The sequence below is a fragment of the Moschus berezovskii genome, chromosome 14 (assembly GCF_049115385.1).
Source record: "Moschus berezovskii isolate FMDL1 chromosome 14, NW_MosBer_1.0, whole genome shotgun sequence".
NCBI classification, from domain to species: domain Eukaryota; kingdom Metazoa; phylum Chordata; class Mammalia; order Artiodactyla; family Moschidae; genus Moschus; species Moschus berezovskii.
Window position 1 is genome coordinate 88,254,451 of NC_142473.1, and position 136,108 is coordinate 88,390,558.

Consider the following 136,108-nt stretch of genomic DNA (forward strand, 5'->3'; position numbering starts at 1 on the left):
TATGTCTGTAAAAACCTTTCACAGCAGTACTTAGATTAGGTGCTGTTTGATTGGACAAACTGCAGGAAACATCTTTAGAATTCTGTGTAATACAGATACTAATTAACTCTAGATGACAGAAGAATATAGAACTCTTCATTTTGAAAATTCAGACACATACAGAATAGATTTAAAGATAGCAGATTTGAGACTGCTATCCTAAGAAAATCCTGTTTGCAAGGTTGGCCATTAACCTGGGAATGTGGGTTTCTAGAAAGTTCCCACCACCTTAACTGGTAAAGGGACTCACCGTGCCTAAACTGTTTGTGCAAGATGTTGAATAGTACTTGTTTTGGGAACTGGAATTTTGGCATGTGCTGGTGAGAGGATGGTTAGGTGATCACCTCCTAATAAAAACCCTCAGCATTGGATCTGTGATGACCTTCCTTGGTGGATAACATCTCACAGACTGTCACACCCATTGAAGGAAGAATTAACACATTCTGTGTGCCGCCTCTGAGTCTTGTTCAGTTCACAAGTCTAACAATTGCATAATCTCCATGCTTTTATACATAGCAGAAATGCTTCATTCATATTTCTATTTTTTTTTGAAGCTTTGAAATCTTTTAATAGTTCATTACACAGCATTTAAAAAAAATACCTGGGCCTTTTAACTTTGTTGATCTACAGATTAACAGTAATTTCAAGGGAAGAAATGTGCTTAAGTTATTGCTAGGTAAAATACCTATTTAAAACAAAGTTGTTCCTACTATAATCAAGCAAATTTTATACACAACTAGTTTGGGATATGACCTTTATTGAGCTTATCCACCAGAGTGGAAATAATGTCTGTACAAAACCAAATGATTGTTAGTGTAACTTCTGCATCATGATTGAAACCCAAACAGCTTTTTAAAAACAGTCAACTCAATCAAACCCCAGTCCTTCGGAATCAAAAGCTTCTTTGAAGCCATAGTAACACTTCAATATGGTTAAGAATCAAATGCAGAAATTTGGTTGGTTGGAAAGCTAATTAAACTTCCAACTTGCTGAAATAGAATTACAAAAATGCACACTTGTGCTTTTCAGAGAGATACAGGCCCCTGGAGTCACCCACACTGGGCCGCTGCTAGAGTGTTTGGAGTCCTGCGATAACAGGGAGTCCAGGCGTCCTGTAGACAGTCTTCTGTTGCCCTCCCTTCCCAATCAGAGGTTTGTGGGTGTGCGGAATGATAGCACCACCAGCAATCGTAGCCTTGATGAGAGAGTCCGGTTCTTCATCTCCCTCCACGAACAGCAAGTTGCAAGTGACGATGGGTAACGCGCTTCACCTTCCAGTCTTCCGCTGCATTTCCAAGGCCCTCTGCGGGAGGGGCTCCAGGACGGCTGCGCTGTGCACAGCGGCCGTCGCGCCCACATGTCCTTGGCTGGTCGTCCTAGACTGCAGGTGTCGATGGAGACAGCTCCCCGGGAACACCCCGAATTCTGCTGCGGCTCAAACAAGCAAGGCAGCTGCAGCTGCTGCTGCTGCTGCGTCACTTCAGTCGTGTCCGACTCTGTGCGACCCCAGAGACGGCAGCCCACCAGGCTCCCCCGTCCCTGGGACTCTCCAGGCAAGCAGAGAAAGGACCAAACACCCAGCGAGAACCGCCGCCTGCTCCTTCCTCGCCCCACGATTCAAACTGCCCATACTTCCCATTTTTTCATGCAGAATGTTGAACAGACATGTACTCAAGAACCGATCAACAGTTAGTAAAAGGAATAATTTTTACTGCTTTGACTCTTAAGTGAAACTGGCTTCTCCCCTTTCCACCTTGAGTAGGGTGTGGTGGTGAAGAACAGTGGCGGCTAACAGCTCGGTGCCACAGCCGTGGTCCCTTAGGCAGTGAAGCTGACCTCTCCTGTTTTTATCTGTGCAAAGGTCAACGTGGTGAAAAAGGCATTTCGTGTCTCATTATTATAAAAATGATTTGGATCCTGTGGACCCACAGCATCCAAGGAGAATGGTCTTATTTGTAGGAAACACACACTAAAATACTTAGGAAAGAGGAAGTATCCTATTAGCAACTTACTCCCTAAGGGTCCAGGGAAAGAAAAATTCTTATATTTGTAAAACTTCTCTAAGAATGCTTTAAAAATGACTTGCATGCTCTCTCTGCTTTATCCACTTTACCTTAAAGTTTTGAAATTCCATTATCTTTTCACAGCAAAAGTTGCTATTAAAATTGGAATATCAGGAAAATGGACTTTGTTTATTTTTGTGGCTTTGAGTAATCCTTGGAACATTGCACAGGGCTTCCCTGGTGGCTCAGGTGGTAAAGAATTTGCCTGCAGTGGGGGAGACATAAAACCCTGGAATTCACTATGCTCAAGTTTGAGAAAAATAATCATGTTATATATTTTTGTGTGCTATTAATTATGGCCAGACTGGTTACATTTATCTCTTTTAATATTCAAGAAAAACTTAAAAGATGGGTAATATTATTATTTCCTCTTCACAGAGTATGAACTTGAGCCTTCACTTGTTTAACCTTCCCAGATTTACGTAAACCAAGAGTGAAGAAATTAGCCTGTGATTCCAATTAAGCTCTTAACTGAAAAAACTAGATGCTTATAGTGGAATAATTTAAAAGATAAATGTAAAGTTTATGAATTTTAGATGGTGGAGATGTTAATAGCATCAGGAGAAAATTTTTTAAAAAAGAAAACATTGTAGGGACTCATCTTTTTCTTCAGTTCTCTTTCACCTTTGTGACGGGAATCTCCAGGCTTTCCAGATGCAGGGCACTGTGTGAATCCCCACTCTGGGGTTTCATCGTCCGCTAGAGAGCATGTTATTGGAAACAAAAGTCCTTCTCATGACACGTAGGGAAGCCCTGTGCAAGTGCTTATTCGAGAGCAGATTGCAACATTTAAAGGGCTTCCCAGGTGGCGCCAGTGGTAAAGCACCTGCCTGCCACTGCAGGAGACATAAGACTCAGGTTCAATATCTGGGTCAGCAGGATCCCCTAGAGGCGGCACGGCAACCTGCTCTGGTGTTCTTGCCGGGAGAATCCCATGGACAGAGGAGTCCATAGGGTCGCACAGCGTCGGAACGACTGAAGTGACTGAGCATGCACGCACACGTGTAGCTTTAAAAGTATAATTCAGATGTCACTAAAACAAACATATGCCTTCAGCTCAGATTCTCTGAATTTTATTTACTCTAAACCTTGATTTCCAAGTTCACTTTAGAACTAAAAATGTCACAATTGTTATTTTTAGAAAACAAGAAAAATCTTTAGCTGGAACTTTGATTCCAATTATTAAAATAAAAGTGTATTGTATATAAAATAATGCGTGTAAAACATAAAAGGACAAAAATATATATTTAGCCTTATTAGATTAGCCATGCGATATAAGCAAATGATTTTAAGGCTTGACCTGTAACTAAAACAATCTATGGAAGAATCAGCAGAGATGAATTTGTGAGTTTTCCTGAGGCCAAGAAAGATGCTTTTTCTTAGATCTCTGTCTCCTCCTAAGACTCCCTGGAAAAGACCTTAATGCTGGGAAAGATAGGAGGCAAAAGGAGAAGGGGGCAGCAGAGGATGAGATGGTTGGATGGCATTACTTACTCAATGGACATGAATTTGAGCCAACTCTGGGAGGCACTGAGGACAGGGAGGACCGGCATGCTGCCGTCCGCGGGGTCGCAAAGAGTCGGACGTGACTGAACAACAACGCCTCCCAGGAATTTAAGTCGCTTTATCTTCTTTGCTGCTGATCTTTCTATAGCCAAACCCATCAAAATTAAGAAATAACAGTCTTTTGGTTTCAAAAATGAATGACATAGACTATTCAGCCTATTAAATGACACCTGACAATTACCTAGTGAAAAGTTTTCTGTAACTAGCTTTTATTGGAAGTGTGTGCCTTGCCAGCCTCCTTGGCAATTTTAACAGGCCTCAGGCAGGCAGTTATCAATTAGCGCTTTTTGATCGCTGCCTCTTTGAGCATCAGCATTTGCATAATCAGGAGCGTCTCAGCCTTTAGTGGTAGACACCGTGGAAACCCACCCCATGGGTGATCTAACTAAGTAGCGAAACGAAGGCAGCTGAGCTTGGGTCGCCACATAAAATCATGTAAGCCGTTACCACTTCCTGTTTCCTGAGAGTCCTATGCAGGGGTCTGCTCACATGGAGGTCTCTGTGACTTTAGAAATCTCCATTCTCCTTGCTGCCTGGATTTGGCTGTGCGCTGAGAACATCCGTGGTAAATGCCTGGTTTTGGAGAACGCTCTTGGGGGGTTACTCAGAATGATTCTTCATCTTTCCGTGCAGCCTCTTTCCACTCCCTGCAGATATCCGATGATACCGTTTGCTAGAAAAGAAGTAATGTCAGGCCAGCTGGACTCGACTCTGTATCCTGAGGACACGTTCTAACTTTCTAAGTGCCTGAGATGTTTCTTTCTTCCGTGTTGTGGTCGTCCCTCTACCTGGATTCTCATTTGCAGCGATTCCTCAGCAACGTTCCTGGCTCTGTGTTTCAGATTGCCCTTTGAGCCCACTGCCAGTTACCAGTACTTGGTTGTATTGTCAGATACTTCACTGTGTCTTTACTGGCCTTCCTGCTGCCAGACCCCTCATATCTCTCCCTGAGGATACTGCTCTTTTTTAAAAAGAATTCTATCTGACCTTCACTCAAATTCATCAATGGTTTTGCAAAGCCAACGAGACAAAGCTGAATCAGTGTTTGTTCTGTCTGTAGATTGATTTGAATACCTTTCCTATTTTCCTGGAGTATTCTGGATGAGACAGCCATAGCAGCAGACATAACATAACTGCACACAGCCCTGCCTGGCTTTTCCAGGTGAAGCTTATATATTCTTACAGGACAAAAGTAGCCCAACGGCCAAGTGAGTACCTCCTGATGTGCGTGCGCATTGCTACAAGTGAGCTCAGCTGTTACACAAGCGTGCAAAGTCATTATTTACAGAACATGGGGCGAGAGGGCCTGCCTGGTACCAGCTTGTTAATTCCCTCCCAGATATGTAAATAAGCGCTCTCATAGAGAAAAGAAGATAATAAATACGGTCAACCCCTTTGACACATGACTATCTTACTCAGAGCCAGGTGAAACTCTCTTGTGAGAAGTATGAGATATTAAAATATTGGTGGCAGATGGTCATTTTTAGTTTATTTTTTTACACAATTTTAAAGGCTTATATTACATTCACAGTCGTTGCAGATCAGTGGTTCCTTCCCCATGTCGTGCAACACAGCCTTGCGGCCTGTCTTACACCCGATGGCTGCACCTCCCACTCCCCTGCCCCACAGGGCCCTTCCTCCTCCCCGCCATGGCCACTGGCTCTCCACACCTGTGCGGCTGCCTCTGTTTTGTTACGTTCACTAGTTTGTTGTGTTTTTCAGGTGCCACATAGAAGTGGTATATGGTGTTTGCCTTTCTAGGTCTGACCTACTCTACTTAGCATAATGCCCTCCGAGTCCATCCCTGTTGCTGGAAATGGCAGCATTTCATTCTTTTTTACGGCCAAGTAGGCTTCCTTTGAATATATACTGCATCTCCTGTATCCATTCATCTGTGAGCGTGCTCAGCTGTGTCCAACTCTTTGAGACCCTGTGGACTACAGTCTGCAGGTCTCTGTGCATGGGATTCTCCAGGCAACAATACTGGAGTGGGTCGCCATTTCCTCCTCAAGGGGATCTTCCCAACCTAGGGACCAAACCAGCACCTCCTGCGTCTCCTACATTGTGTGCGGATCTTTACTGCTGAGCCACCAGGGAGGCCCAGTGCGTGATGCTGGGGTTGCGTTCATACCTTGGCAATTGTAAATAATGCTGCTATCAATGCTGAGGTGCGTGTATCTTATCGAATTCATGTTTTATATACATATGTGTGTATATATATATATATATCAGATTGTTATTTTTAAGACACTTGCTTGACTAGTTCTCCCAACAACATTTACAGGGAAATAATTTAATGAGTTCTTGTTGTGGAAATTATCTGATTCTTAGCATTTTTATAGTTACCACACAAGGAGAGTTTACTAAGTGTATCTGTCAAGAGTATCGAGTTAAGGTCAATCATGATTATCATTTATGACTTATAGCATAAGTAAGTAATTTTTAGATGATATACAAATTCTAATTATAACGCATTATCAAGGTTGGCATCAGTGACAGGCTATCTAAATTGCATTAGGAACAAACTTTGCTTCCTAATAATTTTTCTGATCATATACTCATCCACTGCATACTCATTCACCACATGTTTTCCGAATGCAGCCTTTAAGTATGGCTTTAGACTCCAAACCCCTTACCAGTTTACTCATCAGCTTACATTCTTTGGCTTCCCTGCTGCCTCAGGGGTGAAGATTCTGCCTGCAGTGAGGGTAGACCTGGGTTTGATTCCTGGGTTGGGAGGATCCCATGGAGAAGGGATGGCTACCCACCTCAGTATTCTTGCCTGGAGCAGAATTCTCCTCCTGGACGGAGGAGCCTTGTGGGCTATAGCATGGGGTTGCAAAGAGTCGGACACGACTGAGTGCCTCCTCCCTGTCTCACACTTTTCAAGCAGGAGATACTGCTAGCAGTCACTCCCATTATTGCTGCTGTGCTATTTGACTTTTTCTTCCTCTTCTAAAGACATGCTGATGAAGGGCTGGAGGCACTGGTCAGACGTCAGCAGTGACTGCGTTACTTATCTGTGGACTGAGAGAATACCACCTTTGCTTCTTTTCTGGGTTTTCTTAGGTTCCCAGGAGGGAATTGATACAGTAACTAAGGAGACCTATGAGAGTCTAGGAAATCTGTCTTAACTGTCGCTCCACCCACTGTAGCTTAACTTGCCAGTTACCTCTCCAAGGTAGAATCCTTCCCGTGAGCACACTTTAGTTTAACCGTTTCAGCCCAATCCACATCTTGGTCTGAAGCTTCAAATACAATCAGCCTAGTTGTCAGAACCGACCATTCTAGCTGACTGTGGTTCTTCCTTCTGGAGGCATTCACTGACTCATAAATATACTGTGTTGCAGTTTACCAGTGGCTTTTAAGCTAACAATTGAGCGTCTGCAGCATTCAGGCCCTGTCTGGCCAGCAGCAGGAACTCTGTCTTTCTATACGTGGGTTACCAGTCACACTTTCCCTCCCCTGCCCGTCCATTTTCTTCTTCGTTTTTAATTCTTACTGGAGTATGAAAAATGAAAGTGTTAGTCGCTCAGTCGTGTCCCACTCTTTGCGACCCCATGGACTGTAGCCCTCCAGGCTCCTCTGTCCATAGGATTCTCCAGGCAAGCACACTGGAGTGGGGCTGCCATCCCTTTCTCATTTATTGGAGTATAACTGCTTTACAATGTTGTTAGTTCCCACCGTACAGCAGAATGCACCAGCCATACGTGTGTGTATATCCCCTCCCTTTGGGCTCCCTTCCCATTCAGGTCACCACAGTTCATTGAGTGGACGTCCAAGGTCTGTACAGTGTGCTCTCATTAGTTATCTGTTTTATACCCAGTATTGGAATTTCTTCTTTAAGAAAGGGGAGGGCTTCAATTGCTGCTCCTGTAGCAGCCCTGCATGCAGATAGTATTATCAGAAAGGGCTACAGTTAAAGTATACGTATGTATTCTGCTTCACTGTGAATACAATTAAGAAATGAAACCGATGTTCAAAGCATTGGTTTATTCTAGCTTGGATGATAGGTTTATTACAGTTGCTTATTTGTTTTTCAGTGGCTCAGTTGTGTCCAACTCTTTGCCACCCCATGGACTATAGCCCACCAGGCTCCTCTGTCCATTGGATTTCTCAGGCAAGAGTACTGAAGTGGGTTGCTATTTCCTATTATTGTCAAAATAAGAAGATAAGATGTAGGCCCTGTTACTCTAGCTTTTGTAAAACAGGAGGTTGTATCAGATGAGTTTGAGAGTTATGTTTTGGGCTGTGATTCTAATGCCTTAATAAATACAGGATAGATACTGGCTGTCTAAGAACAGTCTATTTCCTTGGAAAAAAATCCTTTAAAATGTTTCTGTCATTGGTGTCAATAGATTCATAAGGTTTGTACTGTGATTTGCTTCTTTTTCACAATTGTTTTTACATTCATATATTTACAGGTATAACTAAAATTTTCCATGTTGTATAGCAGTTGATTGCATAAACACATTATAATTTATTTCTTCATTCTGCTGTTATTCACTTGGCCTGGAGTATTTCGTTCATTCATTTCTTTTACATTACATTTCATTTAACTTTGAACATTTGTTCATTTACATTCAGTTCAGTCGCTAAGTCGTGTCCGACTCTTTGCGACCCCGTGAACCACAGCACACCAGGCCTCCCTGTTCATCACCAACTCCCAGAGTCCACCCAAACCCATGTCCATTGAGTCGGTGATGCCATCCCACCATCTATGATTGCTAATATACTTGCAACATATTGCTTTTGTCTCTTTTGCTTCTTTTTGTCTTTTCTGGGTTGTTTGCTGACTTCTGTGCACTCTATGTTGTTCTTCAGTTAGGAAGCTTTGCAATCTTGTCTCTTATGCCCTCCCAGCTACTTATCATGCATCTGTAAATACTAAAGCTAGTAAGTCTTTGCTTTCCTTCTGAACAGTAGAAGGACTTCTGAAACTCACCTCTGATTATCCCCGGAAAACCTCTGGTTAATGACTGTCTAGCACAGTAATTCAGATGTGGTACACTTTTGCTTCATTTCCAAAGGAAAAGTGACTCAATTAGGAATAGTGATTATTATTGATTTACTGAAGTTCTCAGTGCAGAGAAGAAAGGGTTTTACATTAAAACTTTTATGATACTTCCAGACATGGATTTTCCCTATTCAGACGATTTCCTCTTGTGAACATGACTGTATCTGGTTCCAATTGCTGTAAATATGGATCCTGCCTTATCCTTTTCCCTCTTTAAACTTATTACTTATAGGAATGCATCACTCCTCTGCGAATGCATTGCAATTTATCACAATACTTCTGTCCCCTTATGTGTAACCTTAACTGTATCATTCTCTTTGGAATCTAATTCCTTTAAGAGGAGACAGAGCTGAAAGATAATGATGTTCTTATGCACTGATTTTTTTTCCCCTGTGAAATAACTGAAATTTACATATTGGAGGACATAATTTGCAGATATTTGGGAGAGTTGTGGTAATATGAAAACCCTTTACACGCTGTTCTCGAAATTATTACCTTTACGAGAGAATGAAACATTGTTTAATTAATCACAAAGTATAGTTCAATATTCTTTGGGCTTTCCCTTAAGATAAATACACAGCTGACATTTCCTCATGTGATTCTTTCTGCAGTGAAAGTAAGCTGCTCCGCGGACTGGGTGATGGTCTCTGTTAGCCCGTGTGCGTACAGAAATTGGTATATATTTGCTGATGAATTGTATCTGGGATCAGGCTGCCCTGTGACTCGGATACAAACATATATGTATGATTTTATATACCCTGTCTATGAATGTGGGATCAGGATAAAGGTAAGAATAGTCCTTATCTGTTAAAAAATAACCTCCAGATATTTTTTTCAGAATTTTCTGCCTGGTGCTGAAATTATCGTCCTGGTCGTTTTTCTTTAAGAACAAATGTTGCTTCCAGTTATAGTAGGGTAGAGGACTGTGTAACTCCTTAGTTACTGAACATTGATCCTCTCTAGCCACCTGGTGGCTCAGAGGGTAAAGCGTCTGCCTGCCATGCAGGAGACCTGGGTTCGATCCCCGGGTCGGGAAGATCCCCTGGAGAAGGAAATGGCAACCCACTCCAGTACTCTTGCCTAGAAAATTCCATGGACGGAGGAGCCTGGTGGCTACAGTCCATGGGGTCTCAAAGAGTCGGACACGACTGAGTGACTTCACTCACTCACTCACTAGCCACAAGACCGTATAGCACAGATTTCCGGACTGGTCAGGGAACTGATGTTAAGTTGTCTTTGGGCTACTGTTGTATTTCACTAAAGCTTAAGAGACGGTTTAAATTCCATTCACTGTTCCTAATGTGGGAGGTCACTAGTTCTTTGAAGATCTTTCGTATTCAACAATAGATAGCCATGCTCTGTGAGGATATGTGTATATGGGGACTAGAATAAAATGTAGAATAAAATCTCTAAATTATCTTGCAAGGCACAAATCTTAAAACTGTGATGTTATCCTGGGATATTATCTTTTCATTGATTCCCAGATGTAAACAGCTCACAGTTTATACTACAGAAGTATTTGGGGCCAATGCCTAATTACAACGGTCACCTATGAAACAGACGTTGTCTTTATTTTACACATGGGGGAGCTAGAGCTTCGGGAGGTGTTTTAACAATTTGGCTGGGGATGCAGAGCCAGTCGGTGGTTAGTTGATGATGCCAAACAAAGAACAGTCCCTTTCAAAGCTTATGTTTGAAGCCACTCCGATATTTGATTCCAAATTATCTTTCTCAGAAGAACTAGTGAAAACCTTTTCTTAGTGAATGATAACGATTTCTGAGTAAGTTTGTTTGCTCCTTATGCACTGTTAAGATTTTTTTCCAGGTACTTTAAATCTACTCTCACAGGTAACACTTCTCTCTGGCCCCAGTGGGTTGTCAGATTTTGTATGGGCCTGGACGTCACTAGCCATTGCTGCGGTCTTGAATGTTTTTCTACATCCTATTCAAATGTGGGTAAGCCTCCTGTGTTACTGGAAATGTCTTCTGCTTAACCTTTGTGCTCTTCCAGGTTGTTTCAGAGGAAGCACTCCTTTTTCAAACAGAGCTATACTTTAACCCGAGGAATGTATGTGGTGGCCCTCAGAAAATCCCTCTGGAATGCTCTGCCTCTCGCTAAGTCCAGTAGACCAGATCCTCTGAATGTTAGTTTCAGCTTTACTTACCAGAGGCTTCTGCAGAAGCACAGGTTGCCGAGACTATGACATGTCTTACCTATTAGCACTTCAACATATTTTGAGTATGTTTAAAATTTTTTTAAATATTAATTTTAGAATAAAAACTTCATACAATCTTCTGTACCTAGATTATTCTACAGTAACTGAAGTGCAAAGCAAATCATTAGTCACCTTAGTGAATGGAAGAATCAAGCATGATATTGTCTTTCAATGTGTCCTCCTTCATAATATTGTTTTCTGATATATTTTATGGTCCAATTCCACATTAGGAGAGTCAATGACTAAAAAGAGAAAACCAGTTTTTCATTTTAATACTAACTCATGGACATACATGAAAGGAAAGGCTTTCCAGACTACCTTCGAATGCACTTTGCAATTTTGTGGAACTGAGAGATTGAATCCCAAAAGGATATAGTATATCCTGCCACACGTTTACCATGTCACTGAAATATTCACAGTGAGTGCCGTAACTCTGAGTGACAAATCTTAGAAACTACCTGAAAACCACAGGAAAAATTATCCTTGTGTTGTTGTTAGTCGCTCAGTCGTGTCCGACTCTTTGCGACCCCAGGGACTGCAGCACACCAGGCTTCCCTCTGCTTCACTATCTCCTGGAGCCTGCTCAAACTCATGTCCATCGAGTCAGCGATGCCATCCAGCCATCTCGTCCTCTGCTGCCCCCTTCTCCTCCCGCCTTCAGTCTTTCCCAACATCAGGGTCTTTTCCAATGAGTTGACTCTTTGCATCAGGTGGCCAAAGTGTCAGAGTGTCACGTTCAGCCTCAGTCCTTACAATGAATAGTCAGGGTTGATTTCCTTCAGGATTGATTGGTTGGATCTCCTCGCAGTCCAAGGGACTCTCAAGAGTCTTTTCCAGCACCACAGTTCAAAAGCATCAATTCTTCGGCACTCAGCATTCTTTTGTGGTCCAACTCTTACATCCATACATGACCACTGGAAAAACCATAGCTTTGACTACCTGGATCTTTGTCACCAAAGTGATGTCTCTGCTTTCTAAAGTGCTGACTAGGTTTGTCATAACTTTTCTTCCAAGGCACAAGTGTCTTAATTTCATAACTACAGTCACCATCTGCAGTGATTTTGGAGCCCAAGAAAAAAAATCTGTTACTGTTTCCACTTTTTCCCCTTCTATTTTCCGTGAAGTGAAGGGACCGGATGCCATGATCTTAGTTTTTTGAATGTTGAGTTTTAAGCCAGCTTTTTCACTATCTGCTTCCACCCTCATCTAAAGGCTCTTTAGTTCCTCTTCACTTTCTACCATTAGAGTGGTGTTATCTGCATATCTGAGGTTGTCGATATTCCTCCCAGCAATCTTGATTCCAGCTTGTAATTCATTCAGCCTGGCATTTCACACAATGTACTCTGCATATATAAGTTAAGAAAAAAGCAGGGTGACAATATACAACCTTGATGTACTCCTTTCCCAATTTTGAACCATTCCATTGTTCCATGTCTGGTTCTAACTGTTGCTTCTTGACCTGCACACAGGTTTCTCAGGACACAAGTAAGGTGGTCTGATATTCTCATCTCTTTAAGAATTTTCCACAGGTTGTTATGATCCACAGAGGCAAAGCCTTTAGCACAGTCAATGAAGCAGAATAGATGTTTTTCTGGAGTTCCTTTGCTTTTTCTATGATTCAGTGGGTATTTGCAATTTGATCTCTGGTTCCTCTGCCCTTTCTAAATCCAGCTTGTACATCTGAAAGTTCTCGGTTCATGCACTATTGAATCTTCAGTTCAGTTGCTCAGTCATGTCCGATTCTTTGCGACCCCATGAATCATAGCACGCCAGGCCTCCCTGTCCATCACCAACTCGTGGAGTTCACTCAAACTTATGTCCATCGAGTCGGTGACGCCATCCAGCCATCTCATTCCCTGTCGTCCCTGTCTCCTCCCGCCCCCAATCCCTCCAAGCATCAGAGTCTTTTCCAGTGAGTCAACTCATCGCATGAGGTGGCCAAAGTATTGAAGTTTCAGCTTTAGCATCAGTCCTTCCAATTGAATCTTAGCTTGAAGGATTTTGAGCATGACCTTACCAGCATGTGAAATGAGTGCAATTGTGCAGTAGTTTGAACATTCTTTGGCATTGCCCTTCTTTGGGATTGGAATGAAAACTGACCTTTTCCAGTCCTGTGGCCACTGATGAGTTTTCCTAATTTGCTGACATACTGAGTGCATCACTTTATCAGCATCATCTTTTAGGATTTTAAATAGCTCAACTGGAATTCCATCAACTCTACCGGCTTTGTAGTAATGCTTCCTAAGTCCCACTTGACCTCACAATCACGGCTCTAGGTGAGTGACCACACCATCATGATTATCCAGGTCATGAAGACCTGTTTTATACAGTTCTTCTGTGTATTCTTGCCACCTCTTCTTAATCTCTAGTGCTTTTGTTAGGTCCTTGCTGTTTCTGTCCTTTATTGTGCCTATTTTGCATGAAATTTTCTCTTGGCATCTCCAATTTTCTTGAGATTTCTAGTTTTTCTCATCCTATTGTTGTTTAATGTATGGAAATAGCTGGCGTGGACTTCTCAGATGGCTCAGTGGTAAAGAATCTGCTGGCCAAGCAGGAGATGCAGGTTGAATCCCTGGGTTGGGAAGATCCCTTAGAGAAGGAAATGGCAACCCACTCTAGTATTATTTCTTGGGAAATCTCATGGACAGAGGTGTCTTGTGGGCTATAGTCCATGGGGTCACAAAGAGTTGAGCACCAACTAGTGGCTAAGCAACAATAGCTGACATGAAAAAAGAATTTAGCTTAGAGCAAATGTGCAATATATTTTAACATCATCAGGGTCCCTTTTTTAGAAGTGATGGAGAATTGGTACTTTTTATTGTGGTAAAATGTATGTAAGATGAAATTTACCACTTTTAGGGTACAATTCAGTGGCATTAAATACAGTCACATTGTTGAACACTGTAGATCTTCCCTTTAACTTATCTTCACATGGAAAAACCAACGCTAAGGGATTTAGTGATATTATGGGAAGTAGCTGACCCCTAAATAGAAAATAAGATTTGATTTTGTGTACACACACACACTTTTACTCCTCTATGTTGGTCAAAGCTTAGAATAATGTGAAAATGTTTAACTTAATCCCGTGGGGCTCTTGCTTCTCCACATGCTACCAGATTAATAGCGACGACAAAAGCATTTCTAGTTTGATCATTATTATGCTGTTTGCACCTATCGTTCTTAAAACAATGAAGAATAGGCTGACCAAAGTATGTGATTAGGTTTTTGGTGCATGACTTTTACTGCTATACACACACACACACCCCACCTCCACCACCAGTGCACTGGGTCAGGTGACGCTTCTGACTACTTTTATTGTTCTTAGGATCCATTTATCTAAGTCTGTTTTACTGGGGACTGTGATACTCGACTAAGGCAAGCATTACAAATCGTCTATTTCCTAGAGGGTACAGACCCTATGCTGCACCCATAAATCACCATATTGAAAGTGATCATGACATTAAGCAGTGGTAGGAAATCCCGTGGCCCCAGGTTTAGATTCGGGGAGAACTGGTGCCAAGCACGCCAGCCCCACCTGTGTTTTGTTTCTCGTCTCTTTAGGAAGTCGATGTGGCTAAGGCCAGTTTCCACAGAAAATAAAACGAAATTGGATCCCAGTGTCTTCATTGCTGACTTTAAGACAACACCAGAAGAGTTAGGATTATTAAATTCTAGTCAGACTGACTCCATACTTAACTTGAAATTGGTACCATGAATTGTATTGGAAAAACAATGGTTTTGCAGACAAAAAAATTGGTATAAACCTTTCCTTAGATATCTGATCACTAAAACTCCTAATTCAGTGAAGGTCCTGATTCAGTGAAGTTATATTTTTTAGACAGTTTTAGGGATGTCTTATTAATTTAATGTTAACTATTAGATAATTCTATTACCCATTTAGAATTTTTAGTTTTATAGAGTAGATTCAGCAATAGGTCTTCAGTGATAATAATAGGATTTAATTGATTAAAAACTTTCAATAAACATTTTATAAATCTATTTTTTAAATAAAAAAATAGAAATATACATGTGAATGTGCCAGAGACTAAAATTTAACATATTAATTCCCTGGAAGATACTTTACCTTGTGGGGGCTTTCTTTTTATTATTCAATGAAGTTGAGTCCTAAAAGTATTTTATTATTAAAGAAGGAAATTAGATTTATAGTCTAGAATTTAAGTAACCACCTCCTTAACTGAAATTGAAGGTCTTCCTTTCCTTTATTTCGGATATGACTCTTCCACACTTGAAATAATTGAAGTGGGCAACATGGAATCATCCTGCCCCTTAGAGCAATTTACTAAAATAGATGAATATTTACCACCACTTATAATGCTGTCCTCTTTTTCCTAAAAGAGAGTCTACCAATATACTAACAGATCACTCTGATTTCAGGGAGAGTTCTTATATAGGTCACAAGGATTGAAAGATGCCATCTGTTATTACTTGCACTTTAAAAAGTTATTTATTTTTTATCTGAGTTGATTTACAATGTTGTTACTTTCTTCTGCACCACAAAGAGAATCAGTTATCCATATACGTACATCCTGGTCTTTTAGATTCTTTTCCCATACAGGTCATTACAGTATTGAGTACGCTTTCCTGTGTGTCCACTGCTTATTGAATGTACATTTTGGATGCACTATCCTTGTGAAAATAGATTTTGCCGAGGTATTTTTCATTTGGATTTCTTTTAAAGTGCTGCTATCTTATTGCCAATAAAATGTTGTGTGTAGTTGTTTACGTGATGGAAATCTATCTCTGGCATAAATGTGTGTGTGTGTATTTTGTCTGCATCTTCTGCATTGGCAGGCGGATTCTTTACCACTGAGCCACCTCGGAAGACAGACAGACAGACAGACACACACACCCCTATATACACACATAAATATACACACACACCCCTATATACACACATAAATATACACACACACACATACACACCCCTATATACACATAAATACACACACACCCCTATATACACACATAAATATATACACACACACCCCTATATACACACATAAATATACACACACACCCCTATATACACACATAAATATACACACACACCCCTATATACACACATAAATATACACACACACCCACCCCTATATACACACATAAATATACACACACACCCCTATATACACACATAAATACACACACACACCCCTATATACACACATAAATATACACACACACCCACCCCTATATACACACATAAATATACACACACACCCCTATATACACACATAAATATACACACACACACGCCTATATACACATAAATACACACACACACCCCTATATACACACATAAATATACACACACACCCCTATATACACAGATAAATATACACACACACCCCTATATACACATAAATACACACACACACACCCCTATATACACACATAAATATACACACACACCCCTATATACACACATAAATATACACACACACCCCATATACACACATAAATATACACAGTTCAGTTCAGTTCAGTCGCTCAGTCGTGTCCGACTCTCCGCGACCCTATGAATCACAGCACGCCAGGCCTCCCTGTCCATCACCAACTCCCGGAGTACACTCAAACTCATGTCCACAGAGTCGGTGATGCCATCCAGCCATCTCATTCTCCGTCGTCCCCTTCTCCTCCCGCCCCCAACCTTTCCCAGCATCAGAGTCTTTTCCAGTGAGTCAACTCGTCGCATGAGGTGGCCAAAGTATTGGAGTTTCAGCTTTAGCATCAGTCCCTCCAATGAACATCCAGGATTGATCTCCTTTAGAATGGACTGGTTGGATCTCCTTGCAGTATAAGGGACTCTCAAGAGTCTTCTCCAACACCACAGTTCAAAAGCATCGATTCTTCGGCGATCAGCTTTCTTCACAGTCCAACTCTCACATCCATACATGACCACGGGAAAAACCATTGCCTTGACTAGACGGACCTTGGTCGGCAAAGTAATGTCTCTGCTTTTTAATATACTATCAAGGTTGGTTATAACTTTCCTTCCAAGGAGCAAGCGTCTTTTAATTTCATGGCTGCAATCAGCATCTGCAGTGATTTTGGAGCCCAAAAAAACAAAGTCTGACACTGTTTCCACTGTTTTTCCATCTATTTCCCATGAAGTGATGGGACCAGATGCCATGATCTTTGTTTTCTGAATGTTGAGCTTCAAGCCAACCTTTTCACTCTCCTCTTTCACTTTCATCAAGAGGCTTTTGAGTTCCTCTTCACTTTCTGCCATAAGGGTAGTGTCATCTGCATATATGAGGTTATTGATATTTCTCCCAGCAATCTTGATTCCAGCTTGTGCTTCTTCCAGCCCAGCGTTCCTCATGATGTACTCTGCATATAAGTTAAATAAGCAAGGTGACAATATGCAACCTTGACGCACTCCTTTTCCTATTTGGAACCAGTCTGTTGTTCCATGTACAGTTCTGACTGTTGCTTCCTGACCTGCATACAGGTTTCTCAAGAGGCAGGTCAGGTGGTCTGGGATTCCCATCTCTTTCAGAATGTTCCACAGTTTATTGTGATCCACACAGTCAAAGGCTTTGGCATAGTCAATGAAGCAGAAATAGATGTTTTTCTGAAACTCTCTTGCTTTCTCCATGATCCAGCGGATGTTGGCAATTTGATCTCTGGTGCCTCTGCCTTTTCTAAAACCTGCTTGAACATCTGGGAGTTCACGGTTTACATACTGCTGAAGCCTGGCTTGGAGAATTTTGAGCATGACTTTACTAGCGTGTGAGATGAGTGCAATTGTGCGGTAGTTTGAGCATTCTTTGGCATTGCCTTTCTTTGGGATTGGAATGAAGACTGACCTCTTCCAGTCCTGTGGCCACTGCTGAGTTTTCCAAATCTGCTGGCATATTGAGTGCAGCACTTTCACAGCATCATCTTTCAAGACTTGAAATAGCTCAACTGGAATTCCATCACCACCACTAGCTTTGTTCGTAGTGATGCTTTCTAAGGCCCACTTGACTTCACATTCCAAGATGTCTGGCTCTAGGTCAGTGATCACATTATCGTGACTATCTTGGTCGTGAAGATCTTTTTTGTACAGTTCTTCTGTGTATTCCTGCCACCTCTTCTTAATATCTTCTGCTTCTGTTAGGTCCATACCATTTCTGTCCTTTATCGAGCCCATCTTTGCATGAAAAGTTCCCTTGGAATCTCTAATTTTCTTGAAGAGGTCTCTTGTTTTTCCTATTCTGTTGTTTTCCTCTATTTCTTTGCATTGATCACTGAGGAAGGCTTTCTTATCTCTCCTTGCTATTCTTTGGAACTCTGCATTCAGATGCTTATATCTTTCCTTTTCTCCTTTGCTTTTCGCCTCTCTTCTTTTTACAGCTATTTGTAAGGCCTCCTCAGACAGCCATTTCGCTCTTTTGCATTTCTTTTCCATGGGGATGGTCTTGGTCCCTGTCTCCTGTACAATGTCACGAACCTCCGTCCAGAGTTCATCAGGCACTCTATCAATCAGATCTAGTCCCTTAAATCTATTTCTCACTTCCACTGCATAATCATAAGGGATTTGATTGAGGTCATATCTGAATGGTCTAGTGGTTTTCCCTACTTTCTTCAATTTAAGTCTGAACTTCGCAATAAGGAGTTCATGATCTGAGCCACAGTCAGCTCCTGGTCTTGTTTTCGCTAACTGTATACAGCTTCTCCATCTTTGGTTGCAAAGAATATAATCAATCTGATTTCGGTGTTGACCATCTGGTGATGTCCATGTGTAGAGTCTTCTCTTGTGTTTTTGGAAGAGGGTGTTTGCTATGACCAGTGCATTCTCTTGACAAACTCTATTAGCCTTTGCCCTGCTTCATTCCGTGCTCCAAGGCCAAATTTGCCAGTTACTCCAGGTGTTTCTTGACTTCCTACTTTTGCATTCCAGTCCCCTATAATGAAAAGGACATCTTTTTTGGGTGTTAGTTCTAAAAGGTCTTGTAGGTCTTCATAGAACCGATTAACTTCGGCTTCTTCAGCATTACTGGTTGGGGCATAGGCCTGGATTACTGTAATATTGAATGGTTTGCCTTGGAAACGAACAGAAATCATCCTGTCATTTTTAAGATTGCATCCAAGTACTGCATTTCGGACTCTTTTGTTGACCATGATGGCTACTCCATTTCTTCTAAGGGATTCCTGCCCACAGTAGTAGATATAATGGTCATCCGAGTTAAATTCACCCATTCCAGTCCATTTTAATTCACTGATTCCTAGAATGTCGACGTTCACTCTTGCCATCTCCTGTTTGACCACTTCCAATTTGCCTTGATTCATGGACCTAACATTCCAGGTTCCTATGCAATATTGCTCTTTACAGCACCGGACCTTGTTTCTATCATTGGTCACATCCACAACTGGGTATTGGTTTTGCTTTTGCTCCATCCCTTTATTCCTTCTATAGTTATTTCTCCACTGAGCTCCAGTAGCATACTGGGCACCTACCGACCTGGGGAATTCCTCATTCAGTATCCTATCATTTTGCCCTTTGTTACTGTTCACGGGGTTCTCAAGGCAAGTATACTGAAGTGGTTTGCCATTCCCTTCTCCAGGGGACCACATTCGGCTGTGGTCCATGTGATTAGATCAGCTAGTTTCCTGTGATTATGATTTCAGTTTGTCTGCCCTCTGGTGCCCCCTAGCAATACCCATATACACACACACCCCTATATACACACATAAATATACACACACTCACCCCTATGCTGCTACTGCTAAGTCACTTCAGTCGTGTCCGACTCTGTGTGACCCCACAGACGGAAGCCCACCAGGCTCCCCCGTCCCTGGGATTCTCCAGGCAAGAACACTGGAGTGGGTTGCCATTTCCTTCTCCATTGTGTGAAAAGTGAAAGTGAAGTCGCTCAGTCGAGTCCGACCCTTAGCGACCCCACGGACTGCAGCCTACCAGGCTCCTCCATCCATGGGATTTTCTAGGCAAGAAATCACCCCTATATACACACATAAATATACACACATACCCACCCCTATATACACACATAAATATACACACACACAATGAAGCCTTTAATAAGACTTAAGTGTGCCAGGCAATGTTACAAGCATGTTGCAACAAATTTAATCCTAATAGCCCGAAGACTTAAATACTACTATTCCAATTTTATAGTTAAGAACATAAGCATTCAATAATTTGCTTGAACCATGTAACTGGCCTCAAAATGAGTGATCTGTTACCAGTTTTACAGAAAAAGGTTTCAGCTCTTCAACCACTGTGTATGAGGGTCACTGCAGGCTTGTGCTAAAGTGCATTCCTTTCTTATGTAATGATTGAGTTTTTATCATGAAAGGATGTTGAATTTTGTCAAATCTAACCACTTCTGTCTAGTATAACATTGGATATTATACGGATATAAGATAGAAGTTTTCCTTCCACCTGGAAACTGATTCAGACCCCTAATGTTTTCAGATAGAAACCATAAAAGTTTTAAGCATACTCACCGGTTCATTCAGTCCTTTTGTTAATCTTTGTGAAGCCATCCAGTTTCTCATTAGAATACCAGGACATATCAGAATTTCAGGAATTCTATATAATTTCTAGGATATCTATATTAGTAACATTTGCCATACAGCATAACCTGAGATTTACCACTGGTTTGACAATACTTCCCATGCAATTCCATATACCAAATGAACCTAATCAGGGCCCTCTGAAGCACCCTAAAGTTAGCTATAAGTCAAAAGTGCTTCGTTAGAATTTTATTTAAGAAGATTTGCCAATAAATATCAAAAGGGTTTAGAACACTCAGTCAGGTAGGGTCGAAGGTCATTGTGAATCTTATTTTATTTGGAAATAACCTATCTATTCAATAGGTCACTCAACAAAACTTTCAACACTTGGTTTAGCACAGCCCTAGAAACTTAAGTTACCCAAATGTGGAGAGACTATTTTAGACAGACATTCCTAAAGCATAACAAACATTCCCAAAGCAAAATTATTCTTAATAGAGTTTATCTAAAATCTCCTCTCTCATTTACATTTTCTTTCCTTAGAAGTTTCTTCACTCAAGTTACTTTCCTCGCTGAAAAATTTGTAACAGATGTGTTAATTAAACCTGTGCATAGTGCTTAATGTTAATGACTCTTGCTGCTGCTGCTGCTGCTGCTAAGTCGCTTCAGTCGTGTCCAACTCTGTTCGACCCCATAGACGGCAGCCCACCAGGTTCCCCCGTCCCTGGGATTCTCCAGGCAGGAACACTGGAGTGGGTCTATATTAGTTAGATCAACAAGCAAACATTAATACTAGGTATTTAATACTGAATATTTCCCAGTTCACATGAATCTGAAATTCATTTAGGTTAATTTCTTTTGGCAGGTTGATTCTTTGCCACTGAGCCACCTGGGAAGCCTTCCATTGTCTTAAAATTGTACTAAATAATGTCACTTCTAAAAAGGCACGGTTTCCAAGCAATGACTTAAAAACTTGCAGAATTATAAATTAGAAGCAAACACATTTAACATATTCCAAAAGTCAGAGACCTTAGTTGATTAACTGTTTTCCTCAATGAGAGTTTACAGAGGTGTTAAGGTAACATAAAGGTACTGTCCCTAGCAGAGCATGATTTTAGTGAGCATGTGCAGACCTCAGCATGGGTGGACATAGGGATAAAACCAACAATGCAATTGCTGCTATTAGGCAACTGGATTAAGACAAATAAGCCTTGAGAAATAATCTATTTCCAAACAGTCCTCTATGGTCCTTTGGAAATGAACAACTAGACTGTTCTTTACTCACATAAAGATTTATTTTTTCATTTCTGAAATTAGCAACTTGAATTTTGAACTTGTTTATTGATTATGACATTTCAGCACCAAAATCTAGCCAGCCTCCTTGAAAACACTTCCTCTTGTAGTTAGGGGAAGTTGTACCCCGGGGAAGAAATCTCTATGAATCTTCTTTGGGAAACAGTTTCCTGTAGTCCTTCTCTGTAAGGAATTGAGTTTCTCATTTTCATCATTTATTTTGAAGAGCTTAGTTGCTAAGACCTCTTGTGCATTCTGTCGCTGATCCTGATAACTGTTCTCTGATGTGGGCACTAGGATCTGAAATTCACAAATGAGATAACTGAGCTCCTGTTGTTTATGTAACTTCCTTTCTCTTTCTGCAGCTCCGAATTGAAACAAGTATGTTGAAAGGAACCACTTTGGGGAGGTTTGCTTCCTCCTAACTCTGCCTTTCCCTCCTTCCTGGCACTCTCTGCTCCTTTCTTCTTCAGTACTCTATTTGCAGTGGCCCTGGTTAAAGTGAGGCAGGGAGGTCACAGCCTTTATTTACTACCACACGCTTCCCATTTGGTCTTCTTTATGTTCAGTCCCTTCCTTCAGTCCCAGGCAGTTTCAGAACCCCTGCTCCAGCCTCCATTGCCAGCTGCCGACTTGAAAAATATTCACAGCCTGAAAGTTGAGAGTTATGTTCTATTTGATGGGAATATTTAGGACTTCAAGCCCGGCAGGCAGCCTCTCAAGACACCCTGAGAGGACTGCTCCAAGGAGGCAAGCGGGGAGGGGAAGCCATGTTACACAGAAGTTCTGCAGCAAAGGGCAGGTAGTCTGCACGCCAGAAGATGGTTGTTAATCAAAGGAGAGCCAGATATCTCAAGTCAAGGCATTTGGTGCTTTTCCACGTGGAGAAGATGCAAGAGTCTGAGCTCACTAAAATCATCCCTCTGGTGTGCCCCTCACCCCTCTGGGGCCACTACCCTGTGTTTTCCCGTTCTGAGTACACTCAGGCCTCACCAGCTCGCCATCAGCGGTGGCTGCGGCCTCCGTGGCACCCTTGGTTTGCTGCCGAGGCAGGAAGTAGTCTGCTTCTCACAGCCCCGGCCGCAGAGCTCCTGCACAGCGCGCTTTCTGGTACTGGACCCCTGCTCGCGTTATATCCCGTGTCCCAGGGTCACAAGCCCCCTTCCCAAGCTGTCTCCTGGTGATGGCATCAGGCCCTCTTGCTCCTACCTGTGACCAACTCCCCACTTGGCTCTGGTTTCTAGAACTGGGACCTCGCCTAGGTGACTGTGAGCTTTTTCTTGCAGACTCCTGCCCTGACCTGGAGATCAGGACCACCACCCCAGTCCTGCACCGTCCCCCAGGTCCTGGAACCTCCCTAAGGATCATGTTTGGGATCTTCCTTTCCTGCCTCTCTCTTTGCTCTAATCTTCCCATCACCGACGTCAGGACATTTATTCGTTGAGGGTGGCAATTTGCCTTCTAAACGGACATTTCTGAAAGGGAGGGGAGGTTATAGTCAAGTCCCACCGGGAGAACAGGCAGCACCGTGACCTCGCCAGACCCAGAGCCCGAGTTCTGCACACAGTTCGACGGTTCCCGTGCGCTGTGGGGAAAGCTGGCTGACGTTTCTATGCCATTTTTCCGTTGTTTAGTCGCTCAGTCATGTCTGACTTTTTGCGACCCCGTGGACTGTAGCCTGCCAGGCTCCTCCGTCCATGGGGATTCTCCAGGCGAGAACACTGGGGTAGGTTGGCATTTCCTTCTCCAGAGGACATTCTGTCTGACCCAGGGGTCGAACCCACATCTCAAGCCCCCTTCTATGCCATCCTTTTCTATAAAATTGGGTTAATGGTAACCGAGAAGACCCAGGTATTGTGAGAAAGGAAGGAGTGAATCCACGTGAAGCATTGAGAACAGTGTCTGCTACCTAGTAATCATCAAACGCATTCAAACTACAATCGGCATCATTTTTACATCTATGTTTGTGACTTAATTAACCATTCTAAGCCTGTGTGAATTGAATGTGATAATGAACACGACCACCCTCCCCACTCCAGACACTGAAACTGCTCAGTGGAGTTTTCAGGGACCTCCGAAGAGCCCTAGTCCTTTCTGTGTCAACGCAGAAAGAATTCAGTGAGCGCAGAGTGACAGATAAGAAGGGGTTTATTAGAGGCTTAAAGCAGGTGAGTGACGGGGGCTGCACCCTGAGACCTTTAATGGCCGACAGTTTTATCCTCAAAGGACAAATGGCGAGCGGACAAGAGCCTCTTTGTTCCTCGTTCTTGAGCCAATGTCACACTTCCATCATCGGCGTCCCCTCCAGGCCGGGTGGGGGAGTTTTCTTCTCCCTGTGTGGTCAGGCTAGGACGGTCATGGCACCAAGGAGAAATTATTTCAGGTCTTGGTACAATGAGCCTCTGTCACTTTGAAACACCACCTTTCCATAAATTATTGTTTTTGATGTGTGCAGAGAGCTTGTCCTTGGGATCCTTAACTTACCGAGCTCGCTGGGCAGGATATGAGCCTCATGCCACCACTGTTTTATTGTTTGGGGGCATGTCTTAGGCTTCTGTTTCAGGGTTTTGTTGCCAAGTAAGTTGCTTGGTTCTGTGGTTAAGCAAACCCACTTTCTTGAGTAATCGTTACCTTACGGGTCTCCCTTATTTTTTCTATTTGCAGTCCGCCAGGGGGTTAAGTATTGAATCAACTACCCCCATCAACACTACTCTTATAATCTGATTTTGTCTCTTGTTCAGTTGCTAAGCCATGTCCAACTCAGACTCTGGACCGCAGCACACCAAGCTTCCCTGTCCTTCACTATTGCCCAGAGTTTGCTCAAATTCATGCCAGCTGAGTCGCTGATGTCTCTTCTTACTGTGCAAACAACTGTCCTACCTCCAATCCTCAAGCTTGTCCACCCATCCCCCATGTTTCTGCTGGTGTCTCTGGTTCTAATAATGTATTAAGCAACATCTCAAAGCTGGAAGTTACTCCTGACACCAGTGTCCTAATCAACATTTACCCTTCAGGAAAGCACAGTGAAACCCGAGGGGCCACAGACCCAGATGTGGCTTGCACGCTCTGCAGGCCACCAACAAAATATTGGCCCTGACTCCTCCAAAGTGTGGTGTAAGGCAAAGCCTTGCATCAAACCTGAGCTAAAAGAGGCTACTGTTTTCCGGGAAGGGTACCATAAGTGATCTTTATTGAGCGTCTCCTGCTTGCAATGAGATGGGCTTGAGAGAGAATAATTCAGCCAAGGTCTGAAGCCTCCAAGGTAAAGACTATAGGTCCCCTCTCCTTGGTGTCCACGTGTTTGCTTTCTGCGTCTCTGTCTCTGTTACTGCTTTGCAAGGAGATAGCTAATAAGAACATACTCAGAGCCCAGGGAACTCAGTGCTCTGTGGTGAAGGAAATCCAAAAGGAGGGGATATATGTATACAAATGGCTGATTCTCTGTGCTGTACAGCAGAAACTAACACAGCATTGTAAAGCAACTATACTCCAATAAAAGTTAATTAAAAAAAAAGATTCCCTCTCCACAGAAAGTCCACTTTTCTTATTGTCTGTCAAAGTTGCCAGCCAGTGGGATGCTCAGAATGTCTTCAGGGTTTTTTGTCCGGTTGCTAAACATTTAACTATGAGGATACCTTCCCCTTAGAATTTGACTGTAACTCTGATGCCATAGTAAAAAAGTGCTAGACATATTATGTGCTTATTTCTTTGAAAAATGTATGCACGGACACACATACATGCATACACACATGCCTTGTGTGTGTGTGTGATCAGCTGTGTCCAACTCTTTGCAACCCCATGGAATACAACCCGCCGGGCTCCTCTGCCATGGGAGTTTTCAAGCAAGAATTCTGGAGTGGGTTTTCATTTCCTACTCCAGGGGCTCTTCCTGACCCAGGGATCAAGCCCACGTCTCCTGAATCTCTTGCATTGGCAGGTGGATTCTTTACCACTACCACACGGGAAGCCACACTGCATACGTTTTAGCAAGTCCAATATTCTATCTAAAGTATATACTTATTTCCCAATGGATATTTTTTAAGCCTGGACTTTGCAATGTTAATATGAAATTAAAATTATGTCCATTTTACAGTTGTAAAACCTGAGATTCCCACTACTAGGTCATACAACTAGGAAGTGGTCAAATTTGCACCTGGCTTCCCCTTGGCACTGAAACTGTATCCATTGTGTTTTACTCCGTATACTGCTATATAAAGCAATGAGTTAAAAAATGTTGAACGTTAAAGTGGATATCTCAAGTAGAATCTGAACTCACTCACGAGCTGTATAAGTTTGAGAAAGTTGTGTAATGTCTATGCCTGTTTTCTCATTTTTAAAATGGAGATAACAGTATTGCAACAGGAAGTTGTTGGCGGGATTAAGTACGTTAATAAATTCACAGACAATAGACCGTGCTTGGCACATAGCAGTGAATATTCAGTAAATGACACCTGTTATTATTCTGGAACGTGACTAGTTTTATCCTCCTCCCATGAGAGATCACTGCTCAGTGAGACATACATGTACGCGGTGTCCAGGACTGAAGGGGAGGCGGGACCGCGTAACACGTGCATGCAGGTAAGAGAGAGGGGCCACCGCAGCGCTGCAGGTAAGGCGCTGTGCCCAGGCCTGGCACGGTGGTCTGAGGATGCCTACTACTGCAACATCAAACGGATGAACAGTGTCAAACCCCTGCCCATTGGTGGAGCGTTGTTTTGATACCTTGACAAAATGGAACCCTTTTGTTGCACTGAAACCAAAAAGCCATTATTAGTTAGCAGTAAAAGGGAAAACAGAAACATTTTGGGTTTCTTTTCTCTGACAGCCACCAGGACCCCAGATGGCCTCCCAAGAAGTGGACCGGACAGAGCTAGGGGCAGCCTCCACTGGTGCGGCCCCTGGGAGCCAGGGGGAAGCAGCGGGCCAGGGCAGCTCTGCCGACAGGCCCATCGGCAGGCCACAGAACTGCCCGGAGGCGCGACAAGTCCTGGGGGTAAGGCGGCCTCGGTTAGTCCATTTCTTTAAGATGGAAGGCGAAAACTGTCACGTGGGAAGCCTCGTTTATGTCTCTGTGGGGATTTCTGAGTTACTCATCACTGGGTCGATAATGATGGTTAAGCAGAGACGGGGCATATTTTGAACCTGAAGAGCAGAAACGCAGAGCCATAACCTCACAGTGGGAGATGGCCTGTCCCTGGCTTTCTGAAGGGAGTCTGCGAGGACGGACGCAGTGGGGCAGGCAGAGGGGACGATGAAGTGTCGCCATCGGGATCAGCGGGCATCGCAGGAACAGGCCTTCCAGAGCAGGCTCTCGCCCAGGTGATCTAGGCTTGGTTTTCTGACCATTTCAAGCACCGGTATCTCCTTTTTGAGGAAAATTAAAATGATCTCTTCTCCAAATACCATATGATGTCACTTACATGTGGAGTCTAAGCCACGACACGAATGAGCCTAGGTACGAAACAGAAGCGGATACAGACAGATCTGTGATCAACAAAGGGAAGCGGGTGGGGAGGGATGAACTGGGAGTTGTGCTGAGCAGACGCAAACTATGATGTTAATATGTATGCAGGGCAGGTAAGCAAGGTCCTACTGTAGAGCCCAGGGCCTATATTCAACATCCTGCAGTAACCCACGATGGGGAAGAGAAAATAAAAGTGAATAAACCGATCTGCCCCCAGTGTGGACCAGCACGGGGTCATTTACGCTTTCTTTTCCCCTCCTTTCACAGGCGGTGCAGATCCTGGATGGAGCAGTAATTCTGGCGCTGGGTGGCTTCATGCATTCCTTACAAAACTTGTCCCATCCCTCCGGCTACTTCTTTTTCTCGATTGTTTACACAGGTTATTCCACATGGGGGGCTATATTTGTGAGTATTCAAATTCCACTGCCTGCATATCATTTCTTAACTACCACTACTAGAAATGTACTTTGGCAACTTTCCCCTCAAATTTTAGCAGTGGCATGGTAACTGTGAGATTTTTGAGGCAAAGAATGGACTGGAGTTTTGAGAAAGCCATGAACAGGTAGAGAATTTCATTGATCAAAATTAGACTCGTGGAACTAATAGTAGGTCAAAATGCTAATTTAAGCATTAGTAGATACGTCCATGGGGAGAAGGCAATGGCACCCCACTCCAGTACTCTTGCCTGGAGAATCCCATGGACGGAGGAGCCTGGTGGGCTGCAGTCCATGGGGTGGCACAGAGTTGGACATGACTGAAGCGACTTAGCAGCAGCAGCAGATATGTCCATATAGACATTTAGATGATAAAAGTATTTTTGGAACACCTAGTCCAATAAATCAAGCACATTATCTGAAGCTTGGGTAAGAAAATGAGAATGATATTAAACATACATGTGTATGTAAATAAATATTATTTACATTTAATGTAAACACAAGCATAAAGATAATTATATTACATTGAATATGTGTATTGTTGTATGTAAAACTAGTCATACCCATATGACCTGTAAAAGGCCAGATACAAAACAAAATGAAAGTCTCACACATTATGCAAAATTTAAACTCATTTAAAACTGCACTTGTATAAATAATGAGCAAAATCAAGTGTAATTTTGTGTTCTAGAATGTGAATTTGAGAAGTTTTGTACAACTACTGCTAGTTATCTGATAATTTAGACTTCATATTCCTTTCTCTGCTTCACTTCCTGTTTTCACACAGTTCATTGTTTCGGGAATTTTATCTGTCTTAGCCGGGAAAAACCCCACAAAAACACTGGTAAGTGGCTGTTCGCCCTCTTTCTCTGTGATCACAGGAGCAGAAACAAGTCGTACGTTAGCAGTAGGGGGGTAGGGGTTGGGGAGTCCAGCGGAGACTCTGATCTTGGGGTGGAGCGTCTTGGTTTCCTGATGTTTCTCCAGGACTAGGCTATGGTTGGGCGTGTACACCCCTTTCAGCGGCTGTTTACGCGGATGAACTGGAGCCGCAGGAGCGCAGCGCGCGCTGCCTGCGTGAAGCAGTGACGTCTCCCTCTCTTGCAGGTGGAGAGCAGTTCGGGGATGCACGTTGCCAGTGCTGTCGTTGCGCTAGTTGGGACTGTTTTTCTCTCAATGAATTTATTTGCTAACAACTCACTGCTCAAGGGCTGTCAGTCTCTCCAGCCACCTGGCTTGTGCATTTACATGGAAGCCTCTTCAAACGTATGTCTTTTAAAATTTTGTATAATTATGAAGTACTTCAACAATCCAAAGTATAGAGGAGCTAACTAATTTATCAGCACCATGCTGCCTTGATTTGAATCTTGGTTCTACCACTTAGTAGCTTTGCTTTGAAGGAGCAAATAAGATAACCTCTTTGTGTTTCAATTTTACCGTCACTGAAATGAGGATAGTAATAGATTGAATTATTATATGTATTATATGTAAAGATTATATCAATTAATATTTGATAAGTAATTAACACAATGCATACTGTATTAGATTATTATTACATACTGCTGCTACTGCTAATGGGCTTCCCAGGTGGTACCTGTGGTAAAGAACCCACCAGTCAATGCAGGAGATAGGAGATGCAGGTTTGATCCCTGGGTGGGGAAGACCCCCTGGAGGAGGGCCTGGCAACTTACTCCAGTGTTCTTGCCTAGAGAATCCCATGAACAGAGGAGCCTGGTGGGCTACAGTTCTTAGAGTTGCACGGATGCAGACAGGACTGAAGCAACTTAGCAGGCACTGCTACTGTTACATTCCCCAGGGAGATCACATTTTGAAAGTTTTATTTCACAGTTTTCTTAATGAAACTAACTTGGGAGATTTACAATTTTCTCTGTGGTCTGGGATTTTTCCAATAGTGACTCACTGAAGCTTTGAACGGCTTTACTTTTGAATTTGAGTGTGGTATTTTAAAAGGGAAAATTTTTAATAGCCTTTCCCAAGTATTTTTTTGGCTTGTGTTTACATGTTCTCCCTCTTCTACAGTCAACGGAGAAATTAATATTTTCTTCCAAATTGTTTATTTTCCCATGATTTGGGAACTGTTTTTTACTGACTTAATCTTCCTGTTTGCTGATACTACTCATGGAAGTCTGAGTCCTAACTTTCTCTATTATATTTTTAATAATCTCAGTTTGTATTTATACGGGTTTGATTGTGTGTGTGAGTATTTTGGAAGCATTTTCTCTCCAGAGGAATTAGCATTTGTAATCTCAGTTTGTTTTAATACGGGTTTGATTGTGTGTGTGTGAGTGTGTGTGTGTGTGTGTTTTGGAAGCATTTTCTCTCTAGAGAGATTAGCATTTGTTTCTTCTAGGTGTCTTGTTGATGGTAGAAGGGGCACTAGTCCAATAATTTTGTGTTTCACTTTTCAGCTTCCTATTTTAGTTTGCAGGCATACTGTGAATGCCTAAACCTCCAGGAAGTACAATTAAAGAACTGATGGAAGGGTCCCTTTTGTCCCTTTTCTTAAGCAGCCTATGCATCTCCCGGGTTTACTACTATTCCAGCAGGTAGATGTTAGTGGTAATGTCAGCACTTCCGCTCTATAGCTGTTTCACGTGGGTTGATACAGAAGTGGGATGTGTCTCTCTTTCCAGGAAAATGGTTTTCATGCTTTTAGATGGACCTTATGTCTCATGTAGAGCGTTGGTGTGTGGCTGTGTATTAAATCTAATTTGTGATTCACTTTGACCTGTTTTATGGAGGGTAGGTGTTATAGCTTGGTTTCCTGCTGACCTTTCTTTTTCCTCTGAACGTCTCTGCTGGATTTAATATGCGGCATCATATCCCCTAGGGTCTCGTGTCACTGATGCTGATCCTTACCTTGCTGGAATTGTGCATAGCCTGCTCTGTTGCAGCCTTGTGGCTCAAAGCAAACTCCTGTCATTTAAGAAAGGTGGGTGTGTTTAAATGACTTAAAATTCACATGATCTGCACCTCCCTCTAGGGTTTGAGATTGTCCCTGACTTTTGGAACTGGAGAGAAACTTTCATCCGATAATGGTTTGTGGGGTTCCTGGAGTTATAGCTCGTACAAATGTTAGACTTGGCATGAAGGTTGTAAAAAAATTCTAACCTAAAAATACAAGAGGAAGCAGTGTATTTCATCTTTAAGAGCATATACTTTTAAAAATTAATTTTTACTTTTTATATAATGTTTAACGATGACATTCATTTTATAGTTATTACAAATGTTGTCTATATTCCCTGAGCTGTGTAACTCATTCTTAGCCTGCAGTATGCCCAAGAGTTTGTACCTCCCACTCCCTCACCTCTATATAACCTGTCCTTCCCTCCCCACTGATAACCACTAGTTTGTTCGCTACATCTGTGAGTCTGCTGCTTTTTTTCTTATTTTAATTTGTTTGTTGTATTTTCTAGATTCCACATGTGATATCATGCAGCATTTACCCGTCTCTGTGTGACTCATCTCACTCAGCATAATGTCCTTCAAAGCCATCCATGTTGCTGCAAAATTGTGCTCCTTTTTATGGTTGACTAGTATTCCAGTGAATATGTCTGTATGTATCACACTGTATGTAAGTGTCTGTGGGTGTGAATCTGTCCCTATGAGTGTAGCTGGATGTCCTTTCTCCACTCATCTGTTGGTGCCGCTTATGTCGCCTCCGTGTCTTGGCAATCGCACGTGATGCAGCTGTGAACATGAGCGTTCATTATCGCTTTGAATCATCATTTTGGGTTTCGGGTTATATACGCAGGAGAAGAACTGCTGAGTCATGGTGGCTCTATTTTTATTTCTTTGAGAAACCTCCATACCGTGTTCCACAGTGGCTGTACCACTTTACCTTCCCATCCACAGAGTAGGGGGTAGGAGGGCTCCCCTTTCTCCACATCCCCATCCACATTTGTTACCTGCAGACTTTTGATAACAGTCATTCTGACAGGCGTGAGGTGATATCTCGTTGCGTTACGGTTTGCATGTCCCTGATGATTAGTGATGTTGACTATCTCTTCACGTGCCTGTTGGTCATTTGTATTTCCTGTTCAGAAAAGTGTCTATGCAGTTCTTCTGCCCATTTCTTAATGTTTTTTTTCTTTTGATGTTTAGTTGTATGAGCTATTTATATATGTTGGATATTAATTCCTTATTGGTCATATCATTTCTAAATAGGAGCATATGTTTTTCACATGGATAGAATTAAATTATTATTTTTTAAACTTGTCACTTGCTAGTTATATTTCCTGGAAAACCACAAATCCACAAATTCTTTCTGGATTTTACGTATCTTAATTGTAAAATGAAAATGTTCTTGTCCATTTTTTTTTCTTTAAACTTTTTATTTTGTGTTGGCATTTAGCCAGTTAACAATGTTGTGATAGTTTCAGGTGAACAGAAACTCAGCCACACGTATAGTGTTTTTGTTCATTTCTAATGCTTGCTGTAAGGACTATGTATATAATATTTGAACACAGTGATAATCAGTGAATGAATGTTGTTGGCACTGACCATGATGATAATGGGAAAGAATGGAAGGAGAGGGAGGTGTTGATCCTGTTCTTGGAGTTTGAAGTTGTTTTACTTTCCAGGCGATTTCCTCCCTTTCCAATCCTGGGGAATCAAGAATGCCTCCAAATGAAAGCCAGGAAATTCCGTCTTGAATCTCCAGTGAGTCAGGGCTCCATCCAGGAGCTCAAGAGAAGACAAGCCTGTGAGCCACGTCTCTGCCATCATGGTGCCCATCGTGAGAAACTTGGACGTTGAGCTCAATCCTTTCTGTCCTGACTATAAAATCCTGGGAATGGAAGGACAAAAGTGCTTCTCTAGGCATCCTTTCTTTTGTAACTGCTATGATGACCGCACTAAAACTGTTCCCAGAAAACAGTTCTCTTTCTTCCTACCTGCCTGCTTTGTTGTCTTCTAAGGTTTGAAAAACGCAGGGAGAATACTCCCTATTTCATGTATTCTTTCTAAACTCCAACTTCCAACCACCCAGTGAAAAGGAAGAACGAGTGGGATGTTTTTCCATTACAGAAAAATGCTTCTTGACTTTAGTTGACACCAACATTGCAAAAACTGTCCAAAAGAATCACCAAAATAACGTTAAGATAAATTTTTTACTATATTTGAGGTAGGAGGGTCAAGTCTTGAAGTCCTTTTTTTTCAATGAGCTGCTGAAATTCACACATGTCCAGATACAAAAATGATGCCTTAGATGGGGGTCTTTGAGAGCAAAATCAATAATCATCCTTCAGAGGACAGTGAGAATCTGTAATGCAGAGAAGAAAGAATTAAGGCTTTAGAATCTTACAAACCTGAATGCAAATTCTGATACTATGTGAACTTGATCTCTCTGATCTATTTTTTTCTCATCTGTAAAATAGGTATTACAGTACCAAGTATCTTATTCATTGTTATGCAGATTAGGTAAAAATAAAGCAGACGTGAAAACAGAATCACAGCTATTTGGTAATGCTGCTGCTGCTGCTGGTCTTTTTGTGCTGTGAGGCTGAGGTGGGATGGTGGTCAGACAGACGTGCAGAAATGATGGGAGAAACCCCACACTTCCATTGCGGCTCCTCCCATTCCCTCCAGTGACATCCACGACCATCTTCTTCTTGATATCTCTGGCTCCTGATTTGTGTATCTACTGCTGACGGACTTATATTTCTACTTTATAAATTAATCTCCCTCTCTTGAGAGGGAACTGAACCATCCACAGTGTCCCTAAATTCACACCTATAAGGTTCTCTCAGCTCCTTGTTTGCCACATGTGCAGACTTTTCCGTAGTCTTCTCTAGTAACAATTATTCTTCAGACAATACATATATTTAAAATACACATAACTTATGAAGAGCCACACACATGTACATTAAATATAACTTGTTTCTTCTTTCAATCCACTGAACAGTTATCCGGAGAGTGCCTACCACGTGCCGTGTGCTCTGCATGAAATAGCCAGTGAGCCACAGTCTCTGTTCGCTAGTTGCTCCTTGTGGGAGATGCAGACCCACAGGAGCATAGCATTATGACATGGAGCGATAAGGGTGTGATAGAAGAGCATAGGAATGGTTGGAAGCTCATAGAAAGAGTTCCACATCCAGGTTAAAGAGATGAAAAAGACAGTTTTGGGGGGAAGACTTTTCTCCTGAACTGAGATATTTTTTCAGAAACATTCACAGTTTTGTTTATTTATTTGGCTGCACTGGGTGTTCGTTACAGCATATGAGATCTTTAGTTGAGGCATAGGAAGTCTTGGCTCACGGGATCTAGTTCCCTGACGAGGGATCGAACCCAGGTCCCCTGCATTGGGAGCTTGGAGTGTTGGCCACTGGGCCTCCAGGGAAGTCCCCTAAACTGAGATCCTAAAGATGGTTGGGAGTTAGCATGATGAAGGGAAAAAGAAAGAAGCTGGACATATGCAAAAGCCTCTAAGCAGGAGAGAATTGGGGATATTCAAGGAACAAACCAGAGGCTTTAGCGTGTCTGATTTTGATGTGTGAGGGGCAGATGGCAAGACCTCAGTTTGGAGAGAGAAGTGTGTGCCTTGCAGGAGATGAGACAGAACAGCGTGCTGTGCACACCCCTGCCCACAGCACCATCTAAGGGAGGGCCAAACCCCAAAGCACCTCTCCAGGCTGACCCGTGGACTCAGCCCTGCCTTCACCCCGGATAAGGAATGAGCTTGCCCCTTCCTCAGGGTGTGAGCAGGCAGGCACCTTTGTTCTCACTCCCCTCTGTGGCCGCAGGCCCCAGGAAAGCCTTCCTCAAAGAGAAACAGAGGAGTTGAAATTGATGCGGTGCTGTTGAACCAGCTTAGATTGCCTTGAGAGTGGTGACTTAATTTTCAGTGAGGACGGCTGAAGATAACTTTGTTAGCTTGGAATGGGCTGTGGTGAAAGTGCTATACCACGGGCGTGCGTGCTCAATCGCTCACTTGTGTCTGCCTCTTTGCGGCCCCATGGACTGTAGCCACCAGGCTCCTCTGTCCACGGCATTCTCCAGCCAAGAACACTGGAGTGGGCTGCCATGCCCTCCTCCAGTGGATCTTCCCGACCCAGGGACTGAAGACCTGTATTGCAGGTGGATTCCTTACTGTCCAGGGCCACGTTCTGCCTTCCAACCCTAGAAAGCCAGTTGTGAAATATTTACCAACACAGCAATGAATAAAGACGGATAGGTCATGTACTTGGAATTTAGAAATATCATTGCAGTTGCAATGCAGAGTGATTTGGAAGGAGTAAAGAGAAGATTGGTGAGGAGTCTGATACAGTGAACCGAACCATCGGTGAACAGACTTCAGTGGAAGAAAGGTATTTACAGCAACATTCGTATTATTTTTCATTAATTCTACTTTTCCTATATAAAGCTCTGAAATACTTTGCAACTTTGATTTAAAAATCATAGACCGATTTGGTGGGAATTTAAATATTATTAATATTAATATATTAAATGGTATCATTCATATTTTGTTCTTCAGGTCGTATTTTATTCTTTTTAATTATATAATGTTTTCCTTTATCTTGTTCATCTTTATATCTTGCTCTTATTTACATCTACAAGTGAAAGCAATTTCATTTCTTTTTTAAAGGTCAGTATAGGGCCTGCCTGGCGGCTCAATGATAAAGAATCCGCCTGCCAGTGTAGGAGACGCTGTTTGATCCCTGGTCCGGGACGATCCCACATGCCACAGAGCAACTAAGCCCATGTTTCACAACTATTGAACCTGTGCTCTAGAGCCTGTGAGCCACAAACAGTGAGCCCACAGACTCACTACTGAAGTGCAAGTGCCCGTGCTCTGAAACAAGAGAAGCCACTGCAATGGCTGATGCACGCACCGCAGCTGGAGGAAAACCCCTGCAGCGACACAGACCCAGCCGAGCCAAAAATAAATAAAACATAAAATTACAAAAAGATCAATAGCTATCCTCACACTTCTTCTCTCATTGAATTGGCGTGGATAACTTCTACAACATTGGAAAGAGGAAGACATTTGCCCTTTGACCCCCATGCTTATTTGCTCTTGACCATATGTGTGTGTGCGCGCGTGTGTGTCAGGGAGACTGGGGTTCCTTTGGGAGTGTCAGAAAACACCCTGAAGAGAGAGCAGTGTTCAATTCACAGCACGTAAACTCGTGCACATTTAAGTGACCCGAACATTCACTTTGAGAAAACAATTGTCCGGATGGGATCTGAAAGCAAATTTCTTTGGAGTTTGGGGAAATAAACCCAGTGCATATCAGAGAGAAGAAATGCTTGTCACAGAAGCCAGATGATGAGTGGGTGAAGAGAGTGGACAGATGTGCCTCCAGAAGGAGGAAACACATGGGGTGGGAGGAATGTTAGCACTGTTATCTCCTCCTCCAGGCAGAGGCATGGTTAAAATTCATCTTGATAATTTTGCCCCCACAAAAAAAAAGGCACTTTGGTACATGTTTCAATGTTTACTGTTGTGAAAGAGAGAGGACTGTGTTTATACAAAGACCCAAAGCGAGGGCACAGATGATAAGCATCTCAACAGGGGAAGGAGCGGTAAAAACTGAGCTATGAGACTAGTTGAAACTCACAAGATGCATCTCAGTTACTGATCTGCATTCTGCAAGTCTCTGTTGAAAATTCTCAAAAAATATCCTTGTGTCCAAACACCAGAGACCATCCGCACTCTCTTTCCTTTCTAAACCTCAAGTTTAGTTTCTGATTATTCTCTGCAAACGTAATGAAGTATTATAGACTGCTCCCAGAAAGCATCACAAGGAGACATTTCTTTATGGTCTTTTCTAGCAGTTATGGTGTAACTTCTCTAAGGGAGACGTGAGAGAATGAAAAATCCTGAGGCTCTATTTAAACTAAAAATAGAGCTACCTTGTGATCCAGCAATCTCACTCCTGGGCATATATCTGAAGAAAATAATAATTTGACAAGATGCATGCACCCCAATGTTCATTTAAGCACTGTTTACAATATCCAGAATGTGGAAGCAGCCTAAACATCCATCAACAGATGACTTGATAAAGAAGCTGTGGTACATAGATACAATGGAATATTACTCATCCATAAAAAAGAATGAAAGAATGCCACTTGCAGCAACAGGAATGAAAGACAGAGAAAGATATCAGAAACACTCCTATTTGCAAACAGTGCTTCAGCCTTAGATTACCTGTGAAGCCCAGTCCTCTGAAGACAATTGGAGGACTTCTGACATAGGAATGGCTGACCTGGGTCACAAACAGAGAAAACACCAAGAAAGAAGCAGTTCTTTCTCACCTTCGCAATTCCAACTAAACCCTCTCATTTTGGGATTCTGTAAATCCTGCTGATTTCAGAAAGAATTATCCTCCAAGAGTCTCAAATCTCCCCAGTTCACACTCATCCCAATTCAGTAGCCCATTAAATTTTGCTCTTTATGATAACAAGAAAAGCCCTGTTGATCTTAATCAGCCAGGAAATTTATCTTTCTGACCAATGTCTTAAGTATGAAGATAGTTATCCAAGTCATGAGTCACCCATCTTAGCTGACCATCCGAAGACTCTGAGAGGGAGCCCACCAAGGCTCATGATAACATTGTCCTTCATCCCTGGAGAGCTCTGTTAACGAAGAAATGGAGACGGAAAGTAGGAGCAGGACAGAGCTTGCTCTCCCTACTCCACAAGAGCCCGCCAGGTAGGCGCAAGCTGTTATTTTTTTTTTCTATTCCCAGTCACTTAATGAACTGGAGATGGTCACAGAGCTGGGGAGATGCCAGATCGTGAACTTAGGCATGGGCCCATTGGGTTTAGTTAAAATACCAAGTATAAAGAAGTTATTTGCTATACTTTCCCAGTAGTTCTCTCTGGTCAATGGGAGAAGAAGGTTTTTATTTAGCCTGTAAGTTGGGAATAGCTAAAGTTTTCTAACAAAAGAGGCTCATATTCTAGGCTTGAAGTAGGGGCTTTGCACCCTCTTGCCTCTGTGTCTGATGTGTGTGAATCTCTGTGGATCTCAAGCTGCGGGGTCCTGCCCCACTGTTTAGAAATGTTTGCAGGGTGAAATCTGGTGGAGACGTGCATAGTTTAGTCTCCCTCCGGATACCGAAGATTAGCACATATGGGGTGTGTGTTAGTCGCTCAGTCATGTCTGACTCTTTGCAGACCCATGGACTGTAGCCCACCAGGCTCCTCTGTCCCTGGGATTCTCCAGGCCAGAACACTGCAGTGCGTTGCCATGCCCTTCTCCAGGGGATCTTCCCGACCCAAGGATGAAACCCAGGTCTCCTGCATTGCAGGCAGATTCTTTACCGTCTGAGCCACCAGGGAAGCCCCAACACATATTAAAACTTTCTTTTAGAGGTTTGAGGAGAAACTGAAGACAGAGCTTCAGAAATCAGTAACAGATTGAAAGTCATTGTAAAATATTAAGTATATTCCAATGCTTGGGAAGACACAGTATTGCCAGTGAGCCTCCTCTAAGGGTGAAAATAGGAACAGAGATCAACAGACCTTTCAAAGTCATTCCTTTACGCACATGAAGTTGAGTATGTCATTGACAACATCTTTTCTGACACATTTCTATGTTAAAAAGACTGAGAGATGTGTAGGTAAACATGTTTGATAGTTTTTACTTTTACTCACCAGTATAGATTAATTAGAAAGAGGCTGGTAATAACTCTGGATTAAGAATAAGAAGGGGCTTCTCTGCTTCCCTGGTGGCTCAGATGGTAAAACATCCACTTGTGATCAGGAGACCCGGGTTTGATGTCTGGGTCGGGAAGATCACCTGGAGAGGGGAACGACTAACCACTCCAGTATTCTTGCCTAGAGAATTCCATGGACAGAGGAGACTGGTGGGCTACTTACAGTCCTTGGGGTCGCAAAGACTTGGACATGACTGGCTGATTAAGTACACACAAGCACAAGAATAAGAAGACTTGGTATGGTTTTTGTTCCATCTAACCATGATCAGATAGTGATCCTGGCCACTAACTTGGACCCTCTGAGACTCCAAGTTTACTGTACTTTTACAGTGAAGATTTTAATTACAGAATTATTTTGAAAAATAAGCAAAACTCCCCTTCCTGTCAGTTGAGATTTTTGCATAGAGACTTAGAGAATTTTCTCACAGCTGCATTTCTGTTTAAACCTCACAGTGCATCTGAAATTGAACTTGCAGAAATATCTCTCCAGGAAAGCGTCTTACTGGAAAAGCCTGCCCCAACTGCACCACGCCAAACATGGCTGACTGTTTTGAAGAGAGAGCTGGAATTCCTGGGGGTGAGTGAGCCTCCTCCAGCCTCAACTACAGTAAAGACTGGCTCTAAGAAAGCATTTGGTGGCATCAGCATAGCTCCGTACTCAGACTCATGGAGGGAAAATCAGTAGAAAATTATTGATACTCACCGCGCACTGTTATTCAGAGTCCTGACTGCGGCTCAGCTGGCAAAGAATCTGCCTTCAGTGCAGGAGACCCAGGTTCAATCCCTGGGTTGGGAAGATTCCCTGGAGAGGGAAATGGCAACCCACTCCAGTATTCTTACCTGGGAAGTCTCCCCAGAAGATCCTGGTGGACTGCAGTCTGTGGGGTTACAAGGGTCAGACACGACTTAGCAACTGATCCACCACCTTCAGGCACCCTGTTGGGTAGAAAGAAGCATTTCCTCATGAAGACTAGGGTTAGACTAGCAAATAGGATCTGCCAACTCTGGTCAGTTGCCAATGGATCAATATTATCCTGTGAATGATTTATAATCTTTGTCTTCTCATAGATAAAGAGCCATTGTTGATGTCCACCGTGATTATGTAGATAAAGGCATGGGAGATGACTATGCTTACATGAGGTCGTGCCAGTACCAATTCTTAGAGTGGCCAGATGGTACTGGAGAATACTGCATTTGGATCCTTTTGAGGACTGCCTAAGACACCAAAGCAATCTCTCACATTTGGCCTCAATTATAAGGAAATTGATGTAATCTTAGAAAAATACCTTCTGATTTCACAAAATCTATGCATTTTTCTACAGGTAACACAAATTCTGATTGGTTTGATATACCTTTATTTTGGAATAATTGTGAGCTCCAAGATCAGTGATTCAGCGTTTACTAAATACATTTTTTCATCATTTAAAGCCGGCTACCCATTCTGGGGAGCCCTATTTGTGAGTATATGTCTACAGTTGTCTGAAATAATACTGCACGTGGCTTTTCTTTTATCCAGATCAGATCTAACAATTGTTTAATCTAGTGTTGAGAATATAGGAGTGTATTCTAATATGTATATGGATATATATAAATATAGAGGCATATTTACAGTTTACAAAGCACTTTGGGTTAAATTAGCTAATACATGTTTATGTATTGCTCAAGGGGCATTTAGCTAGTAAGAATCGAACCTAAACTTTCGGAATCCAACTTGAGAAAAATTTCCGTAACACCATTCATCAGTAAAGCTATCTTAGCAAGCATGGGGGGAGAGATTGTTGAAATGAGGGGAACAAGGCTGACATTTGATGAACCTCTACTGTGCCCTAGAAACTCTTAGGGACTTTCTCATTGCATTTCTCTTAGTCATTGTACTAGGTAGAAACTAGATGGCTGAGTGAGCTCGTAAAAATATATAGTTTTTATTGAGGTATAACTGAAGTATAATAAACAGCACCTATTTAAGGTGTAGAATTTCATAAATTTTGACATGACACACGAAGACCTTTCCACATCAATATAATGAAAAGACTCATCACGGCCCGAAATCTCCTGTTCTCTTCGGCAACCCCTCCCTCAGCCCCGACCTCCCACCCTCAAGCAGTCGCGTGTTTTCTGTCACACTAGATTAGTGTGCATTGTCTGGAGTTTTATGTAGCTGGAATGATAGCACCGTCTTCTCTCTAGTGCCTGGCTTCTCGCACTCAGCATACTTGTTTGTGATTAATCCACATTGTTCTTTGCATCAACTATTTCATTCACAAGGATGTATTTTCACCCTAAAAATGCTGCCTTGGCTTGGCTCTCTGCTAAATACGTAGATCTCAGGTCTCTTGTTCAAAGCTCTCCTTCAACGTTTGCTATATTTAATTTGAAACTTCCTTACTGTCTTTTCATTCCAATCATTTAGTTTATTAGATGTCTCTCAACTCACCATACAATCTGAATCTATGAAATGTTTTGAATGTGTGCTCCTGGTTGATAATTTCACTGAATCCTTCACCATGTGTCTTTTCAGAACGACTATGATTCTTGGAGTCTCAAAGAGTCAGACACGACTGAGCGACTGAACTGACTGACTACTGATATGTCTACAAGATATATGACAGACTCTGGAGACAGACACATGTTTTTTGCCCAGAGGAAGTGACAGTGTAACACACAAGATGCTCATATGAGCAAATGATTACAATAGAATGACAGTAGTGTTATAACAGAGTCACGCCCCAGGGGCTGCTGGACTTCACAGCCGTCAGTGCTGACCCATGGACTCTCAGAGTTAGCATTACCTGGCAGCCTGGTAGAAATGAAGAATCTCAGACCACATCCAGGACTTACTGAGTAACAATTTGCATTTTAACAAGATAATTCACACGCACATTTTTGAGAAGCTTTCTATAGGAAATCAGAAAAATAAAATAATAAAACTAAAAAATGAAATGCATTAAAGGGCATCTTTATAGAATGCCCACAACTTTACCTTCTGTTTGGAAGGTGAGGATGAAAGAGACACAGAGAAGAGCAGAGACCCACTGTGCTTTCTTCCCTCCTTCCTTTTGAACAGTTTGCTATTTCTGGAATTTTGTCAATCGTGTCTGAAAAGAAACATTCAGCATATCTGGTGAGTTGCATTCTTATCCTTGAGAAGGTAAGAAAAAGTTAATTTTAAGAGTGTTGAAGGAGACATGCTGTTATCGCTTATGGGTGAATGTGGATATGTGATTTTCTTCCAATCTACTTTTGTCTTGGGTATAGTCACTAGATACGTAATCATTAAAATACCAACTGTATCACTTAAAAACAATGAATGTATTACTTTGACACTTGTTGAAAAAATACCCTCACATCCGCTGTGTCCTCAAACTATAGTCCTGTGATCCAACAAATGATTCGTTTCCAATTAAGGAGTCTATTTGATGAGAGACTATGAGTATAGTTCGTATAGTCCAAGCTACGGTTTTCCCAGTAGTCATGCACAGATGTTAGAGTTGGATCATAAAGAAGGCTGAGCCCTGAAGAGTCGATGCTTTTGAACTGTGGTGTTGGAGAAGACTCTTGAGAGTCTGCTGGACAGCTCAGAGATCAAACCAGTCCATCCTAAGGAAATCAACCCTGAATAATTCATTGGAAGGACTGATGCTAAAGCTGAAGCTCTGGCCACCTGATGCGAAGAGCCCACTCATTAGACAAGACCCTAGTGCTGGGAAAGATTGAAGGTAGGAGGAGAAGGGGACACCAGAGGACAAGATGGTTAGACTCAGTGGACATGAATCTGAGCACACTCTGGGAGAGTGAAAGACGGGAGCCTGGGGGCTACAGTCCAGGGGGTCACAAAGAGCTGGACACGACTCAGCAACTGAACAGCAGCAACAACAACATGAGTATTCATGTGGGTCTTCCTGCACACAATCTTAGAGACAAAGTTGTAGGTCCTTATTACACAAGTACATTTTCTACATGTCCCTTCGTAATCTATATTTTGAATAAATGGACTTCCCTGGTGGCTCAGATGGTAAAGCATCTGCCTACAATGCGGGAGACCTGGGTTCAGTCCCTGGGTCAGGAAGATCCTCTGGAGAAGGAAACGGCAACCCACTCCAGTACTCTTGCCTGGAAAATCCCATGGACGGAGGAGCCTGGTGGGCTACAGTCCATGGGGTTGCAAAGAGTTGGACACGACTGAGTGACTTCACTTTCTTTTCAGTTTGGATAAGTGCGGAGTTTATTGGCTGTATCCAGCCCTGAAGTGCAGGTAGGTTTACTGAACACTGTGGCAGGCGCAGGACCCAGCCTAAATGTTCCTCTCTGTCGTCAGATCCGAGGATGTCTGGGAGCAAACGTGGTCAGCAGCGCGGCCGCGGCAACAGGCATCGGCATCCTCATCAGGAACCTCAAGCAGAGCTCCACTTACGTCTACGGCTGCAAGGAGGTCTATGAGAACGACTCCTGCTCCCTGGCCTGCTTCTCCACTGTGCGTGTTTCTCGTGGAAAGGCTGAGATCCTGGTCCTGATCTAAGTGGGGCACCTTCTTTTCCTTTCTGTGAACACCAGCCTTTCCTGCCACCGCATCGCGTAATGCAGCGTCCTGGAGGCTCGTGCCCAGGGTCGTGCCTACCTCGACCTGAATCCCGCAAGGGTGGTTCCAAGGGCTTTGAGTAACCACCTCCTGGTTTTCGCACGTGTCATTCTGCAGGAACTGGCTGTGCGCTGAGCAGGGGTGGGTGATGAGACGGGCTGCCGTAAGGGAATGCGCGTTCCTACCCTGTGACTCCACTTGTCCTTTTGGTTGTTGTTGGCTCTTGCTCAACAGGAGGTTGTGGCGATGATCCTGTTTCTCACCATCCTGGGCTTTGGCAGCGCTGTGTCACTCATAGTTTATGGAGTTGGTGAAATAATTGAAGGAAATCAGGTAGGCGGAGGCCTGATACTAAATCCTAAATGATAAAGAACTTGAGCTTTGTTGCTTAAAAGTGTGGCCTGGGTTTCCTGCAACACTGCTTCCAGTTTCAATATTCCATTTCTCCCAGTTTCAGTATTTTGGTTTCTAAATCTCATGTTTTGACTGAATTAATTTATTTTAACCTCACTCATTATTAGAGAAATGCAAATCAAAACCACAACGGGGTATCATCTCCCACCAGTCAGAATGGCCATCGTCAAAAAGTCAACAAACAATAAATGCTGGAGAGGGTGTGAAGAAATGGGAACCAAATCTCATGTTTTGAATCAAATTTTCCACTCACAAACCACATAGTATTAATAGAATTCCTTTGGCTGAAGTTTAGGAAAGTAAGATCTTCATCATTTTAGGAAATGCAGATGCTTCAAAGTATTAAGCATATGTTGAGCATAAGAGACGGATATACAGGTAGCACATGTTAGAAACACTTAAATATCTGGGCTTTTAAAAATTTGTTCCTGCTCTCTTTTCTCTTGGATTTCACCTTCCCTCTTGCTCTGAAGCCGGTATTTTGCTTCCTCTCTGAGTCATGGCTACCAGCTGTGCTTCCACTTGTCTTACCCATTTTTATACCTGTGACGTTTGAAAGAGAGTTAGAAACACCTGATGCAGGTACATTTACTCAGAGCTTCCAGGCAAAACACACTCCCTCCACCTTTCCACTTGCCTGAAGCATTCAAGTCTGCCTGCCTTTTCTGATCACTTTCCTTCAGAGGTAAGTAAGATAAGAGATGTACCAAATCTCAGACACAGAAGCATCTCAGCAGCGTCCCAGTGGCGGACAGTCTCTTGTGCCCGCTGGGCCGGCCTGGCTTGTTGGAGATGAAGTATCATTGCTGTTGTTCATTCGCTCAGTCATGTCCGACTCTTTGCGGCCCCGAAGACTGCAGCGCGCCAGGGTTCCCTGTCCTCCACCAGCTCCTGGAGCTCACTCAGACTTGTGTCCATCGAGTCGGTGATGCCATCCAACCATCTCATCCTCTGTCGTCCCCTTCTCCTCCTGCCTCCCATCTTTCCCAGCATCAGGGTCTTTCCAATGAGTTGGCTCTTCACATCAGGTGGCCAAAGTGTCACAGTGTAACGGCAGGCTGTGAGATACAAAAGAGATGAGCCATGCCTCTTAAGCAAGTATTCTAATGGCAGAAAATTCTCGGTGATCGATAATGTTTTTTTCCCCTCACCTCATCAGATTCCAGAAGATCGTCTTTATGAAGAAGTAAACATATATGCACCGATTTACAGTGAGTTGGAAGAAAGAGAGGAGACAACTTCTCCTGCTGATTCATAAGAATCATGTGTCCAGAACATTCTGATTCACAGCAAAAAGCTTAGAAAGCCATGATCTCTGTGAAAGAGGCTCCTGGCAAAATTTCAATTCTGTCTATGACTTGACAAGTTTATATTATGGTTTATTCTCCAGACAGCAATATTCTATTTTTGTTGTCTCTGTTCACTTAAATCCACCCCCCTCCATTTGTAGATAAGATAGACTGCTGTATTTCTTGCTTTCTGTCACTATGTCACGCCCATCCCTTTTGGGATGTCCACCTGTAATAAGTAAGCATGACTATGAAAATAGGGAAATGGCTGAGAGCTGAGCTAAGCTTAACAGTTTGATACTATTTGCTCTTAGCCTTTTTCAGAGCTGCAGATGTGTGTGATCCGTGACCCCTTTTGGGCTGTAAGCACCTTGAGGGCAAAGTCCATTCGGCAAACTCCTACTGAGAACCAACTAAGTGAAACTGATCTCACTTGCCTCCTTCACGTTGTGTGTTCTGGTATCTCATCCGTGGTGGGTGCTCAGTGTGGATGTTTGGAGTGTAGAGGTGATGATTCAGAGGGGGTGTACCACCAGGTCGAGCCAGAAATAGCAGAGGAAAGGAGGAATTGTGGAGATGATAAGACCAAATTGACAGAAATCAAGAATAGAGTCACAAAGACTCTGTTAGACGGACGTATGAATAGGGATTCTTTAGGCATGTATTAAGCATCTTGGTGGCTACATATCAAATTAGAAATAGATATTTCCTCACTGTGTTTGGTCTTATATGAACAAAACCACATAGTGTGTTAGAAGGATTGCTGATCTTATAAAGCGCACTGGAATACCAGGCTTATTGCTTATTTGTGGAGTGAGCTGTGGCAAATCGTTTAACGTTTTACTTAATCAGGGTATTTTCATCTGTGACATTAAGATATTAGGAATAATTTACCCGCCAACTCTAAAAGTGTGTGTAGAAACACATGCAGACACAGGATAAATTAGTATACGTGCTGCCAGAGCAAGCACCACAGAATAAAAGTGCTCTAAAAAAGAAATTATTGTGGAATCAATTCACTCATATTAATTCATGAATATTCATTCATGCTCACATACAGTAATCTCCAAATCTTAGTAGTCTCCAATGATATAAAATTTAAGTCCTTTTTATCTTGAAAGTCCCACTTCCTAATCTCACTTCAACTTTCTCTTTAATATGCATTCTGCTTGACCACCTCACGTCAGCATCCTGGGTTGGAATGTTCTTTCTTCTTTTCTGTTTTTGGTTGAGTTTCTCCTTTCTGTAAAGCCTATCTTAAATCCCATCTGATTCTTTAAGTTTTTATAGTTGATTGCTTCTCTCTCTGGATGATGTTTTTCTAATCAAATACACACACAACACCTTACAGTGTATATAATTTTCATAGGCAAATATTTTATGTCCCTTCAATGATAATAGATTTTTTCAGAGACACAAAATGTCATAAAAATCTATATTTTGCTTGAATCAGCAGCACATTCACTGATACAATGTTGCTCAAAATTGTTTGCAGACTGATGAATAAGCAGTAGGGTTTTATTAACTTACTCACTATACCTGGTGAGATGTAAACCATAAAGGAAAAATCACTTAATGGAGAGTTTGAAATGAAAGAAGAATCAATTAAGACCTGAGCTAAAAGGAAGTCAGTGGAAATGAAGAGAAATGATAGTTTCTAAAAAATGGAGAAAGAGTTATTGGTCTTCCCACTAATTAGCTGAATTAAAGAATGAAACCAGAGAGGCAATCGGTTGCTTAACATGTTATGCGTTTGAATCTAAGATCAAAGAACATCGGGTAATGTTGATTGACACGTGAGGAGTACAGACAGACCCAGATTAAGTTCAGTTTTAGACTGTCATTTTTAGGAGATTGCAGGGAAATGTAGTTTCAGATTGCCTGGCAGTATTCAGGGCAGAGTGATGGTAAGGATGGATTTTGGTGACAGAGGTTTAGTATTGTTGTAAGAGAGATCGGTATTAAATGAAGAAAAGTAACACTCTAAGAGAATTATATTGAGATAAAAGCAAAGCCAAGTTAGCCTTTACATGCCTGTAACCAGTGGGGACATACACATCACCAGGGCGAGGTGTGGGGGTCGAGGGGAAAGAAGAGAGAATACCTAGGGAAGAAAATAAAGAGAATTAGGCAGAAAAATGCATTGTAAAGCTGCAGCCAACACGAAGCCCAAAGTAGACAGAGGTTAGAGAAAGACTAAGTAACTGTCAGAGACAGCATCTGCTGACTTGAGGAAGAGAAAAACCAATAGGGATAGATTCACGCAAGATGCAGAGATGGGACGGAGAAAACAGTGATAGTGAATGAGTGAAAAGGTGCAGAGAAACTCAAAACAGGGCTATGGTGATGTATGAAATAGTGAGACACCTGCAGAAATATGCAGAGAGGTGGTGGGGGTATGTGCGACGTAAGAAGGAGAGATGAGATTGTGAACAGAAGATGGTAAAGAAAAACTAAGTTCTCCAAATGAGTCTGTTTCTTTTGACATCTTTATTTTTAAGAGAAGGAAAAAATAGTTCACACCTTTAGCCTAAATCCTGATAGAAGAGTCCTGGGGAGAGACTGAAGGAATCAGCCGGGGGTTATTCACAGATCCATTAGTGAGACATTTAAGTACGTTTCATTTATTTGGATTGCCACAATTAAACATTGATAAGTAGGTGTTAATTTCCCCAGGCTACGACCAATGATGAAGTTGGGTTTTATGCTGATTTGACCTTAGGAGCCTAGATTTTCCATTTTCATTTTTTCTGATATTAAAATTTTGTTTCCCCAAACTTGACAGCAGCTTAAAAATATACTCTTTTACTGCATAGCTTGCCAAACTGATTCACCATTCTTAATTATTCATAGATATAATCACACCCTTTCAAGGAAAATATATTCACATCCAAACCTGGCCCACCAGGACCTCCAGCGATGACTCTGGTCTACCTTTTTATTGTGTAATATTTTACTCTGCTCTTTCCTCCCCTTGATTAATATTTTAACCATATATCGACTGTGGATTTCTATATACAGCACACATTTCTTTTTGTCTTAAGATCATTCTGATAGTTGCTCTTTATCTTCCTGCCTTTTATCATGTGCCTACTTTAGGCATACACTGAGAGCACAACTGGAATGTTCTTCACATATTTGGTGTCTCAATTTATCTTTTTTATTTCCTTTTTTTAAATTTATTTAATTGGAGGCTAATTACTTTAAATTATTGTATTGGTTTGGCCATACATTGACATGAATCTGCCCCAGGTGTCCATGTGTTCCCCATCTTGAACCCCCCTCCCACCTCCCTCCCTATCCCATCCCTCTGGGTCATCCCAGTGCACCAGCCCTGAGCATCCTGTATCATGCACCGAACCTGGACTGGCGAATTGTTTCACATGTGATAACATACATGTTTCAGTGCTTAAAGGCTACTTTCTCCATTGAGATTGCCTAATGTACATGCATTCATCCAACCTGCTTCATGCTCCCTTTGCCCCACAATGCAGTGTATTATCATGTACTTTTGGTCTCCTTGATGTACCCTTAATCGCTAGTATTTGTTCAATAAATCAGAATCACTTGATTTCTTATCTGTGTATCTGTGTGTGCATGTGTGTGTATCTGTGTGTGTAAATGTGTATCTGTGTGCATCGGTGTGATGTGTATGTGTGTGTGTGTGTACAGTGGGGAAGAAATCGATCAGGGATAATTGGGAATCAAAACATCAATTCAGTGATGCTGAGGACCAAGAACAGTTTCCGGAGTCCAAATTTTAAATAATGCTTTATCAAGTGGGATAATCTGTAAACAACCCCACAGACAGAAAATGGACTACAACAATCACTGGCCTTCTTGCCAATAAATGGGATCAAGTTGAAAGGAACCTGAGCTGTGAGTGTCATTTTACAAGTTAGTCCTGACTCCAATTTGTTTTGGTATGGGTCAGTCTTTTCCCTTTGAGGACCTCAGTTTTTCCACCTGAAAACGAGCACTTTGAGCCAAAAAGCCCCAGCTGAACTTCCTGCTTCCATATTACCTGCTTTTAGACAGCTCAGATGGCTGATGATCATAATTACTCAGCTTGTGACTCGAACAGCAGCCTCAATCAGAGCTATTTAACACCATTTGATGTATGGTCCAGCAAGACATCTGGGACAGCAATATTCATTCTAAACTCCTGGGACAAAAGCTAATCACAGCCCTCTTTAAAAAATTGTCTCAGAAAAACAATTTTCCCAGGACGTCCCTGGTGGTCCAGTGGTCAAGATACCCCACTCCCAATGCAGGGATCGGGTTCAGTCCCTGCTAAGAGAGCTAGATCCCACAGGCTGCAACTAAAGATCCTGCATGCATGCTGAGACCCAGCGCAGCCAAATAATAAATAAATATTACAAGCTTTTTTCACAAATAATTCTCATTCCATGAGGTACATCTCTACTTATGAAACACTGATAGAACAGGGTACCGTTTTCACACTTTCAGCTTGGTTTGGACCACTGAGGTAAATTTATAGGTGCAAGAGCGTGAGAGGCCATTGGTAGTCAGCACCTGTGCGACATGAGTGTGCCCCTCCCCTGGAGAAACCCTTGCCCACTCCACAGACCAGCAAGAGGGCTCAGCTAACATCCCCCAAACAACCTCTGTCTGGGAATCCCTGCGTAGTGTTATGCTGAACAACACGGAGGCGCAGAGACTATTTCAAATGTGAATGCTGCATGAAATATATGCTGTCTTATGCTGTGCTAAGTCACCTGTCTTTGTGACCCTTATGGACTGTAGCCCACCAGGCTCCTCTAGCCATGGGATTCTCCAGGCAAGAATACTGGAGTGGGTCGCCATGCCCTCCTCCCGGGGATCTTCCTGACCCAGGGATCGAACCCGCATCTCTTGCATTGGCAGGCAGGTTCTTCGCCATTAGTGCAACCTGGGAAACGCTGCATGAAATATACCCAGAAGCAAATTGTAGAAGCTACACTAGATGAATACTCAGAGGCTCAGCCTTGTCCGACTCTTTGCAATCCTTTTGGACTCTAGCCCGCCAGGCTCCTCTGTCCATGGGATTTCCTTGGCAAGAATACTGGAGTGGGTTTCCATTTCCTTCTCCAGGGTATCTTTCCGACCCATGGATCGAACCCAGGTCTCCTGCATTGCAGGCAGATTAGATTCTTTACCACTGAGCCACCAAAGAAGCCCATAGAATATTTCTAAGCAAACTGAAAAGCAAGAAATATATGTTATAATATAATATTGTTTTAGTCCTAAAAAGGCAATTTAGTGGATGGAAAAAAGCTATAGCGAAATACTATCAGATTTGAGAAACCACCAAAAACGTCTCTCTTCAGCAGAGAGAAATGTTTTAAAATGTATTATCAAAAAAAAATAAATAAATAAAATGTATTATCAGCCTATTAGGAATGAACTAACAGGAAAACAGTGCAAGATCCCCCACCTGTAACAAACACAAGGAACAGAGAGATCAACAAGGGCATTTCTTGACTGTAACACTCAGCGGTGCCCAGACAGAACAGCTCACTTCCTGTTCTCATTCACTGGGGGCCCCAGATAACACTGTTTTTGGTAGGATTGCCCTGTGCTTCTGCAAGGTCTTGGTCACGGGTATAGATTTAATCTAGCAATTGGTGTATGTCACACATTTTTTTTTTACGGGTTATAGAAGTTTTCAATGTTTTTTTTTCCCCCAAAAGACAAGTGCCCTAGCATGCTACAGTCAAATCCTTTGTCATTTGTAAATGCATTGGTATTTTATCTAACAGGATTCTAAGAGTATGGCAACAGACCAGAATAAGGGCTGATTTCCTGCTGGACTCAAGACATTTCACTAGGACACAGAACAGAAGGTACGAATAAGCTATGAATCCAGCCATTCAGGAGGTCATATTCAAATAAGGTTTCACTTGGCAAATTGGAGTTGCTATTAGAACATAGGAGAAGGGTACCTCTAGCGTGGGAAGGCACCATGGGGAATCAACAATTAAATCAAAAAGTTGAACTGCAATTCTGAATTCTATAGGAGAGGAAGAAAGAGTAAAGCTAAAATTGAAGTTCTGTCTTGACTTCTGCTAGAAGCATAACTTGCGTTACTTCACTGTAAGCCAAACTTTTGAGATAAGCAATTATGTTTTCTAAAGCTGCAAGGTTCTTTACACAGCCAGGATAAAAATACGTGGCCCGTGTTTGCTTAGTCAGTAGACCACAGAACTAGGATTTAGATCCGGGCCAGTTTGTCTTTAGTACCCATGGTATTTCCACCTGACTTTACTGTCTCTCTTAGTTACTGGAGGTGTGTAATAAATCAGTCCTCTCTTCCAAGTGACTGGGCATTTGCTCCTGCTGTGGGAAACTCGGAGGGCTGGCGTGACATCAGCGTAACAGCGGCATAAGAAGGCCTTCCTTGGGTCCCCCTTTTAGCAACAAATGCTGAACCCATCCCTGGACAAAAGCACCTCTGAGGGAGCTGTGGGATTCGGCGCCGCACACCCGCATGCAGATACGGGGAGACAGAGGCTTGGCTCGGGGGGAGCCGGGAGACCCGAGAGAGTGCTGCCCGGGGAAGACGCCCGCGGACGGAAGCGACTTTGCGGGAGCCCAGCCTTCCCAAGGAGGCCGGCTTGCCGTCAGAAAATAAAACGGCGAACCGGTCCCACTGAAGAGGGCAGGAGAAATCTAGCCGGCGGCGCTGCCGCCCGGAAGTGGCCACGCTGGGGACGCCGCCGTCAGTCAGTGATGACGTCGTCAGCGAGGCCGCCGTCAGTCAGTCAGGGACGCCGCCGTCAGTCAGTGATGACGTCGTCAGCGAGGCCGCCGTCAGTCAGTCAGGGACGCCGCCGTCAGCGATCACGTCGTCAGTCAGGGCTGCCGCCGTCAGTCAGGGCCGCCGCCGTCAGTCAGTGATGACGTCGTCAGCGAGGCCGCCGTCAGTCAGGGCCGCCGCCGTCAGTCAGTGATGACGTCGTCAGCGAGGCCGCCGTCAGTCAGGGCCGCCGCCGTCAGTCAGGGCCGCCGCCGTCAGTCAGGGCCGCCGCCGTCAGTCAGGGCCGCCGCCGTCAGTCAGGGCCGCCGCCGTCAGTCAGGGCCGCCGCCGTCAGTCAGTGATGACGTCGTCAGCGAGGCCGCCGTCAGTCAGGGCCGCCGCCGTCTGCCCTCGGGAAACGGGGAGCAGAGAGTGAGCTCCCAGCGGCCGCAGCTCCGGGGGACGCGCTGGAGGAAACCTGCCTCTCCGCTGCGGCTCCCCGAGTGTGCAGGCGGGGCCTCCCCGGTCGGGAGGCGAGGCGGTCAGGAAAGAGGGGCGTTGGAGGGACGTGGTCCGGGCGCGCCGCTCCCAGGCCTCCAGCAGGGAGCCGCCGGGAGACCCTCCCCCGAGCGTCCCCGCCTGCGCCGGCGCACCCGCGGCGCTCCGTGCCGCGCTCCCCGCTCTGGGACTCGTCCTTCGCGCACACTTCCGTGTGCCCCAGCGACCTCCTCAGAAACAGGCCGGCGTCTGTGGGCGAGGGAGAAGCCCCGCGCTTGAATGCAGCGCCGCCGTCTGAGAAAACCCGCGAGCGGTGTCCTCGCCCGTCCCGTGAGCTGTGGGAGCCGCAGCAGACACGCAAGCCTAAGAATTCAGCCGCAGAGTGGGAAGTGTGGAGTAGGTGTGTCCGTACAGGACTGGAGCCAGATACACGCAGAACCAGCAAAAGATAGCTCCCTCTGGAGGCCAAGTAGAGGTTTGAGGCGGTTCCTCCGGCGGCTCACATGGTACAGAACCTGCCGACAAGCCAGGGGACCCGGGTTTGGGCCCCGGGTCGGGAAGATCCCCCTGGAGAAGGGAATGGCTACCCACGCCAGTGTTCTTGCCTGCATAATCCCATGGGCAGAGGAGCCTGGCGGGCTGCAGTCCATGGGTCACAAAGAGCCTGGCACAGCTGAGTGACCAACGCGTTCGCTTTCGCACTGCAGGTTCAAATGTGAAAACAGCAGCCCAACACCGAGAAGAACTGAGACACGTTACCACCAGAAGATAACAAGAATTCTGTAGTAGCTGGATCCAAAGGCATGCAATTTTGTGATTTAGCTGATAATTCAAAATAGCTGTTTTGAGGAAATTCAGGGAGCTATGGGAAAATGTTTTAAAAAATTAACGAAATCAGGAAAAATTCGTGAACAAAGAGATACTGAATGAAGAGAGAGAAATCACAACAAAGATCCTAACAAAAGCTCTGGAGCTGAAGATTGCTTTTCCTTCCAGCTTCATTGTGATGTAATTGACATACAGCACTGTATAATAATTATTTGACTTGAATTCATCATGAAATGATTACCGTAATAACTTTGGTGAATATCCATCATCTCACATCGATACAAAATTAAAGAAATAGAAAAAAATTTTTTCCTTGTGATAAGAGGTCTACATTTGCTCTCTTAACAACTTTCGTATATGACACAGCAGTATTAATTATATTGATCATGATGTGTGTTACATACTTGGTACTTATTTATAGCTGATAGTTTATACCTTTTGACTACCTTAGTATCTTTTTCTATTTTTTTTAAAAAAAATTATTTTGGCTGTGCTGGGTCTTTGTTGCAGCTCCCAAGCTTCACACAGTGGTGCCGTGTGGGCTCAGTTGCCCTGTAGCCTGTGTGATCTTAGTGCCCCGACGGAACCAAACCCATGTCCCCTGCGTTTGAAGGTGAATTCAGTTGCCCTGTAGCCTGTGTGATCTTAGTGCCCCGACTGGGAACCAACCCATGTCCCCTGCGTTTGAAGGTGAATTCAGTTGCCCTGTAGCCTGTGTGATCTTAGTGCCCCGACTGGGAACCAAACCCATGTCCCCTGCGTTTGAAGGTGAATTCTTAATCACTGGACCAGTTGGGAAATCCCTTCTTTCTGCTAATTAGTTAAGGTACACTTTATCAGGAAGAAGGAAATTTAGAAAGGACCAGGGTGCTAGGGTGGAAGCAGATACCAGTCACCAGAGATGACGCTGCAAAACCAAAACAGGTTCGGTGTGTGTGGAAGTAAAACTATAATCTTTCGGTTCAATATTGTCTTTCTTCCACGTTTTAGTGAAAGCATTCAACTACGTTTGTGGATCTACATTGCTATGACTAATGTCTGGCCCAACTTTGCATCTTAGAGAGTGGAGTAAGTCGCTAAATATAAAAATTTTATTCGTGGTTACTGTTAAATATTGGTTCTATATATTCCCAGTGGTGGTATTGAAGATCATGCCATTTCCTGTGTAAGAGAAGGTGACCTCATGGACTATTACAGAAAGAAGATTTTCTGTCCAAAACAACATTATCTTTCTTGCCTCACTTCTTTTTCCAGTCATAATGTAGTAAAGTACAGAATCTCTTGTAATAAGTATGTACTTTTAAAAATGTGGCTGCTTTCACCCAGCAAACTTATTTTGATGGTCATCATGTTTTTGTGTGTACAGAGCACTTTTTTGTTGTACGGATGCACCACAGTTTGTTTATCCATTTGGCTACTGAAGGGTATTTGGACTGTCTCCAAGTTTGGGCTCTAACATATTATGAACATTCACGTTCAAATCTTTTTGTGGACACAAACTTTAATTGCTCTTAGGTAAACTTCCTTCTGGGCTTCCCCAGTAGCTCAGGGGTAAAGAATCACCTGCAATAGAGGTGACGCGGGTTCAATCAGGAAGATCCTCTGGAGAAGGAAATGGCAACCCACTCTAACATTCTTGCCAGGAAATCCCACCGACAGAGAAGACTGGCGGGCTGCAGTCCATGGGGGTCACAAAAGAGTTGGACCCGACTTAGCAACTAAATAACAACAAATTTCCTTCCACTTAAAGTGAAAAGACTGAGTTATAGGGAAGATGTTTGGCATTTAAGAAACTGCCTATTGGTTTCCATAGTGACTGTATCATGTTCCATTTCCACCTGTGGTGTATGAAAGATCCCATTTTCCAACATCAGTGTCAGCACTTGGTATGGCCAGTCTTTTACATTTTACCTTGCTGATAGATGTGAAATATTACCTCATTGTGATTTTAACTTGTATTTACTCTATGATGAATGCTTTTGAACTTCTTTTCATGTCATCATTTGGTGATGCCTCCGTTCAAATCTTTTGACTTCCTTTAAAATGAATTGTTTTCTGATTACAGAGCTTTGAGAGGTCTTTATGTATTCTGCATACAAGTCCTTTATCTTAGATTTGAAACTCCAGTCTTTACATCTTTTTATTCTAGACCAACATCTTCCAAAGAACAGACCCTTTAAAATTAAAGTTCAATTGCATTTTGAAAAGTGAGTCATGCTTGAACTTCTCCAAATTCATCAGGAAAAGCAAGAAAGAGCTTCTTCTTTAGGGAGTAAGAAAACCTCTGCCAGTTTACAGGCTACAGGGGAATCTGGGAATTCAAATTGCTCAGACATATTCATGAAAATATCCCCATTTCACGTCTCAGTATTCCATTTTTTAAATTATGATCCTTGACAGTAAAATAAGAGACTTTTTAGAGATGTGTCTCTGATATCCTCTATACTTGTATTATCTTTAAAATTTAAATTTTGAGCTTGATACTAAATTCTTCTCTAGTCTCCTGGAATGTGAGACCATTTTCCTTCCATGAGCTCAAATCATCTTAATCTTACTGATGACTGTCTGCCTTTTCCAACCCCTCCTCCACCACACCCCAGACAGATAACCCCCTCTCAGAATAACTGGTGTGCATTTGGGAAGCACCACTGGGAACTAAGGAGAGGAAGGGAAGGAGATGAAAAGAGTCATAAACATAAACTGCAGGGTTAGAGTCACGGTCCACAGGTGGCTGGGGTTTTCCCAGAGTCCCTCAGACTGCAAGATCAAACCAGTCAATCATAGAGGAGATCAGTCCTGAGTGTTCATTGGAAGAACTGATGCTGAAGCTGAAGCTCCAACATTTGGCCACCTGATACAAAGGGCCAATTCATTAGAAAAGACCCTGATGCTTTGAAATGTTGAAGGCAAAAGGAGAAGATGGGAGCAGAGGATGAGATGGTTGGATGGCATCATCGACTCAATGCACATGAGTTTGAGCAAACTGGGAGGCAGTAGAGGGCAAGGAAGCCTGACGTGCTGCAGTTCATGGGGTTGCAAAGAGTTGAACGCAACTTAGCGATCGAACAACAACATTCTCCAATACAAAAATTTTGTATAAGTTTGATGTTATTTTCTTTTTAAATTTTTATATTAATATATCAGTAAGAGTCAGAATCACTTGTCTGTATGTGACCAAGGCTTTGATATGAATGGCCCTAAATGTAGTACTTCAGAAAACTGCTTGGGAGCCCAATCAAGATCTAAAAGCAAGTTCCTGCTGTTAATTTGTCCTTAGCTTCAGAATGGAGATTGAGGCCTATCTTAAGAAAGTACTGGTTAGTTCATGACAGTTTCTTTACTGTTGCATTCTGGTAGGCTGGTTCAGATGACCCACAGGAAATAATGGCCACACAGACCTGAAGATAGCTGTCACACTACTCTTCAGATCTGACCAGACTTTTCAGTGGAAATGGTTTAGAGAATCATGGCCAGGAGGACCCATTTGGTGCAATTCTGGAATGGCGCAAAGGTAGGAAGAACTCATGTTCTATTTCCAGCTTCTAGAAAGAACTCTACATTGGGCTCTCAGTGAATGATACGCAGGAGGAGCATCTAGTACAGGCTGAGGTGGGAGTGAACTTGGGATGAATGAGGATCCTTGTGATTGGGCTTTCAAAGGACAGATTCTGGTCTCTGGAAGGTTAAGGCTGTAGAATGATGCCCTTCTCAACGTCCGTCTCAAAAGGAAAACACTAACTTCCACAATACACGGAATAGCAGTCACATGGCACAGGTTGGAACACAGGGAAGGGGAAGGATTAAAGGCTATTAATTCAATAAATCTATTTTCAAGGGTAATGTAACCCAATTGAAGTGGCCTCAGAAGGCCATTTTGGCTTGTGTGGCACTTACTGAACTTCCCAGGTGTCTCAGTGGTAAAGAATCCACCTGTCAAAGCAGGAGATGGCGGTTCCATCCCTGGGTCAGAAAGATCCCTTGGAGGAGAAAATGGCAACCCACTGCAGTACTCTGGCCTGGGAAATCCCATGGACAGAGGAGCCTGGCGGGCTGCAGTCCAGGGGTCTCCAAAGTGTCCCACATGGCTGAGTACACACAAGCATGACGGAAAGCATAACTCAGGCAATTTAACTGGCCACCTCACCACGCTGCTTCACTGTATCCATTCTTTCAAAGGTCATTTTCAAGTTTTAAAGGAGTTCAGAGCGTTAATCTGTTCTTCGTAAAATACTTATACAGCACTGAAGATTGTGTCAAGACACAAGAAGGAACAACTGGATGATTTTGCCTGGATTTTCTCCAGAAATAGATCATGCAGGTAAGCTGAATGGACAATGTGAAGGTCTTCCTGAAGGGGGAGCCCCAAACACTGGGGGTGAGTGAACTTGACCTACAAGCATAATATATGGGGCCATTTCCAGAGAGAAGAAGGGATATCCCTTCTGCTGCCCGAGGTGTGATTAACCTGACCTCTATAAATCTCACAGTACCTAGAAATAAAAAAAAAAAAGAAGTGCCATAATCTAAAAGGAAAATGAATTTCTCTAGAGAGAGAGGAAGAAGAAAATTATCATGAAAGCTCTTTAAACAGCCTTAAACTAGAGGAAAAGTGATAGATTGCCAGGGTGCTTTCCTGCGAGCCCTTTAAAATAATCAGGAGATGGGAAACCACTGCGCGTAGCGATCACAGGCTCGTCTCCTTCAAACCCTCACGCTTCATACCCTGAGCATCTTCTTTTTCTCTCCCCGGGTCTCCCCATCGGTCTGATGAACACATGCCTGTTTGTGCCAGGTCTGTGTTTTTATCGTCCTCTGACGCTTACATTCGCCAGTGCTATCCCTTTATCACGCTCCCATTCGCCGGTGCTGTCCCTTTATCACGCTCCCATTCGCCAGCGCTGTCCCTTTGTCACGCTCCCATTCGCCGGTGCTATCCCTTTATCACGCTCCCATTCGCCAGTGCTGTCCCTTTATCACGCTCCCATTCGCCAGTGCTGTCCCTTTATCACGCTCCCATTCGCCGGCGCTGTCCTGTATCACGCTCCCATTCGCCGGTGCTGTCCTGTATCACGCTCCCATTCGCCGGTGCTGTCCTGTATCACGCTCCCATTCGCCGGCGCTGTCCTGTATCACGCTCCCATTCGCCGGCGCTGTCCTGTATCACGCTCCCATTCGCCGGTGCTATCCCTTTATCACGCTCCCATTCGCCGGTGCTATCCCTTTATCACGCTCCCATTCGCCGGTGCTATCCCTGTATCACGCTCCCATTCGCCGGCGCTGTCCTGTATCACGCTCCCATTCGCCGGCGCTGTCCTGTATCACGCTCCCATTCGCCGGCGCTGTCCTGTATCACGCTCCCATTCGCCGGTGCTATCCCTTTATCACGCTCCCATTCGCCAGTGCTGTCCCTGTATCACGCTCCCATTCGCCAGTGCTGTCCCTTTATCACGCTCCCATTCGCCAGTGCTATCCCTTTATCACGCTCCCATTCGCCGGCGCTGTCCTGTATCACGCTCCCATTCGCCGGCGCTGTCCTGTATCACGCTCCCATTCGCCGGCGCTGTCCTGTATCACGCTCCCATTCGCCAGTGCTGTCCTGTATCACGCTCCCATTCGCCGGTGCTATCCCTTTATCACGCTCCCATTCGCCAGTGCTGTCCCTGTATCACGCTCCCATTCGCCGGCGCTGTCCTGTATCACGCTCCCATTCGCCGGCGCTGTCCTGTATCACGCTCCCATTCGCCAGTGCTGTCCCTGTATCACGCTCCCATTCGCCAGTGCTATCCCTTATCACGCTCCCATTCGCCAGCGCTGTCCTGTATCACGCTCCCATTCGCCAGTGCTATCCCTTTATCACGCTCCCATTCGCCAGTGCTATCCCTTATCACGCTCCCAGGACACCCTATGTGGGCATCCTTATTTTAAGTATGTTGGAATAGCCCCACTTTCTCAACGGTAGAATTTTTCAAATCGCCTCCGGCCCTCTTTTTCAAACATCTATCATTTCAATATGGTCAGGGCCTTTCTAGCAATTTACTCCTTAGAGCGAAATATTTGGCCTAAATACTCTGGGCTCTCAGAGTATCTGGTGTAGGTAGAAGGACAGTCGCTGGCTCCTTGGGTTAAGTGAATTCTTCCATCTCCATTTCTTCACACCTGGAGCTCTGTCTGTTGCTGCTGGAAGAAAAATGACACTGAACCTGGTATTTCCCTGCGCCTGAAAGCAAAATTAGAAGGGCTCCATCTCAAGGCAAAAGAAGTCATTAATTTTTTTTTTAACTGGAGCATAGTTGATTTACTCTGTTGTGTTAGTTTCAGGCAAATGGCCAAATGACTCGGCTGTAAATACATTCATTCTGCTTTCAGAGTCTTTTCCCACATAGGTTATCACAGACTGCTGAGTGGTGTTCCCTGTGCTATCCGGTATGTCCTTGTCGGTTCTCTCTTTTAGATGTAGTAGTGTGTTTATGTTAATCCCAAGTCCCTAACTTACCCTCCCCACCATATTTCCCCTTTGGTAACCGTAAGTTTGCTTTTAAAATATCTCAGTCTGTTTATTTTGTAAATAAATTAGAACATTTTAATTTAAAAATATTTAATTTTTAAAATTTAGATCTAATTTAAAAAATTAGATTTCGCACGAATGACATCATATGATGTTTGTCTTTGGCTTACTTCACTAAGTATGAGTCCTTTTTGATTCTCTGAATCATCTGGGCTCTAGGAAGTCACTGCAAATCCTTCCATCAGGAAACTGAGGTTGGACCTCCTTTTCCTATTCCAATGGCCTGAGACTCCAAGCCTGGTATTTTCTGTGAATATAAAATCCATTATTTCGGCAATACTCCTTTGTTCTCAGACCTTGGAAAGTTATTTGAGAATGAATCTTCAACCCCTTCAAAGTAAGTAAATGTGTTTTTGTTCTCAAAAAGGAGGAAAGACATGAGACAGAGAAATGTAATGAGCACTTGTTGTCTTCCAGGTCAAAAGCAGCATGGGCGTGAACGTCATCAGAGTCATTATAGCAGGCACGGGGACACTCATGCTAACTACAGAACTGACTGCTATGTCCACCCCTGGAACAGTGTCTCATTCTGGGAAGTGTCTCTGAACAGCTTTTATTTTCCTGCTTACTTTTTCCCTAAATTTATATTTATATTATATACATGTATATTATGTATACATAACTGAGATGATTGTCCCTCAATTGATCCTGCCCAGTGATCACAAAGAGATCTGGGACTTTGATCTGCTGGGGAGAATGCTCATCCCCTTTTTGACCGACCTACAAGAATGGTTACCTTGTGTTCTAACAGTCTTCTCTGAACATGTTGATGTTAGGAAATGAGTCATTAGGATATTTCTTCAAAGACTACAGTTTCACATTAAGGTGGTCAGGTACTATTGTGGTGGTTAAATTAGCTCCTTGTTCTTGGTGGGTGGGGGTTGAGGTCATGGGAGTTGGAACACCAAGCCAAGATGGTTAGAGCTTCTCATATGTATGCATATAAAGAAAGGGCAGAGATAATAACTTTCACAGACCTGGTTCTCTGCTCTTTGCTGAGTTGCTCAGTCTGGTCCAACTCTGCAATCCCATGGACTATAGCCTTCCAGGCTACTCTGTCCATGAGATTTTCCAGACAAGAATACTGGAGTGGGTTGTCACCTCCTCCTCCAGGGTCTTTGCTCTTCAGATGCTGACAAGTATAAATTCACACAGGAAGGTTATTATTAATATAAGGAAACTAACTTGAAATAGACAATAGACTAACAAGAAATAGAAATAGACAACTAACATAACTAGACAACACAGAATTTATAAGCCAAGAAATCTATGGAAATACATCTGATTGAATCTCAATTAAACTCTAAATATATTAAGTTCCAGAGTAGAGTTCCTCTGAACCATCCTAGGATTTTCTTTTAATTCTTCTTTTTCAGTTTGGCATGAGAAAGAATTTATCTATTTCTGGAACGGAGAATGGGTCAGATTGACGTCAGTACTGAGGCCGATGGCGGTATCCACCTATCATAATGTTTTTCTTTCCCTCCCTTTTCTCTTTTATTTCTTCGTGGAATGTTCACCTCTTTGGAAGGGATTTGAGATTGTGATGATGGTCCTCTCCTGCTGGAAGCCTACATCGCCCTCTCTCTCTCCATGTTTGGGTGCAAAGTGACCTGTTTGGTCATCAGGTCTGTTTTCGGGACCTGATTGGGCTTCAAATGCGTTGAGTCTGTGTTTTTGTTTCTCTCACTGTGTCTATCTAGACGTAACGTAGTGTCCTGAATGTGATCCTGACACTAGGTCAACGATCACCTGTAATGTATGGGCTTTAATTAATGGCGAAGAATCAGTATTGGTTTCGCACTGATGGTGAGTCTGGGTTTTTGTTTCTCTACTGTCTCTATCCTCCTCTTCAGACTAATGAGCAGGTTCAGTTCAGTCGCTCAGTTGTGTCCGACTCTTTGCAACCCCACAAACAGCAGCACACCAAGCCTCCCTGTCCATCACCAACTCCCGGAGTCCACCCAAACCCATGTCCATCGAGTCGGTGATGCCATCCAGCCATCTCATCCTCTGTCGTCCCTGTCTCCTCCTGCCCCCAATCCCTCTCAGCATCAGGGTCTTTCCAATGAGTCACTTCTTCACATCAGGTGGCCAAAGTATTGGAGTTTCAGCTTCAGCATCAGTCCTTCCAATGAATATTCAGGACCCATCTCCTTTAGGATGGACTGGTTGGATCTCCTTGCAGTCCAAGGGACTCTCAAGAGTCTTCTCCAACACCACAGTTCAAAAGCATCAATTCTTTGGCGATCAACTTTCTTTATAGTCCAACTCTCACATCCATACATGACCACGGGAAAAACCATAGCCTTGACTAGACAGACCTTTGTTGGGAAAGTAATCTCTCTGCTTTTTAATATGCTATCTAGGTTGGTCATAAATTTCCTTACAAGGAGTAACCGTCTTTTAATTTCATGGCTGCAGTCACCATCTGCAGTGAATTTGGAGCCCCCAAAAATAAAGTCTGACACTGTTTCCACTGTTTCCCCATCTTTCCGATGAAGTGATGGGACCAGATGCCATGATCTTTGTTTTCTGAATGTTGAGCTTCAAGCCAACCTTTTCACTCTCCTCTTTCACTTTCATCAAGAGGCTTTTGAGTTCCTCTTCACTTTCTGCCATAAGGGTGGTGTCATCTGCATATCTGAGGTTATTGGTATTTTTCCCGGCAATCTTGATTCCAGCTTGTGCTTCTTCCAGCCCAGCGTTCCTCATGATGTACTCTGCATATAAGTTAAATAAGCAAGGTGACAATATACAGCCTTGACGTACTCCTTTTCCTATTTGGAACCAGTCTGTTGTTCCATGTCCAGTTCTAACTGTTGCTTCCTGACCTGCATACAGATTTCTCAGGAGGCAGGTCAGGTGGTCTGGTATTGCCATCTCTTTCAGAATTTTCCACAGTTTATTATGAGCCACACAGTCAAAGGCTTTGGCATAGTCAAGAAAGCAGAAATAGATGTTTTTCTGGAACTCTCTTGCTTTTTTGAGGATCCAGCGGATGTTTGGCAATTTGAACTCTGGTTCCTCTGCCGTTTCTAAAACCTGCTTGAACATCTGGAAGTTCACAGTTCACATATTGCTGAAGCCTGGCTTGGAGAATTTTGAGCATGACTTTACGAGTGTGTGAGATGAATGCAATTGTGCAGTAGTTTGAGCATTCTTTGGTATTGCCTTTCTTTGGGATTGGGATGAAGACTGACCTTTTCCAGTCCTGTGGCCACTGCCGAGTTTTCCAAATTTGCTGGTATATTGAGTACAGCACTTTCACAGCATCATCTTTCAGGATTTGAAATAGCTCAACTGGAATTACATCACCTCCACTAGGTTTGTTCGTAGTGATACTTCCTAAGGCCCACTTGACTTCACATTCCAGGATGTCTGGCTCTAGGAGAGTAATCACACCATCATGATTACCTGGGTCATGAAGATCTTTTTTGTACAGTTCTTCTGTGTATTCTTGCCACCTCTTCTTAATCTCTTCTGCTTCTGTTAGGTCCATACCATTTCTGTCCTTTATTGAGCCCATCTTTACATGAAATGTTCCCTTGATATCTCTTATTTTCTTGAAGAGATCTCTAGTCTTTCCCATTCTGTTGTTTTCCTCTATTTCTTTACATTGATCACTGAGGAAGGCTTTCTTATCTCTCCTTGCTATTTTTTGGAACTCTGCATTCAGATGCTTATATCTTTCCTTTTCTCCTTTGCTTTTCACTTCCCTTCTTTTCATAAGGCCTCCTCAGACAGCCATTTCGCTTTTTTGCATTTCTTTTCCATGGGGATGGTCTTGATCCCTGTCTCCTGTACAATGTCACAAACCTCCATCCATAGTTCATCAGGCACTCTATCAGATCTAGTCCCTTAAATCTATTTCTCACTTCCACTGTATAGTCATAAGGGATTTGCTTTAGGTCATACCTGAATGGTCTAGTGGTTTTCTCCACTTTCTTCAATTTCAGTCTGAATTTGGCAATAAGGAGTTCATGATCTGAGCCACAGTCAGCTCCTGGTCTTGTTTTTGCTGACTGTATAGAGCTTCTCCATCTTTGGCTGCAAAGAATATAATCAATCTGATTTCGGTGTCGACCATCTGGTGACGTCCATGTGTAGAGTCTTCTCTTGTGTTGTTGGAAGAGGGTGTTTGCTATGACCAGTGAGTTCTCTTGACAAAACTCTATTAACCTTTGCCCTGCTTCATTCTGTACTCCAAGGCCAAGCTTACCTGTTACTCCTGGTGTTTCTTGACTTCCTACTTTTGCATTCCAGTCCCCTATAATGAAAAGGACATCTTTTTGGGGTGTTAGTTCTAGAAGGTCTTGTAGGTCTTCATAGAACTGTTCAATTTCAGCTTCTTCAGAGTTACCGATCAGGGCATAGACTTGGATTACCGTGATATTGAATGGAAACAAACAGAGATCATTCTGTCATTTTTGAGATTGCATACAAGTACTGCATTTCAGACTCTTTAGTTGACTAAAGATGTCTACTCCATTTCTTCTTAGGGATTCCTGCCCACAGTAGTAGACACAATGGTCATCTGAGTTAAATTCACCCATTCCAGTCCATTTTAGTTCACTGATTCCTAGAATGTCAATGTTCACTTTTGCCATCTCCTGCTTGACCACTTCCAATTTGCCTTGATTCATGGACCTAACATTCCAGGTTCCTATGCAATTGATTTTACAGCATTGGACCTTGCTTCTATCACCAGTCCCATCCACTATTGAGTGTTGTTTTTGCTTTGGCTCCATCCCTTCATTCTTTCTGGAGTTATTTCTCCACTGATCTCTAGTAGTAATTTGGGTACCTACCGATCTGGGGAGTTCATCTTTCAGTGTCCTGTCTTTTTGCCTTTTGATACTGTTCATGGGGTTCTCAAGGCAAGAATACTGAAGTGGTTTGCCATTCCCTTCTCCAGTGGACCACGTTCTGTCAGAACTCTTCACCATGAGCCGTCTGTCTTGGGTGGCCCCACACGGCACGGCTTAGTTTCATTGAGTCAGACACGCTGTGGTCCGTGTGACAGGCTGGCGAGCTGTCTGTGACTGTGGCTTCAGTCTGTCTGCCCTCTGACGCCCTCTCTCATACTTGGGTTTCTCTTACCCCAGGGCATCTTCACGGCTCCTCCAGCAAAGCGTAGCCACTGCTCCTTACCTTGGAAGTGGGGTAACTCCTCTCCAAGCTCATATAACAGAATTGACTTCCTCTCCATGGTGGAATCAGGAAAACTTCTACTTTGAGACAGCAGGAGAGCTAACGTCTCTGAAGCTTTAAGGCTCTTCTAAAGAGTTCACGTGATTGGGTGAAGCTCACCCAGGAAAATGCCATTTTTGATCAACTCAAAGGCAACTGGTGAGTAACCTACTCACAGGAGGGATAGCCCATCCTATACACAGATCCCACCCCGAACTCAAAAGGAGGGAATCATACAGGGGCATGGGTCACCCGGGGTTATCTTAGAATTCTGCCAACCACAATGGATAAAGAAAGGCTATTTTTCTCCATCCTTGTTACCTCAAAGGGCAACCCCTCTTGGTCCAGACTGGAGAATACTTCACAGTGCAGAGGTCCTGGAGACTGCCAGATGTTACCCTGCCGTCCGATGAGAGGGCCCTTCCCTGGGCCTCTGAAGAAAGTCAGGGCTCCAGACTCCTCTGTCAGTGTGGGCACACCTTACCTCGAGACCTGCTCAGCTCCTCCTGACTGCTGAGCAGAAAGAATGTGAGACAGTGAGGTTAGGGAGTGGGAGGGGAGAGAACGCAGGCAATAGGAAGAGCAGGGTAAGGGTTACTTCCAAGAAAGGGGTTCCACAGTGAGAAAACGGACATCGAATCCCCAAGACATGTTCACTAATGTCCTTACCCAAAAGCCCAGGTGTAGAGCTGGCTGCCCAGAGTCAGACGGGAAATTAGTGATTGTCTAGTGGGATCATTTTCTGTCCTTTTCCTCAGCATCTGTTCATCTTGACTTCCTTTCGGGGCTTCCATGCTGCGCCTCAGCCTTCAACCCCACAGCGTTTCCTCATGGAAGAGAGGTTGATTAATTATGTCAGCTTTGTTAGTGAACTTTTGCATTTTAAGACCCTAGAAGGTAGTGTTTCTCGGCAGTTTCTAATGCTTTTGTGATTGTGTTAAGTGAAACACTTCGTTTTCACAAAGTGAAGCATCTGCCCACGTGAACGAACTCTTCTGTAACGCTCTTATGATGGTACCTGTGCCTTTTCCTTCTGCTCCTAGAGTCATTTCGCAGTAGGGAATGTTGCCCCCACTGACCCCCTGGGGACAGACCCGGGCGTGGGCGCCCCAAGGAGCAGTGGCTTTGGGGCGTGTAATGCCTGTTCCTTACCGCATTCTGGTCCTCCCATCCCTCCCCCGCAAACACTCCAGGTCACACTGGGTCTGTGGAAGAAGGACCAGCATTTCCCTTGGTTTCTGACGATTCCTCCCATCCTGGGTCAGCAGGGATTTTGCAGCACTGTAGTCACGGCAGGCAGATCAGTGATTTGGGGGCGTTGCTGCCATCGGCATGAACACCCTGGTTTGGAAGAGGCGCTCTGTGTCTTCCAGCGATGCTCTGCTTTACCCAGCATGCTGGGCATCATTGTCCACGTGTAAGTCGGGTCCACCTGGAAGCCCACAGCAGCAGCGGCCGCATTTCATGCCAAAGCCATCACCCGAGGTTCTTCTTCGCTCTAGCCTGATCTAAGGAACACTTGAAAACTCAACTAAATAGACCTCGAGACTGAATTCAGAGAAGAAAGCGTTGACTCTGACAGTGACACGACTGTGCAGACAGGAAAGAGAAGCCCGGAGGCTGTTTGGTTGACTCAACCTGTGGCGTTCCTGTTGACTCCACAGGCTGTGTTCATTCTGCCATCAAATCCTCACACAGCAGAGACAGCATCTCCTGCACCATTGACAGCAGGTTTGATGCCACCAACAGATCAACAGAAAAGTGTTCCAGAAAACTATCCCCACAGTAATGGAAGAACTACACTTGGAGAGTACCAGGGTTTGTAATCTTATATATATGTAAGAATCATGTTCTTATTATCTCCAAGAACAACAACTGATCTAACTAGCTCTTTATAAACAATAGAAGACATTAAATAAAATAACCATGCGTTTAACGAGTCAATTTCACTCCCTCTTTTCTCAGATATATATGTGTATTTTTCTTATATTTTTATCCATTCATCTTGGTGGATACTTAGGTTGTTTCCATACATTACCTTTGTGAATTATGCTTTAATAAACATGGAAGTGCAGATGTCTGTTTGAGATATTGTGTTCCTTTTCTTTGAATATATAGATCATTCTTGAACAACACAGGATGCTTTGAACTGTGCTGCTGCAGAAGACTCTTGAGAGTCCCTTGAACAGCAAGGAGATCAAAGAATAAAATTCTAAAGGATATCAACCCTGAATATTCATCGGAATGACTGATGCTGAAGCCGAAGCTCCAATACTTTGGCCACCTGATGTGAAGAGCCACCTCACTGGAAAAAATCCTAATACTGGGGGAAATTGAGGGCAGGAGGAGAAGGGGACAACAGAGGATGATGTTTGGATGGCATGCCTGACTCAATGGGTGTGAGTTTGAGCAAACTCCTAGAGACAGTGGAGGACAGAGGAGCCTGGCGCGCTGCAGTCCACGGGGCGGCAGAGAGGCTGGCACGACTTACCGGCTGAAGAACAAACACACAGCACTTAGAACAGTGCCTGGCAGGCATTTCACCTGCTCTCCAGCCGTCCTGCCCTCCCCTTCCTCTACGTTTGCTGCCTTGCTTCCCAGACGGCAAAGCTAGCTCCCTGCTTCCACCGCCACACTCCTTTATTTTCTCCAAAGAACTCAGCCCTCTCCACTACACCCTAACCAGCCCCGCTCAAGCGAGTTTCTGGTACAACTCCTGCAAGGCCAAGCAAAGGAAAGCAGTGAGCCCCCTACACACGGACCTTCACATCGCGGACGTTTGCTAGTCAGTCATGTAAGTCAGTTCTGTTGCAGGAGGCACTGTTGGTTTACGAGGCTCAGGACCGGAATGTAGAACGTTACAGGAAGGCTGCCGCAGCCGTTCAGAGTGCAACCCAGCGCTGCCGCCTCATCTAAGATGGGGAAGAGAGACCCGCAGCCCTGGATCGTTCTTCTCAAGAGGGTAGATATGAAATTGAGTCCAGCGAGGGACCAGGACCCGTGCCGTCAAGGTCAGGCATGAACAGGCTGCAGCTCGTGCCCCACCGCCCCCGCCCGCCTCCTACTGCTGCCCACCCTTCAGCTCCGCCGTCTCCCCCTCGGATCCCTCCTCTGTTAGTGACTCTTCCCACCTGTTCGCTCAATGCCAGCCCCCGTGTGCCAGCTGGTGTTCACTGTACTACTGTAATTTCCAAGGTACTCTATGGTACGGTTAAAAAGTTTTATTTTTTGTGTTTGTTTTTCATGTATTATTTATGTGAAAAGTATTATAAATTCATTACCACACAGTACTATATATCAGAGTCTTCCCTGATAGCTTAGCTGGTAAAGAATCCACCTGCAATGCAGGAGACCTCTGTTTGATTCCTGGGTTGGGAAGATCCCCTGGAGAAGGGAAACGCTACCCACTCCAGTGTTCTGGCCTGGAGAATTCCATGGACTGTATATGTTGGAAAGTGTGCATCTTAGTTCTTTTCATCTTGTTGTTTATTTGCTAAGTCATGTCCACTAGGCTCCTCTGTCCATGGATTTCCCAGGTAATAATATTGGAGTGGGTTGCCATTTCCTTCTCCAGGGGATCTTCCCGACGGAGGGATTGGCCCTGGGTCTCCTGGTTGGCAGGTGGATTCTTTACCACTGAGCCACTGAGGAAGCCTCTTTCAATCTTCAGTTCAGTTCAGTTCAGTTCAGTCACTCAGTTGTGTTCGACTTTTTGCGACCCCATGAATCACAGCACGCCAGGCCTCCCTGTCCATCATCAACTCCAGGAGTTCATGCAAACTCATGTTCATCGAGTCGGTGATGCCATCCAGCCATCTCATTCTCTGTCGTCCCCTTCTCCTCCCGCCCCAACCTTTCCCAGCATCAGTCTTTTCCAATGAGTCAGCTCTTCACATCAGGTGGCCAAAGTACTGGAGTTTCAGCTTTAGCATCAGTCCTTCCAATGAACACCCAGGACTGATCTCCTCTAGAATGGACTGGTTGGATCTCCCTGCAGTCCAAAGGACTCTCAAGAGTCTTCTCCAACACCACAGTTCAAAAGTATCAATTCTTTGGTGATCAGATTTCTTCACAGTCCAACTCTCACATCCGTACATGACCACCGGAAAAACCATAGCCTTGACTAGATGGACCTTGGTTGGCAAAGTAATGTCTCTGCTTTTTAATATACTGTCTAGGTTGGTCATAACTTTCCTTCCAAGAAGTAAGCGTCTTTTAATTTCATGGCTGTAATCAGCATCCGCAGTGATTTTGGAGCCCCCCAAAAATAAAGTCTGACACTGTTTCCACTGTTTGCCCATCTATTTACCATGAAGTGATGGGACCAGATGCCATGATCTTTGTTTTCTGAATGTTGAGCTTCAAGCCAACCTTTTCACTCTCCTCTTTCCCTTTCATCAAGAGGCTTTTTAGTTCCTCTTCACTTTCTGCCATAAGGGTGGTGTCATCTGCATATCTGAGGTTATTGATATTTCTCCCAGCAATCTTGATTCCAGCTCGTGCTTCTTCCAGCCCAGCGTTCCTCATGATGTACTCTGCATATAAGTTAAATAAGCAGGGTGACAATATACAACCTTGACGCACTCCTTTTCCTATTTGGAACCAGCCTGTTGTTCCATGTACAGTTCTGACTGTTGCTTCCTGACCTGCATACAGGTTTCTCAAGAGGCAGGTCAATCTTAGATAACAATAAATGTTCCATCTGCTTTCTTACAGCTGCATGTACACATTTGTGTGCACGCACACGGGCATACACACACACACACACAAACTACCATCACAAACAGTGCAGGTGGAACAATACACTTAGAGGCCCCACCCGTTGAGTTTTGCAACCTACAGGGACCAGGGTACTTTTTACAACTGCCCAGCAGATGGCAGCAAAGGAAGGGCCGTTTTCTCTGATCCAGCCTCGGAAGGCACTGTGAAGCTGGTGCCTAATGGCCCATCTGGGGGTAACGGGACTTAAGTAGGAAAGACGCTCTGCCCAGTGTCATCTGAGGCCCAGAGACAGTAGATAACACAGCGTCATACCAAAGACGGGTGGTGGGAAGGATGTGCCCCAGGAACAGGCCATTTTCAGATCAGACTTTTCTGGAGAAGTATTTTATTATCAGTGTTTAGAATTTCTTACACATGGATGATACAGAGTGTATGACAGTTAAGTTATTGTTTAGAAGCTTCTCCAGGCCACGTTCTTCCTGATGGCCTGCACCTGGAGAGGCCACTTCCATCACCCCGTTCTTGCCACTGACAATCACTGCCAATTTACAATGAAATGCATTCACCCAAGAAAAAACTACAAAAGAATAGCCAGGTGGTTTTGTCAACTCGCCCAGAAAATAAATTTGAAGACTGAGAAGGAACGAAGAGAATGTCATAAGAAACAGACTATTATTTGAAAGGGCTTCCCAGGTGGAGCCAGTGGTAAAGAACCCGCCTGTCAAAGGAGGAGAGGCAGGAGACCAGGGTTCAATCCCTGGGTGGGGAAGATCCCCTGGAGGAGGTCATGGCAACCCACTCCAGTATTCTTGCCTGCAGAATCCCATGGACAGAGGAGCCTGGTGGGCTACAGTCCATAGGGTCGCAGGGTCAGACACCACTGAAGCGGCTGAGCACACACACAGAGATCATTTGAAAACTTTGCTGCAGAATTCCACTGGAAGAAACTTACTGGAGTTCTGTGGGGCTTCACCCCTCCTCAAGTCTAAGCTCAGTGGGACAGGCTGCGGCGGGGCCGCGATCGTCACTGCAGACGCGAGTCCAGCATATTGGGAGGAACTGAAACAAGCCACGACTGGGGCTCCCAACTCTGACGGCCGACGTCCGTTCCTGTCGCTGCAGGACCCACCGCCACAGCCTCGGAGGTTTGAAACAGCACAAGAAACTGGCTGTGGCTGACAGGCTCCTATGCTTCTAGGTCTCACAAGGTGCAGACAAGGTGTTGGCAGGGTTTCGATCTCAAGTGAGGCTTGGCTGGAGAAGGATTCACTCTCAAGCTTCCCCTGTTGTTGACAGAATCCAGTTCCTTGCAGCTGTAGGACCAAGGGCCCTGTATTCCCGCCGGGTGTTAGCTGGCGGTCTATGCAGGCTGTTGGCTAAGGCCGCCCTCAACACCTAAAGGCTTCCCCAGCTCCGAATAGAGCTGGCCCTGGAGAGAAAGAGATCCTGGGGGGCTTCCCTTGTGGTTCAGGGGTTAAGAAACTGCCTACTAATGCAGGCGACCTGGGTCAGATCTCTGGTCTGCGAAGGTTCTAGACGCCACAGGGCAACTAAGCCCACGCGCCACAAGTACTGAGCCCGCCAGGCGCGTCGACCGCACAGAGAGAAGCGGGAGAATGCAGCGAGCGAGGGGCCCCACCCGCTGCAGCGAGGGAGGCTGGCGCACAGCCACGAAGACGGCACGCTCAAAGAGAAACTACGACGGAAAAATAACTTTCAAATCATTCATTAAATAGTTATTAATAATAATAATTAAACAGTAAAAGTAGAGAAAGCAGGAAGGCAGCTGCTACGGCGCTCCGCAATACGGTCAGGCACTGCCACGCACACACGGCTGGACCCCTTGGCCATTCTGCACTTACTCGGAGCAAGTCACAGGCTTGCTGTCTGCCGTCTGGGCGAAGTTTCACCGAAGGGCCCGCGCGCCAGGAGGCAGGCGTCATCAGAGCCACCGCAGAGCTGCCTGCCTGCAAGCGGGAGAGGACGGCCGTCCTGGGATAGCGGACGGCACCTGGTGGGCTCAGACTTCGCCCCAAAGGGCGCCGGAGGAGAAGACCTGGAAGAGACGGCGGCTGGACGGTGCCGATGGGCGCTCAGGGCGGCCGCGGGAGGGGTCGCGAGCTCTGAGGAAGTGGGTCGGAGCAGAAGGGTCGCAGCGCGGAGCCGTCAGCTCGGCCGGCGGGACGGCGAGGCGCGAAGCCGCGGTCCGGGAGACACGCCGGGCCCTGCGCTGCGCCGCTGCTGCCCTGCGCCCCGCGGGCGCCGGAGCCCCTCCGCGAGCCCGGGCTGGGGTCACACCGACCCCTCTCCTCCCGGTGATGCCACTGCTGTCTCAAGCAGCTCCGACTTCCCTGCAGACAGCCCGCTTTCTCTTCTTGCACAAGACAGTGCGTTTTAATGCTGAAGTGATGAGAATTCTCCACTTGCTGACAGTAACTTATCTTAGAGCTTAAGCGGAAAGCTGAGGAGAACTTCAGCACTGAGGGTGTTTACGAAGGACAGTTGTGGGGAAAGAAGGAGGTTTTTCTTTGGATTCTGTGAGCCCAGCTTATTCAATTACAAGTTGCAAAGATTCTGAAAACCCAAATAGGAGAAAAAGCAGTATATTATTTTTCTGTTCTTCATATTGCCTATATTCATGCTTTAGGAATTCAGTTATTAAATTTCTTAAACTGTGTGATACTCCTTAAAAGTAAAATGGGATTTTTCAAGGGTTCTGTCTTACAAAAAATGTTCTACCCCTAAATTCCATACTTAAAGAGCCATAACTGTAAACCAGTTGTAATATTATTTACTTACTTTAAGTAACTCATTTTCTCTATTTAAATACATACATTTAAAAATAAACCAAATACCACCTTGGTATATTTTTATGCAGTATTTTTTTTTTACAATGAAAGGTAACCACAAATAAGTGTAATTTGAATGAAAAAAATCATTATATTTTAAGTAAATAAATATCTGTAACAGTACACCTAGTTGACAAATGACAAGAATATAAACGTGATTATGATTGGTTAGAGGTGAAGTGATTTTGTCTGAATATTACTGACTTAAAATGAAGCTGACATTTCATAACAATGTCTTTAAAATTTTGCCCATTTTTCCCTGGTGGCTCAGATGGTAAAAAATCAGCCTATAGTGCAGGAGACCCTTAACCAATACTGAAAATCTCAAATCACACGTGGAATCAGAAGCTTCAAAACATTTTAATCCCGTTATCTCATAAGTTTGACATGTGTATCAAAAAGTCAAATAACTCCCACTACAGGACACCCAAAATAAAGAAATAAGTAAAACTGAGTTTGTGTGTCTATGCATGCGCCTAGAGAGGAAACAAACCAGAGAGGAAATCCATTTCTCAGCTAAGGGAAAGTCAGGAGTCTGTCAGCTGGGTGCAAGAAGGACATTTCATACTGGCAAGGAGATCCAACCAGTCCATTCTGGAGGAGATCAATCCTGGGTGTTCACTGGAGGGACTTATGCTAAAGCTGAAACTCCAATACTTTGGCCACCTCATGTGAAGAATTGACTCACTGGAAAAGACTCTGATGCTGGGAGGGGTTGGGGGCAGGAGGAGAAGGGGACGACAGAGAATGAGATGGCTGGATGGCATCACCGACTCGATGGACATGAGTTTGAGTGAACTCCGGGAGTTGGTGATGGACAGGGAGGCCTGGCGTGTTGTGGTTCATGGGGTCGCTAAGAGTCGGACATGACTGAGCGACTGAACTGAACTGAACTGATGCAGAGAAAAGAGACTGAAACTAAAGCTATGGGTGGGAAATACGAGTTGCTTAGAACAAGTCCTGTTGTGCATAGCTGCTAATCATTTATCAGCTTCAGGAGGTTGAATCAGTTGTAATGAGACATACTCAGCTTAATTTCCTAGAGCCATTTACCTTTTATACTCAAAAGTAATTGCTAGCCAAAATGATAGGAAACACTGACAAACAAATATTGGGTTTTAAAATACCATTAAAATCTGACATAATACAGGTGTTGTATATTTAAAAATGAAAGATACAATTCTTCCAAGTGTATTTTAATAATAATCTTCAAAGTGGTGGTAAAATGGCCCCATGTCTATTCACCGCTACTAGCTTGTTTAAGAAAATACTTAGGAAGTAGACTATTAAGTGCCCAACGTTTCATTTCATAATTTTTTAAACATTTTCAACTAAAGCTTCAAAGGCAGGTGATTTTGTCAGTTTCGGTCCATTGATGCACCCGGTCATTCTCAGTTCGGACTGCTATAAAAAAATGCCGCAGACACTGTGGTATTAACAAGAGGTGTAGGTTTCCCACACTTCTGGATGCTGGGGGGTGCAAGCTCAAGGTGCCAGCAAGTTCAGTGTCTGGAGAGAGCTCTCTTTTGGGTTCATTCGCAGGCTGATACCTTCTTGCATCCTCCGATGGCAGAGAGAGAGAGTTCTGGTCTCCTCCTGTTTATAAGGACACTAATCGCTCCATCTAAAACTGATGGCCTTCCAAAGCTTCCACCTCCTAATACCATATAAATTGGGGGAGCACAAACATTCAATCTGTAAAACACAGCCTGGCACAGAAAAGGCACTAAAAAAAAAACTAGTTGCATGAAAAGCAAGGTCCATTATTTTTCCATTTGGGACTTTCTTGAAAGGATTACTGTGTCCCTACACCTCTTCAGGAAGATTTTCTGTATAGTTGCTTGGCCTGATAGAACTGCTGAGAGTGGTGTGAAATGAGACTCCACCTTCCGCAGTTTCCCTGGCACTGTTCTGTCTGGCCTCGAGTGAGCCAAAGATACCGGTGCTCAGCCTTGTCACCATTGGAGGCAACCTCACGCTTTGTCCCACTTTGCACCAGTGGAGGGTCAGTCCCCGTGGCTGTGTTGATCCAGGCCACTACGAAACAACAATTTGTTCACATCTCACTTGGAAGGGAAGTTTCCACAAAAGAGCTGAGTTCAGCTGTCCAAGTCAAGATATACACGCTGCTGTATTTAAAATAGATTACCAACAAGGACCTATGCAGGGAGCTCTACTCACTGTTCTGTAAGCACCTAAATGAGAAAAGAATCTGAAAAGGACAGACAGGTGCGCACGCATTACTGAACCACTGTGCTGCAAACCTGAATCCAACACAACATTGCTCACCAACCATCAGTTCAGTTCAGTTCAGTTCAGTCACTCAGTTGTGTCCGACTCTCCGCGACCCCATGAACCACAGCACGCCAGGCCTCCCTGTCCATCACCAACTCCCGGAGTTCACTCAAACCCATGTCCACAGAGTCGGTGATGCCATCCAGCCATCTCATTCTCCATCGTCCCCTTCTCCTCCCGCCCCCAACCTTTCCCAGCATAAGAGTCTTTTCCAGTGAGTCAACTCGTCACATGAGGTGGCCAAAGTATTGCAGTTTCAGCTTTAGCATCAGTCCTTCCAATGAACACCCAGGACTGATCTCCTTTAGAATGGACTGGTTGGATCTCCTTGCAGTCCAAGGGACTCTCAAGAGTCTTCTCCAACACTACAGTTCAAAAGCATCAGTTCTTCGGCGATCAGCTTTCTTCACAGTCCAACTCTCACATCCATACATGACCAAGGGAAAAACCATGGCCCTGACTAGATGGACTTTTGTTCATAAAGTAATGTCTCTGCCTTTTAATATACTATCTAGGTTGGTCATAACTTTCCTTCCAAGGAGTAAGCGTCTTTTAATTTCATGGCTGCAATCAGCATCTGCAGTAATTTTGGAGCCCCAAAAAATAAATTCTGACACTGTTTCCACTGTTTTTCCTTCTATTTCCCATGAAGTGATGGGACCAGATGCCATGATCTTTGTTTTCTGAATGTTGAGCTTCAAGCCAACCTTTTCACTCTCCTCTTTCACTTTCATCAAGAGGCTTTTGAGTTCCTCTTCACTTTCTGCCATAAGGGTAGTGTTATCTGCATGTCTGAGGTTATTGATATTTCTCCCGGCAATCTTGATTCCAGCTTGTGCTTCTTCCAGCTCAGCGTTCCTCATGTACTCTGCATATAAGTTAAATAAGCAAGGTGACAATATACAGCCTTGACGTACTCCTTTTCCTATTTGGAACCAGTCTGTTGTTCCATGTACAGTTCTGACTGTTGCTTCCTGATCTGCATACAGGTTTCTCAAGAGGCAGGTCAGGTGGTCTGGTATTCCCATCTCTTTCAGAATGTTCCACAGTTTATTGTGATCCACACAGTCAGAGGCTTTGGCATAGTCAATGAAGCAGAAATAGATGTTTTTCTGAAACTCTCTTGCTTTCTCCATGATCCAGCGGATGTTGGCAATTTGATCTCTGGTGCCTCTGCCTTTTCTAAAACCTGCTTGGACATCTGGAAGTTCACGGTTCACATATTGCTGAAGCCTGGCTTGGAGAATTTTGAGCATGACTTTACTAGCGTGTGAGATGAGTGCAATTGTGCGGTAGTTTGAGCATTCTTTGGCATTGCCTTTCTTTGGGATTGGAATGAAGACTGACCTTTTCCAGTACTGTGGCCACTGCTGAGTTTTCCAAATTTGCTGGCATATTGAGTGCAGCACTTTCACAGCATCATCTTTCAAGATTTGAAGTAGCTCAACTGGAATTCCATCACCTCCACTAGCTTTGTTAGTAGTGATGCTTTCTAAGGCCCACTTGACTTCACATTCCAAGATGTCTGGCTCTAGGTCAGTGATCACATTATCGTGAGTATCTTGGTTGTGAAGATCTTTTTTGTACAGTTCTTCTGTGTATTCTTGCCACCTCTTCTTAATATCTTCTGCTTCTGTTAGGTCCATACCATTTCTGTCCTTTATCGAGCCCATCTTTGATGGACATCTGATTCAGTTCAGTTCAGTTCAGTTCAGTCGCTCAGTCGTGTCCGACTCTCCGCGACCCCATGAATCACAGCACGCCAGGCCTCCCTGTCCATCACCAACTCCCGGAGTACACTCAAACTCATGTCCACAGAGTCGGTGATGCCATCCAGCCATCTCATTCTCCATCGTCCCCTTCTCCTCCCGCCCCCAACCTTTCCCAGCATCAGAGTCTTTTCCAGTGAGTCAACTCGTTGCATGAGGTGGCCAAAGTATTGCAGTTTCAGCTTTAGCATCAGTCCCTCCAATGAACACCCAGGATTGATCTCCTTTAGAATGGACTGGTTGGATCTCCTTGCAGTATAAGGGACTCTCAAGAGTCTTCTCCAACACCACAGTTCAAAAGCATCGATTCTACGGCGATCAGCTTTCTTCACAGTCCAACTCTCACATCCATACATGACCACGGGAAAAACCATTGCCTTGACTAGATGGACCTTGGTTGGCAAAGTAATGTCTCTGCTTTTTAATATACTATCAAGGTTGTTCATAACTTTCCTTCCAAGGAGCAAGCGTCTTTTAATTTCATGGCTGCAATCAGCATCTGCAGTGATTTTGGAGCCCAAAAAAACAAAGTCTGACACTGTTTCCACTGTTTTTCCATCTATTTCCCATGAAGTGATGGGACCAGATGCCATGATCTTTGTTTTCTGAATGTTGAGCTTCAAGCCAACCTTTTCACTCTCCTCTTTCACTTTCATCAAGAGGCCTTTGAGTTCCTCTTCACTTTCTGCCATAAGGGTGGTGTCATCTGCATATCTGAGGTTATTGATATTTCTCCCAGCAATCTTGATTCCAGCTTGTGCTTCTTCCAGCCCAGCGTTCCTCATGATGTACTCTGCATATAAGTTAAATAAGCAAGGTGACAATATACAACCTTGACGTACACCTTTTCTTATTTGGAACCAGTCGGTTGTTCCATGTCCAGTTCTGACTGTTGCTTCCTGACCTGCATACAGGTTTCTCAAGAGGCAGGTCAGGTGGTCTGGGATTCCCATCTCTTTCAGAATGTTCAAATTTAGACTCCACAAACTACCACACACCTGGTAGTAAGTTACATATCTAATATACCTTAGGCTAACAGTCAGGAGACAAAAATCTCCCAATGTGAGGCTGGGGCAAAGATCCTTTAGCTTTCCTTCTGCCGTCATGATGTGAGATTCTAAGAAGCAGCAGAGAAAAACCCACGAGTAGAGTGAATATCCAGGCTTCCCAGGTGGTGCGACTGGTAAAAAGCCCGTCTGCCAACGCAGGAGATATAAGATACTCAAGTTCAGCCCCTGGGTGGGGAAGATCCCCTGGACGAGGCATGGCACCCCACTCCAGAATTCTTGCCTGGAGAATCCCACGGACAGAGGAGCCTGGTGGGCTACAGTCCGTGGGGTTGCAGAGTGTCGGATAAGACTGAAACGACTTAGCACACACCCAGAGACAGTGACTGAAGTCAGACTCCAAAGAGGCCCGTGAACTATGCCCTGGGAATCAGCCCTGGACAGGAGGCTCTGCGTTCCCTATTTCTGGAGAGAAGGAAAATCTGTCACCTCTGTTCAGGGTCTGTAGAAATCTGAGATGCATGTCACCGTTACTGGGCCCACTGCTGGTTAGAGGGAGGGGGTGGGTGGGAAACTGGTAAATCCCTGGGCAGTCAGTTCAGTCGCTCAGTCGTGTCCAACCCCAGACTGCACCCTTAGAGCAAACTTAACACCAGGAGGTGCCTGCTGGGGCAGAGCACCAGGAAACGTGGAAAAGACTGAGTGTGTCCCAGTCAATGCCCAAGAGAATCAGAGTGAAAAAACAAATCCCCGTTGACCAGAGATCCACATAGGGGTGAAACACGCCTTTCTATAAAGGAGCTGGGATAAGATACTGGACACGGAAGACAGATTTTTCTCAACATTACTCCATGTCAGATTCGATGCTGGGCTCTTCATATGTGACTTTACAGGACTCCCCTGGTCGTCCAAAGCTTAGCAGTCTACCTACCAATGCAGCAGACCCAGATTCGATTCCTGGTTGGGGAAAAGTCCACGTGCCACGGAGCAGCTAAGCCTGTGAGCCACAAATACTGCGCTAGAGCCCACGGACTGCGACAAGAGACGCCGCGAGAGTGAGAACCCCATGCACTGCCAGCAGAAACAGCCTGCACACACAAAGGCAGCGCTGTCAAGGACGGCGACAAACAGTGAGTGAGCGTGGCTTCGTGAATAGCAGTCATGCAAACTCTGGAGACTTTGTATTCTCATTTAATTCACGAGGAAACTGACGAGATCCTCAACCAATCTTCCTATAAACTCCTACTTAGACTCAGAAGGAGGATGAGAGTATCCCAGATGACTGAGATTCTTCTTTGGCAAATCATTCAAAGCAGATCACAGACCTGGAGAAAGGCCTGGGCCGTGAGGGTTTTCTTAGATGAAGGAGACATTGGTCACGGGGATGAAGACGATGCTGACAAAATGGCAGACTATCACCAAGGTGTCGGCCTGGACCTTCGGCCAAGACTTGTTCTGCTTCTTTGCCAGCTTGACCTGGGATCTGGGGTGAGTTCCCTCAGAAGTGTCACCTCATTTGGAGTGATAGAAAAGAAAAGGACTAAAGCGATTAAAAAATTGGACTAAAATTTTCGCCAAGCATTTTGCAAGTGTCCTACAACCCTCCTGGCTGAGACCTCTTCCTCTCTCAGGGGACAGCCTTGTCAGCCCTGGGTAAGTGGAAAAAGCGTGAAGCACATCCTCCTGTCAGCTGTTGTCACTGGCTGCCTGTCCCAGAGTCATCCTAACCCCTCCCCTCCTGTTCCCCAAGCAGCCTTAAAAGTGGGGGAGAGTGGCAACAGCGTCCCCAGCAGTGTACATGTGCCTAGTCGCTCAGTCGTGTCCGACTCTGCGACCCCGTGGACTGCAGCCCGCCAGGTTCCTCTGTCCATGGGGTTCTTCAGGTAAGACTACTGGAGCGGCTTACCATGCCCTCCTCCAGGGGATCTTCCCAACCTGGGGATCAAACCCAGGTTCCCACATTGCAAGTGGATTCTTTACCAACTGAGCAACCAGGGAAGCCCCTGGCAATGCATACCTCCTGGATAATGAGCTTGCTTTCAGCCCTGATAGCTTTGTCTTTGACTCCAGTCTACTGACATCCTTCCTGAGATGTGCCTGGACTTTTCTGAGCCTGAATTTAGGAAGATATGAAGCCAGAAAATGAGGAGACATACAAAGGAAGCAACAAGCGGGCAGTGAGATGCCATGGGTGGCTTTCATTTTGCCAACAGCCTGGGCAATGGGGAAATATATCAGTTCTTGCAAGTTCAAAATTAATATCATTATTTACTATCACAAGTTATGGAATGCCTACATTCTGTAAACTCTTTCTGTCCTTTCCCTCTAATTTTCCCAACAGCCACAGAGTGGAATTAATATTGTCCATTACTCTTGCCTAGAAAATCCCATGGCTGGAGGAGCCTGGTAGGCTGCAGTCCGTGGGGTCACTAAGGGTCGGACATGACTGAGCAACTTCACTTTCACACACTGGAGAAGGAAATGGCAACCCACTCCAGTGTTCTTGCCTGGAGAATCCCAGGAACGGGGGAGCCTGGTGCGCTTCCGTCTATGGGGTCGCACAGAGTCGGACACGACTGAAGTGACGTGGCAGCAGCAGCACCCACATTATTATTGTCTACCTTCCCAGGTGGCTCAGTGGTAAAGAATCTGCCTGCAATGTAAGAGACACAGGTTGGGAAGATCCCCTGAAGAAGGAAATGGCAACCCACTCCAGTATTATTGCCTGGGGAATCCCATGGACAGAGGAGCCTGGTGGGCTACAGTTCACGGGGTTGCAAAAGAGTTGGACATGATTTAATGGCTAAACAACAACCCTCATTTCAGTTCAGTTCAGTCACTCAGTCACGTCTGACTCCTTGCGACCCCATGGACTGCAGCACACCAGGCCTCCCTGTCCATCACCAGCTCCCGGGGCTTGCTCAAACTCATGTCCGTCAAGTCAGTGATGCCATCCAAGCATCTCATCCTCTGTCATCCCCTTCTCCTCCTGCCTTCAATCTTTTACAGCATCAGGGCCTTTTTGAATGAATCAGCTCTTCACAGCAGGTGGCCAACGTTTAGCAGATAAGAAAACTCAGGCTAAAAGGAATTAGCTGAATGCACCCAAGGGAAAGGTACGTGGAGTCTAACCGCGGGTGTGCCTCTCACACGTCTTCACGAGCCCTTTCTCTGATCTATCACTTCTCCTTTGTGTTATTTCCCGACCTTGAAATTCAGAAAGAGGAAGAAGTGTTTTTCACACATCAATTGTCTGTAAATAAAGCAAATCATTTCTTGTGTAATCGGAAGTACTGCTATTCTGAAGAAGGGCTGGGAAGAGTCAGAAGTGGGAGGGCAGAGGAGCAAGGTCGCTGCGGCAGGAACAGCAGTGGGAGGTCTGGCTGAGCTCCCCTGAGCAGAGCTGCCCCACCAGCCACAGCACACAGGACCGGGCTGCAGGAACAGGTAGGCACCTTGGTTTGGGCTTCCCAGGTAGTTCTGATGGTAAAGAATCTGCCTGCAGTGCAGGAGACCCGGGTTCCTGGTTGGGAAGCTCCTCTGGAGAAGGGAATGGCAACCCACTCCGTATTCTTGCCTGGAGAGTTCAATGGAGAGATGAGCCTGGAAGGCTGCAGTCCTTGGGGTCGCAGTGAATCGGACACAACTGAGCAACGAACACTTTCACTTTTTCTTTTGACTTGGATCATGAATTTGCAGGGCGGAGACCATCCTTAAAATGGGCAGCCAGGAATAGGATTCTCATTCTGTCTCTGACCCCCTGCTTGGCTTGCTAAGACTTCCCAGGTTTCTGTTTATTTACTTTCCAAATCAGAGAATGGAGTGAAATGATCCTTAGGTTTCCTTCACAATGTTGAGGGGATGATTTTCCATAATTCTCTGCATTTCCTGGTGTGTCAGTCTTACACAGAACATGCTATCAATAAACACTGTGCGGTGAGACTGAACCCTGAGCACCGAGGCCCACCGCTCTGTTCTAACTCTGTAAGAGAGAAAACTGCTCTTTGCAGAGCAGGTGGCCTCTAAGTGGTGACTTATCTTCAAAGTTGGGGTTTTAGAACTGTTTTGCAAAGTTGGGAGCTGCCACAACTTTATCTCCGCTTGATGAATGTGGAAGGAAAAAGGAGCTCTCTCAAGCAGTGGCATCAGTCTGGAGCCTGCTTGCAAAGTCATAAAGAATTGGTGATACAGAATTCTTCCTAAAAACCAGCCATGTGTGTCAAAATTGAAGCGGTATAGCCTTAAACTCCTTAAAAACACTTCTAATGTTACTCTCAGAAGGTAATTGAACACATGTGGCACCACAGAGGGGGCAAAGACATTCATTGTGGCATTGCCCATAATGGTAATTGCCCGTAATGGTAATTGCTCGTAATGGGCTTCCCAGGAGGCTCAGCTGGTAAAGAATTGGCCTGCAGTGCGTGAGACCTGGGTTTGATCCCTGCGTTGGGAAGATCCCTTGGAGAAGGGCATGGCAACCCACTCCAGTATTCTGGCCTGGAGAATTCCATGGACAGAGGAGCCTGGCGGGCTGCAGTCCATGGGGTCACAAAGAGTCGGACACGACTGAGCGACAAAGTATAACACAGTATTGGGGTTTCAGCTTCAGCATCAGTCCTTCCAATGAACACCCAGGACTGATCTCCTTTAGGATGGACTGTTTGGATCTCCTTGCAGTCCAAGGGACTCTCAAGAGTCTTCTCCAACACCACAGTTCAAAAGCATCGATTCTTCAGTGCTCAGCCTTCTTTATAGTCCAACTCTCACATCCATACATGACCACTGGAAAAACCATAGCCTTGACTATATGTACGTTTGTTGACAAAGTAATGTCTCTGTTTTTTAATATGCTGTCTAGGTTTGCCATCGCTTTTTTCCAAGGAGTAAGCGTCTTTTAATTTCATGGCTGCAGTCACCATCTGCAGTGATTTTGGAGCCCAAAAATATAAAATCTGTCACTGCTTCCATTGTTTCCCCACCTATTTGCCATGAAGTGATGGAACTGAACCAGAACTGTGTTTGAGTGTCTTCTGTGAAGGTCCAGGTCAGCAGTGGACTGCCACAGGGGCAGGGGCTCTGGGTGCAGCAGACCTGGGTATGGCATAAGCCCTCTTGGAGGAGGTCACCATTAACCCCACCATAGATCCGCCAGAACTTAGACAGGACTCGGAGACAGACTCTTGGAGGGCACAGACAGAACCTTATGCACCAGGATCCAGGAGAAAGGAGCGGTGACCCCACAAGAGACTGGCCTGGACTTGTCTGTGAGCATCCAGGAGGCTCCAGCAGCTGCACACCTGAAACTAATGCAACATTAGAAACCAACTGTGCACCAATATAAAGTTAAAGAAAATAAGCATCCACGCTATATGAGAATACAGAGAGGTAGGGGCTACCAACTAGGCCTCCAGTCCTAGTTTCAGGCTTCGAACCAAGCATAGACTATAGCCCTTGGGTATGAGAATGTCAAATATGGGAAGGAATCCAGAACTACAAAGACTTTTTAAAAAATCTTTAAGTTGAAGGTCAATTTTTTAAAATTTCTTTCGAATTTTATTTTTCCATTTTTTATTGTGGCAAGAGCATAGAACATGAGCTCTTTGTAAGAGGATTTTAAATGTACAGTGTTGTTATCTATAGGCAAGATGTTGTACAGTAGCTCTCCAGAGCTTATCTTGCATAACTGAAACTTTACACATATTTTATATCAACGCCTCATTTCCTGGAAACCACCATTCCGTTCTAGCCCTGGCTTTCATGAGTCTGACTATTTTAGATCCGTATATAAGTTGAACCATGCAGTTTTTGTCCTCTGTGACTGGCTTACTACACTTAGCCTTCCCTAACAACAGTCTTAGAAAAGAAGGAAATTCTGCACTATGTGACAGTATGAATGAACCTTGAGAGACTGGTTCCTAAGAGTGGCCCCAGCAGATAATCATGGGACTTTATTCAAAGTATGACCTGAAAGAAAGAGAATGTTGTTCTGAGAACAGATCTGGGAGCACCCTAGGGGCTGAGCTCCACTGCTGACACCCCAGAGGCCAGCCATGCTGCCGAGCCGGTGGACAGCAGACAGCTCTCTCCTTGAGTCCACACTGAAGCTGCCAGTGTGAGAATGAAAGAAAGGGAAAGACAAGGATGAATGTGGTACGGAGAGAAAAACCGCAGGTCAGAGGGCCTTGGTGCAGACACTTTGCAGTTATGCGAATACAAGCTAGTACTAATTCTGTTGGCTACAGATGGCAGGCTAAGTACTTTGCATGACAATTTCATTGAATGAAAACCACTTAACTTATTATCCCTAAGTTTCTAAATGTATAAAGTGGATTTAATAACATCTAAGTTGTTATAAGGTTTCTGGCTACTACGGCCCAGTGCCTAGAATTCAGTGGGAGTCAAATAAAAGTGTCCATATTAACAATTATTAAACTAATAAAGAAAAGGGGGTTGTTCTAGGTGCTGCTCTGCTCAGTCACGTCTGACTCTTTTCCAGCCCATGGACTATATACAGCTCGCCAGACTCCTCTGTTTGTGGGATTTCTTTCTGGCAGGAACAGCTAGACTGGGTGCCATTTTCTCCTCCAGGCTATCATCCCCACCCAGCGACTGAACAGGCAGATTTCTTACCACTAGCGCCACCTGGGAAGCCCCCGTTCGAGGTGAGATAAGTCATTTGCTGAGAGGGATGTGGAATAGGATAGATCAACATCTTAAAGGGAAGAAAATGGACTGTGACGGAAGACTGGGAAGAGTAGATGCCGCACAAACTTACAATGCGGGGGGACTTCCCTGGTGGTTCCGGCTCTGCTTCCACTGCACGGGGCCCGGATCCGACCCCTGGTTGCTGCGAGGTCTGGCCATGCCATACCAGGCGATGTGGCTGGGAACGTTCCTCGGTGAAGCCGAGGTGCAGAGGTGTAAGGAAGAGGGGTGAGGGTAGGGGTGGCTGGAAGGAGACTGACGTGGGTGCAAGGCGAGCTCCTTGCGGACTGTTTGCCTCTGCACCGTGCGACTCTTCAAAATGCTACACGCTTCCTGTCCGCAGTGAGAGCACTGTGGCTAGCTTGCTGCTGTCCAACACTTCCCCTGCTCCCCGCACTCAGTTTGGTTCCTAAAGGACAGGTCACCTCTTGGACAATGGGGAAAATCTTAAGCTTCTGCAAAGTCTGCCTTCCTATCTTTAAGTCAAACCTTGGGTCCCAACTGGGTTCACTTCTTTTTCCAGCATCACCAGCACCATGCCATCACCACTCAAGCTCATGACCAACCGAGGCTTTGATGCCTTCACTCCAAAGGGCGTCGTTATTTCCAAAAGAGAGAAGCCTGGACAGGTCTACCAGAAAGAAGATGACCTGCCAAAAGGTCTGCCAAAAGAAGCTACAGTTCTTGGAGTAAGTCCATGTCCTTATAAGGGGAACCCTGGGGAAAATATGAATGTATCCAGACCACAATCTACAATGGACCTGGGAAAATATTCCTTTTTCCCCCTTGACTCCAGGCTTATTGGGACATGAAATGGAGCTTTATAGAAGACTGCATCTTCCTCAGGCCCTTCTGTAAACTAACTGAAACTATTAGATCTTTTCCATCAGAAATCTACATGATAAATCCTCTTGTAATTTATCTTTAGTATAGTAGAGACTTAGGATTTAACCATTTGATTTTACTCAGTATGTTTCAGCTTGATTTTATTTTGAGCGTATTTCTTAAGCATTTTGAAATGAGACAGTCTGGAGTAATCTCACTGTTCATTTTCTCCCGTTCACTGGAGTAACTATGAGACACCCAGCTGTCCTAGGTCACCGTCCTGCATATTCAGGACTGAATTCCCACATGCTCCTTAATATTGCCTCTAGAGACCTAACTCCCACTCATCGCCAGATGTGGAGATCTGCCCAAATCGGAATTCAGGGTGAGTTAGCAGCATTACGGCGCTTCCCAGGTGGCGCTAGTGGCAAGGAATACCCCTGCCAGTGCAGGAGGTGCCAGACACGCAGGTTCGATCCCTGGGTCGGGAAGATTCTCTGGAGAAGGAAATGGCAACCCACTCCAGTATTCTTGCCTAGAAAATTCCATGGACAGAGGAGCCTGGCGGGCTACAGTCCATGGCGTTGCAAAAGAGTCGGACACGACCAAGTGACTGAGCACACACAGCTCACACAGAGCACAACATTATATTCTTCATCCCTGAATTTTTTTTTCTCAAAGCCTCTTCTGAGGGCATGTGCAAACAGAAATCTTGTCCCTGAGGGCACAGTTTCCACCGACACACTCACTGCTAGGCATGGAAATGAAGGCAGTATCTTCCTATCTTCTCGTGGAGACTTCTAGATCAATCTTTTCCTCTCATTTCTAAAAACTTCTACGCTAGAATCTCATGTCATCCTGGTAGGTTATTCACTCCAACTTTTAACAAAAGACAATGCAATTGTCCTTTTCATTTATTAATTGAAAAATCCTAATTTCAGTCTCTCACCCGAAGATATTTTTGAAATGTTAGTTGTGTTTTGAACACTGGAAGAGAACAATTATTTCAAGCAATTGTAGACAGTCATGGACTTCAAAAGGTATTTGTTAAAGGTAATTCTAATGTTAGGAATATTTAAGAATTGATAGAATAACATTTTAAGAAGATTGAGTTTAGTTTAAAAAACCTAAGAATAATCAGTGTTTTAGAAAATAACAGTAAATGATATACTGAAAACTTTGAAACCTGATCATCATTAGGATAACTGTCTGATGAATACATTGCTTGAAAATGAAACCAATTAATGTTTATTATTCTACTATCAGTTACCAATATTCAGTGTCTCCTTAATTTACTGGTTCTGGGCTGACTTGCCTTTCTCCTTCTTGTTTTGCCCGTGCAGCCTATAATCCAGCCTACAGGTAGCCTAGAATCACAAACACATTTCACCATTTGCTTCAGCGATCAACAGGAGACATCAGTAAGAGACGTCACATCAATAAGAGGTGTGTTTCATTCATACAGTCGCCTATCATCTATCGAGCACCTGCAGTGTGCCAGCTGCTGTTTTACACACCTGAGTTAATCAGCGAACTGTACACTCAAGAGTTTTGTTTTTTTTAAGCCGCATTCCCATATTCCTTGAAGGAGTTGGAGAGACAAAGAGAAATTTCAGTGAGCTCCCACTTCTTCCACTCTCCCAGGTAATTCACTCTTTCCCTTTAAGACTTTGACTGTTCAGTCACCATCACTCCATCCAGTAGTTTCTATCATAAGCCATTGCTATTTCAGTATTTGTGTTTGTGATTTTTCCCCGTGTCGTGCCCTCTTAGTTCCTTGACCTCTTCTCCCCAAGGATTGTGTCCAACCTTCCTTAGACAAACATTCCCCGAGTCATACCCTGTACTTCATCAACACTAAGAGCAGGAAACCAATTGAGAAGGCAACAGGCAGGAAAGCTACGGGCCCCCAAATAGAGGAAATAGGCTGCAAGTATCAGACAATTTTTTATCTCTCTCTCAAGCAGCAGGAGAAAATAAACTACAAACGTAAGATTTGTTTCCCTTCTCTATACAAATTTAAAAGGAGGTTTCTTTTAAAATTCTGTGTTGCCTTGACGACACCTGGTTCCGTCTGAACTTCAGTTTTCTCAAACCTTGAGCTAGCCAATGCGGTTTTTCTTATGGAAATGTTTTTCTTAAGCTATGTTAATGAACTATGTATTTACCTTAGACTCTGTCTTTTCTTCAAGTTGATTCTTCCTAAAACTCAGATCGGATTAGGGCTCAACAAGCCAGTCTGTTTTACTCATGGAAATGTTCTCTTAAGCTACGTTAATGAGACCAGATATTTGCTTGGAAACCTGTCTTTCTTCAAGATTCATGTCAGTTGTCCTTCGACCCGGCTGACTCACCTGGTGCCCATGTTATCTCAGAATGCATGTTGTGGGTGAGGGGCCTGGTGTCACTCTGAATTTTGAGACATTTCTTTTCTCTAATTAGCAACCTGCTAATAGGTATATAACTTCTTGCTAAAAACTAGCAGGGGGCATTCTTTCTGTCCCCTTCTGACGTCTATGTCGGAAGCTTTCTCTATCACTTTTATACTTTAATAAATCTTTATCACACAAAAGATCTGAGCGATCAAGCCTCATCTCTGGGCCCAGATCAAATTCCTCTCCTCTGGAGGCCAAGAATCCCAGCGACGTTCATGGCTCAGCAACAACCTTTCACAATCATTATCTATTTTTCAAGAATCTCATACTCCAGCCACAAATTCTAATCTCTCAAGGTCATTCCCTCCGACTTCCATTGACTCTTTGTCTAACCTTGCTGAAACTTACTGATAATAACCCTTCTTCACAGAGCCTTCCTCTCCCAGCCACGACCCCCCTGTGATGCCCTCAGCAACCTCATCCTCATATCCTTATAGCACACTCTCCAGAAAAAACCCTGACATTGATTTAACTCTATCGCTGTCCATTTGCCTAATCAGTACTTGAATTCATGCAACTAACCACGCCTGAAAACATGCACACACTCAGATGCACACATACACACCACTTCTTATTTATGACCATACGCCCAAATGGACTGTCAAAGCTGCCTAAAACGTGCATGGTATTTATTCACCTATTCACTTTCCTGTGACCCCAGAAAACCACGTCACACATTCTTTCCTCCCCCCGTCAGAACCTCTAGAGTCTTCCTTTTCCACTGATCAGCTTGCTTCCTAAAACGCTAAGAAAATTGAGCCTGTCCAGTGGGAAAGTCCACAAGCTGCTACACGCCGATAATTACCCACAGCTGTGCCCATATATTCTTTATCTCCTCCCCATTGCTAAAAATAAAATAAGTGCCCACCTTCTAATTAAGATATTCTTCCCTGGCTGCAGTAGATCCCAACCCTTATCACTTGCTCCCGTAATTCTCTGAAAATTTTCTTAATCAATTCCATGAGGGCAGAATCTTACTGCAATTTCTCCCCATCTTGAAAACAAACAAACAAAAAGCAAAAACAAATACTTTTAACTTCGCACACCTTCCAGCTAATGCCCCCTTCTCCCCTTGCATTCCCAGGAGCACTTCCTAATGGTGGGAAGTCAGTTTCTCTAATTACTCTTGAGCCATATCTGGTGGTATCTGTCCCCTTTGCTCCACACTGCTAACCCAATTTCCAGGACTTTGGTGTTGATTTTCTCAAATTAATAGAAAGATTTGGTGTAGCTGATCACTCTCTCCTACTTGAAATACTGTATTTATTCTTGGATGGGCTTCCCTGATAGTTCAGTTGGTAAAGAATCTGCCAGCAATGCAGGAGACCCCAGTTCGGTTCCTGGGTCTGGAGGATCAGCTGGAGAAGGGATAGGCTACCCACTCCAGTGTTGTTGGGTTTCCCTTGTGGCTCAACGGGTAAAGAATTCACGTGCAATGTGGGAGACCTGGGTTTGATCGCTGGGTCGGGAAGATCCCTTGGAGAAGGGAAAGGCTACCCACTCCAGTATTCTGGCCTGGAGAATTCCATGGACTGTATAGTCTGTGGGGCCGCAAAGAGTCGGACACGACTGAGCGACTTCCACTTTCCATCTTGGACATTAGTTCTTCTGGTTTTCCTCCTTCCTTCTGGGTCGTGCCTTTCATGTTTCTATTTTGCTGATCCTAAATTTGGGGTTCTCCACAGCTCAGTGCTTGACTCCATTCTCTTTCCATGTCTGTTATAACGGAGAACTCATCTCGTAATAGGGATTTAAATATTATCTTATTATCTTCACTTACAACTTGGAACAAAAAAAGCTATATCTGTTGCCAGGATCTCTTCTCCCAACTTAAGACTCACATGTCCAAAAGCCTATGCACGTCTCCACCTGGATGTCTACTCGACAGCTCTCCCTAGTCTGCCCCAGGCCGAAATCCTGATCTTCCACCCCAAGCCCACTGCTCATACAGCACTGCCGATTTTAAATCAGTGTTGGCTCCATCACTGCAGATACTCGAGTCGAGACCCTTGGAGGCTGCCTTCATCCCTTTTGCATAGTCCACATTCACATCGTCGGCAAGTCCGATCGGTGTAATCCCCACAGCGCATCTAGAAGCAAACGGCGGGACTCCTCACTGCCTCTGTTATCCGCATCTTCCTCGGGGCAGGCATCATCTCTCATGTGAATTATGGAAATGCTCTCTTTATTGGTGCCCCTGCTCTGTTTCCTTACGATCTGCTCTCAACTCAGCAGACAGAATGAGCTTTTAAAAATGTGAATTAGATCATGTACTATCCTTGATCAGAATTGCCCAGTGGGCTTACCTTTTTACTAAGAATGACAGGCAGAGTTGGGAAAAAGAGCCTACAGTGCCGTACATAGTTTGTATCACACCCTGAGTGCTTCTGAGGGCTCATTTCCTAATATTTTGCTCTTAACTCACTTTTATTTCCAAGGAATTCATCAGTAAAGGACACAGTACACGTCTGGTGACACTGATTTTCACTTGCTTTATTCCCCTGCTGTCTGGGATAGTCAATAAATATTAAAACAGTGAGTTTTAGAACAGTGTTTAATAAATATTAAACAGTGAGTAAAGTGAGTAAAGCTCAATATCAGATGAATAGAGCTAAAAACCTGGTTCTTCCATTTGACCATTGGCATGGGTTTTTACAAGTTAACTCTGGTGCCTCATTTTTCTTATCGATAAGTGAGACGAGATGAATAGCTAAAATGTAGAAAGTGTTCAACAAATATAGACTATTGTCACCACCATTGGTGTCATTAAAAAGTATTAATAATTATTTAAAATCCAGTGATGAAGAAGATGAATTATGGCACTAAAGACTTTCTGCTCTACTTTACTTCAATTGAAATTGAGCCCTTTATTAACATTCCCCTGATAAATTTGCTTTCTATAGCCATCTAGCTGGACCATCGTCTAGAAAATTTTTCCCTATCTAGTTGCCTTAGACCAAACCAAATCAAACAAAAACCTGTAAACTCCCTTTTGCAAAATAAAGTTAAAAATGCATATATCACTCCCTGATTTGCTAGGTTAATAATTCTGTCAGAAGTACAAGAGGTTAGTTATATATGACTTTCCCTAATAGAATGCCTATGGCATCTTGTAACACTGCCCCGCCCCTTTTTAATGACAGATGATGACGTCCCCTCTGCGCGCTTTAGAATTCACAGTGTGCACGCAATGATAGCTCTCATCTGTTTACCGTGTTCTCTGGAATTTTTTACAGTTTCCCCTCTTATTTCTTTCAGACCATCCAGATCCTGTGTTTCCTGGTGATTTCAAGTTTGGGGGTCATTTTGGTTTCTGCTCCCAATTCTTCCCAGCTCAGCCCAGCAATTTCCACCATTCTGATGTCTGGGTACCCATTTTTAGGAGCTCTGTGTGTGAGTAGAGTGGGGTCTCCAAGACGGGATATGCTTTACAAATGCCAGCTGGGTCCTAAGTCATGGAGTGACTCAGTCCCAAGAAGCAGGAGAAGGCTGAGTCCCACCTTCCCTCTGCTACCATAGCACACCACGTGTCTCTAGTTCAGGGAAAGTGGCAGAGGGACTCAGTGCGTCCTTCCGTGTGAGCCTCCCAGGGAGTGACTGGCTGGGGCAGGAGGCATATGGTGGCACAGTGGGTGTGCCAGTGCAGCATGTCTTCCCTGGCTTCATGACATACTTCCAGAAAGTGGAAGGTTTTTCATATCCTTCTTTGGCCCTTTGGTGAGGCCATTGGAATCCCTCCAGTTTAAGAGTAACCCACCTGTCAGCAGAAAGTGAAAAACTCATTTTTTCTTAAATAAATGAGCACTGCTGGTAGATGCCACAGATCTGCAGAGGATTAAACTAACAATGGTAAGATTCATGGGAACCAGGAACACTTTGGCTACATTGTTAGAGGCAATCCCGAGCATCTGGTAGAAAGTTTTTTTGAGGCCTTCCATGTAGTGGCTCATGGAAAAGGGCCCAGCAGATCCTTTTCCTTGGAGATTAGTCAGGACCTCCCCACATCTCCCACAACAGGCCACTTCTTCTCCATGCAGCATCCGGACAGAGGGGGAAAAGGCACGTTCTGGGCAGACAGACTTTTACCACGGCGCCGCCTCTGTATGGATAGTCCTCGTGTGGACAAACCGTGCTTTGAGGTTCTGCCCCCAGAGCCCTGTTTGTCCTTGACTCCTCTATCTAACGCACAGTCTGGGCTCCCACATTCTCTGATGAAAGCTGGAATTCATGCTTGACCGTCTTTGTCCGTGACCACCCGACCCCAAGTTTAAACCACAAGCTTAACCCATGTTTCAGCTTCTCAGAACATTATCCCCCCCACCAACTGGACCCTTAATACCACTGGGATCAAATGCGGACTTACGGGGCTTTAAAATACTCTTCACATAAAGGACTCTTCACATCTGGCCCTTCCCACCTTCCTCAACTCCCAGCCTAACTCAGGCTATTGACACCAGTGGCTCCATGCCCACGTGCTTCTGCACACTGAGCCGGTGTCCTCCGTGCTTTAGGTGGCTGCTCCCCTTCCAAGCCCTCAAGTCACCGTCTTTCTCAGTGTCCTCTCTTTCCACCTCGCAATCTGGCAACACTCTCCTCCCCTCACGTGTGCCTCCTTCCCAGACCTCCTCAGCGCCTAGTGATTTTCACCAACATAAATTCAGCTCCTCTGCCATCCTGCCTATTCTTCAAAGTCAATGGAGGCATCCTGGGGGTGAAAATCAGGGGTCTTTATCCATATGGACCCCAATGAATTTACATGCTGTATTGATTGAGTTGGGGCTTCCCAGGTGGCTCAGTGGTAAAGAATCTTCCTGCCAGTGTAGGAGATACAAGAGACGCAGGTTTGATTCCTGGTCAGGAAGATCCCTGGAGTAGGAAATGGCAACTCACTCCTGTATTCTTGCTTGGGAAGTTCCACGGGCAGATGAGCCTGTCGGGTTACAGTCGATGGGGTCACAAAGAGTTAGACATGACTGAGCAACTCAGCATGTAGACACACACACACACACACATTTATTGACTGACAGTACAGTCCATGGGGTCGCAAAGAGTTAGACATGACTGAGCAACTCAGCATGTAGACACACACACACACACACACACACACACATTTATTGACTGACAGTAACATGGGGTCACATTTCTGTAAGTCAGCTGAACTGATCATGTCTCTCTCTTCTGAGCAGTTTGCCATTACCGGAACCCTCTCAATTATCTCTGGGAAAAAATCAAGTAAGCCTTTTGTAAGTATGAGAACCATCGATTCTTAGCTGACTGGAATAAAAGGAACTTCAGGGTTAACTCTTCAGACGGAATTTGGGCTCTTCCCTCCTAGACTAGTGCTCTTTGCCCTACAAAGAGACCTCCAGCATCATATTGTAAGCTTGGAGGAGGTTTACCTCATTTGCTTAAACGGTAGAAAATTTTGAATATACCACAGGCTCTTTATGACTTGCTCTCTTGGCCCTGAAGGGGCCAGATGACCATCTTGCTAGAGCCAAGAGATCCTTTCTAGGACAGGGAGATCCTTTTCTAGAGGCAGAGGTGTGTGGGTTTAGGTCCCGTGGCCATCTCCTCCACCCGCTTAGAAACAGAGGGCCATCAGACTGCAGCCACTTTGCTGACAAGGTCAGGAGGGGGCGGGGGGAGGCAGGTGCTGAGGTCTTTGATCCTCTCCATAGCAAGCTCCCCTTCCCACAGCCACACACCCACAAAGATGACCTAGGGAGAAGCCACATCCTGACTCAGGAAGATCCACAGTCTGGTTAGCTATGGATGAGGGCATATCAAACGGTGTGTGAAGCCAGTATAAGCTCCTGATGCTTGAAGCTAAACGTCTTAACCCCACAGCCAGTGGACTGAAGAGTTCCCAGCATGGGATGGGGTCAGAGCTCTGTTGCTGACACTTCTGTGTGCTTCAAAAAAGTTCCTTCCTCCTCCAACCCCATCTTCTCATCTACAAAATGCAGAAGAGAAACATGCAGCTCTCAGAGCTGGCTTCCCAAGTGCCCTGAATTCACTGAAAAGGCAAACCACAATTGGGACGACCTAACACGCTGTGGGCTCCACATGTGGGGCCCAAGACGGTATGTGGGCTCCACTGCCTACACTTGGCAACTCTGGGCAAAGATTCTGCCTGTTCAGGCTGCTCTTCCTTCAGGGACTCGGCTCGCAAAGCCCTACAGCTACGGGGCCAAGAGATAAGAGGATAGGGCAACCGTCCTCCCCAACAGCCGGTATCCCACTGTGATATTAAAAAAGAAAAAAGCGTGCGCTGGGAGCCTGACACCAAGTCTGGCTCATCTTTGTGGAGGAATCATATCTTGTGGAAGCCCTTTTCCCCAAGATGTAGAATACGCCCCAGGATAGAGTGTGATGGATGTGGTTCTCATTGATCTGAGCTGCCTCCAGATGAGTATTTCAGCTTCTCCAGCTGGTTTCTGCCTTTTCTCTGAAGCTGCTTCTTGATGGCAAGAGAGTCATAGAATGGTCCTTCCAGGAGGGACCAAAGGCCATATTCCAGAAGCCCTTAGAACAAAAGAATGATGCTAAAGCTGCTGAGGAAGTCAAGGAGACCCTGGCAGTTGCCTGAGCAGCTCCTCCTCCGTCTTGGTGGCCCTGCAGAGTCAAGGAGCCAGACCTCTTCCCTAAAAAAGAACTGTTCATACATTTTCTCATTCAACAAACTTTTACTGATTATATCAGGTGACAAACCAGGTAGGGAGAAGGGCCTACAGAGTAAATAAAACACAGTCTGTGTCCCCAAGGAGCACACAGGTTGAAGGAAAAGAGGGAAGTCCCATTGCTGTGCAGTGGGTGGAGGGTGAACAGCGTCCCGTGATGACGTGATGCATCCGTGATGAGGTTCCAATGCAGAATTTCTCTTCTAGGCCGTGAACAGCCTCATCTCCAGTGCAGTGAGCTCTGTGGCTGCTGGAGTGGGCCTCGTCCTCCTCGCTAACGGCCTGGTAGCCCTGAGGACGGCCTCTCAGCAGTGTGACTCCGGAAGGGATTACCTGCCCTCACTGCCTCATTCGAGGTACTATTATTCGATCTATGAAGTCAAGGACTGTCTCCTGACCAGTGTCGGTCTAACAGGAAGTGGTTTCGGACTGCACTTCCTGTCACGTGAAAGCTCAGGGTCCCTGCTTTGCATCCTTTTCTGACTTTCCAGCAGTCTCCAGCCAGTTTCCCGTTGGCTTGAATGTCTGGAAGCAAACAGGAAAGACAAAATTTATGGTTGAAAGAGGTTGGTCAGCAGGCTGCATAATACGGGCGAAGCACTGTGCAAGGTCAAAACAGGGACCCAAGAAGGGCTGTGCGTGGTGACCCTTTGGTTTGGTCATCCTTCGTAAATGATAAATGCCCCATCCTCAACGGCTTTAGCCCTCAAAGTGCCCCCTTTGTTGAACGGGCATTCCCACTGCCCCCAACACCGACAGAAACATTTCCTTTTGATTTGAATTTGATTTGATTTGGGATTAATACATCATATGGTAAGTTGGTATGGAACTTGAACCTTAAGCCCAAGCACATAATCACTAGACTGGCCCAGCGGGGCTACAGACAATGAGAGACGGTCTACCCAGGGATTTGGCTCTCAGCAGAAATGCCAGCATCCCTGGGCACCATCTTCTTGCCACATTTCCCCCAAACTTGACGGTCACCACCTGTTGATTGTGACCATCTTGGCTTAGTCAGTCCTCTATATCAGGCTCAGAGTTTGGAAACCATAAACTCCGGCCCTTTTAGGAGAAGGGTTACTCCCTTTGTGACTCCTGCTTGTCTGAGCTGGGGAGACAAAGGCAACCTCTCTCATTCCCTTGGATCTGTCTCTTGAATCGCAGAGAATGTGTGTGCATTTCTGAGCTCACAGCCTTCTGTGAGGTTGCCTGTGGGACCCACAGGTTGCCAAAAGCATATGCTTTGATCCAGGAGCTTGAGGAAGTGGAAGGGCACAGAGACTCATCTGGTTTGAAATCAGCTTGAGGAAGTCCAGCAGATAGTACGACCCTGGTGCAGGGGAGAGGTCAGGCAAAGCAAGGAGAATGGGAGAGGCGTTCTCCCCGCTTGGGTAATCAGAGCTTAATTCAGCGAAAACTCATCTCAAACTGCCTCCCACTCTCAGGTAACTAGAGCCAAAGAGAACTTCCTGCAACATCAGAGAAGCTGCAACTCGGCAGACTGGGCAGACTTCAAAGGTCCACTCTTTCTTTATTAATGTAAAGATTACCTGGGGAAAGTATCAAATTTAAAGTTAAAAATATATATCGAGAGATGGAAGAAGGAAAGAAGGGAGGGTGGCAGGAAGGTCATCTTCCATCCTAGAAACTAAGAAGGATATTAAAGCCAGAGCAGAGATCAGAAGACCATGGCGGCCTGGACAGGAACATAGGTGTTGGAGGCTGGGCTCGTGGGCATCCCACTCCAGTCCTCTTGCCTGGAAAATCCCATGGACGGAGGAGCCTGGTAGGCTGCAGTCCATGGGGTCGCTAAGAGTCGGACACAACTGAGCGACTTCACTTTTATTTTTCACTTTCATGCATTGGAGGAGGAAATGGCAACCCACTCCAATGTTCTTGCCTGGAGAATCCCAGGGACGGGGGAGCTTGGTGGGCTGCCGTCTATGGGGTTGCACAGAGTTGGACACGACTGAAGCAACTTAGCAGCAGCAGCAGCATGATAGGATTTGAGGTTCTTCAGGCACGCTGCATGCAGGAAGCTCACACCGAGTGCCCTGCAAAATGTTAGGAGCTGAGACTAAATATTTAGCCTATTTAAGGAATAAGACAAGGAAAAAATTCTGTCCTGCACCTCAAGAAGCTTCCAGAAACTCTTCCATAAAGGTTTATAGGATGAAATCATCTCACCAAGCCTTGCGCAGATAGGGAACCCAAATCCAAAATTGCACATAAAATAGAGGAACCGCGAATAAGCTGACTAACAAAGTTGTCCCTGGATCTGTGAAACTCCTAAGGGACTATCAGAATCAAAGCCAACTCCCATCAAGAGGTATTGTTGTTCCGTCGCTAACGCATGTCTAAGTCTTTGCAACCTCATAGACTGCAGTGCGCCAGCTCCTCTGTCCACCGTCTCCTGGAGTTTGCTCAGATTCGTGTCCACTGAGTCAGTGATGCTGTCCAACCGCCTCAGCCTTCTCCTTGTGTCCCCTTCTCCTGCTGTCAATCATTCCCAGCTTCACAGTTTTTCCAGTGAGTCAGTTCTTCGCATCAGGTGACTAAACTATTGGAGCTTTAGCTTCAACAACAGTCCTTCCAGTGAATGTTCAGGCTTGATTTCCTTTAGGATGACTCTGTGCAATCTAAAGGACTCTCCAGAGTCTTCTCCATCAACAGAGATATCCATAAGTCCAAATTATGAGTCTCCTACATACGAAAGAACCCTCCAACCATCACCACCCACACAATGAAGTTATGTAAGAATGAAAATATTTTGAAAAACGTAAGGGAAAAAATGAGGGATAGCAGAAAATGGGACAACCGTGCAATTTAGTTACCTGAGAGAGATTACATCATAATTTGAAGAAATGCTATAATGAAACTACATTTTAAATGATTAAAGATATTAAAAAAGGAATTAAAGCCGAAATGAAAGAATATGGCAATGAACAACAACAACAAATAAAAAACAAGTGGATTTGAAAAAGAGCCAAATAGTATGATTAGAAATGAAAATTACAATATTTGAAATTAAGAACTTAGCGTCAGTTAAATAGGAGATACAACATATGGGTCTGATTAAACCACATAGAACACAATACATGGAAGATAAAAATTTAGAAAATATCAATGAGAAGTTAAAAGACACGGAGGACACAGGGAAGGGAGAAGGTTCAACATATCTCATATGAGCCCCAGCGGGACAGCGTGGTAGACAGGGAGGATGCAAGAGAAATAAGCAAGAACTTTGCAGAACGTAAGAAAGACAGGAGATTGCAGACTGAAGGGCTGCACTGAGATTGCTGCATAATGAACAAAGACAAGCCCACACCTAGAAACAGCGTGGCAATCAAAAGCACTCAAGAAAAAAGAACAGGAGCAACTATAGCTGGTAAAGAATCTGCCTGCAACGCGGGAGACCTGGTTCGATCCCTGGGTCGGGAAGATCCCCTGGAGAAGGGAACGGCTCCCCACTCCAGTGTTCTGGCCTGGAGACTCCCATGGACTGTATGGGGTTGCCAGGAGTCAAACACGACTGCGTGACTTTCACACACACACCGGTGAATGAAGGATTGCTCTCGTCCCTGAACGTGGAACACCGAGGTCTTGCGTGGAAATCCTTGCTATTCACTTCCCTGCACCGGTTCAGAGACCCAAAAGGAGAAGCAGGAAGGCAGAAGACGCGGTCCTCACCGTCCCTTCTTCCCTCCACTCTTAGAGTCTCCACTTGCAGTCTTGTCTCCTGAACAAGAGTTGGGGCACCAACCATTTCTGTGTTGATTTACAGGGTATCCTGGTGGTGATGCTTACCTTCACGATGCTGGAGCTCTTAGCAGCTGCATACGCTTCTGTCTTTTGGTGGAAAAGGTCTACTCTAACAGCCCTGCATTCATCCAGTCACGAATAAGAAGAATTGGGGGACTGGAGTTGACGAGGCACATTACGACGGCTGAGATAACTAATAAGAACCTGCTGCGTAACACAGGGACTCTGCTCAGCACTCGGGTGGCAGAGAGGGAGCGCGGGCACTCGGATGGCTGACTCGCTCTGCTGTGTTGCCAAACAGCAGAGACTGACATAACCCGGCAAAGCAACTAAACTCCAATAAAAAATAAAAAGAAGAGGAAATGTGTGATCTTCAGCTAGTGTGAACTGGCTGAGTCATGTGGCTTTGTAGGCCCTGCTTCTGTAGTGTTTTCATACTCACATCGCTTAAATTTTAAACATCAGAGATTCCAAGAACATTTCAATTAAAAAATGCTTCTAAAGTAATATGGCTCTATTTCTGTCAGTAACAACTTTATTCTTAAATATCTAAACTCAAAGATCATAATTAACCAGAAGGCTCTCTCCCATCTTAAGTTCTAGACCAAACAAGAAATTAGACACAGAAATATAATTAACTTTGTTATGTACTGTACTGAACAACATGAACTACCCAGTAAAGAGGTTCCTAATGTCCCCTGGTCTGGGCCTTATGCCTTATCCTAGAAGGGAATGTGCAACAGAAACTCACAGCATGATTTCCAAATGACATGTCCAAAGATGGTCACAGAAGTGATACACACAATAGCCCCCCAAAGGAAACTATCCAAATGCCAAAGAGTAGGGGAGACAAATAAAAATTGTGGTGTAGTCAAACAATGGATGGACTTCCCTGGTGGCTCAGACGGTAAAGAATCTGCTTGCAATGCAGGAGACCCGGGTTCAGGTCCTAGGTCAGGAAGATCCCCTGGAGAAGGGAATGGCAACCCACTCCAGTATTCTGCCCTGGAGAATTCCATGGACAGAGGAGCCTGGCGGGCTACAGTTCCTGGGGTCACAAAAGATACAACTGAGAGACTAACATACACAAACAATGGAGTATGATAGACCAATACAAGTGAACAAGCAACAGTTACATGCCACGTAGATGAATCCCACAGTGTATGATTCCATGTGCACAGTTTAAACACAAGCACAGCTAATTTCGAGTGTTAGGATAGTGGTTACCTGTGCAGTTAGTAATTGGAAGGAGACCCAGAAGGCCTATGGGTTCCTGGAGATACTGTTTTTCCTGATCCGGATACTACCGCTCGAGAGTACACTAGAATGTTTTCAAGTGTGTGTGTGTGTGTGTGTCTGTGTGTCTGTGTGAATATTTCTTTTTACCCAATAAGCCAAGCAATGCAATAAAATTATATGTTATCCAGGATCTATTTCTTATTTGTTTACTTTCTATCATTAATAGAAAGTTTCTTCAGAATATCTAGAGGATTATATTCAGCATTATCTAGGTTAATACTGCAAACTGATGGGAGGATTAGTAAGGACATTTCACCTTTCATTTCTAACCTCTCATCCAAACTCTTACCCCTAGCCTGGTTGTCTTTCAAAATTGGAGTGACCATCTACCCAGTTTCTAAAGTCAGAAATTTGGGAGTCTGTCTTGGCTGCTTACTTTTGCTTCATAACCATATTCAGTTTGGGAAATCAATTAGCAAGAATCACTAACAGGAAGATTTAAGAAACTTTTGAAAAGAAAAGGTGTGAAAGGTTTCAACCAAGCCCAAGAAGAACTGCAGACATTTATCATACATATTAGAAGTCCAAGTTCTCAGCCCTGACTTTCTAAAAATGCATCTTCCTCGGAAACTTAACCCAAAATCACTGGTTGAGTCACACATACTCATATCCTTATCACAAACTCTCTGATCTTTGCCAACTCCAGTGAGAGTCTCCTTGCTGAAGTAAGTTAGCAGCCTCACTGAGTCGGCAAGGAGCTGAAGGCATCCTCTGATCTCCAGCCCTGGGAGATGCTACAACGCACAGAACAGCTTTCTATGGCAAAGAACCTTCAGGCCCCAAATGCCAGCAATGTCAAGGTTAAGGAACCCTGCTATACATGGTTGCCACAAACTAGGAAGTACTCAAGATAATATTTGAACATTATGGGAGGTTTTGTGAAACTATTTGCTTTATGGTTTAACTGTTAAAATCATAACAAATGTAAGAATAGCAAGGAGTAACATGGAAAACAGGGCTTCCCTGGTGGCTCAGTGGTAAAGAATCCACCTGCCAATGCAGGAGACAAGAGTTCAATTCTTGATCCAGGAAGATCCCTCAGGCCACATGGAACAGCTAAGCCCATGCACCACAACTGCTGAGCCTGTGCTCTAGAGCCCAGGAGCCGCAACTGCTGAAGCCTGTTTGCCCGAGAGCTGGTACTCCACAAGAAGAGAAGCATCGCCGTGCAAAGCCCACTCACTGCAACAGAGAAAAGACGGCGCAGCGGTGAAGACCAGCACAGCCAAAAATAAAGAAAGTAAATGGACAAACATTTTTAAAAATTAAAATAAAAAACGGGGCTTCCCTGGTGGCTCAGATGGTAAAGAATCCGCCTGCAATGCGGGAGACCTGGGTTCGATCCCTGGGTTGGGAAGATCTCCCCTGGTGGAGGGCATGGCACCCCACTCCAGTATCCTTGCTGGGAGAATCCACATGGACAGAGGAGCTTGGAGGGCTACAGTCCGTGGGGTCACAGAGTCAGACACGACTGAGCGACTAAGCACAGCACTAGATCCAGACACCCTTTCTCTGCCACAATCCATCTGCTCTTCACTACAATGGTGTAATACCAACACTTACAAAAATGCACTATGCAGATTATCTCATTTATTCTCACAACAGCCCTATGCTGGGCTTCCCTGGTGGCTCAGATGGTAAAGAATCCGCCTGCAATGCGGGAGACCTGGCTTCGATCCCTGGGTTGGGAGGATCCCCTGGAGAAGGGAATGACTACCCACTCCAGTATTCTGGCCTGGAGAATTCCATGGACAGAGGCGCCTGGAAGGCTACAGTCCATGGGCTTTCTGACTTGCAGAGTCAGACACGACTGAGTGACTTTCATACACGCACACACAAAATCCCATACAGAATTTTATATTGTTTTAATTGCATTTGCATAGCTTAAACCAGGAAGACTCTGACTTGACTTCATCTTACCTGTCTTTTTGAAAGCTAAAATTACACTCTATGAAAGTGGCAACTACATCTGGTCCAATACCTTTAAGTACTGATTTTTACGCTGAAAAGAAATATGGTTAAACAGTAGTGAGACAATTAATCAACTGCAAGTGGGAAACTCCTTTTGAAGGAGGGCAGCAGCATGGTTGATGCAGATTTTGGAGACAGACAGGCAGATTCTGACTCCTCCCCCGTCCCTTGGTATGTGACCTTGAACGATTTAACTTTTCTGTACCTCATTTTCAGTGTGGTAGAAATGTTAAAAGAATCAATGTGAATACATGTTAAAACAAAACCCCTTTCCACAGTGCCAGGAACATGGTGGACATCATTAGCTCCTTTCTAGCCCATGAACACAGGCAGTGGGATTTGTTGGTATACCACCTATTTATTTTGTGTTGACCATCTGTTTACAAACAAGTGGACAATAAAGCAAGTCTTCCAGATAACTGGATCCTTCAGCAGGAAGACAGAAGAAGGTGCTCTAGAATTCTGAGACTCTGTGACTCAATGACTGTGATTCTGTGGTTCTAGTGCTGGGCAGTCGCTAAGGGCTCATGGCCGAGGACTCCGTGTGGACTGATGGCAGACCATGATTTTGGCTGCAATGGTTACTCACCCATTTTTTTTCATAGAGTTTTGCCATTGAATCATGGAATCATCATCTGAGGTCAAAAGATCAACCCACGTCATCAGTGTACAACCAAATGAAACTGTATTGACTGCACTCCCCTACGGACCTCACAGCTCCCTGCTGGAATTCCTGAAGGGAGAGCCAAAAGTCTTGGGGGTAAGTCCTCTCCCTCTCATGGGTGTTCTTGGAAAGGAGACTATGTTATTTCTCCAAGTATGGTTGCAGAGATGCTTTTCAGAAAAGACATTGATCCCCGCAGTTTTCCCTCACCTGTCATCTAAAATAGATCCTTCTTTTTTACGCTCCTTTTAAAAAGAGATATCCTGTCTATTTATTCATTTATCTGTTACTATTCGGCTGCCTTCGGTCTGAGTTCCAGGAGGCCGGATCTTTATTGTGACCACGGATCCTTTAGTTGTGGCTCGTGGGCTCAGTAGTTGTGGCATGTGGGATCTTAATTCCCTGACCAGGGACTGGACCTGCGTCCCCTGCATTGCAAGGCAGATTCTTAACCATTGAACTACCAGGGAAGTCCCTGCAGCCTTCTAAGTCACAAGCATGTACATATAATTGGATATTCAGTAGAAGAGCGAACATGTAGCCTACAGACCATTTCCCTACATTTTACAAATTATTTCAGTTCAGTTCAGTCACTCAGTTGTGTCCGACTCTTTGCAACCCCATGAACTGCAGCACGACAGGCCTCCCTGTGCATCACCAACTCCCTGAGTCCATCCAAACCCATGTCCATTGAGTTGGTGATGCCATCCAGCCATCTCACCCTCTGTCGTCCCTTTCTCCCACCTTCAATCTTTCCCAGCATCAGGGTCTTTTCCAAGAGTCAGTTTTTTGCATCATGTGGCCAAAGTATTGGAGTTTCAGCTTCAAAATCAGTGCTACCAATGAATACCCAGAACTGATCCCCTTTAGGATGGACTGGTTGGATCTCCTTGCAGTCCAAGGGACGCTCAAGAGTCTTCTCCAACACCACAGTTCAAAAGCATCAATTCTTCGGCACTCAGCTTTCATTAGAGTCCAACTCTCACATCCATACATGACCACTAGAAAGACCTTTGTTGACAAAGTATTTATTTTTAACTGAAGGATAATTGCTTTACAATATTGTGCCAGCCTCTGTCATATGTCCTGCAATGCAGAAGACCTGAGTTTGATCCCTGGGTTGGGAAAATGCCCCTGGAGAAGGGAAAGGCTACCCACTCCAGTATTCTGGCCTGGAGAATTCCATGCACTGTATAGTCTATGGGGTTGAAAAGAGTCAGATATGACTGCGCTTTCACTTGCACTGCCATACATCAACACAGATCAGCCTTCTGTGCACATGTGTCCCCTCCCTCCTGAAACCCCCTCCCACCTCCTACCCTCCACTCCTCTAGGTTGTCACAAAATGCCCCTACATTTTGATCAACAAGGGAAATAAAGTTCTGTTTAGAAACATGCAGGGTTTGCTCATGTCTCGGCCGTGCTTCTGAGGGCTAATTTAAGTCTGAGAAATAAAGTGCTCAGCTGTCATGAGTGAGACCACTAACTCTGAGGGAATCCTTGGCCTGTTTCAGGAGCAGCTAGTGACCATCTTTGAATCCTAGCGAGGGGGATGGAGTAAACCAGTGCCACTTCTGTAAATATCTTATTAAAGAAGAGACCTCAGGCTGTGGGAGCAGCTCTCTTGGAGCTAAAAGCCTTTGGAGGTGAAGTTAAACATCACCATAAACATTACAGGCACTAGGAACTCTTTGAAAACCACCCTCAAAGCTCATGGTGAGCTGCAGTACACACACACACACACACACACAATCTGTCATAAATAGACTAGAGCAAAGCTGTGTGCACAGCCCCCATCCTTAGTACGAGAATCAGAACAACACCAGGACAGTTGAGACCCAGGGCCATTGAGGTGTGGCCTGGGGGAACCCAGACACCGGAGGGGAAGCGGGGACGCTCAGCACTGAGGAAAGCCGCGGACCCCCAGGGGCCACCACGCTCCCCTCTCCCTGTGACCCCTAACGGGCTGAGGGGCCCATGGGTCACTCTTGGCTCTGGACAGGCCTTGGCATCAGGAGGTGAGACATAACCTCATCCCAGCTTCTCTGCTCAGGGAACTTTGTAAACTTTCAGAGTGCTGGACTGAGGCTATAATTCTCAAAAAGAAAGAAAAGAAAGAGAGTGAACTCGCTCAGTCTGAGTGTCGGCGACCCCATGGATTGTAGCCCACCAGGCTCCTCCATCGATGGGATTTTCCAGGCAAGAGAACTGGAGTGGTTGCCATAATTCTCAAAGGCTGTATTTAATGTGGAAAATGTGTGCGTGTGTTGGGGTGAGGATGGTAACAGGAGGCTGGTTCTACAGAAGGGGAAAAATGTCAAGGTGAGTAGTTTGGAACCGGCGTCCCCGAAAGCTTGCCTCTAGGGCAGCGGTCCGTAGCAGCCCATGGTCTGCGAGGAACCGGCCGCCGAGCAGGCGATGGGCCCCGGGCGGGCGGGCGAAGCTGCATCTGTGTTTCCAGCAGCCCCCGCTGCTCACGGCGTCACCTGTCCCATCAGCAGCAGTACTAGAGTCTCATCCGAGTGTGAAGGCGACTGTGAACCGAGAACCGTCCCCAAACCGTACTCCCCAGCTCCCCCGTCGGTGGAAGAACCGTCTTCCACGAAACCAGCCCCTGGTGCCGAAAAGGCGGGGCCGCAAATTTAGAGGGAGAGTCAGAGCCGTGCTCAGACCTGTGAGATGCAAGATGGACTGATGACCCCAGAGGCGCCGTCAGCAGGGAAGGGTCCGGACAGGGCACGGGCGAGCGAGGGAGGGAGGCCTGGGCGCCGGAACCCGAGCGGTCGGTAAGCCGGAGCCGAGGGCGCCACGCTCCAGCGGCGAGGCCTGCGCCCCGCGAGGCCCCGGAGGGCCCGGCACGTGGTCTCACCGGCCCGTTCTCCCCACAGGCTGCCCAGGTCCTGCTTGCCCTGGTCACCGCCGGCATCGGAGCTGTATTTGCCTTCAATTACTTCAACTTCGCCCAAAGATTCCCCCTGGTTTTCTTGACAGGATATCCATTCTGGGGAGCATTTATTGTGAGTACTGTTGGGAGCTTTGGAGGGCTAACCACAAAGGCTGGTTTGAATCCACTCCCGTCCTGAGACAATGAATCCCATGCAGGTGGTCCCCAAGGAGACCAGATAGCCAATCCCCTCCGCAGCAAAAGAAGTGATTCCGTTTGGGTCACTGCAGTGCCACCATCCTCGTAGGTGTACAGTGTTGAAAAGTTTTCCACCCCTCGTGTGTATAGTAAGTCATTTGCTCCTTACTACCAATCTGGGAGGTTAGATGGGCATATATACTACTTTTCCCTTTGCAAATAAGAAAATGGAATTTGGGAGTAGGTAGTAATTTAAACCTACCTGGCTAACACTCAGAATCACAGCCTCTCAAAGCTTAAGGAGAATTTTAATACATTATTATGGTTCAACTGCTTCATTACACCCAGAGACAGTTTTATGAATGTCATTCACCCAGTTAATAAAAGAATCGTAAATATAATTCCTAGTATAGAGCTATATCTGTCCAATCCCCACAGCCTTGGCTCCTAATCTTATGCCATCGTATTTACGGGTAGACTCATTAGCACTTCCGCCCTTAAAACCTACAGTCCCAAGAGGGCAAGAATGCTCCCTGTGATACCTGTCGTTACACTCTGAGAGCTCAGGCGTGAATGAATGACTCGCTCAGTGAGCGAATGGATGAAATGATGAAGACGTGAGACAGCTGGCTCCATTTAAACCCTGTCCTCCTTTGATGAGCACGAATATTCCACACCTCTTCTGAGACCCCTGGTAGCACTGCTAGTTTTCATTTCCCAAATGTCAATAACATAAGACAGAACGTGGTTTTCAAAGTTCACATATGGAATAGCAGACAGAGCGGCTCCTCACTTCCCCCCGTCACGAGAGGACAGTCCCGGCACGATACTGTGTGATCGGCGTACGAGAATGACAGTGAGGCTCTGGCACATTACTGTGCAAAGCTCCACTTCCCACTGAAGAGGCACTCACCGAGTGCCCACCCTACAGCTGCAGGAGGGTCCTAGGTGCTCAGGGCACTGGCGGACAAGGCCCTCTTTGAGAGAAGCGATGAACTGCGCTTAGAAATAGGCAGGGTTCAGCATCTAATAGGCAGGCTACAAATGAAAGTGACAGTAACTCCACAGGTGTGTTACTACACTTGTGCTACGCACACTGAGTTCCAGGTACCAGGTGAAGATTTAATTGAAAACTCACCTGTGCTGGGAGGTCAGGCAAGTGCTTTGCACACGGGTGTTCACTGCGTGCAGGAGAAAGAAAGCTCACCCTCGGCAACAGTGAAGCATGAGCTGAGGCTTGATATGGACAAGAGCAACAGAAAGAAGACCAGTGAGTTTGTGGCATAAAACGAGGCCAAAAGTGTAGATGGAACCAGGTCATGCCAAGCCTCGTGGGTGTAAAACGAATGTGCAGCTTTAATACTACGGCAAGGTTAGTAAGACCTGCAGACTTGTTATCTCTAAAATATTATGTCCCGTGAGTGGGTAATGAGCCCAAGAATGAGAAGAGCAGATCTGGGAGAATCAGCTGGGGGGAGGCTGCAGGATTCCAGAAACGGAGAGGTGGTACCTTGAAGTCTCTGGGCAGCAGCAAAGATAAAGGTGGACAGCTTCGAGAATGACCTGGAAGTAGAGCTAGCTTGATTGGTGACCCAAGGTGGGAGGTGAAGCTGAAGGAGGTATCAGAGGTAACATTCTGATCCCTATATGTCTTTCTCAAGGTCCTTGACTCCAAGGCCCAATATCCCCAAAGTGGAAAACCAGTTCCCACAGCAGAGGTTCTCATTATTGGAACAGTAAGAAAAAATATGGACCCCACCCTGGGCGACACGGGACTCAGTTTTCCTGTGTGGTACTAAGCTCTCTGCTCTTCCCAGGAGCTCAGTGGTTAAGGAGCCACCTTCTGTGCGGAAGTTGCCCAGTCGTGTCCGACTGTTTGCGACCTCGTGGACTAAAGCGCGCCAGCCCTCCCTGTCCATCACCGACTGCTGCAGTTTGTCCAAGCTCACACCCATTGCATCGGTGATGCCATCCAGCCATGTCATCCTCTGATGCCCTCTTCTCCAGGAGACGTGGGTTCAGTTCCTGGGTTGGGAAGATCCCCTGGAGAAGGAAATGGCAACCCACCCAATATTCTGGCCTGGAGAATCCCATGGAGAGAGGAGCCTGGCGGGCTACAGTCCATAGGGTCGCAAAGAGTCGGACATGACTGAGCAACTAAACAACAGCTAGGCTCTTTGTGTTTCATATAAATAAGTGGGTAAGATAACACTAGATTCCAGGCCCTGGACTTACTCAGAGCAGATGGAGCTCACCTTCATTATTCCAGGCCCAGAGCCCAAGACTGTCTTCTTTTGCAGCCCAGTGGGGCGGTACCTTTTGGAACTTACACTGGCAAAGATCCCTTGTTGCATGCCAAGCACGGCCAGCACAGGGTTTTTTCTTAGGTCAGTGCCCACTGTCCTTCCCTGATGGAAGAGACCAGATGCGGAAAGGTCTGGCAGGGTCACAGACACGTCGGTACGATATGATCTCCACAGGAAGCGATACTGCAGGCCCGTCAAACACATCACCACCTGCTAACGTTTCTCTCTTCCTCCTCACAGTTCGCTGTCACAGGGTACCTCACAGGGACCAACGGGAATGAGAAGTGTATGGTAAGTCACTTGCTGACTTCTGTGCAGTTTGACACTGTCTGCTTCTTTTAGACCATCTTTGGGTAGAAAGTCTTGAGGAATAAAGGACCCTCCTGGAAATCTTTGCCCGTCAGATGTGCAGTTCAGGTCACTGCGCTTTGGCAGTCAGCATGAGCCCTGCACCCTTCCCCTGGGTGCCATTGCCTTGGTCAAATCAACCAAAGGAGTTGCTTAGTGAAGACGATTTTACATTTCTTTGACTCAACAGTTCTTAACTGGGAGTAATTTTGTGCCTCCCCTAGCTCCACCCCCAGGAACATTAGACAAAGCCTGGAGACACTTTTCTTTTTCCTGGCTGCCAAGCGCAGCACGCAGGATTTTAGTTCCTGCCCAGGAATGGAACCCACGCCCCCTGCAGTGGAAGCGCGCAGGCTTAACCACTGGACCGCCAGGGAAGCCCCACGCTGAAGACGTTTTTGATTGCCACAACCCGGGGGTGACAGGGCGAGGAGTACTGCTGTCATCTCGTGGTAGAGACTGGGGATTGTCTCTAAACATTTTAAAACACGAAGGATAGTGAGAGAAAAAGCTGTATCTGGCGCCAAATATTTATTGTGTCCAGGTGTATAAGCCCTTCTGTAACTGAAATCAATCCCAGGGTCCCAGTTTTTACCTCCTCCACCCCAACAACGGGCTCCCCAGGTGGCGCAGTGGTAAAGGATCCGCTTGCCAGTGCAGGGGAGGTGGGTTAGAGCCCTGGGTCGGGAAGATCCCCTGGAGGAGGAACTGGCACCCCACTCCAGTATTCGTGCCTGGAGAATCCCACGGACGGAGGAACCTTGCGGGCAGTCCATAGGGTCACAAGAGTCACACATAACTGAGTGACTGAGCGCATGCACACACACGCGCACACACGCACACACACGCACACACACGCACACACACGCACGCACGCGCACACACGCACGCACACACACGCGCACACACGCACGCACACACACGCGCACGTACGCACGCGCACGCACACACACGCACGTACGCACGCGCACGCACACACACACACGCACACGCACACACACAGGCACGCACACGCACATGCGCACACGCACGCACACACACGCACACACCAACAACTCCTCTTTGGGGTCTGCCCAAAGTCTGCAGGAAAGAGTCTGGCACTGATGCTGGATTATTCTAGAGCTGAATCCAGGCCACCACTGATCGCTGTGTCAAATTTGAAGGATTATTTTAAGGATTTAATAAGATACCACATATAAGACAAAATGATACTTAAATGTTTACAAGCCCTTCTAACCAGTCTGATTTTTTAAGGCCCTGGGGAAGTAGAGCTTCTCTCAAAGCCGTGTTAGCTCTTTCCTTATGGTCCTCTGCCAATATCCTCCAGAGATAGCTGCAAACCACAGGGGCGTTCTTGCGGGGGCGGAGGCCTCCGTCTCTCTACCTGTGGAAGTAGATACGGACAATGCAGATGAAGCCTCAAATATCATTCTTCTCTCTGCCCTGACTTCCTTTTGGAGCTGAGGAATATACCAAGGATCAGGTAGACCTACCCACGACTCACTGAGCTGGAGGCAGACCGTTCCGTCACGGGGACAGCAGTGCTAACCTGGCGGTGTAAGATCTGGCTCCATCGGAGCTCTTCCTCCGAATTCACAGTCACGTGATCCCAGAATCCTACTCACCTGGGACGTGGGGATAAAAGGGGGTTTGCCCCCTGCCTCGTAAAACTGCCATGAGGATGAGGAGACTCAGGCTGTGCACCCTCGTTAAACTGTAAAGCAGAGTGCACCTGAGGGGCTGTTGAGTGAGAGGTGTGAGTCCATGAAGTGTCCCCTGGGAACCAGAACACAGCCTTGAAGGGACCGGAAGACTCAGGACTGAACGAGATGGATATCCGTGTGCCCCAGGATATTTTCTGCCAAAATCCCTGTCGGCAGAAAAAGATCTATGTTTGGGGCAAACATTAAAGTCATGGGTGTACTTCCACGTTACGCCACAGAGTCACAAGTCCTCCCGGATAGGACAGGGTGTGTAAACGCATAAATGTATCCCTGCACTTCCCATCCCAACAGACGAACACAGTCCAGTATAGTAATCATCCGCGGAACTGAGATGTGAGACTTTTCTGTTCTTCTTTTGAAAGAGGACTGTCCATGCTGGGATTAGGTAATGAATGATACCTCTCTTCCTTCACAGGAACTCAAGAGTTATATAACAAAACAAAATTTTTTAAAAAAAGGAAGCAAAGGGAATAGGAAATTGGTGGGGCTATCTGAACTTTTAATAGCTTGCAGGGTCAAAAATTGAGAGCAAAAGGAAGGAAACCATTAAATCTCAGTCCAGATTCATTGCCGTCTATAAATATGTTATTGATTTGGTTGCTTATGGTTTGGATCCTCTAGGGGGTGATGTAAGCCACATGAAGGCAGGACCTCATCTTTCGTGTTTACCTTTGTGAATCCCAGCCTTAATGCAGCACCTGACACATAGCTGACCGACATGAAATATTTATTAAAATTAACAAGCAGATATGCCCTAAAGTTAGGTGACACCAGTCTCACTTGTAAAAGCAGAAATGGAAATTACAAGAGGTTTGTTGATGTGTATAGGGTCCTAGTTTGCTAGGACTGAAAAATCAGTTCTAATTACAAGGCCAAGATACTCTCTAACACACAATTTTGCTTATAGATTATGAAAAATGACACATTATCCTAAAGAACGTTTTCTTTAGCATTAACCACAGAGCACCCCAGGGGCTTCCTAGATGGCACAGTGGTGAAGAATCCACCTGCCACTGCAGGAGACACAAGAGATGCAGGTTCGATCCCTGGGTCAGGAAGATGCCCTGGGGTAGGAAATAGCAACCCATTCCGGTAACCTTGCCTGGAAAAATCCCATGGACAGAGGAGTCTGGTGGGCTACCGTCCGTGGGGCTGCAAAGAGTTGGACCCATCTGAATATGCACACAGCCACAGAGCCAAACTTACAGATCGCCCCCGCTATCCTGGATTGCTTCCTCAGCTCCCTGGCTCATTCTAAAACTTGGTCTGACTTTGATGAATTCAGGATACTAATGGAGCAATTCCTCCCTGAGGGTTATCTGGAAAGAAAAAAGCACAAAGAAATTCTTTCAAAGTGTTTATTTATTTTGTTGTTATTTTTAAAACTATTTTCCAGGGACAAGGTGTCACGGGCCTGAATCTTATCAGTTCCGTGGTCGCAGTGGCTGGAATCATTTTCACCATCATCAGCTACAGATACCAACACAAGTACTGCCCAGGGCCTTCCCTTGAAGGAATATGTGTGATAGGTAGAGTCCTTTACAATGTAAGTGGTCTCATTCTGGGCAATGAATCTGTATCATCTTGTGTGAACAATGTTCATGATGCATCAACCCGTTAATTTAGACTCCTATAATCGAGGTTGCCTCGGCATTTGAGCTCACTGTTGAGAAGAGCCAGTGTGACTCAAGAGCCATAGAATCTGGCTTTGACTCCTGGTTTTGTCACTTATAAGCTTGCGACCTTAGCCTAGTATTTTGTCTTCTCCTAGCCTCCATTTTCCTCATTTGAAAAATGAAGTCAATAAGATTGCCCACCTCACTGGTGTATTGTGACGATTACTTACACTAGAGCATGACTAGGCAAGGGGCCAATAGGTTTTAGCTCTTCCTATTAGTATTTATGGAGATTGGATTCAATTTTACCTTATCAGTCTTATTAAGGAATAGAATGATCTAAAAAGTTTGCTGGGTTAATGCTAAATATAGTTGGAGAAAGTGTCTAGGCACTTAATAAAGTGTTTTTTAATAATTTTAGAACATAAATCATTATATATAGATTTTTACTCATTACAAGAGATGAACTGTATCTTTACCAGAAAATATAGGGGTTATTTTAAGTATTAATCTAATAAGTATTCAATGACATTATTTTTATGCATGCCAGCAATTCCAAAAGGCCTTTCTTTCTACTCTCTAAGCAAATCCTGGACTTTCATTCAACTCCAATCAGTCAAATATTGAAGGCTTTTGTCCTTAAATGCTAATGAGATTTGACTTGGGTGGATAGAAGTGAAGTGGAAACATGGGAAATTGTCTCCTCCGATAAGGGAAACAGCTATCAGTTACTGAACATGAGGTCTTGTTTAATCCTCATGATTACCCATTAAAGTGAGCCTAGAACACTCTGATACGTTCTGAAACAAATTACAGAATTAGACTCATAAAAGGTTTCCTAAGGAAAGTCAGAAAACAATGTAAGAGATAGAATCCTAACTGCACCAAGCACATGACGCTCCATGATCGGCTTTATCCCCTTTCCTAGCAGACAGGAGGCCCCCACGTGCATTACGTTAGCATATTCCAGGAAGAAATTGTCTTCTGAGGTCAAATCGCCAGATGAACGGAACTGTTCCTGCCTGGCACAGATGTGCATCAGAGGATTAGTTGCTCCTGCATTCAGAATCCGGGAGACTCTGTTCCAAGACCTCTTATGTAGATCACTCCACGATTCCTGTTGAACACAACCCAAAGGTCAAAAACAAACTAAAAAGATCCAGGAACAGTGGGCTTTACACTCTCTTGGACTGACTTCTGCCCCAAACACCAATCCATTGTCTACACTTCAGCTAAAGCCGTCACTTAAAAATGCACACCTGAACAGAGTTACTCAGTGGCTTCCTGTTAAACACAGAATTTAGACCCAGATTTTAAAAGGTTTATAGGACTCTAACATCTGTCTGGGCTAACTTTCCAGCATTAATCCAGGCCTTTATCCTCACTGCATGCACCCCCTCCACCTTCTAGAATTCTTTAAGGTGTCTGGACCACTTTCTTCCTTCAAATGCTCCCCAGCCCAGCACCTATCTTTCCCCACCCACCGGCTGAACTCCTCCTCGTTCTGTAATCTCAAACATCATGTCTTTAAGGGGGTCCTTGCTGATCACACCCCCGCCCATCCCAGGGCAGGTCTCCCGTTATATTAATAGTACTACCTAGCCCCCGGTGTTTTTCCATAGCACGTACCATAATTTAGTGAAGTAAATAATTGCCCAATTATTTGCCACTGTCGGCCTCCCTTACAATGATGGAAGTTCCACGAAGACCATGGTCAGACCATCTTGTTCACCAGCTGAAGCTGGTAAATCCACAGTGAAAGTGAATGTCACTCAGTCATGTCCAACTCTTTGCGACCCCATGGACTACACAGTCCATGGATTCTCCAGGCCAGAATACTGGAGTGGGTAGCCTTTCCACTGCATATATTGTGGTTTTCTAAAAAAAAAAGAAAAAGGAGGATATTCAAACTTTTGGCCGTGTTGCAGGGAAATCAAAATTTAGACAGACTCTTGTCCAAGGTTAAGTGTAACATTGGACCCAACTGCAGTCAGCTCTTCTTGTTTCCAAAGGCTAAACTTTTTGGACACCATGCTATTCCCTGCTACTTCTCCCTGCTTTAAAGTAACTAAACATCGCCTTAAAGCAGAGTGTGCAAAATGGCAATCTATAGGCTACGCCAAACCCAAAGATGTTCCATATGGTTCACAGAGGTGAACGAACAACTGGAAAGTTTCACACTAACAGTGTGTATATACAGCTGCCTTAGGAAAGAAAAGAACACGAGGCATCAAGGTTCCCACGTTCCCACACGGCAGCTAAGGCCTGGAGCTGAGTAACGGACATGAAGGGATGCATCTATTCTCGCCTCTGTCCCCTCCTGTTTCTCCCATTTGAGACGGCTGTCTGGTGCCTCTACAGGCACAGGAGTTCACTATCCCTGCCCATCAGAAAGACATACATAGGATGAAAACAGTTCAATCGCTGATGGTTCCAGGTGCATCTAAAACATGGGCTTTCCCATGCTTGGTCACACCGTGTAACTGGTCCTTGGTTTATATCTTTGAAATGGCGCAGCTTTCATTCCAAATGCCGTATGCTTATCTTCTTTATTTACAGGGAATTTTGTCGGTCTTACTGATCATCAGCATAGCAGAGCTCAGCATCGCTGTGACGATCGCCTCCTTTAGAAGCAACTGCTGGGGAAACTCAAACGAGGTGCGTTCAATGATGTTTGTGAGTATGGATTCCTACTGGGGCACGTCAAGGTGACCTCTAGCCTATTATGTGAGCAGAACTGTATTCTCAGGGGCTGAATTACAATTTCTAAGTTTAGGAAGATCAAGGAGGGACAGACTTAAACCTGGCGGTTCACTCCATGCTTGGAGACGAACCATGTTGCTTTTTATTCCTCTATCTGCTATCCATAGCCATCTCTGTTCAGACACAACTCCTTATCTCCCTGTCAAAATATATGGGAAACAAGACTAAATGAGGATTCATATTATTGTAACATGAGGAGCTTATACCTGGGTTGTAAAACTCTGTGAAACAGCCCCCTCAACAGGGAGGAAGAAAACTATCCAAGTGATACCAGTAGTGTTTGTAATAATCACTATAGCTTACATCTATGGAATGTTCACTGTGTTAGCTGTATGTTGGTAAAGCGTCTGCCTACAATGCGGGAGACCCGGGTTCGATCCCTGGGTGAGGAAGATCCTCTGGAGAAGGAAGTGGCAACCCACTTCAGTACTCTTGCCTGGAAAATCCCATGGGAGGAGCCTGGTAGGCTGCAGTCCATGGGGTCACAAAGAATCGGACACAATTGAGCGACTTTACTTACTTATGTTATTGTTATAATCACCTAACACAACTTAATCTTAATTAAATTATTAAAGCATCTTTATTTTACATATGAAATAAATTAATAATCTAATTGAGGTTTCCTCATATGTGATGAGGCACCTTTGCTGTTTAAAAGATTCTCTGTCTTTGGTTTTCAACAGTTTAATTAAAATGTGCCTTGGTGTGTGTCCCTTTGAATTTATCCTGTTTGAAGTTCACTGAGTTTCTTAGATTTGTAGATGAATATTCTTCACCAGATTTGGTAAATTTTCGGTCATTATTTCTCGGAATATTGTTTTCGCTTCTTTCTCTTTTTCTCCTGATCTCAGCGATGCGTGTGTTGGTCTGCTTGCTCACAGCTCACAGGTCCCATAGGCTGTTCACTGCTCTTAACTATTTCCTCTTTCTCTTCCTCAGATCCAATAATTTCAATTGTCCTGTCTTCAAGTTCATTGACTATTTCTCCTGCCTGCTCAGATCGACTTCTGAACCCTCTAGTGTGCATTTTCATTAAATTTCTCAGCTCTAGAAATTATTTTGGTTCTGTTTTATAATTTATATCTTATTTATATCTTCATTTTGTTCATATATCATTTTGCTATGTTTGCACATAATTTTTTCAGCTCTTCTAGGGTCTTTAATAGAGTTGTTTCAAAGGCTTTATCTAGAATACACCAGCCCCGAGCATCCTGTATCATGCATTGAACCTGGACTGGCAATTCATTTCACATATGATAATATACATGTTTCAATGCCATTCTCCCATGGAACACATGTCCACCCGGGGCAGATTCATGTCAATGTATTGCAAAACCAATACAATAATGTAAAGTAATTAGCCTCCAATTAAAATAAATTAAAAAAACAAAAATGAAGTCTTTATCTAGTATATCTGAAGCCTGGGCTTCGTCAGGTACGATTTCTGCTCATTTTTTTTGTTGGCTCAGTCAGTAAGGAGTCCATCCACCTGCAGTGCAGGATACCAGGGTTGGATCCCTTGGTTGGGAAGATACCCTGCAGAAGGAACTGGCAACCCACTCCAGTATTCTTGCCTGGAGAATTCCACGCGCAGAGGAGCATGGCGGGCTGCAGTCCACAGGATTGCAAGAGTCGGACATGACTTAGTGACTAAACAACCACCCCCCCTGAATAAACCGCGTTTTTCTTTTTCTTTGTAGTCCTTGAGGTTTATTTTGCTGAAAACCGGACATCTGATTCTTACAATGTATGAACTCTTGGAATCGGATTCTCCCTTTTCCTCCGGGTTTCTCAGGGAGGGGCTTGTCTGCCTCTGTTGCCGTGGAGCATGTCTGTGCCAGAGAACAGCCTGAGATGAAACTTCAGAGCTTCTCGGGACTTTTCTCAGCCTGCGTCTTTCCCTGGGCCTGCACGGTGGGCTTCTGCATCCTCACATATGCATAATTGTTTCTGAACATCAAAACAAAAGTAGTTGAAGATAGGCGTAGCTTCCCTCAAAGCTGCCTCAGCCGATACAGATCGAAACAATAGCATCCAGCCTCTGCACTTGCACCTCAGTGACGAGAAGCACTGACCTACAATTAAAACATGGAAACCTGATATTTGGGAGACAAGGTCCTTATTGCCCATCCCGACTCCAGCAGGTCACACCAGGGACATGGGTTTTCATCTCCCAGCTTCCAGCCAGGGGCTGGGAGTGAGAGATGAGTGGTCACTGCTGTTCTGAAGCCTGAAACTGATTGCATAACTTGCCAATTTAGCAGCCAAGAGGGCCTTTGGAAGCTTCAAGTATTCAAACAGACTCTAGAATTTCAAAATAGTTACTTCAGTTTCTGCCAGGATGATTATTGAGTAGATGAACAGACAGATTCCAGGAGTTTCGTATTCTGCCTTCTTCCCTGTGATTTCTCTAGAGTAATTTTTAAAATCAAATAGTGTACATCTTCTTTGTTCTTTTTCAAAATACTCTTTGGCTGTTCTGGGTGTTCAAGATTTCCATATTTATTTTAGAAACTATCAGTTCCTACAAAAATCTTCCTGGGATTTTGATTGGCGTTCTATTGAACCTATAAGTGATCTGGAGAAAATTGCTTATCATCATATTTAGTCTTCTTATCAATGTCTATGATATGTTTACATTTTCTTATATCTCTTTTCACTTCTCTGAGCAATAGTTTGTAGTTTTCAGTGTATAAATCTTATGCATATTTTGTTAAATTTACCCCTAAATATTTCATGTTTTTTCTTGCTATTGTACATGGCATTTAAAATTTTTACTTGCCAGATGTCCATTCCTAGAACGAGAAATGCAGTTATTTTTATATATTGGTATGCTATGACCCTATAAGACTTACTAACTCTAGTAGCTTTTTTATTGATTTCCTAGAATTTTCTAGATAGACATCTATTTTCCCAGTAAAGACACTTTTATTTAAAAATTTTATTCCTTATTTTTCTTGATTTACTGAACTGTGTAGAGCCTCCTGGACATTTTTTTGTTTTTTGAATGCTGAGCATACACAACCATTCCTTGTTTCCAATCTTAGGGTAAAAATTTGTTATAGTTTATCCTTAAATATGAGTTACCCTATAGGGTTTTCATGGACTAAATTGACCCTAGTTTTCAGAGAATCTTTTATTATAAATGAGTATAAATGTAAGGTTTCAACTCAAATGTAACATTTTTATTATCTGAGCCCAAATACCTGGTGCACTGCTCTTTCTTGATACAAGTACAGAAGAGTATAAAACTCTGTGGGACACTCTAGGAGCAACATTACAACAAATTGCTCACACTGAATAACTATCCAATTTAATTCTACGAACAGAGCTTTGTAATTGCACAGCAGACGGGGGAGCCTGGTGGGCTGCCGTCTATGGGGTCGCACAGAGTCGGACACGACTGAAGTGACTTAGCAGCAGCAGCAGCATGCAAGCTACAATAGAAGATTTAAAGATATTATGTAATATGCACCCTGGTCTCAAGAAGAGGAAAAGGAAGTGAACTCTTCATATTTACTGTGCCCACCATGGCACCTAAAAGCATTATTTCTTGTAGTCTTCAGTCGTAACCACCCTGAAGTAAAGTATAACTGAAGTAGCTCTTACAAGGAAGCATAGGTGGGAGTGATTAGATAGGAAAGCACAGGACCTGTAGTTCTACTTCAGCGTATGAATTCAAGTTCACAAGTTAACAGCTCTTGACACTGGTTAGATCACTTAAAATCTCTCTGAACCTAGCTCTTTAAGTCATAAAACAAGGATAACAACCTCATACAGATGTCATAACAACTAGTTGATATGACTCTGGAGCCTTGCTTAGCACCTGGTAATCTCAGTATTGATTAGGGATGATGCTGCTGCTGCTAAGTCGCTTCAGTGTCCGACTCTGTGTGACCCCATAGATGGCAGCCACCAGGCTCCCCCGCCCCTGGGATTCTCCAGGCAAGAACACTGGAGTGGGTTGCCCTTTCCTTCCCCAGTGCATGAAGGTGAAAAGTGAAAGTGAAGTCACTCAGTCGTGTCCGACTCTTAGCGACCCCATGGACTGTAGCCTACCAGCCTCCTCCGTCCATGGGATTTTCCAGGCAAGAGTACCGGAGTGGGTTACCATTGCCTTCTCCACATTAGGGGTGAGTAAACTTATTAAAATCATAGCATTTAAATAAAAATAGATAAGCTATAATTCATGGCTCCAAACTGCTCTTTTAACAAATGAATGAATTCTAATTCAAACGAAATGGAAGTTTGAGAATAAGTAAAAATTCAGACAGCTCCCTTGAAGTACCATTTATCTTCACATAAACGCCCTCCAGCAAGGATGACATGTAGGTGTGGAAACAAATTAGAAGAGTGGGAATGATGATGTGAGAATGTGGAGTGTCACATTTCAGCCTGCCGTCCATCCACCGGGTGACCACAGTTAGGTCATTTAATCACTTAGAGGTCCAACTGCATCATCAGACAGACACAGTAGTCTCTTCTGACTCTATAGATGACCTCAGAAAAGGGCACAGGCTGACAAAATCCAGAAGACTGGTCTGTAATGACAACTCCTCTCAAAAAGAAAACAGTTGTAAGGAATGGGAGGCGCTGGCTACAGGTTGTATCGAATGCTGCCCCTTAGCTGTTTAAAGAGCTTCAGGAGATCTTACTCGTCTGTAACGAAAGTGAAAGGGTTAGTCGCTCAGTCGTGTCTGACTCTTTGCGATCACATGACGTGGAGCCCGCCAGGTTCCTCTGCCCATGGGATTCTCCAGGCAAGAACAGGAGTGGGTTACCATTCCCTTCTCCAGGGGATCTTCCCAACCCAGGTATCAAACCTGAGTCCCCTTCATTGCAGGCAGATCCTTTACCGTCTGAGTCATCAGGGAAGCCTACATGGAAAGTCCAAATTTCCGAGCCTAATGTCTTAACCCATTTAGGCTTCTATAAAAAAAACCGAAACAGACCGGGTGACTTAAATAGCAGAATTTTGTTTCTTGGAGCTCTGCAGGCTGGTAAGTCCAAGATCAAGGTTCCAGCAGGTTCAGAGTCCAGTAAGAGCCCACTTGCTGGTTTGCGTCTTCTCGCTGTGTCTTTATATGGCAGGAGGAGCCAGAGAGGCCTCTGGAGGCTCTTTTGTAAGATTGTCAACCCCATTCATGATGGCATGGTTCTCATGATATAATTTATCACCCGAAGTCCACACCTCCAAATATAATCACATTGGAGATTAATTTTCAACGTATGAAAATTAATTAATTTCCATCCGTCAGTTCAGTCGCTCAGCCATGTCTGACTCTTTGTGACCCCATGGACTGCAGCACTCCAGGCTTCCCTGTCCATCACCAACTCCTGGAGTTTACTCAAACTCACAGTCAGTGATGCCATCCAGACATCTCATCCTCTGTTGTCCCCTTCTCCTCCCTCCTTCAATCTTCCCCAGCATCAAGGTCTTTTCAAATGAGTCTGTTCTTCACATCAGGTGGCCAAAGTATTGGAGTTTCAGCTTCAACATCAGTCCTTCCAATGAATATTCGGAACAGATTTCCTTTAGGATGGACTGGTTGGATCTCCTTACAGTCCAAGGGACCCTCAAGAATCTTCTCCAACACCACAGTTCAAAAGCGTCAATTCTTCAGTGCTCACTCAGGTTTCTTGATAGTCCAATTATCCATACATGACTACTAAAAAGCCATAGCTTTTATTAGATGGACCGCTGTTGGCAAAGTACTGTCTCTGCTTTTTAATATGCTATCTAGGTTGGTCATAACTTTCCTTCCAAGGAGCAAGCGTCTTTTGATTTCATGGCTGCAGTCACCATCTGCAGTGATTTAGGAGCCCAAGAAAATAAAGTCTTTCCCTGTTTCCCCATCTATTTGTCATTAATTTCCATCCTTGCCCCCTCCCAAACTCATGTCCTTCTCATATGAAAAATACATCTCTTCTATCCTAGTAGCCCCTAAAAGTTCTTTCTTATTACAGCATCAACTTTAAAGTCTAAGTCCAAAGTCTCAGCCAAAACATCATCTAAATTAAATACGGGTGAGAGTTAAGATATGGCTTCAGTTCAGTTCAGTTCAGTCGCTCAGTCATGTCCGACTCTTTGCAACCCCATGAACTGCAGCACGCCAGGCCTCCCTGTCCATCACCAACTCCTAGAGTCTACCCAAACCCATGTCCATCGAGTCAGAGATGCCATCCAACCATCTCATCCTCCTTAGTCCCCTTCTCCTCCTGCCCCCAATCCTTCCCAGCATCAAGGTCTTTTCCAATGAGTCAACTCTTCACATGAGGTGGCCAAAGTATTGGAGTTTCAGCTTCAACATCAGTCCTTCCAATGAACACCCAGGACTGATCTCCTTTAGGATGGACTGGTTGGACCTCCTTGCAGTCCAAGGGACTCTCAAGAGTCTTCTCCAGCACCACAGTTCAAAACCATCAGTTCTTCGGTGCTCAGCTTTCTTCACCGTCCAACTCTCACATCCATACATGACCACTGGAAAACCATACATAGCCTTGACTAGACAGACCTTTGTTGGCAAAGTAATGTCTCTGCTTTTAAATATGCTGTGTAGGTGGGTCATAACTTTCCTTCCAAGGAGTAAGCGTCTTTTAATTTCATGGCTGCAATCACCATCTGCAGTGATTTTGGAGCCCAAAAAAATAGTCAGCCACTGTTTCCACTGTTTCCCCATCTATTTGCCATGAAGTGATGGGACCAGATGCCATGATCTTAGTTTTCTGAATGTTGAGCTTTAAGCCAAAGTTTTCACTCTCCTCTTTCACTTTCATCAAGAGGCTTTTTAGTTCCTCTTCACTTTCTGCTGGCTTAACCTGAGGCAAATTCCCTCCAGCTGTGAACCTGTGAAACCAAACATGTTATGAAACCAAACTTCCAAACTACAGCAAAGGAATGGGCATAGGATATACATTCTCATTCCTAAAGGAGAAATGGGAAAGAAGGACAGATAGGTCTCAAGTAAATCTCAAACCTGACAGTGCAAACAACTTAAACCTTGAGGTGAAAGAGCAGTCCTCTCGGGCTTGATGCTCCATCTTCCAAGCACACTGGGAGGACCTCAGCCCCGCAGTTGAGCAGGAAGACCCGTGGCCACTCCCCTCCTGGGTGCTGTGGCTCACCTGGGCTGGAGCCCCATGCCTGTGGTTGCCGGCCTGGGGTCCTGCACCTGTGGCTCTGTGTTTTGAAACCGAGGGGGCAGTAGCCATGTCCCTGTGGGTCTGCTGGGCACAGTGCCTTCAGCAGCTCTGTCTTGGCCCCATCTCAAGGCACAGGGTGAGGGCATCTTGACTCTGCCTGAACCTGCGAGTTGGTCCCACCCTTTGAAACTATTCTTCAGGGGCCCTTGTGCTCAGGGTCTGTAGTGGGAGTAGCAGCTCTGGTGATCTCGCCTTTGGGGGTCATTCTTCCATTGTCTTGGAGAATCACTTCCGGCTACTGGTGAGATTGCTGATCCACAATACTTTCCTTATCAAATCAATCGCTTGGTCCACTCTTGTTTTTGGCTGGCTGGCTGGGTATTTGTTGCAGCTCATGGGCTTCCTTAGCTGCGGTGCGTGGGCTCTCTAGATGTGGCGTGCGGGCTTCAGAGCACACAGGCCCAGCTGCTCTGTGGCATGTGGGACCTCAGTTCCCTGACCGGGGATCAAACCTGTGTCCTCGGCATTGGAAGGTGGGTTCCTAACCACTGGACCACAAGGGAAGTTCCCACTTGATCTACTCATAAGTTTTCTCATTTTCTTGCAATACAGATAGACTGAGAATTTTCCAAACCATAGAGTCCCACTTCCTTTTGGCTTAATAAATCCATCCTTAAATCATTTTTCTCTTCTCACGTTTTACTATGAGCTGCCAGTAGAAGTCAAGCCTCACCTTCAACACTTCACCTACACATAGCTTCAGTTAAACTTCACTGCTTGCAAGTTCTATCTTCCGCAGAATGCTAGAACATAAACACAGCTCAGCCAAGTTCTTAGCCACTTTATACCAAGATCACCACCTTCTGGCTTCCAATGACATTTTCCTCATTTCTTTCTGAGACCTCATCAGAATAACCTTTATCATCCATATTTCCACCAACACTTCATTCAGGATTACTAAGGTGTTCTCTAAGACAGAAGTTTTCTCCCACCGGAATTGCCCCTAATGGTAATTCATTCATAATTCATTCACAATCAGTTCAGTTCAGTTCAGTTCAGTCGCTCACTTGTGTCCGACTCTTTGCGACCCCATGAATCACAGCACGCCAGGCCTCCCTGTCCATCACCAACTCCCGGAGTTCACTCAAACTCATGTCCATTGAGTCGGTGATGCCATCCAGCCATCTCATTCTCTGTCGTCCCCGTCTCCTCCCACCCCAATCCCTCCCAGCATCAGACTCTTTTCCAGTGAGTCAACTCGTTGCATGAGGTGGCCAAACTATTGGAGTTTCAGCTTTAGCATCAGTCCTTCCAATGAACACCCAGGATTGATCTCCTTTAGAATGGACTGGTTGGATCTCCTTGCAGTACAAGGGACTCTCAAGAGTCTTCTCCAGCACCACAGTTCAAAAGCATCAATTCTTCGGCGATCAGCTTTCTTCACAGTCCAACTCTCACATCCATACATGACCACCATAGCCTTGAGTAGACGGACCTTGGTTGGCAAAGTAATGTCTCTGCTTTTTAATATGCTATCTAGGTTGATAGTTCCAAGGAGTAAGCGTCTTTTAATTTCCTGGCTGCAATCAGCATCTGCAGTGATTTTGGAGCCCAAAAAAATAAAGTCTGACACTGTTTCCACTGTTTCCCCATCTATTTCCCATGAAGTGATGGGACCAGATGCCATGAATGTTTTCTGAATGTTGAGCTTCAAGCCAAACTTTTCACTCTCCTCTTTCACTTTCATCAAGAGGCTTTTGAGTTCCTCTTCACTTTCTGCCATAAGGTTGCAAATCTACTTCTGCATCTTTGGGTATTGGTGGCAGCAGCAACCCCGCTTCTTGGTAACGGAGCTGTCCTAGCCCAGCTGGGAGGCTGTGGCGCAGATGTGCGTGCACGTGTCCTCCGCACTTGTTCCATGTCTGACTCTGTGATTCTATGGACTGCAGCCCACCAGGCTCCTCTGTCCATGGAGCTTTCCAGCCAAGAATTCTGGACCAGGTTGCCATTTCCTCCTCCAGGGAATCTTCCCATCCCAGGGATCAAACCTGCATCTTGTGTGGCTCCTGCTTCGGCAGCTGGATTCTTTACCACTGAGCCACTTGGGAAGCCCCGTACTAAATACTGGGTAGCTTAAATGACAAAAATGTATTTCTCACAGTTCTGGGAGCTGGGAAGACCAAGATGAGGGTGCTAGCAGATTCTGGGTCTAGCGAGGACCCGCTTCTTGGTTCACAGATGGCAGTCTTCTCATGGAAGAAAGGACAAATCACGGGGCTCTTTGGCATCCCTTTCACAAAGGCACAAATCTCATTGATGAGGGCTTCACAGTCATGATCTAATCACCTGCCACAGATTCTAACTGTCAACACCACACACTGGAAATGAGGTTTCAATGTACGGCTCTGAAAGGACACATTTGGTTCACAGGACCTACACCTCATCTAACAATATCTGACTGCTCACCACCTGCCATCACATTTGCCACACCCCACCTTATGTTTTTGTATCCACTCTTCCCGCTCCCTGGACTTTGGTCCCTTTCTTCCTTCATCTTACCTTTATACCCAAGGAATTTCTGTTCATCCATCAGGACACAGACCAATGCCTCTTCCTCGGGGAACTCTTCGCCAGCTCGCTCAGAATTAGCCCAGCCTCTATGTTCTCCTGAAGCACATCGTACCTAGTTCTGTAAGAGCATTTGATAGACTGTATTGTTATCCCTTTATATCCTGACCTACTGATAATTCTGAGCACAATTACAGGGGAAAACCCACATTTGCCTATGTTGGATCTTGAGCATCCAGTTCATCGAGGAGGTGATAAGTAAATCATTATAAACCTGAATATATGAATATTGAGTAGATAATTTAAGATATCTTAGAAAGTGCAAGTGTTAGTCCCTCAGTCATGTCCCACTTCTTTGCGGCCCCGTGGACTGTAGCCCACCAGACTCCTCTGTCCATGGGATTCTCCAGGCAAGAACACTGGAGTGGGTAGCCATTCCCTTCTCCAGGGGATCTTCCCAACCCAGTGATCAAACCCTGGTCTCCTGCACCACAGGCAGATTCTTCACTGTCTGAGCCAAATCCTAAGTATGGGAAGACTAATCCAGACAATCCCAATAAACTCCCCTCTTTGATAGATGAGACAATAGAGGCTGAAGACTTGTCCATTAAAAAAAAACCAGTGAGTTGGGACTTCCCTGGTGGTCCAGTGGTTAAGCTTCACTTCAGGAGGCATGAGTTCTATCCCTGGTTAGGGAACTAAGACCCCATCTATGCCATGTGGCATGGCCAAAAAATAAATTTTAAAAAAGTAAATATAAATAAACAAAACTAATGAGTTGATGGTAAAAGCAGTCCTGGGTTTGTTTTCTGATTCCTCCTGTAGATTTTACTTCCTATCTACTATCTTAAGGCAGAGAGGAAAAATAATTTGGGACTACAAGAAGAAAATAATGTCAGAGATGATTCTGTTCTATTGTTTTTCTCGCCCTTTGGTTTTATAGATTGTGTTTTTCCTGCCTTCGAATGTTAATCAAGAGAGTGAACTATCTGTTCCTGACGAAAATGCTATCATACAATTTGAGCTACAAGAAGAGTCTACAAGTGATGATTCAACGACAAACATAAAACCTGTTTTCTTTGGAGGCTATTCATTCTTCAAGTTAAGAGTCACAAAAAATCAGTTTACCTTCCATCATGCAGACAGGAGAGGCAGCAATAGTTTCAACACATCTTCTCTGTTTATGGTAGATGAACGACAGAAATACGTCCCTCAGACTTTAAGCCTTTATGGGGAAGAAGTGGAGGTGAAACATTTGCCTTTCATTCTAGAGAAAAAGCCCTCAGAAATCATAATGAATACCGAACCACTAAAAGATGAAGACCTACAAACTGCTATCACACAATCCCCAGAAGAGAAAACTCCATTGTTGCAGGACCAAGCCTCAAAACTCCAACTTTTTCCATCTTATTCTATAAAAAGTGTCCATGATTTATCACCCCAAGACTTGCCATCCCAAGCTCCGAGAGCCGAAACTTCGCCAGAACAAGACTTGCTATCTGAAGCGTCAACATCTCATGTCACAGAGTCTCATAGAATTACGTCCCAAGACAAGCAATCCCAGGGCATACCACCGCAAAATACACAATCCCATGACATGCTATCTGACTACCTACCGTCCCCAGATGTGCCTGCCCAAGACCTCTCTTTGCAAAGACGAGCCCTGCCGTTACGAGCCCCACCGTTTGCAGCCACGTCATTGCTCTCTGTGCAATCCTCTAACATGCAACATCTAGAGCAACGGTCTCTGGATTTTCAGCTACACAATGTCCAGTCTCAAGAACAGAGAGCTGTGCACTTATCATATCAAGACATTAAATCAGAAGTCACGTTAATGACCGAAGAATGGAAACCTGAGGAGGAACTTCAGAGCAGGAGACCATCAAAGCAGCATTCCCAGCTGCAGCAAAGCAAAGGCTGTCCATGTGCGAAACAGAAAGCCCTTGACACGTGCATTCAAGACCAACCATCCCCAAGGAGGAAATCCCTAGACAAGCACATCAAAAGCTGGCTCTCTCCAAAAAAGCAACACATGGATAAGGAAATCCAAGTTAGTCAAACCATACTGCAACTCCCGGACCAGCTAGCTAAGAACCTGCAAATCCAAGAGGAGAAACCCCCGAGGCAGCTAGACCAGGATATGCAAGTCCAGGAGTACCCTAAATGGCAGTCTCCAGACGGGAAAGTCCAAACCTGGCAATCTTTAGGCCAACAATCCCAAGAGTGGAGAACTCAAGACTGGAAAAGCGAAGAATGGGAAAACCAAGAATGGCAACTCGAAACGCAGCATTCCCAAAATTGGGACTTGCAGACCCGGCAAATCCAAGATCTACAAGTGAAAGAATCCCGAAAGCAGAGATCTCTATTCCAGGAAACCCAGACTGTGCATGCCACTATTCCGTCTGACCTCGATGAACAATCCCAAGATGTTCTACGAGACAGTCAGCACCAGGATAAAGACCAGCAAGACCTTCAATCCGCAGAAATCCAAAAAGAAGCCACGGAAACAGATGCTGTGCAAACAAGGGACATCAAATCAGAGGATATGAGTTGTGGAAAAAGCCAGACTCCAAGTGACGTGCGATCAGAAGACGCGAAGTCAGATTCTAACTGTTTCTCCTACGAAAGCTCGGTACAAGAACTTCGATCCACAGGAAGCCAGAAACAAGATGTGGACCCAGACGCTGGGCAGGCAAGGGACATCAAGTCAGAGGACACGAGCTGTGGAAAAAGTCAGAGCCCAACTGACCTGCAGTCAGAAGACATAAAACCAGATTCTAACTGTTCTTCCTACCAAAGCTCAGTGCAAGACACATATCACGCCTATGTGTCCGATAAAAATTCAGAACAAGATGTAAAACAAGACACATCAACTTGCTCAGCTGTGTACAAAGGAGACCCGCCTTTAGCTTCCGCCTCCTGTGACCCAAAAGAAAGACAGCAATCTGAAGACTCGGGCTAACGTGCAGACTCTCCCACACACTGCACTACTCCTAATTTTGGAACCAAATTAGGGGAAAACAATACTCGACCTATGCTCTCAGGTGTGGTTACTACCTTACTTACTTACCAGAAAACAAAGGGCACACAAAACACTCAAAGGATGTGTCCTTAATTATAATAAAATGACAACAAACATTAATACTATATCAGAACTTTCTGGGGGTGAAGAAATAATTCACATTTAAACTCTGTTATCAAGGTTAGTGTCTCAGTTTATGATCACTAATTCCTTTTACAGCTTAATATTTAATGGACTTACTCTTCCACGGTGCTAACATGTTTTGCCTTCTCCTTTGTGTATTACAGAAGCGCAGTAAGTCAACCAGGAAGAAGTCCACGTGGCTCGCTAAGGGCTCAAGGACTGAAAGAGTTGGCAAGGAATAAAAATCAATCCCACCATGGCCCTGTTTTGCTCTTTCCAATCACCCAACTCACTGCCCCCTCCCAATCTAAATATATGTTGAGGGTACGGACTCTGTTCGGTTAGTGAGGTGGGATGTGGCAGTGAGTCCAGAACGCGGTGCAGAGAGAATAAAGCATACCTGGAGACAGGGGAGTAGGAGGCGCGGGAGGGAAGAGATGCAGAAGCCACAGCAGAAATTGTGGCAGAGTCACGAACTGAGTGAGGCTCTACTGCCCTTCATGTGCCTCCGCTCACCGCTTCTAACTTCACGAACTCATGAAGTACAGTTTCACCCTCAGTGGTCGGAGGAAACTGTGATCACCCTCCGTCCTCCAAGCCTGATTACATTTGCAGTCTTCTTTCTCCTTGAACTGTGTTTGACACATTTGGGGTTATTCACCAGCCTTTTTCCCGCTAATATTTACCACCCTTGTTGAAGTCTGCATTTTTTTTTTCCTTTTTGAATTTCAAGAAATTTAAAAGTCTTTAAGGAATATCTCAACTTCCCTCTTTTTTTGAAATCACAGACACTCTCCTAGTCCTCTCTTATTCTTATGAATACCGCAAGATTGACCTGTATCTGTGTCTGTGTTTTCTATGCTGAAGCTGAAGCTCCAATACTGTGGCCACCTCACGCGAAGAGCTGACTCACTGGAAAAGACTCTGATGCTGGGAAGAATTGGGGGCGGGAGGAGAAGGGGACGACAGAGGATGAGATGGCTGGATGGCATCAGCGACTCGATGGACATGGGTTTGCGTGAACTCCGGGAGTTGGTGATGGACAGGGAGGCCTGGCGTGCTGTGATTCATGGGGTCACAAAGAGTCGGACACGACTGAGCGACTGAACTGAACTGAACTGAACTAATGTCTTCTACAGGATTCTGCACAAAGAATCCTTCTAGTAGAGATTCAGTAAATTATGTTTAAAAACATAAACATGAGCTTGTAGCCTTCACCTAGAGGCAAGTGAAATTACATGCAGTAGGATGGTGACACACAGAGCTGGAGAGACTGACTGTGTGCTTTTTTTTTGGCTGGGAATACTAATTTTTTTGGTCCATTAACAAATAGATACACACACACACAAAAAAAAAAAAAACCCTTTTAAACACAGGATAATAAAAATTGAACATTAACATTCTTCTTCAGTTTTGTGTAAGCTCTTCAGTAGAGAAAACTATACAAACTTCAAACAGCTGCAAAAATTGTGTATTAGGGAGAAAACAGAGTTTCTACATCAGTACCAAAAAAAAAAAAAAAAACAGGCATTTTTCTAATTCAACCCAGTCCTCAGGCAGGTGGAGGGTGGAGAGTTGCCACTGGCCACCCAGATAAATGCCAGCTTTTCCTCTCCCCACTGACCCACCGGGGGCTGGGCAGGCTGGGCTGCTGCTGAAGAATCTTAGGGTAAAAGCAAGATGAAAATACCACTCGGGAAAAGGCGTGCTTCCCCCTCTGCCAGTTGCTGGAGTGGTCAAGAGTTCCCCTTGCTTCCCTTTTCTGAGATACTGACACCAGCCCATCAATGAATCTGGGTGTAGCGTTGACAGAACCGATGTGTATAGGAGCCAATAAAGGAGTGTCACTGTGAAGCAGCTGTTTATAAAGACACGGTGCAGGAGGAAGGGAACCAGAGCATGTATGATTTACTTAAGGGCAACCCAAGGGTTTTCTTACTACCTTATTTTAAACAGTATGTTTCTCCTAGAATTGTTATTGGTTTTTTGCGGGGAGGGGAGCGGTAATACTGGGAAGACCGGATTTTCCGATGCTACTGCCTTATACCTACAGTTGCCAAGAAACCTCGGGAAAAACGAGCTGGTTGTTCAGAAGTTCACTTTAATTTGCTAGACTGAACATCCCACAGCTAGAAGGTGGGAAGGTGACTATCACCAGTGGAGTGCTGATGAAGTGATGCTCCCAACTTCCAGGCTTGACCCCCAAATGGCCTGCATTATTCTCACAATCTCTTCTTTCTCTCTTGTCCTGGTCAGATGGAGAGAACCCAGGGCCCAGAAGACGCTGAGCTCTGTAGAGAACTGAGCATTGTCCATAAATAGCTGCACAGATTAAACCCATTGCTAAACATTCAGCTGGACTGTGACCTAAGAGCGAAGCTTTTCATGGTACTAGGCTGAGGAAAAACGGGATTATTTGTCACAAGTTATTCTGAATAAGAGTTGCTAAGGCAACAACAACAAACAACAACATACTTCAATTCTTGCTCAAAATGGAAAAAACTCTAAGTGCTATCCCCTTGTATACCTATCCCCTGGAGAAGGGAGAGGCTACCCAGTCCAGTATTCTTTGGCTTTTCTGGTAGCTCAGATGGTAAAGAATCTGCCTGCAATGCAGGAGACCTGGGTTCCGTCCCTGGGTTGGGAAGACTCACTGGAGGAGGGCATGGCAGCCCACTCCAGTATTCCTACCTGGAGAATCCCCAAGGACAGAAATGCTTGGCGGGCTACGGTCCATGGGGTCACAAAGAGTCAGACATGACTGAGGGACTAAGCACAGCACAGCACATGTAACAAGTTACCACAAACACAGCTGTTTGAAACAATACAAATTTATTCTCTCTCAGTTTCCATAGGTCAGAAGTCAGATTATGTTACTCCAGTACTTGGGCCACCTGGTGCAAAGAGCCGATTCATTGGAATAGACTCTGATAGGGAAAGATTGAAGGCGGGAGGAGAAGGCGGCAGCAGAGGATCAGATTAGATAGCATCATTGACTCTATCAACATGAATCTGAGCAAATTCTGGGAGATAGAGAAGGACAGAGGAGCCTGGCGTGCTGCTGTTCATGGGGTGGCAAAGAGTCGGACACGACCTAGCGACTGAAGAACAACACAGATTCCTTGCTCAGGGTCTCCGGCAGCTAAAATCAGAGCACGGGCCAGATCTGTGGTTCTGAGGCTTGGGATTTCCTTCCAAGCTCATTAACCAGTGGGGGAAGCCAGTGACTCGCCTGCTTTCTTGCTCTCCGTCCGCCAGGGGCCACTGTCTGCTCCTAAAAGGCACTTGCATTTCTTTTCATGTGGCTCCTTCTACCTGCAAGCCAGCAGAGGTTTGTCAAGTCCTTCTCAAATGTCTACTTCTGCTTTTAAGATGTCCTGTGATTACTCTGAACCCTTTAAAATAATCCAGGACAATCTCCCTGTTGTAAAGTAAGCTCAGTAACTGTAACATTCCTTCTGTCACTTAAAGTAACATATTCATGGGTGTGATATTTCATTGTATTCATAGTCCTGGAAATTAGGCCATGGGGTTTTATTGGGGGCCATAATTCTTTCTATGACACCCCTGATGGGTGAGAAGGAAAATGATTCAGTATATTTGGACGTAAGATTTCCCCTCTAATACATTAACTCGCCTTGCCACAGTAGAAGTAGCCTTTTATTTTTTTATGGTTTCAATAATCACACTTATTTATTCACATGGTTTAAAAAATCAGCTAGCCACACAAAATTATCTTGAGTGACAAATAGGCCCATTTGGAACTCAAAATACTTCGAATTCAGCCTGAACCAGACAAATGTCATGTTCTGTGAATACCTTGATGTGAAAAACTGGAAAAACACCAGTGGTCTCACAATGGAAGACCAAGATTTAACTCTTTCCCAAACCCCAGCCAACACATACAGGAACATCTCCCATCCCCCGTGCTCTCTAGAAAGCTCACAGTTTTGGTCAGAGAGACATACCGTTTACATCTTTATGACAATATATGCCATCAGAGCTGAACTATTCACTATTGTTTTAATTTGAACGGTGATTTTTTTCCTCCTGGAATTATGGTTTTCTTTTTCTTCTTGATTTTCAACCCAAAACTCTCCACTAGTTTTCCTCAGCCTTCTTAACGCAATGATTCCTATCACAAATTGCGCCAGTTTCATCACTTTGAAGAGCTCTCTACTGGAGGCGTTCAGGCGGCTCGCCCTCCAGCACTGTGCGCAGCTGTTACCTCAGGACTGCTGTGTCATCAACCCGGGATTCCCGCCATGACCCTCTTTCACGTCATATCTCCTTTACCTCTCTCTTGCTGTGCTCCTTTGTTAAGAAAGCAAAAACAGGAAACAGAATCACAGATGCCAGTAACGTTTCCCGCCTTTCTCCACATATAACATATTTACTGGTTTTCTTGCTGTGACAAACTTTTTTTCTGGATGACTTTGTAACAGAAACAAAAATGAAAACACACCTACTTTACTACATTTCATGCTTCAGTATGCATTTTTCACAATTCAAGCTCTGTAAAGTTTTCCTTTTTTTTTACATTTTAAAGTAATTATCAGTTCAGTTCAGTTCAGTCGCTCAGTTGTGTCCGACTCTTTGCGACCCCATGAATCACAGCACGTCAGGCCTCCCTGTCCATCACCAACTCACGGAGTTCACTCAAACTCATGTCCATTGAGTTGGTGATGCCATCCAGCCATCTCATTCTCTGTCGTCCCCGTCTCCTCCCGCCCCCAATCCTTCCCAGCATCAGAGTCTTTTCCAGTGAGTCAACTTTTCGCATGAGGTGGCCAAAGTATCGGAGTTTCAGCTTTAGCATCAGTCCTTCCAATGAACACCCGGGATCTCCTTTAGAATGGACTGGTTGGATCTCCTTGCAGTATAAGGGACTCTCAAGAGTCTTCTCCAGCACCACAGTTCAAAAGCATCAATTCTTCGGTGATTAGCTTTCTTCACAGTCCAACTCTCACATCCATACATGACCATGGGAAAAACCATAGCCTTGACTAGACGGATCTTGGTTGGCAAAGTAATGTCTCTGCTTTTTAATATGCTATCTAGGTTGGTCATAACTGTCCTTCCAAGGAGCAAGTGTCTTTTAATTTCCTGGCTGCAATCAGCATCTGCAGTGATTTTGGAGCCCAAAAAAAAAATAAAGTCTGACACTGTTTCCACTGTTTCCCCATCTATTTCCCATGAAGTGATGGGACCAGATGCCATGATCTTCGTTTTCTGAATGTTGAGCTTCAAGCCAACCTTTTCACTCTCCTCTTTCCCTTTCATCAAGAGGCTTTTGAGTTCCTCTTCACTTTCTGCCGTAAGGGTGGTGTCATCTGCATATCTGAGGTTATTGATATTTCTCCCGGCAATCTTGATCCCAGCTTGTGCTTCTTCCAGCCCAGGGTTCCTCATGATGTACTCTGCATATAAGTTAAATAAGCAGGGTGACAATATACAACCTTGAGGTACTCCTTTTCCTATTTGGAACCAGTCTGTTGTTCCATGTACAGTTCTAACTGTTGCTTCCTGACCTGCATACAGGTTTCTCAAGAGGCAGGTCAGGTGGTCTGGTATTCCCATCTCTTTCAGAATTTTCCACAGTTTATTGTGATCCACACAGTCAAAGGCTTTGGCATAGTCAATGAAGCAGAAATAGATGTTTTTCTGGAACTCTCTTGCTTTCTCCATGATCCAGCAGATGTATAGACTCATTCAAAATTCTTTGAAGCTGCAAAGATAAGAGTATGCCATGCCCTTCACTTGTATTATCCAACTGGTTACATCTTAGGTAGATGAGACACAGGATCAAACCCAGGAAACTGACACTGGTACACTACAATTACTTGACTATTCAGTTTTTGTCATCTTTTATCCTGCATTCATTTGTGTGTCTGAGTGTTGAGCTGTAGTTCAGTTCAGTCACTCAGCCATGTCTGACTCTTTGCGACCCCATGGACTGCAGCACGCCAGGCCTCCCTGTCCATCACCAACTCCCAGAGCTACTCAAACTCATGTCCATCATGTAGGTGATGCCATCCAACCATCTCATCCTCTGTTGTCCCCTTCTCCTCCCACCTTCAATCTTTCCCAGTATCAGGGACTTTTCCAACGAGTCAGTTCTTCACATCAGGTGGGCAAAGTATAGGAGCTTGAGCTTCAGCATCAATCCTTCCAATGAACATTCAGGACTGGTTTCCTTTAGGATGGACTGGTTGGATCTCCTTGCAGTCCAAGGTACTCTCAAGAGTCTTCTCTAACAATACAGTTCAAAAGTATCAATTCTTGGGCACTCAGCTTTCTTTATAGTTCAACTCTCACATCCATACATGACTACTGGAAAAATCATAGCTTTCACTATATGGACCTTTGTTGACAAAGTAATGCCTCTGCTTTTTAATATGCTGTCTAGGTTGGTCATAGCTTTTCTTCCAAGGAGCAAACGTCTTTTCATTTCATGATTGCAGTCACCACCTGCAGTGATTTTGGAGCCCAAGAAGATAAAGTCTCTCACTGTTTCCATTTTTTCCCCATCTATTTCCCATGAAGTGATGGGACCAGATGCCATGATCTTAGTTTTCTGAATGTTGAGCTTCAAGCCAACTCTTTCACTCTCCTCTTTCACTTTCATCAAGAGGCTCTTTAGTTCCTCTTCACTTTCTGCAATAAGGGTGGTATCATCTGCATATCTGAGGTTATTGATATTTCTCCCGGCAATTTTGATTCCAGCCTGTGCTTCATCCAGCCTGGCATTTCCCCTGATGTACTCTGCATATAGGTTAAATAAACAGGGTGACAATACACAGCCTTGAAGTACTCCTTTCCCAATTTCAGCCAGTCTGTTGTTCTATGTCTGATTCTAACTGTTGCTTCTTGACCTGGACACAGTGTTCTCAGGAGGCAGGTAAGGTATTCCCATCTCTTTCAGAATTTTCCACAGTTTGTTGTGATCCACACAGTCAAAGTCTTTATAGCATAGTCAATGAAGATGAGGAACATGTTTTTCTGGAATTCTCTTGCTTTTTTTATGATCCAACATATGTTGGCAATTTGACCTCTGGTTCCTTTGCCCCTTCTAAAGCCAGCTTGTTCATCTGGAAATTCTTGATTCACGTACTGTTGAAGCCTCGCTTGCAGGATTTTGAGCATTACCTGGCTAGTGTGCGAAATGAGTACAGCTGTGTGGGAGTTTGAGCATTCTCTGTCATTGTCCTTTGGGATTGGAATGAAGACTGACCTTTTCCAGTCCTGTGGCCACTGCTGAGTTTTCCAAATTTGCTGGCATATTGGGTGCAGCACTTTCACAGCATCATCCTTCAGGATTTGAAATAGCTCAGCTGGAATTTCTTCACCTCCTCTAGCTCTGTTCGTAGTTCACTCTCTAATTGCTGAGTCGCATTCTATGTATGGTTGTATGGTTGTACCAGATTGTGTTTAACCGTTCATCTACTGAAGGACACTTGGGTGGTTTAATATAGTTTTCTCTTATGCATAAAGCTTTGAGAAGCATTCACGTGCTGATTTCTGTGTGAAAACAGTTTCATTTCTCTGGGGTAAATGTACAGGAGTACAGTTTTTGGGTTGCATGGTAAGTACATGTTAAGTTTTGTAAGACCCTTCCAAACTCTTTTCCAGAGTGGCTTTACATTTTTATATTCTCACCAGCAGTGTATGAGAGATCCTATTTCTCTGCATCATCACAAGCATTTGGTATTATCACTTTTCTATTTTAACCATTCCACTAAATTTGCAGTTATATCTAATTGTAGGTTTAATTTACATTTTCCTTAATAACTGATAACTAATGGATATGCTTTCATGTTGCCAGCTGCCTTTTCAGAAACAGCACATGGGTGATAAAATTTGGAGACTGTGCCTGTCTGAAAATGTTGTAATTTATATCCTCTCAATAGCTGGATGGTTTGGTTGGCATATAAAATTCTAGTTTAGAACAATTATTCTTCTGAATTTTTAAAGGCTGATTGTCTTCACATTTCCAGTATTACTACTGAAAAATCCAAATACTAAATATTTCTGGTCTTTTATATGTGATTTGACTTTTTTTTTCCTCTTGGAATCTTCAAGGATGTTTCATTTGCAGCAACTGTTCTGAAATTTAGTCATATGGGTCTATTTTCATCAATTTTTCTGGGTATTCAAATGTAAATGTTTAAATTATTTTATATCCCTGGGCTTTCTCTTTTTATCTTTCTGTAACTGCTATTGAAACTCCCAAATTAGACTTATTATGATATTCTTTCTTCTATTTTCTGTTTTCTTGCTCTTTCTTTTCTGCTTTCTGGTTCATTTTCTCTGCTGTTGCTGCTGCTAATTCGAGTCAGTCGTGTCCAACTCTGTGCAACCCCATAGACGGCAGCCCACCAGACTTCCCCGTCCCTGGGATTCTCCAGGCAAGTATACTGGAGTAGGGTGCCATTGCCTTCTTATCAAAACTGTCTACTGAGGTTTTCTTTCTGACTTTCATTTCTATTTTCAAGAGATCTATCAATATTTGTGATGGCATCACCGACTCTGTGGACATGAGTTTGAGTGTACTCCGGGAGTTGGTGATGGATAGGGAGGCCTGGCGTGCTGTGATTCATGGGGTCGCGGAGAGTCGGACACGACTGAGCGACTGAACTGACTGACTGACTGACTTCCTTTCTGAACAGCCAGTGACAGCAATTCTTGGAGGCAAATGCTAAGACTAGGTGCAGGGGCAAAGAGAACAGGCCAGCTCAAGGGAAAGAAATTACCTGGTCAAGAAGAGGCTCTCCAAGCTATTGTCAAGTGGGATGGATTAGCGTCTGGGACTGTCTGCAAACGCATCAGTAACTTTGTCTCTGTTGACTCCTGAAGGGTCAGATCTCATGAGACAGCTGCCCTCTTGCTCTCTGTCCAGCCCCGCCTAAGCTGGCCCTGCCTCACAGAAGCCAATCTACAAACCAATCCACAAAGAGCCCAGATATTGAAACCAACAGAAAAGCTATTTTAAAGCACTTTACAGTAGCAATACTGGAAGTGAGAAGATAATCAAGCTTTAAACATTCAAAAAAGTAACTTCTAAACCAGAAATGGAAAACAGAACAAAACCACTTCTGGACTAATTCTGTGTGACATTTCCAATGTTCTTATAAAAACACATAGGACATTCAGTTGATGAATAAACCAAACTTAACTTCAGAAATAAAGCAAATGTAACATAAAACCAAGCATCTGGCCACCATGATTAAATTGGTGATAATAACAGAGATAACACTTACTGCTGTTGTTTTTACTACAATTTATATAGCACCCACTACATGCCAGATACTTTATAGTTCATTCTCTATTATCCTGAACGTGAAAGTCGCTCAGTTGTGTCTGACTTTTTTCGAGCCCATGGACTATACAGAATATTGGAGTGGGGAGCCTTTCCATTCTCTAGGGGATCTTCCCAACCCAGGGATTGAATCAGGGTTTTCTGCATTGCAGACAGATTCTTTACCAACTGAGCTATCAAGGCAACAATTAGTATTCCCATTTTTAACAAGGAATGAAATATTTTAATGAACATGTGAGTGAATATGAATATGAAAGTTAATATATCACTTGGCCAAGACTCCATAACTAGTAAACAAAAGGGACTGGAATTAATTCTAAATTTCTATGCTCTAAGGATTGAGTTTTCCACTCAATGTATCTCCAGAATTAACTTGCATGAATTAAAGCATACTAAAACTCAGCTCCTGCATTTGTCAGGTAGCTGTTACTACAATGTTCCAGTCATCATGCTTAGAGAAGCGGGTAGGGGAGAAAGAGAAACTGGAAAAGGTCCAGAGGAAAGCTAAAACTTGAGTGATGAGGATGAAATGGTACATTATAAAGTATCTGGAATAGAGTTTGCTGACTTTCAAGAACACTAACTCAGTATCAAAGGATTTTCATAGAGGATGATCTCCATTAGGATTCTATGTTCATGGAAAATTGAATGAAAGAGGGAAATTCAGAGAAAGGAATTTAAAGGTGTTTTAACCAGCAAATGGCTAGATACTGCCATATCAGCATTTTCAAAGTAGGCAGACCTGA

At 44.6% G+C, this 136,108-nt stretch overlaps 5 protein-coding genes and 1 long non-coding RNA gene across 6 annotated transcripts; all 6 read left to right on the forward strand.

Moving 5' to 3' along the window:
• Nucleotides 1–4,157: 4,157 nt before the first annotated feature.
• Nucleotides 4,158–23,038, forward strand: OOSP2 (oocyte secreted protein 2). Its single transcript, XM_055422469.2, is given in 6 exon segments — nt 4,158–4,233; nt 9,297–9,472; nt 10,697–10,804; nt 14,467–14,607; nt 22,674–22,787; nt 22,964–23,038. Coding segments are annotated over 6 exon segments (690 nt in total).
• A 3,464-nt stretch (nt 23,039–26,502) lies between these two features.
• Nucleotides 26,503–35,506, forward strand: MS4A3 (membrane spanning 4-domains A3). Its single transcript, XM_055422816.2, has 7 exons — nt 26,503–26,670; nt 27,409–27,546; nt 28,363–28,419; nt 28,683–28,841; nt 30,427–30,528; nt 32,180–34,903; nt 35,182–35,506. The coding sequence occupies exons 1-6, from the start codon at nt 26,518–26,520 to the stop codon at nt 32,249–32,251; spliced, it is 681 nt and encodes a 226-aa protein (XP_055278791.2). The 5' UTR covers nt 26,503–26,517; the 3' UTR covers nt 32,252–34,903; nt 35,182–35,506.
• A 482-nt stretch (nt 35,507–35,988) lies between these two features.
• MS4A2 (membrane spanning 4-domains A2) lies at nt 35,989–48,104 on the forward strand. The gene is made up of 7 exons (XM_055422817.2): nt 35,989–37,251; nt 38,714–38,837; nt 39,583–39,717; nt 41,325–41,381; nt 42,576–42,731; nt 43,071–43,169; nt 44,410–48,104. Exons 1-7 carry the CDS (start codon nt 37,190–37,192, stop codon nt 44,506–44,508), a joined length of 732 nt encoding a protein of 243 aa, XP_055278792.1. The 5' UTR covers nt 35,989–37,189; the 3' UTR covers nt 44,509–48,104.
• Nucleotides 48,105–58,560: 10,456 nt separating this feature from the next.
• On the forward strand, nt 58,561–66,298 carry LOC129554211 (uncharacterized). Its single transcript, XR_008685573.2, has 4 exons — nt 58,561–59,027; nt 59,587–60,797; nt 64,278–64,521; nt 65,556–66,298. It is a non-coding gene; the product is annotated as an uncharacterized LOC129554211 (long non-coding RNA).
• Nucleotides 66,299–80,352: 14,054 nt separating this feature from the next.
• On the forward strand, nt 80,353–97,881 carry LOC129553752 (membrane-spanning 4-domains subfamily A member 7-like). The gene is made up of 6 exons (XM_088843597.1): nt 80,353–80,451; nt 84,233–84,398; nt 90,228–90,362; nt 92,156–92,212; nt 93,860–94,054; nt 97,401–97,881. Exons 2-6 carry the CDS (start codon nt 84,246–84,248, stop codon nt 97,554–97,556), a joined length of 696 nt encoding a protein of 231 aa, XP_088699723.1. The 5' UTR covers nt 80,353–80,451; nt 84,233–84,245; the 3' UTR covers nt 97,557–97,881.
• A 3,425-nt stretch (nt 97,882–101,306) lies between these two features.
• Nucleotides 101,307–130,312, forward strand: MS4A14 (membrane spanning 4-domains A14). The gene is made up of 6 exons (XM_088843433.1): nt 101,307–101,444; nt 104,237–104,365; nt 110,205–110,354; nt 112,984–113,082; nt 123,842–124,452; nt 130,198–130,312. Exons 1-6 carry the CDS (start codon nt 101,307–101,309, stop codon nt 130,310–130,312), a joined length of 1,242 nt encoding a protein of 413 aa, XP_088699559.1.
• Nucleotides 130,313–136,108: the final 5,796 nt, after the last annotated feature.

What these genes read in the sequence shown, in the direction of transcription:
- MS4A3 (XM_055422816.2), top strand. Translation starts at nt 26,518, where the DNA reads ATGGCCTCCCAAGAAGTGGACCGGACAGAGCTAGGGGCAGCCTCCACT. An exon ending in CCACATGGGGGGCTATATTT is followed by an intron (nt 27,547 to 28,362) that starts GTGAGTATTCAA and finishes GTTTTCACACAG; the next exon opens with TTCATTGTTTCGGGAATTTT. An exon ending in ACATGGAAGCCTCTTCAAAC is followed by an intron (nt 28,842 to 30,426) that starts GTATGTCTTTTA and finishes CATATCCCCTAG; the next exon opens with GGTCTCGTGTCACTGATGCT.
- MS4A2 (XM_055422817.2), top strand. Translation starts at nt 37,190, where the DNA reads ATGGAGACGGAAAGTAGGAGCAGGACAGAGCTTGCTCTCCCTACTCCA. An exon ending in CATTCTGGGGAGCCCTATTT is followed by an intron (nt 39,718 to 41,324) that starts GTGAGTATATGT and finishes CCTTTTGAACAG; the next exon opens with TTTGCTATTTCTGGAATTTT. An exon ending in AAATAATTGAAGGAAATCAG is followed by an intron (nt 43,170 to 44,409) that starts GTAGGCGGAGGC and finishes TCACCTCATCAG; the next exon opens with ATTCCAGAAGATCGTCTTTA.
- LOC129553752 (XM_088843597.1), top strand. Translation starts at nt 84,246, where the DNA reads ATGCCATCACCACTCAAGCTCATGACCAACCGAGGCTTTGATGCCTTC. An exon ending in AAGAAGCTACAGTTCTTGGA is followed by an intron (nt 84,399 to 90,227) that starts GTAAGTCCATGT and finishes TATTTCTTTCAG; the next exon opens with ACCATCCAGATCCTGTGTTT. An exon ending in AAAAATCAAGTAAGCCTTTT is followed by an intron (nt 92,213 to 93,859) that starts GTAAGTATGAGA and finishes TTTCTCTTCTAG; the next exon opens with GCCGTGAACAGCCTCATCTC.
- MS4A14 (XM_088843433.1), top strand. Translation starts at nt 101,307, where the DNA reads ATGGAATCATCATCTGAGGTCAAAAGATCAACCCACGTCATCAGTGTA. An exon ending in CATTCTGGGGAGCATTTATT is followed by an intron (nt 104,366 to 110,204) that starts GTGAGTACTGTT and finishes ACTATTTTCCAG; the next exon opens with GGACAAGGTGTCACGGGCCT. An exon ending in AGAATTACGTCCCAAGACAA is followed by an intron (nt 124,453 to 130,197) that starts GCAATCCCAGGG and finishes AAATTGCGCCAG; the next exon opens with TTTCATCACTTTGAAGAGCT.